This window comes from Monodon monoceros, unplaced genomic scaffold (genome assembly GCF_005190385.1).
Source record: "Monodon monoceros isolate NGI ecotype Baffin Bay Population unplaced genomic scaffold, NGI_Narwhal_1 Super_Scaffold_11, whole genome shotgun sequence".
NCBI lineage: Eukaryota > Metazoa > Chordata > Mammalia > Artiodactyla > Monodontidae > Monodon > Monodon monoceros.
Genome location: NW_021703767.1, coordinates 26,063,842 through 26,208,020, shown reverse-complemented (window position 1 = coordinate 26,208,020; position 144,179 = coordinate 26,063,842). Strand labels below are relative to the sequence as shown.

The following is a 144,179-nucleotide window of genomic DNA, read 5'->3' as shown; positions in this document are numbered from 1 at the left end:
ACTTGAGTCATATTGTCTCTTTGAGCTATTACAGTGATGCTACAATGTTAATACTGTTGCTATTCTCATTTTGCAGATAAGAAAACCTAGGCTGAGAGAATAACTTTCCTGAAGTCACACAATTAGTAAGTGGTGGAGGCAGGATTGGAAACAAAGCAAGACAACCCCAGGACCTAACTCCATTCCTCAAAAGTGAAAGTTTGCTTGGGTTTGTAACTCACGAGCACCCATTTACTAGCTGTGGGATCTATGCAAGTTACTTAATCTCTTTGGCTTTGGTTTTCTATAAAATGGAGTTCATAATAGTACCTTCCATTGTGAGAATTAAATGAGAAAATGTACATTAAACTCTTACTAGTGCTGATACATAAGAAGAACTCAACATGTTAGCTACCCAGTTGTTATCTTGTTATTTATAAAGTTCTGAATATACCCTGCACATTTTCTATCAAAGCCTCACACATTACATTCCCACCAGGAATGTTGTCGACAGATTTATGTTGCTGCAGACTATACTGGGTTCCAAGACTGCCAAGAAAAATAATACACCAAAGAGATGACCTATGCATAACAGAACTTACTTCCTTTTGCTTGCACATCATATATGCATCCTAAAGGTGTTATTTGAATTTCCAACACTAAGTTTCCTTTCTGTTCTTTGCCATAATATTCATTTTGGAAAGAGGAATGTAAATAAGTGGAGAATTGGCAGAGTAATTTTGGTAAATCAAACTCTTAAAATTAATTTGATATGAAACCTCTGGTTAATGAGGGCAAAACTGAGCTTGTTTGAAATTACTGATAATTTCATCATTATCCTATTTTTTTTCCTATGCATACAAGAAGATGGGGAAGAGAAGGAGAAATAATGGTACTCCTAAGACTTTGCTTAATTTCTGAACCAGATAGAGACATATTTAATTTATACATTACTACTTATTTCATCCAATTTTTTTATCCTTATTGCAGCCAAATGAAGCAGTTTGATATTATACTCAACATACTCTCATAATTTGTAGACAATTGACAATAATGATCTCAAGAATTTAAAAAATGTAATTATATTCAAAGTATTCAAAATTTGATGATGAAAGTACAAAGTGTAGAAATTGGATAAGTACTTTCATCAAAATATGGAAATTAAAGGTAAAAATTCAAATAATAAAAATTTCTATATTTTTCAAAAATATTCAAAGATGTATTGAAATGAAACTACAATTCTAACACAAATTAGAATTTAACAATATCACGATTTTAAATCAAAATGATTTTTAAGTGCTGAATTTTTATTTACCTTTTGGAAATTTAATTGCATTGTATTAATTTTTTAAACTAAGCATAATTCTAGCTTTCACTGTCCATTGAGTTGCCAACATAAAGAATCGTTATCCCACGTCAATATGTACATGTAAGAGTAACATGAACTCTTCAACCTCATTTGCCACCGTTCCAAATACCATGTGAGCACCAAATTGAGAGGTACTCACAGCTGGGAACATGAACAGAAGCAAGAAACTGGAAGCTCCCCACTAACTGGAAAAAGACACATCCATTAAACAAGGATCTACTGCATTTGTGCTATCTGAAGGGAAGGACTTGACAATTTGTCCTTTCTCTTACCTGGCATTCCTGCTCTGCTAATCCTCCTTGCACTGTAAGGCAGTGTGCTTTTCTGACGCTGGCAGCAGCAGACCTCAAGCCTTCACATTTGGTCACGGGTAGTCTTTAGTTTCAAGGAAAGGAGGCAGGAGAAGCATTTCCCTGGGGCCTGAATGATAGCCACCGGAGGGAATCTGAGGGTCACAGGCCTCTTGGACCCACGTGCCCAGGATAAAGGTGCTGTCTCAGGCAGTTCAGGCTGCTACAACAGCATAACTTACACTGGGCGATTTAAACAACAAACATTTATTTCTCCCAGTTCTAGAGGCTACAAATCCAAGCTAAGGGTGTCAGCACAGTCAGCTTCTCAGTGAGGGGCCTCCTCGTTACATTCTCACCATGTCTTCCTTGGTGCACGCACAGATAGAACTCCCCTTTCTCCTCTTCTTTTTATTTATTTTTGGCTGCATTGGGTCTTCCTTGCTGCGCGCGGGTTGCGGCGAGTGGGGGCTACTCGTCGCCGTGGTGCGCGGGCCTCTCATTGTGGTGGCTTCTCTTGTTGGAGCACGGGATCTAGGTGCGCGGCCATCAGTAGCGGTGGCACACGGGCTCAGTAGCCGTGGCTCATGGGCTCTAGAGCGCAAGCTCAGTAGCTGCGGCACACAGGCTCAGTTGCTCCGCGGCATGTGGTATCTTCCTAGACCAGGGCCCAAACCCATGTCCCCTGTATTGGCAGGCGGATTCTTAACCACTGCACCACCAGGGAAGCCCTCTCCTCTTCTTTTTATAAGGGCATTAATCCGCTTGCCATTTCACCTGTCTTCACTAATCAAGGTCCTTTTGAGACTTGCACGTCCTCCAAGAGGCAGAGAGCCTAAATGATATAATGCTAGCCAGAGTTATTCTCCAGGAACTTGAAGTCAGCTGTGTCTACATAGAACTGAGCTGGTTAAGACTGGATAGGACCGCCGACCTTCCAACTGGGCAAGCGCGAGTGTCTGTTCGGTGACCTTTTGACGTCAGAGGACCAGAACTCCACCCTCAGATGGTGCTAAGCGCCTCCATTTCACAACGTGCACAGGCCTGTAGCTTAGTACGCCTGCGCAGAATAATGATTATTCCAACCACCTTTTCCAATCACCTTTCCCCATGGCCCCCGTGCCCCCCACGCCTCAGACAGCCCTGCTTCATTACTCTTTACCCCATAAATACCCCGAGCACCTTGCCTTGGGAGAGGTGGATATGAGACTTGTTCTCCTGTCTCCTCATTTGGCTACCTTGAGAATAAATCCTCTCTTGGCTGCAAACCGTGGCATCCTGCTGTTTTGGCTTGCTGCACGTCAAAAATGAACCCAGTTCAGTAACACCATCGTAAGGGCAGAACCCTCAGGAAGAACTCCCAAAGACCTGATGCCAAATACCATCACATTGGGGGTTAGGGTTTGAGCATATGAATTTGGGAGGGACACAGATGTTCAGTCTACAGCAGATACCCACGTGTTCTTTAAACATTTTTTTGGTGGATGTTTTTGTGATATGTGTGGCCCTCTGCAGTGTGGGACCCAGGGCATCAGTATCTCTTGCCCAGTTCTAAAAGCCTAACTACTGCAAGGGAGTGATTATTGCTTCCATCTTCAGAGTTTCTGTCCAGAACACCCAAGTTGAGGTTCCTACAGTTAGAGCTGCTGGAACAGAGCCCTTTAAAATTCTCAGTAGGTCCTCGAGGGCAGGCATTCCTTCAAAGGCCAGAATCCCAAGTGAGAGTTCAAAGCTTTCAGTTCTTCATTTCACAAGAATAGCAACTCAAGGAGCAGAAGAGCTGGTTCAGGACAGGTGGCAGGGCTAGCTCTTCCAAGGCCCTACTTCTCTTTTTAGTTTAGGGTCAGAGCCAGCTCCTTGTTTCCACTTCTTATTTGAGGCCCTGCTGCATTACTTGCACCTGGGCCTTGGTCGGGACCAACCTAGTCCAAAGCCATGAATCTACCTGAAATCAAGCCTCAGGTAGAAAACTTGGGGAGCAAGGATTGAAGTATTTCTCTCTCCCTTCCCAGAAGACCCCTGGGCTCCTGATGCCAATGGTTTCCCTCAACTTCTCAGCTCAGCAGCTGGCTTTAAACTAAGTCCTTCTTGGGCTTCCCTGGTGGCGCAGTGGTTGAGAGTCCGCCTGCTGATGCGAGGGACGTGGGTTCGTGCCCCGGTCCGGGAGGATCCTACATGCCGGGTGAGCGGCTGGGCCCGTGAGCCATGGCCACTGGGCCTGCGTGTCCGTAGCCTGTGCTCCACAACAGGAGAGGAAGCAACAGTGAGAGGCCCGTGTACTGCAAAAATAAATAAATAAGTAACACAAAAAAATAAACTAAGTCCGTCTTTTACCTTTCTTCTGGGCATCACCCATGTCCTCCTAGTATACAAAAGGCATAATGATCTACTCAGAGGTGATCTTCCATCTCTACTGGTACAAGGAGGGAGTGGTAACATTTTTGCATAAGAAAAGAGAGAAAATATTTATATAATCCCTTCTAGGGCATAAATTTGACAGATAATTCCATTTGGCAAGTCAATAAAAGTTTAATATTTATATGCTTGTTAATTTGGTGAAACCCTTCGGATAATGCTGAGATATTATCATAGTAATTTGATACATTTGGTAATTCGATATATTTTATCTAGTTAGTGTTCTAGGAGAATATATACCTCTATTGTTTGTCAAGACTAGTACCTTGGCTGTTTATTAGTGGTTATTGTTGATTCATCCTGATGTTGTATGAATGCTTGTCAAGATCCTGGATTTCACCACAGAGAGGCAGTCATAACATGTTAGTCTTTAAAGATGAGTATGAAATTTCTTAACACTTTTAGACAAAGATAAAATGAATCAGTTTTTTTATTTTTTTTACGTACAACTAGCACATAAAAGGAAATGCTTACTGCCTAGGATGTGGACTTTAACTACAGAACACTTTAAAATTATTTTTATTACCTATATTTTTTCTGATTACAAAATTAATTAATGCTCTCTACTGAAAACATGGAGGATATAGAAAAGCACAAAGAAAAAAATAAAAATCATCCACATTTCTAAATTCAGATTTAAACCTCTTCACATTTTGATATAAGATCTACCAGTATTTTTTTCAGCACATATATATATCATTTATTTTAAAAACTGGGCTCTGAGCATACATTCAGTTTTACAGTTTGATGTCTTCACGTAACATATTGCAAATTTTTTTTCATGTTATTCAATATTCCTTTGTGATTTTTTAAATATTTATTTTATTTATTTATTTTTTGGCTGTATTGGTTCTTCATTGCTGCATGTGGGCTTTCTCTAATTGAGGTGAGCGGGGGCTACTGTTTGTTGCGGTGCGGAGGCTTCTCATTGCGGTGGTTTCTCTTGTTGCAGAGCACCGGCTCTAGGTGCGCGGGCTTCAGTAGTTGTGGCACATAGGCTCAGTAGTTGCGGCTTGCGGGCTCTAGAGCGCAGACTCAGTAGTTGTGGCGCACGGGCTTAGTTGCTCTGCGGCATGTGAGATCTTCCCGGACCAGGGCTCGAACCCGTGTCCCCTGCATTGGCAGGCGGATTCTTAACCACTGAGCCACCAGGGAAGCCCTTTGTGATTTTTTAATGGCTGAAGATCATGTCATATAGCTCTACTATTTAACCAACTCCTATTTTTAGACATTTAAAATTGTTTCTTGTGTTTTACTATTATTAACTCCAAACAGTTAATAGTGGAAGTAGTATTATAGTAGAAGTAGTAGAATAGTAGAAGTTAGTAATTCACCTTCAATTCTAGAAGTAGAATTTTTTGTTTTGTTTTGTTTTTTTTTTTTTTTTAGAAGTAGAATTCTTGAGTAGAAGTATCTATACACATTCTGGTTCACAATACCTATTGCAAATTGTGCCCAGCCATCATCCTCACCTTACACCTCACATTTACAGGAAAGCCCATTTATGCCCTTATGAGAAATGCATACAAAATCCTGTTCCCAGCACCTTCCCTCGTGGGGTGTTATATGTTTTTCAGTATTGCCAATTTCTTTAGTTACTAAAGAGGATTCTTTTTTTTTTTTCATATATTTAATTGCTTCTTGTGTATACTTTACCATTTTTATCTGGGGTATTCACATTTCTTAATAATTTTTTTTTTTACTTTGAAAAAATAAATATTAAAGTAAGTATCCTCGTCATATATTTGCAAGCATTTTCCCAGTTTGTCATTTTCACCTGTAATTTTGTCTGACATTTTTTTTTGACATACACATGTCTTAAATGATTTGTGTTGTCAACTTTATCATTCGTTTCCCTTATGTTTTCCTCCTTTGGTTTTATGTAATTACACAGAAGTTTTCACTCCGTGGAAATTTATCCAGCACACTTATGATTTGTGCCCTTTTCCATATTTATGTTATATTTCAATAAAATTTACCAAAACTAGTAAAGATCTTTTCTAGTCTATATATGTATGTGTATATACACACACACAGAGATATATATATTCTTCTGGTTATTTTATTAGTTTATTTTTTTAATTCTTTAATCCATTTGGGTATATTGTTGTAAAGTGAACTAACTAAATATATTTTTTGGGCTTCCCTGGTGGCGCAGTGGTTGAGAGTCCGCCTGCCAATGCAGGGGACACGGGTTCGTGCCCCGGTCCGGGAATGATCCCACATGCGCAGAGCGGCTGGGCCCGTGAGCCATGGCCGCTGAGCCTGCGCGTCCGGAGCCTGTGCTCCGCAACGGGAGAGGCCACAACAGTGAGAGGCCCGTGTACCAAAAAAATAAAAAAAAAATGTATTTTTCCAAATTGTCAACTAATTTTAGCAAAATAATTCTTCTTTGAATAGGAATAAATTAATACCTCTTTTCCCCCTGAACCTCAGCATCCACATTTGCAAAATGAGCAAGATGAATTGATCTCTTGGCTTTTCTCTGTGTCTAAAGTTTTCTGATGTAGTAACATAGATGTTAGAGAATAACCTATGGTGATTTAAAACCGTAAGTGGAGGAAACACTGAAACTAAACATACTTCATCTAAAAAGTTCAAACAGACTTGAACAATCAACCTAACAACAATTGTGTTCGTATTAGCAAAGTCCATGATATTAAAAAAAAGATGAAGATGAAGGTAGAAAAACTGATTTTTCCAGACTTGCAAGGGAAGTGGTCCAGGGAAGAAATTACCAGAAGAAGCCAATCTAGCCACACAGCAGCTGAGCAGTTCATTTGGTGGATGAGTTGGCAGCATGACAGCACCTTCTCCTACCTTTGGTAATGGGATTTTCATTCAGTACTGTGGTTCCTGCACATCTATATAGCCCTCCATCAGCTCCTGACGTTGATTTTGAAAGCACTGCAGATTCTGACCTAGTTAGGTATAGACTCTGGAAATTGTATTACCATTACTATGTTCATAGAAGTCAATTATCATTTGCCCTTGAGCTCCTCCAGAAATTGATGCATTCATTGAATAAATTCTGGAGTCGAAGTTATAAATCCCAGAAACTGGACCTAATGGGATTTAGCATAGAAGTAAACGGGAGGTAATTCTACTCATTATCACTAAATCACTGTTTTTTCCAATGCTTCTCAAGGTCTGCTAGTTGAGGGAGCATACATTGCCATCACCTAGCCTAGCTTCTGCTATCACTGTCATGATCACCTACTGCCTCCTAGAGTAGTAAGGAGTGACCCTACAAATTCATGAAGACACCTATGCTCCGATATAACTAGAGAATCATTTCCCACCATGATAACCTGAAGTACTCTTAACTCTTTGGCCCCTAGAACATGGAGCTTCATGAAATCAGTATACTTCCTCTTTGACCCAATACCCAGGTGCTCCAGGAGTTCTAGATACCAATGTTTATTAAAGGCTCATGTGGGACTTCCCTGGTGGCCCAGTGGGTAAGACTGAGCTCCCAATGCAGGGGGCCTGGGTTTGATCCCTGGTTGGGGAACTAGATTCTGCATGCATGCCACAACTAAGAAGTCCACATGCTGCAACAAAGATCCTGCGTGCCGCAACTAAGACCTGGTGCAGCCAAAATAAATAAAAATAATTTAAAAAGTAAATAAAGGCTCATGCAGCCCTTAATATTACTGACAAAACAACCCATATTTATTGCTAGGGGTAGGGGTCAGTAATGAATTCCAGTTTGCCTTTACTACTCAGGACAGACTGCCGTTATAAACTAACACTGGTTTTCTGTTAGTTCCTTTAATCTCAGACATCCTTTGTCAAAACTCTAGCATCCCTGGGTCTGCACCTCTGCCCAGGTCTCATTCCGAATAAAAGAAGTCAAGAGTGAAAAAATGAAAAATGCCTTCCACATCAATACTGAACATTCAGACATAATCACACCATTTTGACCATATTACACTCAAGGGATCTTATAATGAATTGCATTTTCTACCAAATCAAGGCCTGGTAATCTACTCCAGGAGCACAGAAAACTTGTCTGTCCTGCTCCCTAATTTATCCCTAACGTATAAAATAGTATCCATCACATATGTATTGAGGAAAAAAAAAAAAGAGTATTTTAAAGTGATTTATTTATTTTTTGAATAGGTAATGTATGCACATAGTTTGAAATTCAAAAGATACTATATGATATACGGTGAAAAGTTTTTCTCCCATGGTCTCCCAGACAGCCAACTACCCTCCTCAGAAGCAATAACTATCATCAGTGTTTTTCTATATCTTTCCAGAAATAATAATCATATACATACATACCTTCACGCAAGTAGTGGTACATGATAGACACAGTTTTGTATCTTGCTTTCTTCAATTAACAAAATATTCTTGATATATTATTATCGCACAAAGAGAGATATACTATTTCATAAAAAACTGCCTCAATGAAAGATATTTCGGTTTTCTCATCTAGTCAATATGCGAAGTTAGTTAAAACTGGTTTTGCATTCCAGTGAGAAAAAATTTTGTAGACTAAAAATATGATTTAAAAAGGATTGCATTTCCAAGAAGAAGACAGTAAGAATCCAGAAATTAAATGTCTTCCTGGATTGGAGTATACCTTATATCAAAATTCTTCCAGAATGCGTTAGTTTTCAGGTGGATTCGAGCAGAGTCTTTTCAAAGATCCAGGAGTATGGAGGGAGAGGTCTCTCTTCCTCTAGATTTATGAGTGTTAAAAGCCACATGTAGAAAGGGCCCACCTAAAATAAAGCCAAACTGAGAAAAAACAGAGCCAAAAGAACTAGCTAAGTCATGATGTGTTCATTTGAACTTCTGGATTCAGCCATGCCTGAAGCAGGTCAGGACTAGGGTAAGGCAAGTGAGGCACTCATCTCAGGAGCAAAACTTGAGAGGATGCAAACAAAACTCAGTAATCAAAAAAAACAGTATTTAAAATAATATTTTTAAAAATCAAATTTAAAAACCAAAATTAATATAAAAAAATCCATGATGGAAAAAAATATTGACTTTTTCAATAAATAAAAAACAGGATCCTACTCTGCACTCGCATCACCTACCTCACTTCCTCCCTCTAATCCCAGATCTGAGACAACCTGGTTATGTGAGCAGGTAAATTTCTATAAGTTCTTTTTTCTCACCCAAGTTAATTTTAGTTTTGTCATCTCCAACTGCAAGAATCCTGTCTAATACAGCACTTCACGATGTTATTGCACGCATCACATGATTTGATGCACATGTAGAGCTTAGCAAATATTTGGTGCACATATATATATAAATGTCAGTTTTTAGGGTTGTTGTTATTCCCTGAAGTGTCACCTCTCCTCCCCCACCATCCTGAAATACTCCAAACTCCTACACAAATTTACTACAGATATTTTTAAAATTGTAGAATCAGCCCTGACTACACGGGACCTGGGGGACACTCCCAGGTGCTGTGCTTTGAATCCACCACAGTGTGGGTTCCAAAGTCAAGCTGCCCATGAGCTGCTCCCAGCCAGTGGCCCCATGTGGTAGGGAAATAAAGGTAGGCTCATTCCTCACCTGGTGACTTTGGCTTGAGGACTCTCCACTGGCTTTGCCAAAACTTTTTGAACTGCAGTTCAAGACTCTTCCTACCCACCCTTCCTTCCCTCTCTCCTTCACCAGGGTCAGAGCAGTGTAGTGGTCTGAGGCCTCTCTCAGCCTCCTCTATTCCATTTCTCTCCATTTTCCCTCACAGGTATTTTCCCCAAGAAGTTCAGTGAGCTTCTAACCCTGTCTTGACATCTGCTTCTTGGAGGACCCAAACTAACACAGGTCATAATCTCATAATCTGTCTTTTCTTTCCTTCTTTCTTTCCTTCTTTCCTTCCTTCTTTCTTTCTTTCTTTCTTTCTTTCTTTTCTTTCTTTTCTCCTTCCTTCCTTTCTTCCTTCCTTCCTTTCCTGTGCCCCTCAGCTTGCAGGATCTTAGTAACCTGACCAGGAATTGAACCCAGGTCCTTGGCAGTGAGAGCACAGAGTCCTAACCACTGGACTGCCAGGGAATTCCCCTGTCTTTTCATTCCTGTGTGTGCATTTCTTCCTAAATGACTCAGGCCAAACAAAATTATCAGACTTGTTAAACACACACACAAACATATATACACACACTCAGAATCAAAGGCTGAAACTCCTTGGCCATCAGGTCAGCCTTAAAGAACTTGGTGGTGTTACTTAGAGGAAGTCAGGCTCTGATTAAAACAGACTCTCAGGAACCACAAGCACTGGCAGATTATCAAGAAGCTGAATCATGGGCAATTGTTCCTCCACCTCCTTCTTCTTTTGGCCATAATTCATTTACTTAAATTAGTTAAGAAATAGAAATAATTGCAGTGTATTCTAGCTTAATTTTCTTAAACACCTATATTCCTGGCAGCCCAAAATTGGAGCTCCTGGCCCATAAACCAGAGTTCCCATTCCATACCACTCATTCCCACTTACTAAGGCACCACATGGAAATCATGTAGTTCAAACACGTTGCCACCATTTACTCTCCTTTGGATCAGCAGATCCTCTTGGAAAACAAAAACACAGAATTCTTATGACTTCAAGAGCTGTTTTACGATGTCTACACTGACCAGCTTCTACTTAAGAGAAAGTCTCTGTCTCGGCAATGAACAAGACTGCTGCCAGTCTAGCCCCCCCAAAGTGTATCAGAACCCAGGAACCACGTGCTATGTCTCCACCAATGGGTGACCAGGCAATCCTTAAGACATAAGCCAGTGACAAGCTATACTCAGTGACCCCTGATCCACCACTATGAGAGAAAGTATGCACATCACAACGTGCCAGGTCTATGCCATGTCCAAAATCTCACCAGTATGGATGGACCTGGAGTCTGTCATACAGAGTGAAGTAAGTCAGACAGAGAAAAACAAATACCGTATGCTAACACATATATATGGAATCTAAAAAACAAAATGGTTCTGATGAAGGTAGGGGCAGGGCAGGAATAAAGACACAGACGTCGAGAATGGACTTGAGGACACAGGGAGGGGGAAGGGTAAGTTGGGACAAAGTGAGAGAGTGGCATTGACCTATATACATTACCAAATGTAAAATAGATACCTAGTGGGAAGCAGCCACATAGCACAGGGAGATCAGCTCGGTGCTTTGTGACCACCTAGAGGGGTGGGATAGGGAGGGTGAGAGGGAGGGGATATGGGAATGTATGTATTAGTATAGCTGATTCACTTTGTTATACAGCAGAAACTAACACACCATTGTAGAGCAATTATACTCCAATAAAGATGTTAAAAAAAAAATTAAAAGGAAAAAAAAATCTTACCAGTAAACCTGAAAGCCATCTTCTTAACCTGGAGCCAGCAGAGAGGGCTATATTTAGTGATGGTTTTGTGATGTTGCCTTTGTTCCAAAGTCATGATGACATCATGGCAACAGTGGACACTGTTTCAATAATGGTTCATTTTCCTAGGAACTGGGAATCTCCCTCCTATGGCTCTCAGCACTATTAACACTACCATGTTTGAAACTTATAACAGTTACTGTTTCTGGAAAAATTAGAGATGACTGGCAGTCAGGGCATAAGTCATGATTTTTGTTTTTATATCCTTGTATAGTTACTGAAGTTGGCGCTATATTATTGCATTATCCACTCAACAAACTGTAAAATAAAATAGCTTATTGTGTTGTTCTTATAGGAATTTTAGGTGGTCTTACTAAAATCAAACCAAGACTCAAAATTCACGCACTGTGGAAGATACTCGTCCTGTGAGTCTGCACTCACAGACTGAGTGGCTTAAACAACAAATATTTATCTCACAGTTCTGGAGACTGGGAAGTCCAAGATTAAGGTCCCAGCAAATTCAGTGTCTGGCAAGGACCAATTTCCTAGTTGAATGACGACCTTCCTCCCACTGTGTCCTCACATAGTGGACGGGGTGAAGTAGATCTCTGTGGCCTCTTTTACGAGGGCACTAATTCCATTCATGAGAGCTTAACCCTCATGACCCAATCATCTCCCAAAGGCTTCCCCTTCGAATACCATCACATTAGGGGTAGGGGTTTCAACAGATGACTTTGAGGGACTTCCCTGGTGGTCCAGTGGTTAAGACTGTGTGCTTCCACTGCAGGGGCAAGGGTTCAGTCCCTGTTTGGGAACTAAGATCCTGCATGCCACACAGCACAGCCAAAGGAAAACAAACAAACAAATGATTTTGGAGGCAACACAAACATCCAGTCTATAGCAATACTTCTCTTCAATCACTAGGTATCTCTCTGACACAACACTTTTACAACATCTTAGTTATGCCCCCTGTTACAGGAACACCTGGGCCTCCCCCCTTCATGTCTCTGAATCCCCTTAATAATGCCCTCCATTCCTCCATCTAGAACATGGTGTCTCAATATGACTATGGAGTCTATTATTCAGATCTCACAATGCTTTCTCCCACAAAGCTTTCCAAGATAGATAATTCCCTAGCTGGCCTCAGCCACTCTGCCTTCACCTTTCAGAAAGCTGAGACAAGGTAAAAATTTTCTATAGGTCAGCATAGATCCCCAAAGACCGAGATTCTTTGGCACTTCAAGTGGAACTTTACAATCCCAATAAATTGAACGCAAAAGCATGTATATATATGCACTTATTTTTTCTAGTGAAAGTATCTATGACTTCTAATCAAATTCTCCAAGTGATTGATAACCGCCAAAACAACTTAAGAGCCATGTAACACATGCTGTAGGTGCCTGGCCTATATCCATCCTACATTTACTGTTCCCATATTTCCTATGGGTAAGAACCAATGACTAGGGCTTCCCTGGTGGTGCGGTGGTTAAGAATCTGCCTCCTAGTGCAGGGGACACGGGTTGGAGCCCTGGTCCGGGAAGATCACACATGCCACGGAGCAACTAAGCCCATGCACCACAACTACTGAAGCCGGCGTGCCTAGAGCTGGTGCTCTGCAACAAGAGAAGCCACCGCAGTGAGAAGCCCGCACACCGCAACAAAGAGTAGCCTCCCCTCCCCACCACTAGAGAAAGCCTGCACAGCAATGAACACCCAACACAGCCAAAAATACAATAAATAAAAATTTAAAAAAAAGAATATTAAAAAACAAAACAAAAGAACGAATGACTGACTGCCTAAGAGCTTCTCCAGTTATGGAGTGTGCTAGGTCCTGAAAGGACAGATGGGAAATGCTGAGGAGTTAATGTCTCCAGGAATAGCCTTGAACCATTGACAGATGAGAGCTGGTAAATAAACACCCCATCTCTTCATCCATCATATGGAACAATGCCAAGAAAGACCTACTCTACATAATTTTCCAGGATCTCCCATTGGGATTAACCCATTAATCATGGAGCCAATCTGCTCATCAACATACCTTCTACTGGCTTTCTTCCATGGTTGTCTCACTTCCCCATTTCCCTACTTGTGTGTCCTGGGATCACCTTCTAAATAAAAACCTGCACTCAAATCTGTACTTCAGGGTCATCCCAAGTCAAACCACTACCCTTTTGGTTCCCATATACATAATCCATTCTGGCTGTCATTTGGGTCATCTGTAGTCCAACCAACCAATACTAAAATCAGAATGTCTGTGAATGGGCCTAGTTCTATATCCATCTTTGGAAACGTACCTGCGTTTTGCTAATCCCTCCTGTAGTGGTTACATTAGACCCTACTTTGTATTCAACCTCTCCACACTCCATACCACACAAGGTAATGTATGGGAAAATGCATTACTCTTCCTAAAATTTTAGGCTCCTACGCCCTGCACCACTACTTAAAATTTCTCAGCAGCCCTTTGGGGCCTGAGGAAAAAAATACAAGGAGTGAAAAGGGAGCTGACCTAGAATATCAGGATGCTAAGTGTTTATTTTCTCATTCTGTTGAAGATTAACCAACCTACTTTGGTTTATTTGTTTTTTGACTTGAATTTAGACTCTTCCTTCTTGCTGCCATTACTTGGCTCTCATGCTTCTTAAGAAATTAATTGGAGTCTTAGTAGCATTCTTAGAAGTCGGCCCCTGGAATCCACAGGCATGTCTTCTGGCAGATGGTTTTTTGCAGTTCTGCAGACTGAACCTAATTATCCACTTTGAGTTATCATCCGAGTTTCTATTTGAGTTGCCAATGTTTGTCCATTTGATTCTTCTCCTGTCCATTAAGCAACTTTAGTGCATGAAAGAGCATCTGAAGAAAAAGAATGTCAGGAAACCAACAGCCATTTGTTGAGAGCCATATGGGATATGCTGGGACATTCACCAGAAGTCCATTTATTTTCTTAATCAAGCAAGTAGGAAACATATAATAATGGAGAAAAGAATTCAAAAAAGATATTACCTAGCACATCTACAGGACAGTTTGGAAAATTCCTCTCATGTTAACAGGGTCCAAAATATGCACCGAATGCATTTCTACTTGGTCAAGCAGAGTGTACTTAATCTCTATCAAAATGGCACAAAAACAAATGCTATAAATTGGAGCTACCTAAATACTTTTTAAATAAGTACATATTAAATATGTTTAAATGTCCTTTCCTCAGTTTTAAGTTTCTACAAAGGGTCAACTTCCACCCCCATCCCTACCCAGCATCTCCTGCCAAATCGGAAGTTTGTCTGACCCTCTGACACAAGAAAAATTAATCTTCTTTCACTGATTCTCCCTATATTCCTTCCTTGCTTAGTAACAGCAGCACGAGGGAAATAGAAAACAAATAAACAGAAAACTAAAGTCAGCCAGTTTATTTTTACATAAAAGTTTTACATAAAAGTGGTTTACATAAAAGTGAAATCACAATGCTCAGCACTGACAAGAAAGCTTTCTTTAATGATAAGAGGGACTTCTTAAATCTTTCAAGTGCTTTTGAATCAAGGATACTTAGCTTACTTTTTTTTTTTTCTTTCTGCGGTACGCTGTGACCTCTCCCGTTGCGGAGCACAGGTTCCAGACGCGCAGGCTTAGCGGCCATGGCTCACGGGCCCAGCTGCTCCGCGGCATGCGGGATCTTCCCAGACCGGGGCACGAACACGTGTACCCTGGATCGGCAGGCGGACTCCCAACCACTGCGCCACCAGGGAAGCCCTTAACTTACTTTTAAACCTATAAAAGTAGGGACAGGTGAGATCACCTTGACAGCATGCCCGTCTTCACAATAGTAAAGTTCCTCCCAGGACAAGTTTCCTAGTCTTTTAGAGCTTGAGTTGTAAATTGGAATAATTTGTTCTCACTACTAGAAATCCGAACTTAGAAATAACCAATATACCTATGAATGGCTGTCTTAGCCAGGGAGTCACCGGGTTGTCCAAAGAACAGCCTTTCCCTGCCCATTCTCACTGCCCCTGGGCCCCCTCCACATCACCTTTCTTCTCTTCTTCACTGTTGATTAGCAGAACCCCTGGCTGTTGAAAGTTCTGTTCCCCAACTCCAATGAGTGTGTACGCTACCAAGAAATTCTCTGATACCATTTGGGTGTCCTACAATTCAACTCAATTCTGACACTATCTACCTGGATAGTGCATCAGATTCCACAGGTTGAGAGCTTAGTCCTTCAAGGACTGCCCCCCCCACACACACACAAAAACACACACATACCTTCAGAGGCCAGTTGGAAGCTCTTATTATCACCTGTGCTTCTGACGAACTGGTTATAGATTGGAGGTTCCAACCACCTCCACCATGGTTTCAAATTAATTTCCTAGAGCAGACTTCAGTTGCCAGTCATAAATCCACTTTGTTACCTGTACTTCTGACCAACTGACTATGAAGCAGATGCTCCCATTGCTCTTATTGCTTAGGAAAATTCCAAGAGTTTTGAGAGCTGTGAGCCAGGTACTGTGGACGAAGACCAAATCGATATGAGAAATATATTTTGGTCATCCGAATGACCAAATATATATCACAATATCACAGCTATTATCTTCCCAAACTCATCAACAAGGTCACCAAAGCTGCCTGGGATCTGTGGTCCCATGCCTTCTATTCTTTTTTTTTCTTTTAAGATTAAAAAATATATATATTTATTTGGTTGCACTGGGTCTTAGTTGCAGCAGGCGGGCTCAGTTGTGGCATGTGGGCTCCTTAGTTGTGGCATGAGAACCCTTAGTTGTGTCATGCATATGGGATCTAGTTCCCTGAGCAGGGATCGAAGCCGGGCCCCCTGCTTTGGGAGTGTAGAGCCTTAGCCACTGCACCACCAGGAATGTCCCTAGGCTTTCTATTCTTGCTAATCCACCACTCCTGCTAGTCCTCCAACTTTAACCAGGGTCTTTCACTCCAACTTCCTCAGCATCCGTACGGGCATCTATCCATGCTAGATCACTTATTCCTACCTGAATGATCTGCCAATTCTCCCTCTCACTTCTTTAAATGCAAATATAGTCCCTTCTCCCTAAAACTACAAACAATACTGGTTCCACACCGTAATATATGTGATTTGCCCTTAAACATTTTATGCTCCATTGTTCCTGGCGAACAGAATAAGTTTTGGCAAAGAAGCCTCACTCCCAGTTCTATGTCTGAGTGAGAGAAGCGGATTTACTGGGGTCCTGCGTGGGCCTTGTAAATGCAAGTCCCCATAGAAACATTCTTATGAATGACATTTCATCTGCTCTATCAGGAACATAATAGTCTAAATGGATGTTTGCAGGCTTTCAGAAATTAGCATGGCTGCTATGAGATTTACAACCACTATAAAAAAAAAAACTAATTCCTCAAAGGAGCGTAATCTAGGTTTCAAAATCTGGATTACCAGCCAGGTCGTCTTTCTTTCTGGCACCTCTACTTGGATGTCTCCCAGGTGCCAAAAACCTAACATTTACACTCCACTGAACCTGCTTGTCCTCTATTCCCTGTTTAGTTAATAGCACCTTACCCACTGATTGCTCAGACCTGGAAACCTGAGATGGCTGTGCTTGTTTCCTGTTCCTCACAGCCTCACATCCTGCTAGTCCTTTCTCTGAAATGTCTCCCAAACCTTGCTCACCACCACAACCTGAGCTCAGACCCCACCAGCTTTTACTGTGACGACAATAGTTTCAATGATCTCCTTCCTTTGTTTCTTTCTACTCTCTTCAGATCCATCCTTGGTACTGCCTCTTCCCAAAACACAGGATTATGACAAGCCCTGTTTAAAACAAAAAGCGATAACAACAACAAAAGCAACAACAATAACAACACACACACACACACACTGACTTCACAAGATTCATTTTTTTTTTTTTAGGTATATAATTTTTAAAATTGAAGTATAATTGACCTACAACACTATGTTAGTTCCAGGTGCACAGTGTAGTGATTTGGTATTTCCATACATTACAAAATGATCACCACGAAGAGAGATTATTGCCCACTCTGTGTTACACTCAAGCGGTCAGTACATCTATGGCTTTTGCTGGCAGCAACTCTGCACGCTCAGATATGAGCCCTTCAGTAAGGCCGGGGAACAGACAGCTCAAATGCATCTAGTCTCTCAGGCTTGCTCTATCGTGAGCCCCTCCTGACTGACGAAATAAATGTGAGATGATGACTGGAGGCCACAGAGACAAAAGGAAATACAGAGGGACGTCCTCTTCTGGGGTTCAAGTGGGGACTCCAGCTACAGAAATAATCTCCTAACTTTCTTGTCTAATCTCAGATTTCCAAAGACCAGAGATAAATTTTGTGTTAAGTTGTGGTAGCTCCTCTTAATCACAGTTTTTATGTGTTCTCCCCCTTTCACCATTTTCCTGATTTGTCTCTTGTCATCTTACTGGAATTTTAATGGTTTTAGTATGAATTAAGTTGTTATAACAGTCTATATATTTTCCTATTCGGATATGTTAGAATAATGACTTAGAATGCCAACCATTTTCTTCCTGTTCAAACTCTGAGAGAACACTTTCCCTAAAATCTCAATTAGTTCAGTCGACAAGTATGTTTTGAGCTCATATTACCAAGCACTAAACTTAATGCTGGGGCAACAAAAATAAGGAAAACCAGGTATGTTCCCTGCCCTCCTGGAGCCTACAGAAGGGAGAGTGGAATAGGCACTGACCAAACAATCACATAACATATTCAAGTATAAAACTGCAAGTGCTCTGAAGGGAAGGTGCCTGGTACTTTGAGAAACTATAAAGCTGAAATTTGATTTAATCCAGAGGTCTCCTAGGGAGGGACACTTCATCTGAAACAGGAAGGGTGACTAGGAGATACCTACTTGAGAAGGTCAAGTATTCCAGGCAGAGAGAACAGTTTCTGCAAAGTGGCTGTAGCCACAGGGGGATAGGGAGTATGAGATGAGCTTGGAAAGGTAGGTAAGAGCTAATCCCATTCATAGTTAAGACGTATCATCTCTGTCATAAACACAGTGGAAGCCCTTGAAGAGTTAACTTTGTTGGGAGGGAATGTGTGCTACTATGTGTCATTATGGTCTAATCAAAGAGAGGGGAACTTATTCTGAATTCCATCTCTGACTCCTAGAATGCCTTGTTATTACTTTAATGGCTCCATGACTCAAGTTTCTTTGCCTATAACCAGTTTACTTCAGTGTGTGTTGTCTCAAGTGTTGTAGAGATATTTTAAGGAACAATGAGTCATAACTGCTGAGTTCTTTGAACTCCTTGGATGAAAGATGTTATACAGCTTATTAATATAAAGCATTGTTATTACCTATCAGACAGAAAGCTGTCTCCACCCAAAAAGAAACCAGCAAAATATAAAGTATATGAGGCGCCATCTACTTCTGTAATACTTAAATTTATAATCTAGGTATACATTAAATGGGCTTAATGCTGGGTAGTCTCAGCATCTTTGATCTAAAATTCCCAGAGCACTCTGCAAATATGAAGTCATCTATTCTCAGAACACCAGCCACTATAATTCTTTCTTCCTGAGAGTTATGATAGAGTTCACAAAGTTTACATTCCTTTCTAAAGGTCACCACCAAAGTTAGGGTAAAATTTTCCAAAGAGGAATAAGCTCCTGGTTTATTCTGCCAGTCCTGTTGATTGTTTGTTTGCTTGGTTTTCACTCAAACAAGCAAACAAAAACACCTCAAAGCCAAAATATAAACTATAGAACATGGAGATGAAGGAAGAGCTTTAAAAAATAACCAAACGAACAATAAACTTTCTCCCCTAGGTAAATATCTTTTCTCTTTCTTGTCTTTAGTATAGGGCAATTTAATACTTTATGTATCGTTTTGGCCTAAGAGGAAAAGTAGAGAAAAGGAACTGCAGATGAAGAAAACATAAGGTTAGAGACTTTTGGCAAAAGAAGTGAAATAGAGACAGAGATGAGAAGGAAGTTTGTAAGCTGACTTCTTTTATTTCCTTTCAAAGAAAACCTTTAATATTATTGGTATCTTCATAACAACTTATATTAGAGGTGGAGAGAGGGAGGGAGAGAGAAGCAATGCCCAGTGCCAACTTATCCAGGGCCTGTGAAAATGTTTTTAGTTCTTTTATTTATTTATTTTAAATTTATTTATTTTACTGATTTATTTTTGGCTGTGTTGGGTCTTCGTTGCTGTGCACGAGCTCTCTCTAGTTGTGGCGAGCGGGGGCTACTCTTCATTGTGGTGTGCGTGCTTCTTATTGCAGTGGCTTCTGTTGTTGCAGAGCATGGGTCCTAGGTGTGTGGGCTTCAGTAGTTGTAGCATACGGGCTCAGTAGTTGTGGCACAGAGGCTTAGTTGCTCCGCGGCATGTGGGATCTTCCCAGACCAGGGATCAAACCCGTGTCCCCTTCATTGCCAGGTGGATTCTTAAGCACTGCACCACCAGGGAAGTCCTCCTTTATCTCTTCTAAATTAGAAGAAATAATGATATGATCTAGCCTGAATTAAATTTGTCTTTATATCAACACAGCCATAAAAGACAATTTTAAATATTTTTTTTATTGGTAGAAGAGGTTCACAAAAGCAAAAATACCCAGGGCCTGTGAAAGTTAGAACGTTGCCTTAGAAATGCCCTAACTTAGATATTTTGAAGAAAAGTTGCTGAGGAAATCCTTAACAAGGATTTACTTTTCTACCCAGACACAAGAGCATCTCACAAAAGCCACTAAATATAATGTTTATCAAATGATTCAACAAACTGAATGGAGCCAGCTAAGTGAAAAAATCTGGAGGGCGATCAACAAAGGAAGATGTGGTTTGATTTCTCTATACAGCTAATCTACAGAGCATGGGATTGTTGTTATTATTATTATGTTTTGCGGTATACGGGTCTCTCACCGTTGCGGCCTTTCCCCTTGTGGAGCACAGGCTCCAGACGTGCAGGCTCCGGACGCGCAGGCTCAGCGGCCATGGCTCACGAGCCCAGCCGCTCCTCGGCATGTGGGATTTTCCCGGACGGGGGCACGAACTCGTGTCCCGTGCATCGGCAGGTGGATTCTCAACCACTGCGCCACCAGGGAAGCCCGGGATTGTTACTTTTTCTAAAAGGGCTATTGAAGTGATCAGAGTGATGAGCCTCATTGAGAATTTATAACTACAAGCCCTTCCTCATGCTAGTTTCTGATCCAAACTTATATTAACTGTGCTATCTGATAAACGTAATGCCCAAAATCATTTTTTTAAGTTTCCCTGGATTGGTAGTGCCCCTAAGATCCTGGAAGAAGCTAATACAAATCCTCTCTCAAGGAAAGCACTTAAATCTCTCAAATGATTCACACAGATGAAGTTCCACAAATAACAAGCCTATGATAAAAAATCATCATAAAACATGAAAAGAGAAGCCTAACATGAGCAAGAATCTGCATAAACAACAAAGAAATAAAATGGGACACACAGATTTCAAATAATGTAATTATTGTGCACCTAATATATATTAAATGTGTTTAATATGCTTAAAGAAATATAAGAGATATTTGGAAGTATGAGTAGGGAACAAATATGAAAAAAGATTAGGTATCTATAAATGAAAAATGTAGCTGAAATTAAAATCCGTTCGGAGAACTGAACAGAAGATTCAACACAACTGAAGAGCAGAGTTATTAACTTGAAGATAAAACTGAAAAAATTACCTGGGATTCAGTTCAGAATATCAAACACATGAAAAATATGAGAATGAGATATGAAGGTTAGAATGAAGAGGTGTAAAATACATCTAATGGGTATCTCAGAGTATGATAAAAGAAAGTGGGAAAAGCAATATTCAGCAAGATTTTGAATACTGAGATTTTTCCAGAATTGGGGGATGACAGTAATTCTCTCAGGTGCAGGAAATCGTTGGCTGGATAAATAAACAGCAACTCCAAACTAGACACAATTGTAATGAAATTGAATAACCAATCAAAGAGCTCTTAAAAACCAGATTAACTACAAGGATCATTAGATTGACTTCATTAGAGCAGCAAAGGAAGACAGAATACAGTGGAATAGTATTTTGAGAGCATTGACAGAACAGACCAGTAAGCCCCAAATTCTAGATCAAGAACTCTACCTTTTAAGAATGAAGGCAAAATAAAGACAGATGTTTTTAGACAAACAGAAACAAAGTTTACCTTAAAGAGACCCTCAGTAAAGGAATTTGTAAAGGACATACTTCTGGAGGAAGGAAAAGAAGTGTTTTGAGATACAAGAAGAAATGGTGAAGAACGTGTAGACTGTTGATGAAAGAAAAACACACAGGGCTTCCCTGGTGGCACAGTGGTTGAGAATCTGCCTGCCAATGCAGGGGACACAGGTTCGAGCCCTGGTCTGGGAAGATCCCACATGCCGCCGAGCCACAACTAGGCCCGTGAGCCACAACTACTGAGCCTGCGCGTCTGAAGCCTGTGCTCCGCAACGAGAGGCCGCGATAGTGAGAGGCCGGCACACTGCGATGAAGAGTGGCCCCCGCTTGCCGCAACTAGAGAAAGCCCTCGCACAGAAACGAAGACCCAACAGAGCAAAAATAAATAAATACATAAATAAATAAATAAATAATAAAAACACACAATCTAAAAGTTGTGAATGAAGTTTTATTTGTGGACCTTATAGGATATAGCCTGGGGAGCAGTCTCTCAGATAGTTACGGGGAACTGCTTTAAAGAGGTAAGGGAGGAGCCAGGATATACATAGGAGTTTTTTGCTAAAAAAACAAAACAAAACAAAAAAACACACACACACATGTCATCAAACATCAAAATATTACTGCTAATCACAAAAAAACAGATATCTCATCAGTGATTTTAGTGCTTTTCTCTATGTGGGAAGATGCAAGAGTCTGGGCTCACTGAAATCATTCCTTAGACATGCATCTTAACTATCTAGGGCGGGTATCCAAAGTACAGAATGCTTCCTGTTTTTCTCCATCCTGATTTCTCCTCAGGGTGCACTGTTGGGTGGGGGAGGGCAGTTGCAGTGGTTGATGGCTTGATCCTTGTAGAACTGGAATGGCAGGCAACATTCTTTGTTTATTGGAGTGGAGGGCAACATTCCCTTTCCACAAGACAAATCTAATTAGACACTGGCTATATTTAAAAAAAAAAAGACAATGTATAATTATAAGGTCGACAGAACAAAAACAATGGATTACAATAAATTAGGAGAGGGATTTGATAGGGGTTAAACCAGTCTAAGATCCTTGTATTATTCAGGGGAAGAGTAAAGATGTCAATTCTCTTCAGACTTTAAAAATTTCAATATTCATGGGAACATTTCACCCCAACGGAGGGCAGATTTTTGAGTAAAGACGGAGAATTAAACACATGCATCTGCCTCTACTCTCCCAAAGAAAACCTCACTAAAATCACAGTAAATAGACTTTAAAAGGCCTCCAGGTATAAGGACAAAGAAGACAGAAGATGAAGTACCAAATGTTTGGAAACTAAAAAGCAGATGGATGAAAGTTTACTGACTGAATGCACTCAAGAAAGTTGAATTCTAGGCCAGCAATGGTCCAAATGAAGCTTCAAATAGTTTCAAAACCGAGCAGGACCCCATGGGGCCCTCCAGGGTACAAATCCTTTCTGTGTCACCCATTTCTTGTTTGTAGTAAATAGGTTTCAATCAGCCTCTTTGACCTTCCCTGAAGTCCAAAGGGCAGGTTCAAACAGTTGCTAATCAGAAAAGTGAGGGAATGCAGAAACAAAGGAAGAGCAATCAAGAAACAACAGCACAGCAATAAAGCAGGGTCCTGGTTCCTCCTCAAGGAATATACATAACAATATCTTTGAGTTCTTCTGCAGGAACTAAGGCCCCCCACCCAGGCGGAGGAAGGTAACTCCAGGCTGAGCACAAGACTCCTGGAGTACCAAACTGTCACCTCATCACTAACCAATCAGAAGAAAGTCTGCACACAGTGGAAGATAACAAAGACTCTGACACCTTCCCCAAATGATTAACTGCAATTAACTCCCCCTTTTTCCCTTTAAAACTTTCATGGTCGAGCAGAGTCTTTGGAGTTGGTTCTTGAATAACTCCACCTGGGGGTCCACCTTCTCCCCAGGTTGCTGGCCTCCTGAATAAAGCAACCTTTCCTTTCCAACCAACACTTGTCTTGGAGTGCTTGGTCCCTAAGAAAGGGCAATTTATTTAATGGTTGCGTGCTATTTGTTACCTTGGTTTGAGGATACTAAACAATCCATAATTTGTACATTCCAGAATTAATGAGATTATCTCATTACAGATTCCAGGAGACATAATTTCCAAGCTGACAACAAAAACAAAGACTATTTAAGGTGTCATTAAGAAGTTTCAGCTACTGTTTATATGAAATAAGGTACTCATAACCCAAAGTCTGAAGATGACTTCAATTCAAATAACTTTTTTCCCCAGTTTTAATGTAATTTGTAAAAGAAAAATAGTTCACTAAATAAGATAAACTGCTCCTTTCAAAGTTACTTAAATCTTAGAGATGATACATTTGAAAAATCTGTGTTCAGTAATCTAAAGAAGTAGAAAACATTAATTTTGTGAAATTTACCTTTACTTGCTAAAAAGCTATATTAAGATGTAATGATTTGTGAGTTATTATACAGATATTTACATACATTTTATTAATATATGAATTAAATATATTCAGTTCAACAAATACTAGAGAACCTACTATGGGCTGTGCTCCCAAGAGTAAAAAAGATGAATAATGTGCCTTTTGGCCTTCTAGGAATATTCAGGGTAAGAGAAGTGATTGATAGGTATGAAAATGCCTACCACAGAAGGAGGCAAAATGTAAGGAGTGTAAAACAAAGTACCAGAAGGAAAAGGATTAAGATGAAAATCCTTTTGGGTAATTGCTAAAGATTTCCTCTAGATGACCCCTGAGATGACCCCTGAGGGTGGTGGCCTTCTACTGAAGGAGACACTCAAGGTAGCAACCTGATAACAAAATGTGTGCTGCTTGGAAGTGATTAATACTAGAAGAGTACTCATAAACAGTCTGAAATAGATATGAACTTTAATACTTAATCTCTTCTAATCTCATAAAATATAATGTGGTATGTAAAATCTCAAGTTCCAAATATTTTATACCTTCAATTATATCCAGTAGAATTCCTGTTTCCTCAACTAATAGGAAGTCCGTAACAGTTACTCTGGACTCTCCTTATATCAGCCAGGATCCCGCTGGAGACAAGTTAAATCAGGATCGCTGGAGTAGGGTTTCAGGTATTTGTATTTTACAAAAGTTCTCCAAATAATTTTAATGTGCAATCCGGGTTGCAAATCACCTGCCTAAATTGCAGTTGGGCAATTTTGGTCTTCCCGATAACTGGTTTACTTTCTTTGCTAGTTTAATAAATAACAAGAATTTTCCAATATTATTTTTTATTAGCTTCCACTTTACTGACCACTTACTATGTGTCAGGCACGGTGCCAAGCATACTTTTGTGCATTGTCTCTAATTTTCATAGCTACCCTTGGAGTAGGTGCTGTTTCTAAGTTACTTGCCCAGTTGCTACCCCATTCTGGAGCCCAAGAATTTACCCACTGCACAATACTGCTTGTCTCCTCACTAAGACACCAAAGTCTCTCAGCAGATATAAATAAACGTTATCTGGAAAGACCAACGAAGAACAAGTAATGGAGGGCACCAGGAGGCAGAAGCGACATTGCAGGGCTGACCGGGAGATTCTGCGAGATTCAAGATCTCTAATCCCCTGGTCTCCCAGCTACCGCCCGCGCCCCAAGCCTTTAACCGTCCCTACTGAGACCCGCTTTTCAACCTCACTGGTCCTTGTTGGCCAATTTCAGAGCTGGAATAACGTTTAAACACAACGGAGGAAGCCCAATCCGGGTATTTCCCAAATTAGCTTAGTCACTACTGGAGATGGGGAAAAGCCTTCTCTAGCCTTCTTCTACATCAGCCTGAAAGGACTCTACGAGAGGGGAGCAAATGCCAGGGCTGCCCACTTGTCTTCCTCTAGGGCCTTAGGTGGAAGAGCCCGCCGCAGCAGCAAACATCCAGAGATAGGAGGCGTGGCTGGAGGCTCCCACCCCTACTACCCTGAGGGGAGGGTGGGGTAAGTGCAGGCGGGGCTGACTGCTTTAGTTGCATTTCAGGGTCCGGGCGCAGGTGGGCGAGTTTTGTCCCGTGCCTTGCCTTTAAGCCAGGGTGCGATAGCCGTTTCAGTCGTCTGGGGAGAGGGGCTGGCCCGACCCACGTGCACAAACCCAATTTAACTGAAGGCATTGAGGGGGGGGATCCGAGTTAAGGCTTGGGGCGAGTGGCTGCCGGCGCACGTCAACGCCCGAGCTCCGCTGGCAGGAGTTCCTTACTCGCGTGGGTCCCAGGGCAGCCCGCCGGGGGCTCCCGGTTGCCATAGCAACCCACGCGCCTGGCAGGGACGGCGCGCGCCGCGGGGCTTCGCTACTACCGGAAGTGACGTGTTTCACCTGCCGAGCGAGGGCGGGGTGGGACCGGGCTGCGAGGTGCCGCCGCAGCCAGCGGGTCGGGAACGCGCGGGGAGCCGGGTGACTGAGACCCCGGGTGAGAGCCGCCTACCTGCAGTCGTCGCCCGCAGCTGGGCCGCCACCATGGCGCTTCTGCTGCGCTTCGTGCTTCTGTGCGGAGTCGCGGGTGAGTGGGGGACAGATCGGTCCCTCGGGTCTTTATTGCCTGGCCAACCTTGGGGCGCTCGCTGCCTGCTGCCACCCGGGAACAATGAGGCTTGGGGGAGGGGGCGGGCGCAATTTGGGGGCGCTGCGGCAGTGGTGGCGGTGCGCGCGGAATTGCACCGGGGTGATTTTGCCGGACCGGGCGCGCGAGCCCCGAAGGTGGGTGGGGCCCCTGGGAGGGGAGCCCTGTGGGGCCGTGGGGTACCGGGGGGGCGTTGGAGTGGGGGACCGAACCCCGGGATGTGGGGCGGCGGTGGAGAGGGCTCCCCGGGCGCGGGTGGGTGGGCGCGGCGTGCCGGCTGCGCCTGGCGTCTCTCCCAGACTATTCTTTGCCGCGGGTGCGGGCTTTGCTTTATTTGCTCTTGCCCTTTCCCTTGTTAGCCGCGGTGTCGTTTCCATCGGGGTTACCCGGTTTCAAAAGCTTTGGGCGGCGAGTTTTCAGGTGTCGAGCAGTCCAAGCCAGGAGACTGAATTACAAACGCCATGATTAAATGGACACTGAGCTTTTCAGTGCCTCAGATCGTCCAAGCTACCTCTAGGAAAGAGGCGCTGAACGAACTGTAGGCTGGACATTCTTGGTCTCATGGAAGAGGCGAGCCCAGGCACGAGCTGTTAACTAGATGGTAACTCGACGAAGTGGACCGTGGAAAATCAGAAGTAGATTCCTGCAAAAATGCAGTATTGATTTCTGCAGTCGTGGGGCAAAGTGCAAAGGAGAAATTAGTAACCTTGGTTTTGAGTTTATAATGTTTTGATTCATTTTGATGATGACTTGTACAGGGAATTTCGAAAGGATTCACCAAGTAATACATGTTCGACTGCGCCTTTCTCGGGAGGGGTAAAAGGGCATTTAAAACTGCGTGGACATAAGGCATAATCGTTGGATATCTTTAAAACACTGATTTGTTGCCATGTCCGTGCTTTAACCAACTGATATTGTCTTGTCAAAGTAAGCATTTTAGAACCAAAGGATTCATTAAACCAACCACAACAACAAAAAAAATCCATCGGTGGGACCCTAGGAGGCACACTTTGTGTAGCCTCCGGAAGGATAATTTTTTTAAGCGCTCTAGAGCTGGATCGAGTGGCCTTTTCTGTTGGGATGGCTCTCTGCTTCCTGTTGAAATGTTAATTCCATTGTTGGATGCCCCAGCTGTGAGCATTACTCATGGGATCAACATTCTGTTAACGAATCTAATCTTCGATATGAGTCTATAGCATTACCTCCACCTTTTTAATACATATCATTTAGACATGGCTGAAATTTCCAAAGTAAAGCTTCCAGAAAAGCTAAGAGTCAGTAACCATTTTACATGATAACGTTACACCTTGTTTTGGTCAAGGACTAAACTGAAGTAGAAGTTGAGAACATTGTGATCTCTGTGGAAAAAAATGTTTTAGCCTATATCTAGAGCAGAGAAGTGGAAGAGCATAAACCATATAGAGGATTCCCCCCCACCCCCACCCACAGGGATATCAGGATAATTGTCTGGATTTCATTTTTTTCTGGATGCCTCACTTTGGTAGGCACAATCTCATCCTAGGATATTTTGATACATATAGAGTCATTCTGCTCATAAACTGTACACTATGGTACAGTGAACATCTCTTTAAAGGACTGTTGGCTTCAACTAAACTATTTTACTTCAATTTTCCAGCTTAGGAAACAACTCAAAAACTGTAATTGATGTATGGCTTTGGGTATTTCTTCAGATACTTCTTGACATCTTAGAAATTTATTGCCATGAATTCAGTTTGGGTGGTAACATTATTGGATTCTACAATTGGCAAAACAAGGTGGAGGCTTACATATTAAAAATTGCAGTGCTATTAGTAGATCTTCCTCTAGAGCTGTCTCTATGTGGGTTGTAGAGTTTTCTGTTGTACTCTGGTTGCTGATGGAACACTTTTTGATGCGTTTTTATCGCCTACGTAGTAGCAAGTCGTACCGCTAGTAATAGTAGTGTCAGTAGTGGTAGAGCAGTAGCAGTAGTAGTAAAAATAAAGCCTTGATTATGCAGTTATTTTCTTAAAAATAAATTTATTTATTTTTGGCTGCGTTGGGTCCTCGTTGCTGCGCGCGCGCTTTCTCTAGTTGTGGCGAGCAGGGGCTACTCTTCGTTGCGGTGGCTTCTCTTGTTGCGGGGCACGGGCTCTAGGCACGCGGGCTCAGTTGTTGTGGCACACGGGCCCTAGAATGCAGGCTCAGTAGTTGTGGCGCACGGGCTTAGTTGCTCCACGGCATATGGGATCTTCCTGGACCAAGGCTCGAACCTGTGTCCCCTGCATTGGCAGGCGGATTCTTAACCACTGTGCCAACAGGGATGTCCCTGATTACTCAGTTATTAAATGCCAGGCACTGTTCTAAGGGCTTTACATACACTCATTTAATGTACCTTGCAGCCCTGGAGGATATATATGTATTATAATGATCCCTGCTGTACAAGTGGAGAAACTGAGGCATGAAGTGGTTGTATAACTTTACTCGCCAAGGTCACAAATTTCCTTCTGAGCCCCTGCTCTTATCACTATGCTGCCACTTTCCTCTTTGATTACCTCTAATCGACATCTTAAATTTGTATCACTGGTTACTGTCATTTATTAAGAACCTGCTGTTGGTTTGACCCTGTGCCAAGTACTGAAGGCTTTTATTATTAGCCTTTTAATTTCTTGATCTTAGTTGAATATTTTCAGTCTCTCTGCGAGCACGGGGATCCAGGGCTTAGACTGGTGTTGTAGGCTTAAATGGCCCATGACCCAGCAGCATCATTGTCACCTAGGGATGACAGTGTTAAAGTTTGGGGTGCTGCTCTGCTTTTCACAGTGTCAATATGAGTGAAAGCAAAGCACTGGCCAGTGATTCTGGTCTCCAAACCACTTGTTAGCCATGCAGTGGCAGCAGGACCCTGTTCTCTGTGCTTCAGTTGCTGCTTGTGTCAAGAACGGGAATCCCACTATATCAGTTGATATAGTGGGAAATGTTTATTGTTTTGCTTTACCTGGTGTTTTTTCCTTTACTTGAAAAAATGAAGATTATTAGATGTGAACTTTATCCCCTCATATGCCTCTCTCTTAATACATTCCTGTCATTATACCACCACCAGGGCAAAAGTTGCCCTTCTCCAAGGCAAGCCACCCAACATTGACTCATTACCCTATCTGTTGTGGGGGTTTCCATAAAAGTACCCAATATATCTCATTGCACTAGGTCAGAGGGCAGGGGCATTACCTGTGCTGCTGTTCATTGTTACAGTCCTGGTGTTAGCTTGTGGCACCTGGCAGACAGCAAGTGTTCAGCAAATGTTGCACAGTTGAACGTTTTCAGCCTCTTTGCCAATAGGCCTATGTATATGATATGGCTCTCATCAGTTATATCTCTTTCCCTTCTCATCCAATAAAGATGGTCCTCCACCAGTGATCATTCCACTAGCCTTACTTCATTCCATTGTTAGAAGTTAAGCCTCTGCTTTATCTCTGACCTCATTATTCTGTCTCACTCACCTGCTTCAGTTGCCAAAGGTATCAATAACCACGTGCCAAATCCACTTATTTCTTTAGAGCTCCTTGACACCTATTAACCTGCCCTTCACTACCTTCTTCAATAGGTCCCTTAAATGCCAGCCTCCCCCATGATTTAACCCATAGCCCTCTTCTCAGTCTCCATCTTAAACCTGGGTGACTTCATCTGTCCATCACTGTACACTCAGAATTGTTGCTAGTGACTTAAAAATGTTGCCAACTCACCTCTCCTTTGAATTCTGGGCCACTATTTCCAGCTGCCTAACATTCAGCATCCCATCTGAATGCACTTGAGTACCTCAGACTTTGTAGGTCCTCAACTGAACTTACCATTAATTAACTGATTAAATGATCCAGTCATTCAGATATCTATGGCCTACTGTATACTATGGCTGTGCTAGATGCCCCTACAATAGTGCAGGTGTTTGCAAGGTGCAAAAGGTTTGGTGGAACGTTCCCAGCAGATGGAGATCTGAAAGGGTATAATGTGCCTTGGGTTCAGTGCGCACAAGGCATCTAACTAACACTTCTCTTTTTGATGTGCACCTGAGTCATTCTGAGGGCATGTGGGGTGGAGCTTGAGAGTTTACATTTTAACAGGTTCCACATGATGTCACTGCTGGGTACACTCTGAGTGGACAGAGACCCAGAGACTGTGCCGAGAGCCTAGGAGACGATCCCCCAAGACTGGCACTGAGAAGCTTGTGGAGGTGTTAAAGAAGTGAGGTTATACACTGAGATTTATTCTCTTGAATGGTGTAGAACTCTGCAGCAGTTCTGGAGGCAGGTAGGACCAATAGATCTAACGCATTAATCCATCTGGGATGACCTGGACACAAGCAGTCCCTGTTGAAATACAGCAGAGTGGTGCTGGGCTTCTTGTTTCATCTGAAAATTGTTCTGAGGGAGATGCAGAGGAACCTGGTATCTGGTTGATTGAATGAGTGGCAAGAAAAAGTTGGAGGGAGCCAGTAAGATTTCTGGCTTGAGTGAATGATCATGTCACTAATCTATAGGGAGTAAAGAAAGGAGAAGCAAGTTTTAGGGAGATGACAGTGAGCTTTGGACAAGTTGTATTTGTGGTGCCTGAGGGGAATGGAAGTGAAAGATACCCAGTAGGAAGACTTAAGCAAAGGACTGGATCTCAGGAGAGAGGCAAAGATGGGTGATACAGAATTGAGCATCACTACTGATAGGTGGCATCTGTGTCTGGCTAACCAGGAAAAGCAGGTAGGACTAGAAAAGTAGGTGAAATGTGATGCTGGGGAACATCAACATCTAACAAGTAGTCAGGAGGTGAGGAACCGGGGACAGTAAGGAGTGATGGAGAGTGCAGGGGAACTAGAGGATGAGGGTGTCCCAGAAACTGATGAAGAAATGAGGCCAGTGGGTCTTACATTAGGAGATTATTGAGAACATTTTGGAAGTGATAGAATCCAGAGGGAGGACAGTACCTGTACTGAGAGTAAAGCTAGATTTTAAGAGATTGAGGAGAGGGCATCAGGTAAGTAGAGAATAAGAGATTACTTTGCACTTGCAGTTGGTTTAGTGCATGTTGCACGTATGGCCTTCATTCCAGGGGACAGGAGCAGACTCCATGGGAGAAGGTAGAAGCCAGAAGATAAGAACTCTAACTTCTGTGGGTGTGTGTGTTTATTGAAGTTTAGTTGATTAACAATGTTTCAGGTGTACAGCAAAGTGATTCAGTGTGTGTGTGTGTATACACACACACACACACACACTTTCTCAGATTCTTTTACATTATAGGTTATTACAAGGTACTAAATATAGTTCCCCGTGCTATACAGTAGGTCTTCATTGTTTATCTAGAACTCAACTTCCCAACCTCCCAGACATAGAACCTTGCTCACATGATCATTCTTCTTTAAAACAGTGTATTCCTCTTTACACTCATTCCGGGACTCTGAACCCTTTGGCTTCCCAGGGGATGTCACTGTCTCATCCCATCTCTTATGTAGGGATCCCATCAACTTTAAAAAAGCTTAAATATCCCTCCGGACATGGCTTCAACCCTTATATCCCTCTTTCAGCACTGCCTGTCTCTCCTTTTCTCCACCGGATTTCTTGAAGGAGTGGATTTGTTGACTCCATTATTTTCCTTCATAGCCATCAATTCTTCCACCCTTTGCAATCTGATTTTCACCCCACTCTACTCCTGTGAAACTGCAGTGGCCGCTGTGGCTGCATCCAGTGGACATGTCACACCTTCAACCTCTTAAACCTCTTAGCGAGAATGGCTCTATTGACTAATCTCTTTCCTCCTTGAGCTGTTCCTCATTCTCCTTTGTGGGCCCACTTTCCTCCCTCTACTTAAATGTCAGTTTCTGGCTTCAGTTACCATTTATGTCCTTACAGCCTCCAGTCTGTTTCCTGTCTCACTCTCCCAAAGCTTTGCCCATAATGTCAAACCACTCACTTGACAGCTCTGCTTAGACCTCCCACAGGTACCACCAGTTGAACCTGTCTCCAAACCACTGTTCTCTCTCACATTAAATGGCATTTTCAGCCACCAAAATGCCCAGGCAAAAATCTGGATACCTTACTTGACTTTTCGTATTCTCTCCCCAGCTTACACCCAGTTTCTAAGTCACTTGTATCCCTCCAGCCACTCCTGGAGGGATACAGCATACCTCAGTGTATACCACCATCTCTTAAGATGGTTGAAGTAGCCTCATAATTGGTTTTTCATTGAGTGAGGAAATAAATGGGGAAAGATGTAATAGGCAGGAATTTCTGTTTGTTGGCTTGAGAAAAGACCTGGAAGGGAAAGAGTATTTGAAGATCAAGAATAGGTATATCATTGAAGAGGTGAGCAGGGCTGGGCTCGGTGTCCTGCACAGGCCAGCTTTGTGTGTGTCAGCCCTGCCATGCGTTCAATATTGGAGTGAATTTATGTTACCACTCCAGTCTCATTTTAATCCCCTGCTTGCAGCCTGTTCTCCCCTCTCCCTTCGTTTCCGCCTTTCCTCTGTCGTACTCAAATCATTATCACGTGTAACTAAGTAAAGGCAAGAATTGAGACTGGGAGCTTTTGATTTGCTTCATTTGGTGGGCAGCAAGTAATGGATGCGAACGTTAAAATAATTTTAAAATTATTTAATTATTAAGGTAACCTGGAAAATAAAAATTATCTAACTGAAATGAGCTTATGGCTTTATCTTACTGTTATCTATGTAGCATTTTTATTTTTATTTATGTATGTATTTTGGCTGCGCCCGTCTAGGTTGTGGCACGTGGGATCTTTAGTTGCGGCGCACATGTGGGATCTAGTTCCCCGGCCAGGGATGGAACCCAGGCCTGCTGCATTGGGAGCTCAGAGCCTTAGCCACTGGACCATCAGGGAAGTGCCTTCCTTGCATTTTTTAAAGAAAACAAATCTAATGTTCTAGAATAATTGTTAGATTAGTTTTGGAATTAGGTTGGTTTCTATTAAGAATATGATGCTAAGTGGAAGTAAAGAGCAGTAACCTTTTTTGGCCCTGGCTCCTTTATTTTCTACTTAATTTCTTCAGTGGGGCTGAAATTACAAATGGTGGAGTGTGAGGGGGATGGGAGAACTTCACCTTGGCACAGTGAAGTGGTCTGTACAGGAAGCTGGTAGTTTATGGTTTGGTGATCTCTTGGGGCTCGTTTATTGATATTCTTTGTAATTTGTTCACTTTGTTGAATCCATTACTGTCTCCAGGTAAAAGAAAATGGGAAGGAAGTTGAAAATGTTTCTGTATTCATTGGCAAAATGGTGACTTAAAGGAACATTTACCTCTTTTGTGCTTTCCCACTGGTCTTTTCTGTAGGCTTTCCCTCCCCTCATTGACTCACCCTTTCTGGTTTCTAATAATGAGCTAGCCAATTAAAGTTTAAGCCTTAAAGGCCTTAGCTTGACTCAGCAGTATTTGCGGTTTATTTTAATTGGCAGGGTGCTGGTAGAAGAAAAGGTTATTGCCTGCTCTGTTGACAAAGGGAAGGTAGGATAAGGGAAGGAGATAGTAACAGTCTATTTTTAGGGTAGGTGTGAGATCAAAGGCAGGGTTCAGTTTGTCCTTTGATAGTTGGTGAGAAAAGGATTAATAGTTACATTAACCAATGTTTATACATACTGAGACAATGCAAATTTCTTTACAGACTATTAAATCACTTTCATTCTTTCAGAGATATTTTACAGGTTGGAATGGGAATGCTGTTTCATTTACTTCTAAGAAATGAAACTTTAGATTTCAGGAAGAAGCAACATAACTAATCATGATTACTTTTTCACTTCCCTATCGTGTAACTGTATGTTCTGTGTGAGCTTTTATTTATTTATTTATTTATCTATTTATTTATTTATTTATTTATGGCTGCCTTGGGTCTTTGTTGCTGCACGCGGGCTTTCTCTAGTTGCTGCGAGCGGGGGCTACTCTTTTTTTTTTTTTTTTTTCCGGTACGCGGGCCTCTCACTGTTGTGGCCTCTCCCGTTGCGGAGCACAGGCTCCGGACGCGCAGGCTCAGCGGTCATGGCTCACGGGCGCAGCCGCTCCGCAGCATGTGTGATCTTCCCGGACCGGGGCACGAACCCGTGTCCCCTGCATCGGCAGGCGGACTCTCAACCACTGCGCCACCAGGGAAGCCCCAGGGCTACTCTTTGTTGCGGTGCGCAGGCTTCTCATTGCGGTGGCTTCTCTTGTTGCGGAGCACGGGCTCTAGGCACATGGGCTTCAGTAGTTGTGGCACACGGGCTTAGTTGCTCCGAGGCATGTGGGATCTTCCCAGACCAGGGCTCGAACCCATGTCCCCTGCATTCGCAGGTGGATTCTTAACCACTGCGCCACCAGGGGAGTCCCTGTGTGAGTTTTACAGGTTTCTCCAAAGGAAGTATGGTTTGGCTGCACAGATAAAAATGCTCTCAAGGAATCTCAAGGAATATGCAGATACGGTGAAATCAAACGTGTTGAGCCACATCTTTGTTGAATTGTTAGAGTGACTCTAGTTGACCCTCCTCAGTCTCTCAGATTCCCCAGTGAAGAGTGCTTTGAACTCTTGAATACCAGACTATTCCCATGGGGGTTTTCTTTAATGGACCAGACAGAAACTTCAAGTGTTTTGTGCCCTGGATAGTTCTACAGTAAGAATTGAGAAGACTCTTTAACCTACTTGGTTGTACACTGTGAAATCTGATACTTTTAGAATGAGCTGGTAACTCTGGGCTAGAAAAGTGATCTTACTGTGTTTTTAAAGACAGTTTCACATGCATCTCATTTGAATCCACTCTCCTGACAGCCTATGGGTAGGAAGGACACTTTTTTTTTTTTTAATAAGGAATCAAGTTGTAAAGCCAAGGCCTTAAGTTCAATAAATTATGGCATTGGTCCAAGACAATGCTGTCCTAGTAGAAACATATGTCATTTAAAATGTTTTGGTAGTCACATTTAAAAGTGAAAAGGAAAAGGTGAAATCAATTTGTATATATTTTGTTTAACCCAATATATACAAAATATTAATTCCATATGTAGTCAAGTTGAACATCAGTAAGATTTTTTTTTTTATACTAAGCCTTCAAAATCTGGTATTTTACCTACAGCACATCTCAGTTTGCACTGGCCACATTTCACGTGCTCAGTAGCTGTGTGTGGCTAGCAGATACCCTTTTGGTCAGCACAGATCTAGAACTTGGAGCTTTAGTTCCATCATACTTAGTTTCAGAACATTCCACTAACTAAAATAGCATGGGTGTGGTGTGCCATCAAAACAGCTTTGTCAAATGGAAAGTGTCTTTGGAACTGCTCTCATGAGATTTTATCTAAAATAATTATTTGTATCACAGTATTCCCGTTGACAGCAAATTAAATAATGTCTCTTGTTAGTTTCTTGTAATCATCAGAGCATTTGTTGCACACAAAATTATATCAGCTGTCCTTTTTTGGTAGTTATATGCATTTATATTTTAGGTATAAGGTAGAAAAAACAAATATATGGACAAAATAATATTTTTAGCTTGCCTATGGGGGGAATAAATGCATTTATGGAAAGATTGAAAGTAAGGATAGAGTGGTCCCTGGTGATGGTTGCTAGGAAATTTGAATTTATTTTGGGATATTAGAAAGGAAATCATGCCAAGATTGAGGCAATCTTACAACAGTTAGACATGCTTACAACAGGGTTTTTTTTTTTTTATTGTAACTAACCTTTTCTTTATTAATTTCAGTATTTTCCGTAAGTAGGTAACATTTGCTTGTTTTGCTGTTATGTCTCTGCTTTTTTTTTTCCTGTGATCTCATCTTTATAAGACACATCACCTGAGTTTCTTTGCTTTTTTTGTTGTTGTTTTTTTGGCCAGGTACTCACTTTTCCTGTTTCATGTTAATTAAAGGAAGAAAAGAGAGCCTGAGGTCGTTTTTGAACAAGGAGGCAAAGGCAGATTTCTTAAAATGAAGCAATACATGTTATTTTACGAAGGTGATGAAAATATTCACTATGGCAACGGATCTGCTTTACCCATAATGCAAAATACCCTATTTGCATTTGTTTTGCCAGAGACTTCTGAAATTAGCATCTCTGTATTAGAGAACATGGGGAAAATAATACACTACATAGATTGAAAACAGGCTGAGACTTAATTTTTTTTTTTAAGGTTTAAAAAAACAAAACTTTTATTTAGAAAGGCTGAAATGATTGCTTGCTAATTTGAACAGATAGGTTGTATAAGAAAATTCCATTTTTGATACCCTCGAACAGTTGGATTCCATTATGTGTGCTTTGCTCTTTCTTTAGACCTCTTAACTTCAGACTGGAGTTGAACAGAAATGTGGCTTACTCCTTTCCCCTCAATTCACTGAGAATTAATTTTATTTATTTATGGAAGGGTTTTCATTTTTTAAAATTAGTTATCTCTTTTATACATATTAGTGTATGTATGTCAATCCCAACCTCCCAATTAATTTCCCCCCAACCCCCCGCCCCACTTTCCCCCCTTGGTGTCCATACGTTTGTTCTTTACATCTGTGTCTATTTCTGCCTTGCAAACTGTATCATTTTTCTAGATTCCATGTTAATGGAATATAGAAATTCCATTCTGACTTACTTCACTCTGTATGACAGACTCTAGGACCATCCACATCTCTACAGATGACCCAATTTCGTTCCTTTTTATGGCTGAGTAATATTCCATTGTATATATTTACCACATCTTTATCCATTCCATCTGTCGATGGGCATTTAGGTTGCTTCCATGACCTGGCTATTGTAAATAGTGCTGCAGTGAACGTTGGGGTGCATGTGTCTTTTTGAATTATGGTTTTCTCTGGGTATATGCCCAGTAGTGGGATTGCTGGGTCATATGGTAATTCTATTTTTAGTTTTTTAAAGCACCTCCATACTTTCTCCATAGTGGCTGTATCAATTTACATTCACACCTACAGTGTGAGAGGGTTCCCTTTTCTCCTCACCCTCTCCAGCATTTGTTGTTTGTAGATTTTTTGATGATGGCCATTCTAACGAGTGTGAGGTGCTACCTCATTGTAGTTTTGATTTGCATTTCTCTAATAATGAGTGATGTTGAACAGCTTTTCATGTGCCCCTTGGCCATCTGTATGTATTCTTTGGCCCATTTTTTGACTGGGTTGTTTGTTTTTTAATATTTTTTAAAAAATAAATTTATTTATTTTATTTATTTATTTTTGGCTGTGGTGGGTCTTCATTCTGCATGCAGGCTTTCTCTAGTTGTGGTGAGTGGGGGCTACTCTTCGTTGTGGTGTGTGGGCTTTTCATTGTGGTGGCTTCTCATTGCAGAGCACGGGCTCTAAGTGCATGGGCTTCAGTAGTTGTGGCACACGGGCTCAGTAGATGGGGCTCATGGTCTCTAGAGCACAGGCTCAGTAGTTGTGGCACACGGGCTAAGTTGCTCCGTGGCATGTGGGATCTTCCCGGACCAGGGCTCGAACCCATGCCCCCTGCATTGGCAGGCGGATTCTTAACCACTGCACCATCAGGGAAGCCCTGTGCAAAGGTCCAATTTGTTTGTTTTTATTTCCATTACTCTAGGAGGTGAGTCAAAAAAGATCTTGCTGTGATTTATGTCAAAGAGTGTTCTTCCTATGTTTTCCTATAAGAGTTTTATAGTGTCTGGCCTTACATTTAGGTCTTTAATCCATTTTGAGTTTATTTTTGTGTCTGGTGTTAGGGGAATGTTCTAATTTCATTCTTTTACATGTAGCTGTCCAGTTTTCCCAGCACCACTTTTTGAACAGACTGTCTTTTCTCCATTGTATATCCTTGCCTCCTTTGTCATAGATTACTTGACCGTAGGTGCGTGGGTTTATCTCTGGGCTTTCTATCTTGTTCCATTGATCTATGTTTCTGTTTATGTGCCAGTACCATATTGTCGATTACTGTAGCTTTGTAGTGTAGTCTGAAGTCAGGGAGTCTGATTCCTCCAGCTCCGTTTTTTTCCCTCAAGACTGCTTAGGCTATTTGGGGTCTTTTGTGTCTCCATATAAATTTTAAGATTTTTTGTTCTAGTTCTGTAAAAAATGCCATTGGAAATTTGATAGGGATTGCATTGAATCTGTTGATTGCTTTGGGTAGTATAGTCATCTTCCAATCCAAGAACATGGTATATCTCCATCTGTTTCTGTCATCTTTGATTTCTTTCACCAGTGTCTTACAGTTTTCTGAGTCCAGGTCTTTTACCTCCTTAGGTAGGTTTATTCCTAGGTATTTTATTCTTTTTGTTGCAATGGTGAATGGGATTGTTTCCTTAATTTCTCTTTCTGATCTTTCATTGTTAGTGTATAGGAATGCAAGAGATTTCTGTGCATTAATTTTGTATCCTGAAACTTTATGAAATGCATTGATTAGATCTAGTAGTTTTCTGGTGGCATCTTTAGGATTCTCTACGTATAGTATCATGTCATCTGCAAACAGTGACAGTTTTACTTCTTCTTTTCCAAATTCTATTCCTTTTATTTCTTTTTCTTCTCTGATTGCCATGGCTAGGACTTCCAAAACTATGTTGACTAATAGTGGTGAGAGTGGACATCCTTGTCTTGTTCCTAATGTTAGAGGAAATGCTTTCAGTTTTTCACCATTGAGAATGATGTTTGCTGTGGGTTTGTCATATATATGGCCTTTATTAGGTTCCCTCTATGCCCACTTTCTGGAGAGTTTTTATCATGAATGGGTGTTGAATTTTGTCAGAAGCCTTTTCTGCATCTATTGAGATATCATATGGTTTTTCTTCTTCAATTTGTTAATATGGTGTATCACATTGATTGATTTGTGTATTTTGAAGAGTCTTTGCATCCCTGGGATAAATCCCACTTGATCATGGTGTATGAACCTTTTAATGTGCTGTTGGATCCTGTTTGCTAGTATTTTGTTGAGGATTTTTGCATCTATATTCATCAATAATATTGGTCTGTAAGTTTCTTTTTTTTGTAGCATCTCTGTCTGGTTTTGGTATCAGGGTGATGGTGGCCTCGTAGAATGAGTTCGGGAGTGTTCCTTCCAATGAAATTTTTGGAAGAGTTTGAGAAGGATGGGTGTTAGCTCCTCTCTAAATGTTTGCTAGAATTTGTCTGTGAAGCCATGTGGTCCTGGACTTTTGTTTGTTGGAAGATTTTAAATCGCAGTTTCAATTTCATTACTTGTGATCGGTCTGTTCATATTTTCTATTTCTTCAGTTTCAGTCTTGGAAGGTTATACCTTTCTAAGAATCTGTCTGTTTCTTACAGGTGTCCATTTTATTGGCATAGAGTTGCTTGTAGTAGTAGTAAGATGCTTGTAGTAGTAAGATGCTTTGTATTTCTGCAGTGCCCATTGTAACTTCTCCTTTTTCATTTCTAATTTTATTGATTTGAGTCCTTTCTCTCTTTTTCTTGATTAGTCTGGCTAAAGGTTTATCAATTTTGTTTATATTCTCAAAGAACCAACTTTTAGTTTTATTGATCTTTGCTATTGTTTTCTTTGTTTCTCTTTCATTTATTTATGCACTGATCTTTATGATTTCTTTCCTTCTGCTAACTTTGAGTTTTGTTTATTCTTCTTTCTCTAGTTCCTTTAGGTGTAAGTTTAGATTGTTTATTTGAGATTTTTCTTGTTTCTTGAGGTAGGCTTGTATTGCTATAAACTTCCCTCTTAGAACTGCTTTTCCTGCATCCCATAGGTTTTGGATCATCGTGTTTTCATTTTCATTTGTCTCTCTGTATTTTTTGATTTCCTCTTTGATTTCTTCAGTGATCTCTTGGTTATTTAGTAATGTATTGTTTAGCCTTCATGTGTTTGTGGTTTTTACGGTTCTTTCCCGGTAAATTATTTTTTTTTTTTGCGGTACGCGGGCCTCTCACTGTTGTGGCCTCTCCCGTTGCGGAGCACAGGCTCCAGAAGCGCAGGCTCAGCAGCCATGACTCACAGACCCAGCTGCTCCACAGCATGTGGGATCTTCCCGGACCGGGTCACGAACCCGTGTCCCATGCATCGGCAGGCGGATTCTCAACAACTGCGCCACCAGGGAAGCCCTTTTTTTTTTTTTTTTTAGGTACGTGAGCCTCTCACTGCTGTGGCCTCTCCCGTCGCGGAGCACAGTCCCCGGACGTGCAGGCTCAGCGGCCATGGCTCACGGGCCCAGCCGCTCTGCGACATGTGCGACCCTCCCGGACTGGGGCATGAACCCGTGTCCCCTGCATTGGCAGGCGGACTCCCAACCACTTCACCACCAGGGAAGCCCCCTGTAAATGATTTATAATCTCATAGTGTTGTAGTCGGAAAAGATGCTTGATATTTGTTTTCTTAAATTTACCAAGGCTTGATTTGTGACCCAAGATGTGATCTATCCTCGAGAATGTTCTGTGTGCACTTGAGAAGAAAGTGTAGTCTGCTCTTTTCGGATGGAATGTCCTATAAATGTCAATTAAATCTATCTGGTCTATTGTGTCATTTAAAGCATGTGTTTCCTTATTAATTTTCTGTCGATGATCTGTCCATTGGTGTAAGTGAGGTGTTCAAGTCCCCCACTGTTATTGTGTTACTGTCAGTTTCCTCTTTTATAGCTGTTAGCAGTTGCCTTATGTATTGAGGTCCTCCTATGCTGGGTGCATATGTATGTATAATTGTTATATCTTCTTGGATTGATCCCTTGATCATTATGTAGTGTCCTTCTTTGTCTCTTGTAATAGTCTTTGTTTTAAAGTCTATATTGTCTGATATGAGAATTGCTACTCCAGCTTTCTTTTGATTTCCATTTGCATGGAATATCTTTTTCCATACCCCCACTTTCAGTCTGTGTGTGTCCCTAGGTCTGAAGTGGGTCTCTTGTAGACGGTATATATATGGGTCTTGTTTTTGTATCCATTCAGCGAGCCTGTGTCTTTTGGTTGGAGCATTTAATCTATTCACATTTAAGGTAATTATCGATATGTATGTTCCTATTACCATTTTCTTAATTGTTTTGGGTTTGTTATTGTAGGTCTTTTCCTTCTCTTGTGTTTCCTGCCTAGAAAAGTTCCTTTAGCATTTGTTGTAGAGCTTGTTTTGTGGTCCTCAATTCTCCTCGTTTTTGCTTGTCTGTAAAGCTTTTGATTTTCTCCTTGAATCTGAATGAGATCCTTGCCTGGGAGAGTAGCCTTGGTTGTACGTTCTTCCCTTTCATCACTTTAAATATATCATGCCACTCCCTTCTGCTGTAGAGTTTCTTCTGAGAAATCAGCTGTTAACCTTATGGGAGTCCCTTTTTATGTTATTTGTCATTTTTCCCTTGTTGCTTTTAATAATTTTTCTTTGTCTGTAATTTTTGTCAGTTTGATTATTGTGTGTCCTGGCGTGTTTCTCCTTGTGTTTACGGTGCTTGGCACTCTGTGCTTCCTGGACTTGGGTGGCTATTTCCTTTCACATGTTAGGGAAGTTTTCCACTATAATTTCTTCAACTGTTTTCTCGGGTCCTTTCTCTCTCTCTTCTCCTTCTGGGACCCCTATAATGCGAATGTTGTTGCGTTTAATTTTGTCCCAGAGGTCTCTTATGCTGTCTTCATTTCATTCTTTTTTTTCTTTATTCTGTTCCACGGCAGTGATTTCCACCGTTCTGTCTTCCAAGTCTCTTATCCGTTCTTCTGTCTCAGTTATTCTGCTATTGATTCCTTCTAGTGTATTTTTCATTTCAGTTATTGTATTGTTCATCTCTGTTTGTTCTTTAATTCTTCTAGGTCTTTGTTAAACATTTCTTGCATCTTCTCGATCTTTGCCTCCATTCTTTTTCCGAGGTCCTGGATCATCTTCACTATCATTATTCTGAAGTCTTTTTCTGGAAGGTTGCCTATCTCCATTTCCTTTAGTTGTTTTTCTGGGGTTTTATCTTGTTCCTTCATCTGGTACATAGCCCTCTGCCTTTGCATCTTGTCTATCTTTCTGTGATTGTGGTTTCGTTCCACAGCCTGCAGGATTGTAGTTCTTTTTGCTTCTGCTGTCTGCCCTGTGGTTGAGACTTAATTTTAATCAGAAATGAAAGCTGAATGCTTTCCTGAGCCGAGTATGTTTGTGTGTTTGTGAGGGGCAAGGGGGAATGGGTGGGTCACAATCCAATTCAATAGATACTTACAGAAAATCTATCTGTATGTTCACATTCTTAACTCCCCCGTTCGGTTTTACATTATAATTTACACTTTCCCTGGTCCTGATTAAGTTATATGTTAAATTTCTCATACAGAATCTCAATCCCTGTGGAAGAAGTTTGGGGGGTAAATAAATAATCCGTACACGTGGGTGAGACATTGTAATAGGTGCTTCAGGAGGTATGAGGAAGATGCCATTCCAGTACTATTGGCACACTTCAATCTGGAGGAGGGAGACTGACACTTATTCTCGAGTAAAATAAAACAAATAAATAAGGCAGAGCAGATGTGTTATGTGATGTAAAACCATATGTTTTTCTCATTATTCTCTTGGGGACCCACTGACTTCTGCAGATCATTTTCCCCCTTCACCTTGTGTACCAACCCTTCAGCCCACTGTTTATGCCAAACTTCTGGTTTCTTCCTCACACTGACCATGAAATGCCCTGCCTTATACTCACCCCCCCACCCCCATCATAGCCTTATCTTGGTATTTTAGGATTTTGGTCCTACAGTTCGCTTTTCAAACATCTCTACATCACAGTTCCTTGATCCCTCAAACACAGTGATTTTCTGTGCATTTCACTTAGGCAGTCAGTCCTCTCCTTACACTTAGTTCTTCCTTTGAAATCTTGAACTCTATTGTCACTATTTCCCAGCTTTGTCAAATTTTCATCACACCTTGCTGTCATTGAGATCTCCAGGCCCTTACCCCCTCCCACCCTGCTTCTAGTCTTCCAGTTACTTTAAAACCAGAATTTCTTCACTAATCCTGCATCCCATAGTCAGATTTCAGCTCGCATTCCTGGTGTGGATCAATGCTACAGGCCAGTTTCTTTGCTCCTCCTCATGGACTGGGGTGCACATCTGGAGAAAAAGTGCACATGCATAGCTGCATACATTAGGGAGACTGTTGGCTAGACTTTTTGGCTAGCCATTTGGCTAGACTTTTTCAATTACATTTATAAAACATCAGAACGTTTTATATATATATATATATTATACTCACACACATATATTTATACACACACACACACACACACACATATATATATATATATTTATTTATTTACTTTTTGGCTGCATAGGGCAGCTTCCAGGGTCTTAGTTCCCTGACCAGGGATTGAACCCAGATCCCGGAGTGGGAGTGCCGAGTCCTAACCACTGGACCACCAGGGAATTCTCAGCACATCATATTTTTAACAAAGACAAAATAAAAATAACTTTTCTGCCTTTGACTCCTTCAGTTCTTTTTAAATTCATTTTAAAATAGATCTTCTGGGCTTCCCTGGTGTTGCAGTGGTTGAGAGTCCACCTGCCGATGCAGGGGACGCGGGTTCGTGCCCCGGTCCGGGAGGATCCCTCGTGCCGCGGAGCGGCTGGGCCCGTGAGCCATGGCCACTGGGCCTGCGCTTCCGGAGCCTGTGCTCCACAGCGAGAGAGGCCACAACAGTGAGAGGCCCGCGTACCGCCAAAAAAATAATAATAATAAAATAAAATAGACCTTTTATTTGAAGTATGACATTCATACATAGAATAGTATGCAGTTTAAAACATTATTTACCAGTTTACAGGTTAGAACATTATTACAAAGCAGACCCATCTATACAGTTATCACCCAGATCAAGGTATATTACATAACCTGCAACTCAGAAGTCCCCTCATGCCCCCTGCAGTCACTTCCTTCACTGTCTTCTGATTTCTAACAGCATAGATTAGTGTTGGCACTTTATATAAATGTTATATAAGTTTTTCTTATAAGTTTTTCTCCTAAGCTTCCTATCATGCTTGTACAATTATTCCCATTGTGTAGCTCTAGTTTTTTCATTTGCTTTGCTGTATGTTATCGCATTGTGTGACTGTACCACAGTTGACTTACCCATTCTACTGTTGAATGACATTTTTTCCCTCCAGTTTTCTGCTGTTGTGAAAAATGCGGCTGTGACATCCTCAGGCATTTGTTTTAGTGCACACGTACATACAGTTCTCTAACTATGACTGGCTTTCTGGGGTCTTATAGATTATACATCTGTGTAGCTTTAGTTGATGCTGCCAAACATTTTCAAAAGTTAATTGTAGGACTTCGCTGGTGGCGCAGTGGTTAAGAATACGCCCGCCAGTGCAGGGGACACGGGTTCGAGCCCTGGTCTGGGAAGATCCCACATGCCACAGAGCAACTAAGCCTGTGCGCCGCAACTACTACGCCCACGCGCCTAGAGTGCGCATGCCGCAACGAAGAGTAGCCCCCACTTGCCACAACTAGAGAACGCCTGGGCGCAGCAACGACGACCCAACACAGCCAAAAAAATAAAAAATAAACAAAAAAGCAAAACAGAAAAAACAAAACAAACAAAAAAGGAAATACACACACACACACACACACACACGAGAGTTAATTGTACCAGTTGACACTCCCATCAATAGAGATGAGAGTTGCTCCACATGCTCAACATAGCCTTTTCTCATTTTGTCTGCTCTGGTGGGTGTGTAGTGCCACATCATTGTAGTTTTCTTTTTCAAACATTTTTATTATGGAAAATCTCAAATAAATACAAAACTAGAAAAAAAAAGGGATGATAAACCATATATCTTTGCTCAGCTTTATCAGCTATTAGCTCATCTCTGTTGGACTTGTCGTGCCATTCGTGGTCCTTCGATTTTTCTCCCATTCCTCTTCACATAGTTCAGACTCGAACCAGTCTCCAAAAACCCCCCTATCCACATTTTTTTCTGCCTCTTTTATTCTAAGTAAATACTCTGTGCCTCCTTTGTTACAGAGGAAATGTCCTTCCCTCGAATCTTATTTAAAGTTGTCTTATCCCGTTTTCTAGGTCTCGTTGTCTCCTGGGGTCTTGATCCTTCACTCTCTGAGTGTTCTGTTCTATGTATTTTAACCTCCCATTCTATTTGCTCTTTCCTTTTGAGTTATAAACATGCTCTACATTTCTCATTTCGAAACAGCCTTTCCTTGACCACACAGCACACTGCTATCTCCTACTCTTGGGAGCCGTGTTCCTCAAAAGAGCAGGCATTTTCTGTCTCTGCTCACATATTTCCACCTCTGTAGTTAGAAATATCCCATTGCATCCTCCCCAGACCCCGAGCCGTCAATAAATCAGATTTGGCCTAGGTCACCAATGAGACTCTGATTGCCAAACCTAGTAGATACATGTCAGTGTCCTTTATTTACATAACAGATTTTGAGCTCTTCCTATATGAAAGGCTCTGCTTAGTGTGAGGGATATAAGATTAAATGACACCTTCCCAACGCTACACGAATTTATTTCCTAGTAGGAATGATAGGCTTGGAAGATGACAGTTAGTTGTCATACTGGATACTGTCTATTTTATTTATTTATTTTTGGTTGAAGTAGAAAAGAATAGCATTATTGCTTTGCCAGGCAAAAAGGGCCACAGCGGACTAATGCCCTCAAAACTATGTGTCACCACCTGGAGGAGGTAATGAGTTTTATAGTAACGGTTCAAAGAGGAGGGCATGGTCAGCTCATGGACATTCTTCTGATTGGTTGGTAGTGAGGTAATTGGGAGTCAGCATCATCGACCCTGTTCCAACTGGTCTGCTTGTATGCAGCACACACTTCTACCTGGTAGGGGTTTCAGTATCTGGTCTCAGGACTTAATGAACCTCAGGTTCTTGATGTCTCATCGCAGGAAGAATTCAGTGAGAGACAAAGTGACAGGTAAGAAGTGGATTTATTTAGAGAGAAGCACACTCCACAGACAGAGTGTGGGCCATCTCAGAAGGCCAGAGGGTCCTGGATGCTGCGTATTGAAAGGATGATACCAAGTTGTGCTGGAACTGTTCTAAGAGCTTTACATGCATTATTTTATTTAAACCCTATAAAGAAGTAAGCATTGTTACTACTAATTCCCATTTTACAGAAAAAAAGTTAAGACTTTATTTATTTTTGGCTGCGTTGGGTCTTCGTTGCTTCGTGTAGGCTTTCTCTAGTTGTGAGCAGTGGCTACTCTTCGTTGCAGTGCGCGGGCTTCTCATTGCCGTGGCTTCTCATTGTGGAGCATGGGCTCTAGGAGCACGGGCTTCAGTAGCTGTGGCTCGCAGGCTCTAAGAGCGCAGGCTCAGTAGTTGTGGCACACGGGCTTAGTTGCTCCGTGGCATGTGGGATCTTCCCAGACCAGGGCTCAAACCCGTGTCTCCCGCATTGGCAGGCGGATTCTCAACCACTGCGCCACCAGGGAAGCCCCAATGTTAATACTTTAAAAGGCTAGAAACTTGCCCTGGCTAAGCATTTGGTAAGCTCAGTTTGAATTTGAATGCAGATCCGACTTCAGAGCCGATGCTATTTGTGGGCAGAACTGCTTGCATAATTCAGTCTGCTCATATGTCAGAAATGTCTGCACTTGCTGTGAGGTGAACTCAGAGAACTGTCGCTACTGCCTTTGAGTTGTGCAAGGAGGGGAGGGGATGGATGTTGAGGGAAGGCTTCTTGTTGGTTGCTTGATAGATGGACATATTTAGATCTGAAACATAATTTACTAACACCGTTTATTTATGTTTGAGCCCTAGAGAGACAACATGTCCAAAGTGATAGAGCTTTTTTGTGACAAACTTGCCAGCAGATCCTGGTCTGGTATTTATTTCTCTGTTTAAAAAAAAGGGTCCACCCAAACTCCTGAACCATGTGCTACCTAAACTGCCATCTTCTTGGAAGTCTAGTATAGGAGAGGAATAGTGTAAATCCTGAACCCTCCTTCCACCAAGGTGATTGCAATGGGGTCTAATAATTTACTCACTGTGTTACTTTGTAGTGACTTTTAAAAGGAATTGTCTTATGTCCGGGGGTGTTGACTGGTGGACTTCTTGCAGGACGAGTGTGGCTTGGGAGCCAATCTGCCTAGCTTTGTATCTTGCTCCCATAGTAGTTTAGATACCTCTCAGTGTCTCTGTTTCTTCACTGTAAAATCGGGATGATATAAGTACCTCTCTCAGAGTCGTTATGAGGCTTGAAAGAGTTAATATGTGTAAAATATTTTGAAACGTGCCTGGCACATAATAGGTACTCAGTCACTGTTAGTTACTATTTATGGTTAAGATGATGGTTTCCTCATTTCTGTCTCAGTTTATTTCCTGGGCACTTGCTTTTTGATTTCTCATTCGGGGTGGCGAGCTGAGAATTGATATTTAAAAAAACAGCATAGAAATAAACAGCATTAAATAAGTATACTTAATGTCATTTCTCATTGTTATTATCTGACTGTAAGTATTATTTTCTTAGCTCTAAGTACATATTAACATCCTGTATTGAGTAACACATGGGAATTAAACAAAAACTCCTAGACAGCAAAGAGCGTAATTTCTGTCTACCTTCTGGTATTTTCTTTTCTTCCCCAGCAATATTTAAAGGCCTAGTTGGGGTAGTTAACTAGTGTTAACATACTTAAAGTGTTTTTCTTTTTCCTTTCTAGAAAGAAACACTATTTAGGTGAATTTTTTTTTTTTTGGCGGTACGCGGGCCTCTCACTGTTGTGGCCTCTCCCGTTGCAGAGCACAGGCTCCGGATGCGCAGGCTCAGCAGCCATGGCTCATGGGCCCAGCTGCTCCGTAGCATGTGGGATATTCCCGGACCTGGACACAAACCCGAGGCGGACTCTCAACCACTGCGCCACCAGGGAAGCCCTATTTAGGTGAATTTTAAACATTGCTAATCCCAAAACAACTCCCTGGTGAGAAGGAAATTGGCAGATTGGCATTAGGATCAAGGAAATGGTCTAAATAGCTTGGCAGTTGCATTTTTGCAACATTTAAAACAGGGTTTAAAGTATCCCAGTGACTTACTTGCTAACCCAGACATCTGATGTGTAGTATTTGTTACCAAACACACACAACAAAATTATACTTGTCATGATCAATCCCTTAAACATACCACTTACTGATTTTCCCAGTTTATTTTTTAACATTGTTCTCATGAATTATTATTGAATGTTACTGTATTTTTATGTAAGTTTCCTGAATTCTATATTCTGAATTAAGCAGCACAATTGAACATCTTCTCTATTTAAAATAGTAACCTCTATGACATACTTTGACATTTCTCACAAAAGTCAATATCAAATACGTTCTTTGTAATAATTGACATGAAGGTCATCATAACATACCCCTTTTCAAGAAACCAAAGAAATATGCAAGACTTCTGGAATGTGAAGTTAAATTATTCTTATTTTTATTCCTAGTTTTTCTTTTTTGTTAATCTTTGGGATGACTCCAGATTTTCTTTCTTTCTTTTTTTTTTTAATTTTTGGCTGTGTTGGGGCTACTTTTCATTGCGGTTCATGAGCTTCTCATTGTGGTGGCTTCTCTTGTTGCGGAGCACGGGCTCTAGACACGCGGGCTTCAGTAGTTGTGGTGTGTGGGCTCAGTACATGTGGTGCACAGGCTTAGCTGCTCTGCGGCATGTGGAATCTTCCCGGATCAGGGATCGAACCCATGTCCCCTGAATTGGCAGACGGATTCTTAACCACTGCGCCACCAGGGAAGTCCAACTCCACATATTCTGAGAAACCACACATTGTTGTGTAACATTTTTCTCATTTTGCTTCATGCTGTTCTAGAGACAGACAAGCAACTTTTCTTCATTCCTAGTTGTGATTTTAGAATATTCATGAATAAAAGTTTTTCTTATGTCATATTTCTTTCATGTTAATATAACTATACTTAGGGATTTCCCTGGTGGTCCAGTGGCTAAGACTCCACGCTCCCAATGCATGGGACCTGGGTTCGGATCCGTGGTCAGGGAACTAGATCCCATGTGCTGCAACTAAGAGTTTGCATGCTGCAACTAAGACCTGGTGCAGCCAAATAAATAGGTAAATATTTTAAAAAATGAGTGACTGATTAGGTAGGCTGCTTTAAAAAAATATATATATAACTAAACATAAAGTTGCGTACACATTAATTTCTTACCACATTTGCTAACACTTCTTGTAATGTGAATATTAAAGTAAAAAGCATCTGTCTTTGCTCCTGTTAGCATACGACCAGGCTTGTTCAGCTCCCTCTGAGCTCCGTGTATCTCCAGTGACTTCACTGTTCCTTTCCTTTACTCCCCTGGATGCACAGTCTTCCCGTGGCTCTCCTTCCCATACTTTTCCCCGAAAGGTTTCATGGTCCTCTCTCCCATCACCACTCCTCTTTCAAATAGCTCCTTCACCTTCCCTCTGCTCTGAGCTCCCGCCCTCCACTGGAACTGAGCAGTTTCGTCCAAGGCAGGTCTGGGGTCTTGTTGAATTAAGGCTTGGAACATGCCCTCCAGAGATGAAACCCTGGCCCCCTGTTAAGCAAGTGAAAGTATGTGCTTAAGGGTAGGGACATGTGAACAACTACCTTCAGTAGAGGTGCGGGTTGTGTAATTGAGACTAGGAAGCAATTAACACTGCCTGTGGGGATCTGGGAAAACTTCAGAGGAGGTCACAGGTGAGAGGTACTTTGAATGGCTACAGGTGCTTTCAGTGGGAGAAACTGGGCCTTTCAGACGAGGGAAACGTGCACAAACACAGGTGCTCCGCAAGTGTGTGCTTAACTCATCTTTTCCCCCTTGGTGCTTCCTCTGATTTCTTTGCTTTCCTTCTGTGATTGACTCCAGACCAGGATACTTTCATTGTTGTGGTTCCATCTTTAATAGAGAAAAGTCTTAACGCACTTTCACCTACTTTTAGCCACATTACATCTTGTTAATTTTTCCCCACTGTTTTGAAATGAAACATCTTTCATTTCTGGTAGATCCTCAGTTTCCCTTCTCTTACACAAAGGTACTACTTGTGCCTGTGAGTTTTCCTTTTCCTTTTTTTTTTTTTAAGCTGAGCACCAGAAATTTTGCTGGGCAATCAATGATAATCAAGAAGATTTGGCTTCTAAATCAAATGTGAAATATTCACTGTGGGTACAGGGTAGGAAGGACACACAGTGAAGAAGCAACCTCAGTAAAACAGGGTAAGTACTTGTGATGGAGGCCTTATCAGCTGGCCGAGGAGTCCATTGGATTCAGTCCGTATTTGGGCACAAAGAAAGAATGCTTTCTGGGGAAGTGCCTGAGCCGAGACCAAAGTAATAGAAGTGAGTCCAAAAGGTGAGATGGAGCAAGGGAGGCAGTGTTATAAAGCGTGTGGGTGCTCAGTGCTGAGGCCCGCGGGGAGAGTGTGGGTGCTGAGCAGCCAGAGGTGGGGAGGCGCCTGCTCACCAAGGGCCTTGAGGAGGATAAAGGTGTCTGAACCAGGGAGGGGCTGCCAGGGGTGTTCAGACATGGCAGTGGTATAGTTTCAGAAACAGCTGTTCAGAGCACATAGGTGAAGCATGGAGGTGATCAGAATGAGGTAGAGTGGGTGCAGGGAAGACAGCAGGCTCAGCCTGTGGGAGAGATGGTAGTGGCCTGGATATAGAGAAAAATGGTTGCATTTGGGATATTTTAATTTGACACCAATTCTGCTGTCTGTGGGGGGGGCCCTCTCCCCACATCCACCAAGGAATGCTTTGACACCAGCTGGGTGTTCTGACATCATCCACCCGGAGGTAGCGTCAGACCCACAGGTTCATAAGGGCTCGGTCCTGCGAGCTTGCCACCCTCCCTCATGCGCACACACACTTCAGACGCCAGTTGGGCGTTCAGGTTGTCAGCTATGCTTCTGACCAGCCCGTTATAGATCTGGGGTTCCCACCACCCACTCCTTAGCTCAATTTACTAGAGCGGCTCACAGAACTCAGATAAATTTTTACTTACTAGATCATCAGTTTATTATAAAAAGGATATACAGCCAAATGGAAGATGCCTAGGGCAGGGTATGGGGAGAGTCTTGGTGCTTCCCTGCTCTCTGAGCATCTCCATGTGTTTAACAACCCAGTTCTATCCTAATACTGTCCTCTTGGGTTTTTATAGAGTCTTCATTACAGAGGCATGATGGATCAAATCATTGGCTGCTGGTGAATGAACTTAATCTCCAGCCCCTCCCCCCTCCCCCCCCCCAGGGTTGGGGGTGGGATTGGTAGTTCTAATCCTCTCATCACATGATCACCTCCCCTGGCAACGAGCCCATCCTTACGTTCCTTAGGCATTCTCTAAAAGTCCCGTTATCATAACAAAAGACACCTTGATCGCTCCTAGGAGCTCTGTGCCAGGCACTGGGACACAGACCAAATATATATGTATTATAAATCAGAACATCAAAGTTACATTAAGGAGGTACCAGTTCTTATCGAATTAGGGCTCCGCCCTTCGACCGAATGTAACATAATCACCTCCTTAAAGGCCCTGTCCCCAACACAGTCACATGGGGGATTCGTTAAGGCTTCCCAAAGAACTATGATGGGACACGATTCAGTCGCTAGCACACTCCCCCCAGAGTATTATTATACTTGTATATTTATTATTAAACGTGTATGTTAAAGGTCATATTCTTTTTGAAAGATCTAATTTGATTAGATAACTACCTTTGCTGTCAGGTAAGTGGAATTAAACCTGGTGGTGGCAGTGTTTAGTCGAACTTCCATTAATATAAGTGGGAGTCGATTTTACTACCTGGAAGCCATATTTTAGTCAGGTCCTTTGGCTGGAGCGGGCTCGTTCTGGCCTAGTGTGTTTGCTCTAGTTCTTTGTCTTAGGTAGGAGAGCTTGGATTTCTTACCCTAATTCTGCTGCCTGTTATTAGGCATCTAGGTTGTTTTCGGATGCTGCCTTTTGTTGGACATTGGGGTTGTTTTCAGATACATGCTTGCACGTATTAGGTCTTGTGAGTTCAGCCTCAATTCCTCAAAGTGGGTTTGCGCGTTTGTATTTCACAGGCCTCCTGTAGTGTTGGTCCAGTAAGTTGGACTCGCCCTCCATGGGTGCTGCAATATTTCCAACACTTTTGCCTAGCTTGGCTCTTTCTGTTTCCATTGTCTTATACAAAGGTACTTGGGCCTGTGAGTTTGCTTTCCTGTGCTGTGCCCAGTGTATTGTGACCTGCTTACCTTGGGCATCCAGAATGTCTTGAATGCCATTTGATTCTGTTGTAATGAAGCATTTCATTGATTGCTTAGATCTCTAGACAGCTTATGTAGGAGCCCCTCTCTCCACCCAGGTGAAAACACCTCACCCGGTCACTGCTTGAAAGATCCCTGTGCATATGCCATCTTTGGTCAGACTCCACATTTAGTGTCTTGCTTGTATAGATAAATATGTGGAAAACATGTTTCAGATCCTTCCTTTTGTCTCATTTCCTCAGTGATAGAATAGCAGAAAACCATCCTTCGTTCAGCAAGTTTTGTTGAAAGCTAAATGGTGATTTTTTTTAACCTAAGATTTTTAATATAGTTAAACTTATGTGTTTTTCTTCATAGCTTTTGTGTTCTCTGTTTTGTGTTCTCTAGTTTTCTTTAAGACTTTCTTCAGTCAAAACATTATCCAAAATTCTCACACATTTACTTCATTTTTTTGTTTTAATCAACTGTAAAGTTTCATGAGCACGTTCCAACTTCCTATGATTTTAAGATTGACAGAAGGAAAAGATAGCTGAAGACATCCAGGTTAACATGTACCTTAAACTTGAAAAGAAATGAAAGAAATAAGGCAGGTTTTCAGTTGCAAACGTTGCCTGCCTTCTAGAGGAGTACTGCCTGCCATGCTCTCCAGTTCTGCTCCTTTCTGATGGTGGAAACAGATCGAAGTCCTTGGCAGAAGATGACGACATCAAAGCTGAAAAATACTCTGATGAATTCATGTCATTTTGATGCTCAGATAGAAGTCAGACTGGCAGAAGAGAGGTTCCACAGACTCAAGTGATTTGGAATTTGGAGATTAGAAAAAGCAAGCAGAAAACTGGGAGATGTTATTTCAGTCACTGCCAAAAAGGGACATGATTCAGTCTGTTTATTTACATAATCCAGTGCTGAGCACTTATTAACAGGACCCTCCAAGTACTTGTAGTTGATCATGTGCTGCGTATTTCATCACATTCCGAATAGGTTTGAATAAAATTATAAGAAGATTTGTTATTTGACTTAGTTTTGAGACCATGTTTGAACTTACAAGTAGTTTGCAAGTTAAATTATCACTCAACTTGCTGCATAAATAGAATTGGGCAGTGTTAAGAATATCCAGAGACACTGCCTGAGACCAAGTGTCTGCCTTTTGTCTTCTACAATTTGTGACTGATGCATACCTCAGTGCTTGAAAAACTATGCCCTCGTGCAGAGAGGCCCCTTCAGTGTTGCTAGGAAACCCAATAACTGTTTTCTACCATCTTGAGATTTTAATTCATTTCTAGTGCAACACAATGAAGAGCAGTTGAATGTTTTAAACATTTTTTTGGAAAAAGAAATGCTGAAAGCCATTTAAGAGTCTGTTTAAAATTTCTTTTAGCAGTATACATATTAAGGAAATCTCATTATAAAGCTCACCTTTCTTAAAATCTGAGTTGCGAAAAATAACTAACAGTTTGATATCTATCCAGATCATTTTTATACACATGTAACTGTTTTCTAAGATACTCTTTAAAAGAAAAGTAATTTTTATGTATCAAAGAAGAAAGAATGGATGATACTATCATGAAAACGAAGTTACATTTCACTCTAATGAACTGTAGTATAAGTACGGAGAACATGAATTAGGAGAATTTAAACTTTTACTCATTTAGATATCTAATTGATGCCTCTAAACTTTTCATTTGATTTTTTATAAAATAAAAGCTCTAGAAGCACAGAGTAACCAGGAAGTTTTAATTGTTTTTTTTTATAGCAAATTTTCATTCTTACTTATATATTTTTGCCTCCATATTTTTGGGCTGTGTCTTGATTTGTTTGAAATGGAATTCTCATCCTGGACTGTACTTAGATTGTTCTTATCTTACATCATACATATGGTATTCATACCCAGACAAATGCAGACAATTGTAGGAGCTGTAGACAGGAGATCTTCAAGTAGTAGGACCTTCTGGCAGATTAATGCTATTTTTCAACATTTCTAAAATTCATCAAACTTATAATCCAGTCACCAGTTATTTTCTACTAATGTGCAAGGAACGCAACAGAGGATAAAGGTATCCACAATTTCTGCTGACCCTGATGGAGCTAATGGTGAATCAGGGCATGCATTTAAAAAATTCACTTAAAATTACAAGGTAGTATGGGAAGATAAGCTCATCGATATCTAGAAGATGGGACAAAAACCATGGAGCCTGAGTTTATAAATGAAAAAAAAAAAAAGAAAGAAGATAGTATTCGCTGAGTGCCAAATGGGTGATAATGGATAGCAGAAAGTAAAGTACTGTGAGCATTACTAGGAAGACAGAGGAAAAATCATTGTAGGCTGGAGAGGTAGCGGAGTGCCTGAGTGAATGAGGTGGGAATGGAATTGAGCTTATTAGAAATGATAGAAAGTATTTATTCAGAGGATTGAATATTAATCAGGAGAAATAGTTGTGATTATACAGATACCTATCAAATCATACCATCTAAAATAGAAATGTGCACGTGAAATGGAGAATGGAGTAGTATGGACTTCTGGGGGGATGGTAAGTGGTCCATTTGGGCTGAATCAGTGGTTTTGGATGGCATATCAATCTTTGGTGTTTAACAAACCAACCCAAACTTTAGAGGCTTTAAAAGAACGATCGTGTATTAGTTCATGATCCTGTCTAGGGTCACTCCTGGAGCTGCAGGCAGCTGGTGTGGACTGGGCTGGTGTTTTAGGGTGGCTGCAGGTTGGGTACTTAACAGCTGTTGGTCTGACACCTCAGTTCTCTCTATGTGGAGCAGCAACGCCTCTTGAAGCCTAGCCTTGGGACTGGCTCACCAGTACTCAGGCTACTTTCTATTGGCCAAAACAAGGCCACCTCTGATTTAGGGGAGGGCCTGCAGAGAGTCTGTGTCCAATTTTAATTTGCTGTTTGATGAGTGCACTTAAATGTGATAAAAGCCTAGGATGGTGCCTGAATATAAATGGTCTTGAATGTAACCTGACTTTTCTTTCCTTCTCAATCTATTGGCTACAACCTTACTAACATTTCATTACAACTGATAGTCCGTGTGTATTAAGCCTCTTCTACGAGCTAATGGAAAGCTTCATGTGATGGATAATAATATAATTCTTCATTTTGGTTTGTTCTGTTGGAATGCGTCATTTGAAAACCAGCAACAAAATCATCATTATGGAGAATTAGGACTTGGATTTACTTTTAATTTTGCTCCGTGTTTATTTTTATGGTGTGAGCAGGGGTATGGGAAGTGGGGGAGAGAGGAAAGCCCCATGTATCATAATCTTTGTGCTTGGGGCCTCTTCCAGGTCATCATCCAGCCCGGAAAGTCAGGCCCACGTTGTAGAGCTGCTGAACGGAAACCAGTGTATTCATTTGAAACTTCAGATCTGCATACGTTACACATTTGACTTTACCTATAAGAAAATGTTAGGTTATCACAAGAAAAACATACAGTGACAGACTAGTGTGGTTCAAACTTTTATAGTGTAAATAGTAAAAAAAAAAAAAAAAAAGTTTTGTGTGATAGTTCATTTACAGACTAAATTTGCATTTTATATTAAGTTGTTGGTTGCTCAAACTGTAATCTTTATTGTAAGACATAAGTAGTGAACAGATCTATGTGTGAATTAAACTTGGTATTTTTTCCCTTATTGGTAAGAAATAGCATCATTTTGCTTGTAGTTAATTTCCATCTATTTTGCATGTAAAAGATACTGATTTTGTTACAGTAAGTCATTAGCCACAAGGAGGAGACTTTTTTTTCAATTCTTATGGGGTTACAGTGGGTTTTAGCCATCTCTCACAAACTCAGTTGGAAGAAACTATGTTGGAATTTTTGTTTGGGGCTCAGGACATCTATTTTTGCTTTTATAGAGTTTTCAAATATTGCCATCCAACATTAGTGTGATCTAAGTGGAAGTTTCATAGAATACAAATTTGAGAATAGGTTATGGAATTTTATGACGTCTTTTAAAAAATGATATAATAAATATGTCTGACTTTTTCAGAAGGGAAATAAGAAGGGACAAACAGTAAGAAATGTCTTAAAGATAATATTGAGGTCAATTATTTGGTACCTTTAAAAATATATAAATTGACAGTTTCTTCTCTTTTTGAATTGTCATCAAAATTTATTACTTAGAAATATTTTTAAGCATTCGATAAAAGTTACAGAATCAAATTTAATAAAAATTTGGAATTACAGAAGCCTTGGCAGGAAACGTGTCAAAATTCATCAGCATGTGCCCCAGTGATGGGAGTTCCGAGTGTGTCCCTGGCACCATGGAAGCGTGAATTAATATGGCCTTGAATTAGTATGACATAATTGCCCTTTCAGAGACTCTAGCCAGGTTCAGTTTTAAACATCTGCTTGGATAATAGAAATCCTTTACTAGGTTCTTACGATTCATATGAGAATGCTGGTATTCCATATAATGTTGGGAACTTCCCAGTGTTCTGAAAGGAAATTGTATTGAATAAGATGGATATTAATATTTGTCATTCTATTTCTACAGCAGCACAGACTTAAAAACTGGGGACCGCTGAGTTGGAATTTCACCACTGTGGTCCCAAATAAAATCCTGTTTCACCCACATCCTGTGCTCCCTCTGAAGAGCTGAGGTGTGCTGAGTGTGCTGCCAGCCTGAGAGCAGATGCTCAGTTGATATACATGTTTCATATTCTAGATTTCGCCAGAAGTTTGAGTATCACTACTCCTGAACAGATGATTGAAAAGGCCAAAGGGGAAACTGCCTATTTGCCATGCAAATTTACCCTCGGTCCAGAAGACCAGGGACCTCTGGACATCGAGTGGCTGCTATCACCAGCTGATAATCAGAAGGTGGATCAAGTGGTATGTGTTGCTTACTCGGCAGATGCTGGGGAACTGGTCTTCGGTGTCTGTCACTGTGCTGATAACGTGTGGGGGGACCTGGGGAGCTATGAAGAAAGTCATAGCTTATGGTGTAGGTGAGGAAGGCACATGCTGTGGAAATTGAGGACACTTATGTAATGGAGTGAAGTGAACAAGTGACCTCCGATTTCAAGAGGAAGAGAAGGTCACCAGGCTTCTTAGAGAAGGCTGCAAGGAAGGAGAGGAACTTGGGAACGTTCTGAAAATCTGGACTTGGAAGTATATGTGAGCCAGGGAGCAGGGGAGGCGTATATGGAGCGGGTATGACAGTGCAGCAGGAATGTGCATAACGTGTTAGGGGATGCCTGGTAAACTAGGCTTTGTGAAAGGTTAGGTAGAATTGAATTTTTACATTTCACACAAGGATTCCACTACCAGTATAAGGGTCAAGTCTAACAGTGTAATGAAGGTACATATTATTACAGTCTGCTTTCCATATTTTTGTAAGTTAAATATCCTATACATTGAATTCCTTAAAAATCAAAACAGCAGTTGGCCCTTCATATCTGTGGGTTCCCCATCTGTGGATTCAACCATTCATGGATTGAAAATATTCGGGAAAAAAAAATCCAGAAAGTTCCAGAAAGCAAAACTTGAATTTCCCACATGTCAGCAACAATGTACATAGCATTTACATTGTATTAGGTATTGTAGGTAATCTAGAGATGAGTTAAAGTATATGGGAGGGTGCATATACTTTAAATCATCTCATAAGTACGCTATCTTGTATGAGGGGCCTGAGCATCTGCGGATTTTGGCATCTGAGGAGGGGAGGGGAAGGAGGTCCTGGACCACACCCATCCCCACCGGGGGTACGGAGGGATGTCTGTATTATTATTTTTTTATTTTAATTTTTTTTATAATTAAGATCTAGTTTCTTTTTCTTTAATTTATTCATTTTAATTTATTTTTGGCTGTATTGGGTCTTTGTTGCTGCACGCGGGCTTTCTCTAGTTGCAGTGAGCGGGGGCTACTCTTCGTTGTGGCGTGCAGGCTTCTCTTCGTTGTGGCGTGCGGGCTTCTCATTGCGGTGGCTTCTCTTGTTGTGGAGCACGGGCTCCAGGCACGCGGGCTTCAGTAGTGGTGGTTCGCGGGCTCTAGAGCTCAGGCTTAGCAGTTGTGGTGAGCGGGCTTAGTTGCTCCGCAGCATGTGGGATCTTCCCGGACCAGGGCTCGAACCCGTGTCCCCTGCATTGGCAGGCGGATTCTTAACCACTGTGCCACCAGGGAAGCCCCGGGATGACTGTATTATTATAGAATTTTTTCTAATTACAAATTAGTAAGAGCCTAATGTAGAAAACTTGAAAAGCCAAAAGTAGCACAAAGGAGAAAAATTGCCCTATAACCTTGTTATTAAACCAGGTTCCTTTGCCTGACTTGCAGCAAGACAAATGCTGAAAGACAAGAGCTGAGATGCCAAAGTTTGCAGCTGAGAAAGAGTTACTCACAAGGCAGCCAAGTGAGGAGACAGAACAAATCTCAGATCTGCCTCCCTGAAGGCAAGGGGCTTGACATATTTATGAGATAAAGAAGCAGGGTGGTCTTAGGCATGGGGAAAGGTGTTTGGAGTTAGGAAAAGGTGAGGTCATCAGTGTTCTGTGCAGATATATCTTAGTTACTTGCTTTTTCTTGAGATTCACGTTCAGAAATGGAGACACTTAGCATGATTGAGGGTGGAGTTTTCAGCCCTCTGACGTCAAAAGGCCATTCAGTGGACACCTGCCCAGACTCAGTTTTAGGGTCGGTGGTCCCAACCAACCTTAGCTGGCTTGAACTGGACAGAAGCCAACTCCCAGTTCCTGGAAAACAACTTAAGCCCCCCCATCACTGTGTGACCCATACATCAGCATTGTCTATAAAGGTGGTTAAGGAGTTAAAAAATAATTAAGGCGAGCTGGGTCAGAGAAGGTAGGGTACAAGTGGAGGGGTTTTGAACAAGCCATGCTTTTATGTGCTGTTCTCTAAGACAAGCTCAAGAATTCCTGTTAGTCACCAGTTTCTGTTAACCCTTTGGGGGCGTGATTTCAACCTCATCTCCAAATACACATATCACGCTTTGCCTTTTAATGGTACCAGAATATTCCACTAATTTAGAGTGCCTCATATTAGCTTTGCCTGATATATTTAATTTTAAAAAATCAGTGTTAATAAATTATATTAAACCAGGGAGAGAAAAAGAAGTTCAAGTATTTGGAGGAATATTATATATAATATATTTGGAAGGGAAATTTTTACTTATGGTCCATATTAAAGAAGGGGTTATCCAGCCGTTTAATGGCTGAATCAGTGTAGTTAGGTAATTAACTATTTTTGGCAAATACAAGCAGTCTGTCCATGATGTATTTGTGAAGAAGAAAATTAAGGTGCTTTCCCAAGTTGTAAATGTCTAGGGCCACCCCCTCCAAGGATATATCTCTGCCCTGATTCTGGTACTAGAACTTCCTTCTCTCCCCCTAAGCAAAATAAGTTGAGCCTGACTCATCCTGTATACTCAGCCCAGATACCCTGTCCCCTCTCATCTTGCTCTTCATCCCCTCTCTCTTTTTTTTTTGCGGTACGCGGGCCTCTCACTGTTGTGGCCTCTCCCGTTGCGGAGCACAGGCTCCAGACGCGCAGGCTCAGCGGCCATGGCTCATGGGCCCAGCCGCTCCGCGGCATGTGGGATCTTCCCAGACCTGGGCACAAACCCGTGTCCCCTGCATTGGCAAGCGGACTCTCAACCACTGCGCCACCAGGGGAGCCCCATCCCCTCTCCGCTTTCCATGGCAGTGCCAGCACCCTGAGTGCAGGCTTCTACCTGAGGTCCTACACACCCCGGACTCCCTCACCAGTGCAGTGCCCATCCCCCTTTAGAGCCCAGGACTCTGGTTCCGTAGTTAAGATGCATGAATGGAGAGCACAGGTCATAAATGCTTCTGGCTTAAGACTCACGGGTGAAGCCCTGTGACCAGGTACGTCTCGAGACCAAGAAGTCCAGCGTGCCCTATAGCCTTGCGTTTCTATTCATGTAAGGAGACAAGGACTTCTGTGCTGAGTGGGAGGCCCAACCTTGCTGCCTGCAGGACTTGTGAGACACGTGTGAAACTAGGAACTGGGTTGAAGTGTCCATTTCTGGGCAATTCTGGCAAATTTGGCAAAGCCTAGCCTCTAACCTAAAACACAGTAAAGGAAGACCAAAAGGAAGAAGGGCCTAGGGAGAGATTGATGCAGAAGAGGATGCCTACATAGAATCTCAGCTACATTATAATGCTCGCCAAATCCTTATTTTAATATTTTTAAGCTAGCAGGCAGTGCGGTGGGGGACTGGGCTGGAGGAATTTCCATCATTCCCTGTGTGATCTCTTTAGTCAGCAAACAGTTACCATGTACTGTGCACTTACTGTGTGCTGGGCAGTGTTTTATATACTTTAATTATATATACTTATTTTTAAGCCTTAAAACAGCATCCCGGAATGAGGATCATTTCCTGTGAGGAGGAGGAAAGTGAGGCCCAGGGATTTGAAGGAACATGCCCAGGGTCACGGCGCTGGCAACAGACACAGCTGGGGGTCTGAATCCCAGTCTCTCTGACCCTGCCCTGCCCGCCACCCCCAGCCCGCACTTGATTATCCTCTGCACTAACGTGTACTACCTCCTCTGTTTCCTCCTGTGTAAAATAGGACCAAGTACACCTGCCTCGGGGTTGTGGTAAGAATTCTCTGAAATACAATATGCATTAGCATTTTGTAAGCCTGTAAGTCATAAAGAAATGTTTATAAAGTCAGTCAGTATACAGTGGCAGGCCAAATGGATCTGGTTTGCATGTCAGCTGTGCGACTTTGGGAGAGTAGGTCTGTGACAGCCCCTGCTTTCCTCAGGTTAAAGGTTAAATGTGGATAGTGTCTCCATCGCTGCTGGGTTGTAAAGAGGAATCAAAATTGCCTGGTAAATGTTACTTCCCGGTTTCTTAACTACTGTTTATAAGACTGTTTTCATGGGAAAACATTGAGTTAGTTTACAAAAATGACTGACAGTTGGAGACACATTTTATTTGTCAGGCCCTCCTTGAAAGACTACTGAGGCGTGTGTGTAGCAAAATGAGGGACTGAACTTTGTGGCTCAGGAGAGTCCACAGTTTAATATAGAGGAAGAGACACTATCTCATTTGAGGAGTACTCAGTGTTGCTGTTGTCAATTGGGTGTGGGGAGAAGATGGAACAAACAAAGTGATGGCTTGTTTTATAGAGTAAGTCAGCTGTGGACCCTTCGACTGCGTCTTTTATTTACTTAGCAAACCGGTATTGAGTGCGTCTGCAGTGCAGACACTTTATACAAGCAAAAGATCTTTAGTGAATTGGGGGTGGGGTCATCATGGTAGGGGAGGTGATAATAGAAGAACCCAAGTCTGTGTCCTGGAGAAATTCCTACAGGTGGCACTGATTCTGATCTTATTGTTCATAATAAACATCTCAGATAAAAAATTATTTGCAGGATGTAGACTGTAGTTGTCTTTTCTGATTATTATTTGACTTTGGTACCACTGCTCTTTGGCTCTTGGGTCTCAGATAGCCAGAATGAAGGATTTTATTAGCGAATGAAAAATTATAAAGTGTGTTCAATTAATTTTAGTGATAGTTAGAGATGACTATTATAAGTTATTTTCCAAGTCAAGTTTAGCAGAATTTATTTTCCCTCTAAATCTAGCCTTTAGTTATTTCCATCAAAGCCTATAACAGTGGGTCAGAAAACTTAGTGGAATTAGGAAAGGTCTTTGCTCTTAGTCACAGATTAATTGGAAGGTCCTGTTAACCTGGCTGGGCACACACATCTTAACAGGTTTATTTTATTATTTTATCTATTAGAGTCTGGAACCTTCGAGTGCCTCCAACTTAGTATATTAAGACAAAAAATGTTTTCTTTTTTAGTTTTTAAGTTCCACTGGTAAATTATCATAAGCCCCTTTTGGGCAGTAGTGGTGGTTTGTACCTGATTTTATACAGTTGATCGGCATACTGCATCCTCTGAGGCAGCTGAAAATAGAGTGTATCAGAATTCACAAATCCATGCTCTTGTGGAGTCTCACCGAATGGCTTTCTGATAGAGGGCTACATTACTTAATCATGTGGCGGTCTTGGTTTCCCCATTTACAATGACAGTGTGTGACCATACTTAGGGATCGTATTGTGGTTTCTTTCCGTTTTCTTAACCTGTGATTTGAATACTTATAGATTCCTCATGATACTGTGTTCTTATTCTTTTTTTGGATCCTACAGTACCATGGTGTATCCAGAGCTCCTTTAATGAGACAGAGAGTTTGCTTGCTTGTTTGTTTTTTCCTTGTCTTATCTTGGCTTTCTTTTAGATTATTTTATATTCTGGAGACAAAATTTATGACGACTACTATCAAGATCTCAAGGGACGAGTACATTTTACAAGTACTGATCTCAAATCTGGTGACGCATCAATAAATGTAACAAATTTACAGTTGTCAGATATTGGCACATACCAGTGCAAAGTGAAAAAAGCTCCCGGTGTTGGAAATAAGAAGATTCAGCTGACAGTTCTTGGTAAGTTATTTGTAATAATGTTACTTCTTAACAGGGTGAGTGGTCACAGTACTATAGTAGCAGCATTAATGTGAGACAAAGCTTAGGTTTTTAGAGTAATAATTTTAAATACTTGACATAATTCTAATGTCCTCTAATAGCATAAAACATAAAGCTACCTTTTTGTTTTTCCTTTGGGTAGGAAAAATAAGCGACCAACTTCTTTGTGAAGTTCTTGAAAGCATTTGAAAGTAAACGAAGGAGTTCTGTGATATGGGAGAAGAACCCTAAAGCAGGAGTTAGGGGATCCAGGCTTTTCCCATTGTTCTCAGGTTTGCCCTGAGAATTAAATAGAACCTCTTCATTTCCTGGGCCTCAGCCTATATTTTCGAAACATAAAAATAATTATCATTAAATCTCCTTGCAGTCTTATTCAGCTCACAATTGTGACGTGTGCCTTAAGCTTTTTCGAACTGCATTTCCCAAAGAATAAATGAGGTTTCTATGATGAATAATTGGAGTATTTAGAACAGAGGAGATGGAACATGGTAGCTGGAATATTGAATTGGTGTAAGGCCTTTAGACCTTAGATAGTCCTTTAACCTCCATGAACATCACTGTTTTTCATCCTTAAAGTGAGGAGATTAGACAGGTGGCCACTAAGATGCAGCTCTCCAGGATAGTTTAGAAGGAGATATGTATAAACTGCTTTATAAACAGTCAAGGCCCACAGAGTTTGTTATCCTCCTCTAGATTCTGTGGTCATGCGCAAGCACTCTTTACCGCTGCAAATTGAGAAACTCTGAAAGGTACCATTCATAAATATACTTCTAAAATCTTATCATGGTAGGCTTTACCCAAAAGTACAATGGATGCCATGTAGAAAATCTCAACTGTCTATCACTATTCAGTGACAGTAAATTCCCCTGCGACCTAAGGTGCCAGGTTTGGGGGACACTTGGGCACCCACTTTATGTAGGAAATGCTGGTTGCTGGAATCACCTGCCATACCCCTGGAAATAACTAATCTGGATAACTCCCCCACCGCCCCACCCCCCCACCTCAACTTCTACCTTTCGTTCCTTTTGTTTTAGAAACTGAGCAGAGAGCTTAAGTCCGTTGGGTTCCAGACTCATCCTGAGTAGCATACTTTTCTAAAGAATGAATATCAGAGCAGGTAGAGATTAGGAATAAGAATGCAGATTTCTTTGCACCCCAATGGCAGCTCCAGGGGTTGTCTTGGTTGGTAAGGCAGTCTTCTGGCAACATCACTGAAGGGGGCACACAAGGGGTTCCTGGTAAAGGGCACTCCATGCTAAATGGAGCTCATTCAGAATATGTCTGTGGTATGAAAGCAAGTGAACCTGAACAAGGAATCAGATAAAGGAATATGGTAACATTGGAAATTCTAGCCTTTTGTGTCTACATTCAGCGAACATGGAGTTGCCTTTCTTTTTTATAAATATGAAAGCAGGTAAAGTTTAAGAATTTGTCTGAACTCTTAGCCCAGGCATACCTGGAATTATAACCCTGAGTATATCTTCTTTAAGTACTGCTCTCCAGGAAGCACTGAGTTAGGACATATATGAAAATTTAACTAGTTCATGCTGTACCAAGCAGACTATACATATTTATCAGAATTATTTATTGTGAAATCCCTGTCTGAGGGGGACAGGTACACTGGGAGGAATGCGATTGGCACATGTTCCCAGAAGAGGTGTGGACAGGCACTGTGTGTGTGAGTGTGTGTGTGTGAGTGTGTGTGTGTGTGTGTGAGAGGGAAAGAGAGAGAGGTCCCTTAGGAACAGGCTCTGGCCGGGCACACTGAGGCAGCAGCCATGGCTGTCGGGCAGGAGGGATGGCCTTTTACATTAAACCTCATACCCCTCACATCTTATTCCTTAGCCTAGATCTGTGGGAAGCATTGAGACAGTAGCTCCGTTTGTTAGCTCCGTGGGGCATCACCGTGGCCAAGCAAACCCTGAAGTCAAATCAGGGAGGGAGAGAGGGATTAAAATGAGGGGTAGGGGAGAATGGGGGCAGTGGTTGCTGAAGGGAAGTGGGGATGACTAATCCTCTGGCCTGGCGAGGCTGTCTCAGAGCCAGAGGAGAATTTCTTTATCTCTTCCATGTTTCCAGGTGAGTCATGACCACTGTGGGAGAAAACATTAGAAGTTTCTCTTGAAAGTGAGAGCTGGACAGAAGCCTAATTTGCTCACTTTTTTCTGAAAATCCTGCTTAGACAATCTGGAGGAAAGATTAAATAAAGTGCCCTCTAGGGACCAGACTGAATGGCAGTCCAGTGGAGCTCTTGCTTGGTTCACTGTCAGAGGCTCTGCCTGATACTTTGATTCGTTTGTGGGAAACCTGAAGATGCCACCATGGTGTTCACGGAGTAATGAAAGCTCGTTCGGTGAGCCGTGGGCGCTGTGTGGACCGTTAGCTCCCTCGGTGTGAGGGGTGGTATGTTGCTATCCCTCGCTCCATTGCTGAGGCCCACCCTGCTATTTCAGACACACCAGACGTATATGTGGATGCAACTCAGGAAAGAAACTGGACAGGGGTGATGATAGCAAAGGGAATTGACAGAGGGTTAATATGGTGGCCACACATTACCAGCACCTTCCCTGAGAACTCTGAAAAAGCCTATTATTGAGACCTTTCGGTATAAATAGACTGGGTTGTTTTGCAGAGGGGAGCACGCACAGGTTAACTTTCCTTCGTGTGTGTATATGGTGCGCTCAGACTGCACCCACATCACAAGAACACGTGGCAACAGCATGTGTGGGGACTCAGTCAACACTGGGATTTTTTTTTCAACTTTTTATTCTGAAATAATTTTAGTTTTACAGAAAAGTTGCAAAAATACCAGAAAGTTCCTGAGAGTATACCCATAACCTAATTTTTCCTAATGTTAACATTTTATAAAATCATAGTACAACTACCAAAAGCAAGAGATTAATGTTGGGACAATAATATTAACTAAACTACAGGCCTAATTTGAATTCCTCAGCTTCCTGTTAATGCCTTTTTGTGCTGGGGTCAAATCTAAGATCCCTGCTGCATCGACATCTGTAGTCTCCAGTTAATGTCAGGGGGCACATGATGTCCTGTCTTATTGTTAACCATGATCACTTGGTTTCAGTTTTATCTGATAGGCTTCTCTGCTATAAAATTACTACTTTAAAAAAAAATTACTACTTTTCCCTCTGGGATTAAAAAATAATCGCATGTTGGTGGGAATGTAAATTGATACAACCACTATGGAGAACAGTATGGAGGTTCCTTAAAAACTAAAAATAGAACCACCATACGACCCAGCAATCCCACTACTGGGCATATATATACCCTGAGAAAACCATAATTCAAAAAGAGTCATGTACCACAGGGTTCATTGCAGCACTATTTACAATAGCCAGGACATGGAAGCAACCTAAGTGTCCATCAACAGATGAATGGATAAAGAAGATGTGGCACATATATACAGTGGAATATTACTTGGCCATAAAAAGAAACGAAATTGAGTTATTTGTATGAGGTGGATGGACCTAGAGTCTGTCATACAGAGTGAAGTAAGTCAGAAAGAGAAAAACAAATACCGTATGCTAACACATATATATGGAATCTAAAAAAAAAAAAAGAAATGGTTCTGATGAACCTAGGGATAGGACAGGAATAAAGACGCATAGAGAATGGACTTGAGGACACGGGGAGGGGGAAGGGTGAGCTGGGACGAAGTGAGAGAGTAACATGGACATATATATGCTACCAAATGTAAAATAGATAGCTAGTGGGAAGCAGCCTCATAGCACAGGGAGATCAGCTCGGTGCTTTGTGACCACCTAGAGCGGTGAGATAGGGAGGGTGGGAGGGAGGCGCAAGAGGGAAGAGATATGGGGATATATGTATACATATAGCTGATTCACTTTGTTCTACCACAGAAACTAACACAACATTGTAAAGCAATTATACTCCAGTAAAGATGTTTTAAAAAAAAAAAAAATCCCAGTGGGGGAACCACTTTGAGACTATGCAAATATCTTGTTTCTCCTCAAACTTTTGCCCATTGATTTTTACCATCTATGCACGGATTTTGCCAGGAGTCAAGGTATTTTGAACTAAGCAAAAATATTCCTATATGGATGACATGATGATCAAAGCATATTCTGTCCCAAATAGAGATTTAGAGTGTTTCCTATAGACTGAGGCAGTGAGCCAGTAGCATGGAGGGATGATGATACAATACACAGATGGAGCACAGCATTGCTAAATCGGTGGGACGCTGACCGAATACAAGTTGACGGCCATGTACCCTTAACTGAGAAGGACTTTTTATTAGCTCTGCTAATGATCATGGTGGCACATGTTCTGAGGACAATAGCTAGATATCCTGGAGCCCCAGACCAAAGAAACCTTAGCGGGTAAGACTTTATTTTTGTTCCTTTTGTGGTTTCATCTTTCTTTCAATTCAGCTAAGTGCCGTGGATTAGGAGTTTGTCTTCCTGGCTTTGTAATGCTGGGGCTGGCATATAAAAGACTTGCACTTTCTCCACCCAGCGTAAAGCAGGCAGCCGGTCCTAAGCACCGCTCAGAACCAGTGCTGGTAAAAATCTCGTTCTGCTGTGCATAGAGTATGTTGAAATCTCAAACTCAGTGGGACGCTGATTTCCTGAGCAGCCACTTTAAACAACTGTCTGTTATTGGATATGTTTGGGGAGGGGACATTTTTCAGTAGAAGAGAAGAAGGGTTAGGGTTAGAATGCTGTATTACCAATAGAAGTTTGATGTCCAAAGCATTGCTTCAGTATCTCACCTACTGCTAGTTTGTGTAATAAAGGATTTATTGGTAGGTTGAAGAAATGGAGAACAAAGCTCATTTCGTTGAAGACTCAGAGGATGAGATAATGCGCAAAACTGATTCAAAAGTCCAGTTGGTGTAATGTCCAGGGCAACTGATCAGTCTGAAAAAGAAAGAGATTTGCTTAGGAAAGTCAACAACGCGTTAAATGCATCTGTTGATCCTTACTAAAAAGTATAAGTAGTAACAAAGGGGAGAAATCCAATTAAATTTAAGAATTACCAGGAAATGTGTGAAGTGAGATCATGATTGACAACCTTAGGTAAAGATGCCCCACTGCGTATGACAGACCGTGTCAGCCAGATTTGGAAAACAGTTTGACAGTTTCTTATAGAGATCAACATTTACGTACCTGGTATGAAAAAGGAAAACATATACCACTATTTACAAGTAGTGTTGTTCAAACTGTTCACGTAGTGCCAAACTGTAAAACCCATTCACATTTATTCTTAGTAGTGAAAGAATAAAAGCCCACCCAGGACTTGAAAGAATGAAAATCAGAAAAACAGAAGAAAAGCAGTCCTGCCATTTATCAGGTTGGGAAGAGAGATGCAAATAGAGCCAGGTACAGGGTTTATGGGGAACGTTGCTCTCCAAGGTCGTGGGATGCTGGGAAACTATAGCCTACTGCTGTCTCCTCATTGCTGCCCCCAGACCCACTTTGCACTACTCATCCTTTACTGGGGGTACTCAGGTTGCTAAATGACCCTCGTCTCCAGTTTAATCCCCGCTTCTCCTAATCCTGCCTCACAAATGGCATCAGATTCAGAACTGATCTCTGCTTCTAGAAGACTCTTCTCAGAACCTTCAGAATCCCTCTCTCCCTTGTCCCAGCTCCTCATAGCACCTCCTCGCCAGTCAGTCTGATTTCCACAGACTTCACACCTGCTCCTGGCCAGTTTAGCTAATTAGGCTTTAACAGTAGCCCCAAGACAGGAAACAATGTGCATCAATACCTGAATGAACAAGCAATGGGATACAACTCGGTAGTAAGAAAGAACGGACCACTGGTATATATATATACAACAACATAGATCAATTGGATCAGTCTTAAAAAAGCCTTACGATGAATAAAAGAAGTAAAAGCGCATACTGTATTTTTCCATTTATAGGACTCACGAAGCAGCAGAACTAATCTATAGCAATAGAAATCTGATCAGCGGCTGTCTGGGACCCGTTTGTGCAGTGAGATCAACTGCAGTCAACTTGAGGGAAATTGCTTGGGAGAGGATTGGAGTGGTGCTTAGTGTTGAAAGTGATCAGCTCGCATGATTAAAATGTGTTAATTTTATTGTATGTGTATTATGCCTTAATGCAGTTCAGCAAGAGAGTCTGAACTGCCAGGGTGTTAACCTAGTGTTTCAGGTGGGTTTCACATAATGGAGTTAGACCTGGAATATAACCTCAGATCTGCCTTTTTATAACCCTGCTCTCTGGGTGTTTTTGGATTGCTGTAAATGTGGAAAATAATTGGTCCTTCCTGTACTAAGTGAATTGTCCCTCCTATCAGCATAATTTATCGTCAACCCCCTGATTGTTGGGTTAACAGCACACAGAGAGGGTTGTGACAATGCATATACTCCCGGAGGACTACATGTCACGCTCCAAGTAGAAGAATAGGTTGGGAATGGGGGGTGGGAGGGAAGAAGCTTCCTTGGGTCTGAAGTAGCCCAGCCCTCATCATCCTTGCTTTTTTCACATGTGCCCCATGGGATGGAGGGGCACAGAGCCACACCTGAGATGCTGCCTGGCCTTGTGCAGTGGCTGCTTGCCTGAGCTCATTCTTGCCTGTTTTGTGCTGGATCAAGCTGAGTAAGCTGGCGTTGGCAACCTATTGTAGTCTTTCAGTCTTGTCCACTCTGAACCCAGGACCCCCTGCTATTGAGTTAGTGGTTGTGCGACATGCTGTGTGTTTAAGTAATCATTAGAAACACACATTCCGTTCTCTTGTATAAAGTTATAACTTATTTTCTTTTCTCAGTTAAGCCTTCGGGTATAAGATGTTACATTGATGGATCAGAAGAAATTGGAAGTGACTTTAAACTAAAATGTGAACCGAAAGAAGGTTCACTCCCATTACGATATGAATGGCAAAAATTGTCCAACTCACAGAAACTGCCAACCTCATGGTTACCAGGTACTGCTGATGACGCACTTTGAATCTGTGCCATTGATTTAGACTTAAGTCTAGTAGGGTTTGTGCATGTAAGTGTATATTTTTTAATCCCCAGATACCTTCCCTTTTCTAGACAGAGCAATCAGGATTCTGTGGGAATTAGTCAGTGTTTTATAATGACAACTTGGTGTCATGTAGTATAAGTGAAGAGATATTTTTATAATGATCACCATTTAGGATATTATAATTGGTTTCTTTGTTGTATATTTTTTAATTGATGGTAATATTGATGGAAACTGTTCATTATCATAAATTAGTGGTTAAGTTACAGCAAGAGTTGGATCTTGAGTGTTTTGCCTGGGTTCATGTTGAAGATACGGTTATTTAACCATGGCATGTCTGTTAAAACAACAAAACAACAGCTGTGACTAACCAACAAGATTCAAATTGGTTAAATCTGATTACTCATCTGTATGTTATAATTAACCTGTTATTCAAACTGGTTACCATGCTCCACCCTCCTCCCTCCCACCCCGCCCCGCTTTTAAGCAGGATCTCTCTCCACCTCTGTTTTTCAAACTAAGAGGCTGAACAATACGACCCCCTGTCACTTTCTTTCATGTTTCTTCTGTCTGGGGGGATGACATACATTTTGTAAATCTTACTGCTGCACCTAAGAGCCTTTGTGGCACAGAATGTTTTTTATAGTCAATGTGGCTCTGCTTCAGCAGAGACTCTCTGTGCCTGGCTGAAGGGGTCATGATTGCCTTGGCTTTGACATAAATGAACTAGAGGCACAGTCGTTTGCATCCCAGAGACATGCACGTGTCTTGCCAAGTTTGTTCTGTATGTAGCTTCAGTTTGTCTCACTTTTACCTGGAATTGTCAACCAAGTAGAGTTTGCTTTTACTAAAAACTCAGCAATATGTTACTATAAGAATGGGTTTTGCTCCCTTACCCCCTTTCTTCTCATAGAAATGACTTCACCTGTTATATCTGTAAAAAATGCCACTACCGAATACTCCGGGACATACAGTTGTACAGTCAAAAACAGAGTGGGCTCTGATCAATGCCTGCTACGCCTGGATGTTGTTCCTCGTAAGTTATCTTCTTTCTGCTGTGATAGTGTTATCTTTATACAGCCTCATTTGGTGCCATCAGTGAGTGTGGGTATTAAGGGCAAGGGGATGCTAACTTTGAGCAAAGCACCCTGTGGCTTGGTTGCTAGCTTTTCTAAGTCATGGAAAGAAAAAAAGTACTACATTTTATTAATAAAACCTTCTTTATTATTGTAGTGACATTAAAGAGGCAAGAGTTGTCAAATTGACTCTTGTACCATATTTAGCCAATGTCAGTGACGACAAGCTTTTTAGAACATTCTTATATGCCAACCAAGATAGCTGTGAATATTAAAATCTTTTAGAGTGGTTTCATTCTTTTATCCTTGAAATAGCTTACACAGTTCAGAAGAAAGTTCTTTTAGTGGATTTTCCCCTAGACCAGAAAAAAAGCTAACTAATTTGTCTCTTAACGTTAGTATATGCGATGAAATCAATGTCATTGTGTATCCTTACCTTCAAAATGACTAGATGGAAGTTTTTTTTGTTTTTTTGTTTTGCTTTTTTTAATATTAATTATTTTCTTATTAACATTTTATTCTAGCTTCAAATAGAGCTGGGACAATTGCAGGAGCTGTTATAGGAACTTTGCTTGCGCTAGTGCTCATTGGTCTTATCATCTTTTGCTGTCATAAAAAGCGCAGAGAAGAAAAATACGAAAAGGAAGTTCATCATGATATCAGGTAATTAAGTGACACAGGAGTTGACTGATGTATACTCTATTATGTCACTAAAGCATTAATTCTCTTAACCATCTGAAGCATTTGCCCCTATGAGAATTGGATGAAAGCTATAGCTCTTCCCCTCAACATATTTGAAAGCTTTTACTTATTTCAAGTGTGTGGAGCCAACCAACCTACACTGTGCCCTCCTCCCCGTTTTGGGCTCTACGTTAAGAACCATTGCAAAATGCTTTTCTCAAGACTGTCTACCTTCTCCCAATAAAGTACAGGCATGAAACAGCAAAGGAAACCATAAACAAGATGAAAAGACAACCCTCAGTATGGTAGAAAATATTTGCAAATGAAGCAACTGACAAAAGATTAATCTCCAAAATATACAAACAGCTCATGCAGCTCAATATCAAAAAAACAAACAGCCCAATCCAGAAATAGGCGGAAGACCTAAATAGACATTTCTCCAAAGACATACAGATGGCCAAGAAACACATGAAAAGATGCTGAACATCACAAATCATTAGAGAAATGCAAATCAAAACCACAATGAGGTATCACCTCACACTGGTCAGAATGGCCATCATCAAAAAAATCTATAAACAATAAATGCTGGAGAGAGTGTGGAGAAAAGGGAACCCTCTTGCACTGCTGGTGGGAATGTAAATTGATATAGCCAGTATGGAGAACAGTATGGAGGTTCCTTAAAAAACTAAAAATAGAACTACCATATGACCCAGCAATCCCACTACTGGGCATATACCCTGAGAAAACCGTAATTCAAAAGGAGTCATGTACCAAAATAATAATTGCAGCTCTCTTTACAATAGCCAGGACATGGAAGCAACCTAAGTGTCCATCAACAGATGGATGGATAAAGAAGATGTGGCACATGTATACAATGGAATGTTAGCCATAAAAAGAAATGAAATTGAGTTATTTGTAGTGAGGTGGATGGCCCTAGAGTCTGTCATACAGAGTGAAGTAAGTCAGAAAGAGAAAAACAAATACTGTATGCTAACACATATATGTGGAACAACAACAACAACAACAAAAGGTTCTCATGAACCTAGGGACAGGACAGGAATAAAGACGCAGATGTAGAGAATGGACTTGAGGACACGGAGGGGGAAGGGTAAGCTGAGAGGAAGTGAGAGAGTAGCATGGGCATATATACACTACCAAATACAAGATAGCTAGTAGGAAGCAGCTGCATGGCACAGGGAGATCAGCTGAAAGCTTTGTGACGACCTAGAGGGGTGTGACAGGGAGGGTGGGAGGGAGGCTCAAGAGGGAGAGGATATGGGAATATATGTATACATATAGCTGATTCCCTTTGTTGTACAGCAGAAACTAACATAACGTTGTAAAACAATTATACTCCAATAAAGATGTGAAAGAAAAAAAATGTACAGGCATAAAGTTTTCAAAAAATGGAGATGTTGGGCTTCCCTGGTGGTGCAGTGGTTGAGAGTCCGCCTGCCGATGCAGGGGACGCGGGTTCGTGCCCCGGTCCGGGAAGATCCCACATGCCGTGGAGCGGCTGGGCCCGTGAGCCGTGGCTGCTGAGCCTGCGCGTCCGGAGCCTATGCTCTGCAACGGGAGAGGCCGCAACGGTGAGAGGCCCACGTACCGCAAAAAAATAAAATAAATAACAATCCCATGCTCTGTAGATTAGCTGTATAGAGAAATCAAAACTTAACATCTCCATTTTCTTATTTTTTTCTTTTTTTTTAAAGATCTGATTGTATCAAGTGACATAGGTAGTTAATAGAACTATGGGTAATGTGATTTTATTTTATTTTTTAAATATTCTAAACCAGTAGATCTTAACTAGAAGTACACATTGGATTATAGAACTTGTAAAAATAACATATGACCAAAGTAACACCCAGAAAATTGACATTTGGTGGGCCTGGGCACTTTTATTTTTTAAATGCACAGAAGTAACTCAGATATATATTCTGTGTCAGTGCTTAGTGTGAAAATTCTTATGCCTAATTCTCAGTTTTTGCAAACTTCAGTCTGCTAAGTTTTCAGCTAAAGTCTTAGATGAGTATCTTTCATAATAAAAAGGATATTGTCTTGTTCTTTTTTTGGTAGAAATATCTGCAGGTGTTAGTGCTTTACTGACTATAGAGTGTTACATGACTGTAACCAGGTTATCTTGATCAGTGATACTAGAATATGAAAATATTTGAAGTTTGTTCTTTGCAAGACAGCATTATTGAATAGCACATTTTTGTAAAAAACACATTTCATTGTGAAGATAGAAACTGTAAATGATAAATTTGGCACAGATACACAGTTATGACATTAGGCCTTATTGTGCTTGTTTTTTGTGTGTCACACACGATTTTATGTACTTAATGCTTAAATAGAGGCTCTTCCCTACCCATGATTCATAGCTTACATATTGTAGGTTTTTAGAAATTTGTTCTTTGAACGTGTATTGGGATCTTTATTTCTAGGGAAGACGTGCCTCCTCCAAAGAGCCGTACGTCCACTGCCAGAAGCTACCTCGGCAGCAATCATTCATCCCTGGGATCCATGTCCCCTTCCAACATGGAAGGGTATTCCAAGACTCAGTATAACCAAGTGCCAAGCGAAGACTTCGAGCGCGATCCTCAGAGTGTGACGCTCCCAACTGCTAAGGTAGCTGCCCCTAATCTCAGTAGGATGGGGGCGGTGCCCGTGATGATTCCAGCACAGAGCAAGGACGGGTCCATAGTATAGAGCCTCTGTACCCTTCATCTGTGCTCTCCTCTTGAGATGTGAACACCTGTTTTAATTTTTGCTACCAGCCTCAAAAAAAACATATATATATATATATATATATATATATATATATATATATATAAAGTTAACCAAAAACTAAGAATAATACTTCAAAAAGTTTTGTTTGGTTATATTGAAATAGTAAAGGCATTAAAGTTCTAAGGACAAATTCACCATCTAAATAATATTTCCTTTAAGAGCTTAACTTTATAGGTTTCTGACTATCAGTACTTAAGTCAGCTGTGGCACTTTGAATATGAAACCGTAGGTGAAGAAATAAATTGGTGAACTTACATGCATACCAAGTTGATACTTGAATCATCTGAAAGTGGTACTTTATAATTTCTGTTATTTTTATATTGCTTTTTTCAATTAATTTATGACCCCCACCCCCTGCCAAAATTGGTAAAGAAAGATTCATGGCAAAAATACTTACGTAGATTTATGTTTGTTTTTGCTTCTTTGAAAACTCTAAATGTGTTTGACGAGTCTCTAATAACTAGAAAACACTGCTAGAAGTCACTAGTTCTGAGTAATTCATAAACCTTGTATATGAAATGACTTAAGTATTTAATTGCTAGATTGCTGTGGGCAGCAGGGACGTAGTAAGCTCTTTTGTATGCTAAAATAAAGGAGCATTTATCTGATTCATTGAGAAAATTTGCTGTCAGCTACATATAGCGATGACACTAGTGGTGCAGTTGTGAGGATGAATTTTGTTGATTAATGTTCCAATGCCCTGAGGCCTGTGGTGGTCTTCAGAACAGTGACGTGCTATCAAGGAAGTGTAGTATTTTGCAATTCCCAAGTAAATGCTGGTCCTCAACTTTAGGTGATATTTTTCTAAAAAGAAAAAATTATAACTCATTTATTATTTGACAATTACAGATTGTAATTCCGTAATTATTGGTTCTAAATTTTAATTTTTATTTTCCTGGTTCAGTGTTTTGTTTTTGTGATGGTGTGGTACATTATATGTTCTAGAAATGTAATCTTAAATTACCCTCTTGAATGCAGTTCCTGGAGGATACTTTCTTCACAGACTTAGAATGATGAAATACACTTTAAACTAGTAAGTGTCCTCTATCAATTCTGTGTTTCAGATTTGGGAGGATGTACAGTTGCTATTGTATGGCCAGCATGTCTTGTGTAGTTGCAGAAAATCAAGCTGAGCTTTGAAAAGTTTGTCTTAGTTTTGTGGAAGTGACTTAATCTTAAAAAAAAAAAAGAAAAAAAAAGAAGAGAGAAATGAAAAGGAATAAAAGGAATACTCCTACCTGCCAAATGTGTTAAGTACTGTTTTAGTAGATGAAAGTGAATTTATTGTACTTTCCTTAAGATTGTGAGGGAGTGTGGATTGAGTAGAATGAGCCACTAGTTTCTTTATAGTAATACGGTCTGCAGTAAATTATTTCACTAGCTCTGATACCTTTTCCCTAGATTTTAGTAGGGAGTTGGTTTCTTTTCATCTCTTTGGGTGCTGTGGTGGTAAATGCTACATTATAAATTAATGTTGGCATGACTTTATGATTAGGCAGAGTATTGTATACACTTTTTAATGGTAAATTGAAGCTGAATGTGTAATGGATTCGTGTATAGTTTTACATATTTGGAAGCATTTTAAAAATAGGTTTTTAACATTACATAATATTGCTTTTACTCTTGTGTTAACGTTTTCATCTGTGCCTTTTGGGTAATTTAGTTTTTATTATGAATTTCTGGTGCCTATGAGCTAGCTATCGCCTGAAAGGTGCTTAGAGGTGAAGGTACTGTTCCTAAAAATGCATCACTGTGATACCTTTCTATCCTCATACTTTCAGTCTTGCCTCTTTTCTGATCTTTCTGGATGCAAGTTAACTGATTGTGTTACTCATAAAGTTTTTAAAATTTCAACATCCCCTACACTCTTTTGACTGTGTTTCTGATTTTATAATAACTGTTTTTGAATACCAGGCCTCTGGTCTGTTTCATATGAATAAAATTTACGATATTATAAAAATAAGTAGCAGAGCACAGACATTACTAATAAAAATTTTGGTCCTTTCTAGTCCCAGTTTTCATATAATGAAAATTATGCTATCAATCTAAGTAGAAATTACTACAAAAGGTGGACATATGTGAGGCTTTCCTTTCCTTAGACTTCATAGTTAGTCTAGGATTTGGTTATAAGTAAATCGGAATCTCTTCCAGAAATGCTTCCTTCCAGGTCAGGGTCATTACCAGCTACAGCCTGAGAAACAAGCTTGGAAAAAAAAACTACTGTTGTGACCTGAAGAGACCTACTGGATGTGGTTGAGTTTAGAGGACAGAACTCAGTTTTAGGTTTATGTCTCCAGCTACTCATTGTAAATTTCAGTGAATCCAAAAGTCAAATAGTACTGATAACTTCCTAAATAATTCTCAGTGGTAGTTTCTGGTGAACTAGAGATCAAGTATTCTAGAATTACTATTGGTAATCATCAAGCAAGTCAACAAAAAATTGTTATTCAAGCATTTCCACTAGTAGCCAAACATCAGTCAAGGACGGCACTGAACCTTCAAAGCAAAACTCTTCCATTCTACTTTATACCTAAGAGACTTGACACCATCTTTCTGAGTTATGCAGGATAACTTCAAAAGAAATATCATAGAGGACGTAATTCTGTGCTTTGCATATGTAGATTACAGGTTTCTTTTTCTTATGGCAACCTTACTAATATTTCCCTGTTAGAAGGCCAAAAACAAAAACCTTATTGATAAACGGGCCAAATTACTTTTTTAAATTTGGGCTATCTGCCGGGAAGTTGTTACAATGGAAACACAGACTGTGTCTTAGGGGCAGGTTAATTCAAGAAACATAATTAGATTATCGGTATGAATTAATACCTGGTTTTTATTGAAAAGATAATTTTTAGGATGGAGTTCTGGAAATTTGGAGCAAGTGAAGGGGCAAATAAACATTTTGATTAAATATGAAAAGAACTCATTGCATGAAGTTGGATGTCAAATTCTGTAATGTTTGGCTTCTTAACTATTCTCTCTCTTTCTGTGTGCGTGCAGCATGTAAATCTGAAGTTATATGAACGTTTAAAGTTTTTTTTTCTAATCTTGTTTCATCTCCACAGTGTTTAGGGCTTTCAGATGCCTTATTCCAGTGTGAACAGAAAAGTCCTTATTTTTTGTGGTTACTGCTTTGATGTGTCATGTAAGGAGTAGTTTGTAGAAAATGTTGGCATACTTTTAACTTTTTAGTGGCTTGTGACATATATTATATATATGTATATATACCTTTATAATATTCCTGTGTTTAGTAGTATAAATGTTCTGGGCAAGTTTTCATATTTCAAATGCCTTTGGATATTCTTGCAATACAGGCAACGTGTTCTGTAGTTAGATTTTTTTTACTCATTTGACACTAAAATGGTCTATAACCGAGCACAAATTCTACCTAATAGAAGCAGGAAAGAATAATAAATAAACTGATGAATTGTGGTTCTGTTTATCTTATGGATGGTAACACCAGCGAATATTGGCTGCATCTGGCTTCTCACTGTTCATTAAAATCCAGTTTTATAAAATACCCTATTTTGTAATTTCAGAGTGTGGTGTGAATATCAGTTGGATTTGGTTTTGACCCTGAACACTAAAAGCTCCAAAGAACTCTGTTTTCTACTAACTTAATGACACAAGTGTTAAGAGAACCACAATTCACTGATTTTCATCCCTAACTGTGGATTTCTGTGACAAATACACTTATACTACTGAGAAGTAATATTTTGACACTTCATATATGCAAGTAGAGAATTGATAGTGTCAGTTTCAAAAATGATTTTTTGTATTTCAAGTTTCTGGCTTAAATATCCAATGGTGCAGATTTTGACATTTGTAAGAACAAAATTTGGTTTAAAAAAAAGCCAAAAACTTGCTCTGGTTTTGTGACCTTGTGTACCTTTAAAAAAAATAAAATCAAGAAAGTAGTTTTCTGCCTCATGGTGTGGCTTCATAAGCTTCATTATACTCTTCCTCCCTGCTTTTCTGAGCCAGGGTTTCCTTCTCCCCTCTCCTTTGCATCTTTTATTAAACAAAGTAAAGATCAGAACAATAACATCAATGAAAACATATCAAACATATTTATAGAAATTTCTCCAGTCCTGTGCATCTATATGACAGTAAATAACATAATGTATTTGGGGTTGAAACCTCCAAAGTTCTGTTATCGTGTCACAATTTACAGCGTAAATTCAAGAGTTTTTCAGATGAATTAAAAATGCGCGTACATATATGTATTAAATACACACATCTAGTTATACTTTAAAGCTATTTTCATTGACTCTAAATGTTGATTTCAGAAAAAAAAACAGGATGGGGTTAGCAGTGCTTTTGTAAGAAGGTATTTTGAGAAATATTTTGTTTATACTACAGTTTCTCAACCTTGGCACTTTTAACATTTTGGGATGGATGATTCTTAGTTGTGGGAGACATCCTGTGCATTGCAGGATGTTTAGTAGCATCGCTGGCCTTTACCTACTAGGTGCCAGTAGCTCTTGCCCTCCTTCCTCCAGATGTGACAACCAAAAATGTCTCCAGTGTTGCCAAATAGCCACTGGGGTGGGGGGCAAAACTGCCCCTAGCTGAGAACCAGTGGTTTATACTAATGTGAAGTTTTCTACTCGGAGGTTAAAAGAAAAGCATAGGCTTTGGAGTCAGACATATCTGAATACCACTTATTACTAGATGCTTTACTTAGCTTCCGTTTCCTGGTGCTTAAAATGGGGATAAAAATACCTACATCACAGGGGATGTTGGAGGATTTTAAAGAGATAGAATTGATATAATGAAAATTCTTTGCATTTGTCTCTGTTTGCTGGGATGCTGATAGTGGTACACAGATTTTCAAAGAAGCAAGATTACAATAAAATATGCTAACCAACTACTAAGTATAATTTAATGCCTTTAATTTAGATCATATTTTAATCATGAAGTTCTAAAGGCCAGATCATATTTCTGGTTAATTAAGTACCAAATGGCAAAACTGTTGAAATTGAGTCAAAATTGAATATAAAACAATCTGTTGTTAAATATTGATAAAAAATGGTTTTAAGTCTATGTCATAAACAAATGTAGTTTCTAAATGCAGTAAAGGCAGCTGAAAAGATCAGGAAGCCAGTGCTAGGAATTCAGCTCAGTGTTTCTTGCTGATATTTCTGCAGTATAAATCAAATGGGATTTGTTGTTTTGTTACTTAAATGATGTTTCTAAATTTTATAACTATTTATAGGAGAAAAAATTGTCCTAAGGTAACTGCAGAAAAAGTAGAATTTCTGAAGTTAATGAAGAACTGAGAAATAAATTTCAGTCTAGTTAATCAGGGGCTTGATCAGTATGCTTCTCGTTTCACTGCTGAGCTAGGAAATTCTAACTCTAATGGAGAATGAGAGAGGTGGGAGGAGATACAGGAAATTACAGAGGGAAAAACCTGATGTCAGCCCTCAACAAAGTGCTAGAAGCAGTCGTGATCTTGTCTTTCCCCAAGTCATTCATTGTCCACAGTCCTAGTAGGTTAGTTGTTTTAAAATGTAAATCTGATCATATTAAAAACCAGATCATCTTAACCTGACACAGAAGGTCTCTGATGACCATTCTATTTCTCTGTGGTTTATTTTTTACACACCTCTAGGTGCACCTTTGTGATAGCCATACTCCATAGCTAAGGGGCAGTGGTCTCATACCTTTGTGAACATGCAATTTCCTCAGCCAGAGAGGAACCCATCCTTGTTTACCTGACCAGTGCCCTGCAAGTGTCAGTCCAAACTCTGTCTCCTTGGAATCATTTTTCCTATTCTCACCCCTGCCCCTCACTCAAGTTAAATTAGGGGTGCATTTGGGCCCTCTACATTGTATGGGTCTTTATGGCACAAAACCTTTTTGCATTCTAATTATTTAACATTCTTAATTGACCTCCTTGATGAGTTTGAAGCTGGTTCATTCACCTTTATCCCCAGTTCCTAACTCTGACTTGCATATTGCTCAGTAAATGCTGAATGAATTTTTAGAAGGGAAGTTATGGGCATCAGGAGCAAGTGTGCATTTATCAAGTGTGTGTCATGTGTTCTGCAAGACAACGGGCCTGCTTTCTTCCAAGAAGGCAGTATCAAGAGGAAAAGGGTGAGTGTGTACGGGTGTTAAGGGAAAATTCTGCACAGGGCTTAAAAAGTTAACTTGCACAAATAAAGACTGGGTGACCTGACTCAATAGGACCCAACACAGAAACAAACCTAATTATTATGCAAACCTAGAGAAGTGGAGAAGCATTGGAGAAATAAGCTTCTAAAATCCTCCTCAGAGATTCTGAGTAGGTTTGGGGTAAGATCAGTGGCTGTTTCTCTCCCAGGTTATTTCAATGATCATCTAAACTTGGGAACCTCTGAATTGTTTAGGAAACCCTGTGTAGATGACGGGTGTCCATGCTAAGTCACTAGTAGGTAGAATGTTTTTTCTTGGACCTCACAAACTTTCAGAAATATTTGAGTACACCTTTAGTGAGGCCAAAAAACTTACATGCTTAGATATCATTGCCTAATTTGAATATAGTAATATTTCAGAATTTTTAGGGAGACCTACTTTGATAGATAAAACACCATATCTTGGAAGATTTTAATTTTTAAAAAATGACATAATGTCAGTTGTTTTCAAGTCTTTTAAAATGATTAGTCTCCTGAAGAGACTAGTCATTTATAATTAATTCTGTGTATAATTGTATTAGTTTGCTAGGGCTACCATAACAAAGTACCACAAATTGGGTGGTTTAAAAAACAAATTTAGGGCTTCTTTGGTGGTGCAGTGGTTGAGAGTCCACCTGCCGATGCAGGGGAGACGGGTTCGTACCCCGGTCCGGGAAGATCCCGCATGCTGCGGAGCGGCTGGGCCCGTGAGCCATCGCCGCTGAGCCTGCACGTCTGGAGCCTGTGCTCCACAACGGGAGAGGCCACAACAGTGAGAGGCCCGCATACCGCCAAAAAAAAAAAAAAAAAAAAAATTTACTGTCTCACAGTTCTGGAGGCTGAAGGTCTGAGATCAAGGTGATGGTAGGGTTGGTTCCTTTTTTTTTTTTTTTATTGAAGTGTAGTCAGTTGGTTTACAATATTAGTTTCAGGTGTACAACATAGTGATTCATATTTTTATAGATTATACTCCATTTAAAGTTGTTATAAAATAATGGCTATATTTCCCTGTGCTGTGCAATATATACTCGTAGCTTATTTTGTACATAGTATAGTTGGTACCTCTCAATCCTATACCCCTATCTTCCCACTGTCCCTCTCTCCACTGGTAACCACAAGTTTGCTTTCTATATTTGTGAGTCTGTTTTTGTTTTGCATATACATTCATTTGTATTATTTTTTGATTCCACATATAAGTGATATCATACAGTGTTTGTCTTTCTCTGACTTATCTCACCAAGCATAATATTCTCTAGGTCCATCCACTTTGCTGCAAATGGCAGAATTTCACTCTTTTTTGTGGATGAGCAGTATTCCATTATATGTGTGTGTGTGTGTTATATAGATGCTATATATATATGTATGTATATCACATCTTAATCCAATCATCTGTTGATGGGCACTTGGGTTGCTTCCATGTCTTGGCTATTGTAATAGTGCTACTATGAACTTTGGGGTACATTTATCTTTTCAAATTAGTGTTTTCATTTTTTCTGGCTGTATACCCAGGAGTGGAATTGCTGGATCATATGGTAATTCTATTTTTAGTTTTTTGAGGAGCCTCCATACTGTTCTCCATAGTAGCTGCATCAATTTACACTCCCACCAACAGTGCAAGAGGGTTCCCTCTTCTCCACATCCTCCCCAACATTAATTTGTAGACTTTTCAATGATAGCCGTTCTGACAGGTGTGAAGAGATGTTGTGGTTTTGATTTGCATTTCTGATGATTGGGGATGTCCATTTTTTCATGCGCACTTTTGGCCATTCGTATGTCTTTGGAAAAGTGCCTGTTCAGGTTTTCTGCCTATTTTTTAATCAGGTTGTTTGTCTTTTTGATATCGAGTTGTATGAACTATTTATATATTTTGGATATTAACCCCTTATTCTTCTTACTGTTTGCAAGTGTTTCTCCCATTTAGTAGGACGTCTTTTTGTTTTGTCAATGGTTTTCTTTGCTGTGCAAAAGCTTTTAAGTTTAATTAGGTCCCATTTGTTTATTTTTATTTTTGTTTCCTTTGCCTTAGGTGATAGATCCAACAAAATACTGCTACAATTTGTGTCAAAGAGTGTTCTGCCTATGTTTAGGAATTTAATGGTTTCTGGTCTTATATTTAGGTCTCTAATCCATTTTTAGTTTAGTTTTGTATATGGTGTGAGAAAATGTTCTAGTTTCCTTCTTTTACATGTAGCTGTCCAGTTTTCCCAGCACCACTTCTGGAAGAGACTGTCTTTTCTCCATTGTGTATTCTTGCCTCCTTTGTCACAGAATAATTGACCATAGGTGTGTGTGTTTATTTCTGGGTTTTCTATCCTGTTCATTGATCTATGTATCTGTTTTTATTCCAGTGCCATACTGTTTTGATTACTGTAGCTGTGTAGTATAGTCTAAAATCAGTGAGCATGATTCCTGCAGCTTTGTTCCTTTCCCTCAAGGTTGCTTTGGCTATTGGGGATCTTTTGTGGTTCCATATAGATTTTCAGATTATTTGTTCTAGTTCTGTAAAAAAATATCATGGGTATTTTGATAGGTATTGCACTGAACTGGTAGATTGCCTTGGATAGTATGGACATTTTAACAATATTAATTTTTCCAATCCATGAACATGGAATTTCTTTTCATTTAATTGTATTATTTTCAGTTTCCTTCATCATTGTCTTACAGTTTTCAGAGTATAGGTCTTTCATCTCCTTGGTTAAGTTTATTTCCAGGTATCTTATTCTTTTTGATGCAGTTGTAAATGGAATTGTTTTCTTGAATTCTCTTTGTGATAGTTCATTGTTAGTGTATAGAAAAACAGATTTCTGATATTAATCTTGTATCCTGCAACTTTAGTGAATTTATTTATTAATTCTAGTAGTTTTTTTGGTGGAGGGGGTTGGTTCCTTCTGAGCGCTGTGAGGGAAGTTCTCTCTTCTTGGCTTGTAGATGGCTGTCTTCTCTCTGTGTCACTTCATGTCACCTTCCCTCAGTGTGTGTCTATCTCTGTGTCCTAATTTTCCCTTTTTATAAGGACACCAGTCATATTGGACAAGGACCCACCCTAGTGACCTCATTTTAACTAATTGTATCTTCAACAACCCTATTTCCAAATAAGGTTACGTTCTCAGGTACTGGAGATTAGAACTGCAGCATAGGAATTTGGGTACACACAATTCAATCCATAACAGAAATGATGATTGGAAACTGTGAAGCAGGACTAATAAATAAAATAGAGAAAGTTGGTATGGAATACATTCCCAAAGAGGTTTCTTTGCTTAGTTGGTACAATAAAAATAGCAACACCTGAGTAACTATGCCAATATAGTTATTTCATGGTTCTCAGTCTCCCCCATCCTCACCCTCAGGAGTATACTATTGTTATTTCAAATATGCAGTGACCATAATACACTATTAACCTCACATCTGCTTGTCAAGTGAAAAAGTAGTTGATGAAATGATTATGGATTGTCTTCTTAAGAATCTTGCTGACAAGATGAAACTACTTTTCCAGGGAAACAGTTTTTAAAGTTCTGTGTTTCAAATTGTTTATATAATATTTGTGAAATGAATGTTTTTTTTTTAACGTTTCAAATATTAACAATCTCTGTACTCCTTCTCCGTAACAGTAAAATGAGGATAATAGCATCTATCTCATGGAATGGTTCTGGGAATGATAAAGTAATACATGTCAAGCACTTAGGCTGGCACATGTCAGTGCTCTGTAAGCACTGGTTGCTGCCATCATCATCATTGTTATTGTGTTATAATAGCAATATTTGCCTCATATCTTACAGGATTAGGGGACTATATCCCAGTTTTCCCAAGACAGTTCTGTCTTATGCCTGTTATCTCACTGTAATTACAACAGCAATAGACCTTTTGCTCTAGAGTGGCTCAGATTGGACAGTATAATCTGTGGTTACCCTACCTTTGGGGTTTATAGAGTCATAGTGATCTAGTACTTGGCATGAAGAAAGTAAAATATTTCACCCAAATGACATCACTACGAAAAACCTTTCTGTTTTGTTTCTCTTCTAGTATATTTAAGTATACATATTATTTTTAAAGTGAATGTCCTCTGTTAGTTTCTTTTATCAACTTGGTGTTGAATCATACTTGTATGTGTATCTTAGCTATTGTTAGAAGTATTTGTATATATCCATTTTAATAGCTGCAAGATGTTTTATTAAGTTGATGTTCCATAATTCATTTTTTTCTTGTGGACCTAGAGGCTTCCAATTTTCTGTTATATGGTAATATTGCTTCCTAGAGTTTTTTTCGCATTCTTTTGAGGTATTTCAGAGCACAGGTATTAAAGCAGTGGGTTGTTAGGGCAGATTAAGTTGTGGGATTTAAGTGAAAGCACTATGAAGTTGTTTCTTACAGATCATTTCACAAGCTACTTTTTGTGGATGCAGTGATCTCTAAACTACAATTTGAGGAGACTGGTAAAGAGAAAAAGTGAAGTTCTGGCCTTTTTAAGCCAAAGGCATGTGTATTAATATGTTAAATCTACAAAAGAGGGTGCCATCACTCAGGAAAGAGTGTTTAGAATGAGAAGAGGACCCGAGTCAGCCCTCTGGGGCACAAAAGACTGAGAAAGAAACCATTCTGGGAATGAAGTCACTCATGATGCAGACCAGTTCTGGTGGAACAGTTGTGCCAGTCCTTAGTTCCATAGATTGAAGCGCGGATGAGAGCTAAGGAAGATCTAGAAACATAGTATGCAAAACATGCCTCGCTGAGATTAAATCCTACAGAGTCCAAATTATATAAAAGATGAAATGGCTATTGTTTGTCTCCCCATAAGATCCCCACCAGCTCTTGAGACGTCTGATTCACAAGACACAATTTGAAAACTATACTAGACTATTCTTTCAATATTCTTGGCCATGAAGGGAAGGAGGAAGCCAGAGGAAACAGCAACTAGAGTAGGGCAAAGGTTAGCTTGTTTGTGAGGATGGGGGAGACTTGAGGCTGTGGAGAAGGGGCCTGGAAAGAGGAAGGAGCCAAAACGGAATGTGGGCGGGATTAACTTGAAGAGGGCAAGGAGAACATCTTCCCCAGAGGTTGAGGGGGAAAGTCAGTGAGGTTGGGGGCAGATTTAATAGGTTTGTGGTTGTGTGGACGGGGTATAATTAAATGATCTCACTTTCCTCCAGGAAGTAGAGGTGAGGTCATACTCTAGGAACATGGGGGGCAGGTAGCTAGGTAGTAAGAGGACTGAGGGAAGAGGTGAAACTAGGAAATTTTGGGTGCAGCATGGGAGAGAGAAGAGGCTAACACACAGAAAAGGAACCCTGAATGGTCCTGAGAGGGCAGATGAGGTTTGGATCATGACTGTATGCCTGGCCTGTTTAGCATCTGGTACTGTAGCTGACTAAAATTAAGTATTCAGTGAAAGCGTGCTTGTATGAATTTATGATTCGTTTCAGTTCTGCTGCTTTTATAAAAAGAAACATTACTTCCCATTCATTTTCTACTGCTTGGAGAGGACTTGGAAGCATCTAGATATCTCAGGAAGACATGAAGAGGTGATGGACCACTTTAGAAAGAAATGACCTACCTGACAATAGAAGCAAGTAGATGACCATTTCTCTACAGTTATCTTTTTCCTAGACAAGAGTTGATTAAAACTCTCCAATTCGAAGTTAATTTTCTTAAAACTTTAGGTTCACTCCCTTGCTTGAAAGCTTTCCCGGACCTCTGACTTAAAAGTCTAAACTCTAGCCTAGCTTTTGACTTTCATGGCCAGCCCTCCATTACAACACTGACTCTGTGCTTACACTTGCATATATATACGTGTATATATATATATATATTTTTTTTAAATAAGGTTTTATACACACTTGTTTTTTTAATTTAGCAAATCCTCAGATCATTCTGTATATATGTATTATCTATCATTTATATATCTACCTATCTAAAACAACCTTATTTGTTTTCAAAACTGTATGATACATCAACTTGCTACACTGTAACTTATTTAGCCAGTCTCCAATTGGCCATTTAAGTTGATCCCATCTTTTTGATATAATGAATTATAAGTAGTATATTTGTATATACATCATTTTTCATATGTGCAAACATATCCTTAAATTTCTAGAAGGGGAGGTACTGAGTAAAGAGTATTTTGACAGCTATTATTACAATATCTTCTTAATAAGTGTAGCAGCTTATGCTTGCAGTGGATAAGAGTGCTTATCTCCACCCACATCCTCACCAATACTCTTATCTGACTTTTTTATCTTTCCTGATCTTGAGAAGAAAATTTTGTCATGGTTTAAAAGTCTCTTTCTGTTTGGTCAGTTGAGCATCTTTTCCTATGTTTAAAAACCATTTGTGTTTTTGAGAACTATGTTCATATGCTTTGTCCATTTTTCTTTATATTACAATTCTGCTAATTTGGAGGAGATCTTAAATGTTAATAAAATTAGCCCTTTGTGATATGAAATACACCCCCCCCCCTTTTTTTTTTCTTTTGCCAGGTTATCCTTTTTCTTTGACTCTGTTTACGGGCTTACCCTTTTCTGACCACGTAATCCTAATCCTTTCTAAGATGTTCTCCTAACTTCTCCCTTCTTGAGATTGTAACCTCAGAGGAAGCTGAGAGTCACCTGTCTTCATGTATCTGTCTCCTCTCCCTAAGCAGATGCCAGACTTCTCAAAGGTGGAACATGTTTACATCTAAATGATCAACATATAATAGATTCTCAGTGTACTTTGTTGATGATAATAATTGCAGCAGTTCTGGCTATGTTCGTATCAAGTCATTGCCACAAGTGTTCCCATCACGGTGTATTTCTTCATCATTTATCTTTGGTTTCTTTCTTCAAGTTTCTGGAGTTTTTGCCCAGAGCAGTTTTATTGAATCAGCACAAACTATTAATGGAGAAAATGAGTTATCTTGCACTTGAAAAAGAAGATGTGTTGGTCACATGTTTAGGTGAGCTGTCACACACTGTTCCAATTTGAATGTTGGCTACTGGCACTGTGCTCTTTTCATGTTGCTAAGTAGGAAATTTTTCCTCATGGAGTCCCTGTCAACAGTGAGAACATTTCTAGAGAACAGTAGAATGACCTTGCAATTCTGAGAGGAGACAGTGTGATAGCAAAGATACAGTAGTTCCCCCCCTTGTTCCTGGGGGGGTACAATCCAAGATCCCCCAGTGGATGCCTGAATCTGCAGGTTGTACCAAACCCTAGGTATACTGTGTTTTTCCTACACATACATACCTATGATAAAGTTTCATTTATAAATTAGGCACAGTAAGAGATTAATAACAATAATAATAAAGTAGAACAGTTATAACAATATGCTATAATAAAATTTATGTGAATGTGGTCTCTCTCAAAATATCTTATTGTACAAACTTAATACATTTTCCATTTAACTAGTACTTAACCACACACTGTGGCTATAACTTTTTCAATTTGAAGTGTGACAGCAAAACCAACACGTTTTTTTCCTTCACAATTTCCCGGATAGAAGATTTATTCTTACTGTAGATCTTAGCAACCTCGGCATTTTTTTTCTTTCCCTATTAAGTAAAGAACTCTTACCTTTTCATTGAAAGGAAGCACTTTACGGCTTCTTTTGGGCATACTAGGATTACCAACATCACTGTCCTTGCACTGTAAGGCCGTTATTAAGTAAAATAAGGGTTACCTGGACACGAATGTCCATCTGATGACTGAGAGGGCCACTAAGTAACTAACAGGTTGGGTACACTGGACAAAAGGATGCTTCACATCCCAGGCGGGACGGAACAGGATGGTGCAATATTTCATCACACTGAACAGTGTGTAGTTTAAAACTTATGAATTGTTTATTCATAGCAATAATATTAAATGGAAAATTGTTTGGACCTTGGTTGGCTGCAAGTAAATGAAACCGTAGAAAGTGAAACCATGCATAAGGGAGGAACTACTGTGCCAATGATTTGCAACCTTTTGGAAAATCACAGTCCTCCAATGTTCAGCCTCCAGCAGGCTTTTGATCTCCTGACAAGGGGAAGACATTTTATATGTTCACAAAAACAAGAGAACACAAAGTAAAATAATTACGTGAAACGAAATGTAATCTCTGCCTTGCCAACTAAAAGATACAATCTTAGGTCCAGGACAAGGTAAAGATGCACTGTATAGTAGCCAACAGGACTTTATAAACACATGTTTATGTAGGTTTTATTTTTGTGTGTGTGTAATTTTGTAGCGTTATTGTTTTTGTAATATGGGCAAAAGATTTGTAATATAGTTAAGTGAAGAAAATTTACATAGCAGTTCAAATTTGGTAAAAACCAAGCAAAACCCCCCAAATATCTATGGGCTATGTTATCTAGTTCAATATCATTTTATGAAAATATCAAGATTCAGAAAGGTTTTGATTTCCCAAGGCCAGTAGTTAGGAATGAAATCCAGGTGTCCTGATTCCTGGTCTAGTGTTTCTCTAGGAACCTTGAGTCCTTGGCAGTCCTGCCCTGAGAGAACTATATGAAAGGAAAGAAGAAGGGGGGAGGAGGTGGGAGGTGTGGCTCTCCCTCACCTCTGATCCCCCTTCCCGGCAATACCAGCCCAGGAGAAGGCCCATGAAAGGAGAGGAGACTGGCCTAAGCACACCCTCTGCTCCCTCTAAACGGGGTCCCCACGCAGGGCACACTGACTCTTGTTGACGATACCCATGGAGGCCCCAGTGGGCTGTATGATTGACGAGAGTCCGCTTTGTTTGGTACCAAGCCTGTTTATGCTTGTTGTATTGCTGATGACATAATTAAAGTAAATCGTATATATCAACTGTACTAGATATAGTGAAGACATGATAATCAGAGGGAATGATTCTGCTGGCACATTGCTTCAAAAATATGTTGCTTTCACTTGACTGCAAAGAAACCAAACTTTAAATTAGTATCGGTATATTATGGATGTAGGTTATGGAGAAAAGAAAACAGCTCCTAGAAATAGACCCATATTCTAAGAAAAATTCTTAACTCTACATCAAAAATTTGGTGCCTGAATGATACATTTTAAACATTTAAAATATTTAAGGGATGTATCATTTTTAATGGTTTCCCACTTAAGCGTTTTTGATTGGCACTCCTAATTGTGCTAGGGAGAGGGATTTTACAGTAAATCTGCATGCCAAATCCCTATATCAGATCTTGCATCTTAGCTTTTTGTGTATTCCTTTCCAGATTTTACAGTGACTGTCAAGCATCACAAATGATCTTTTCAAAATTATTTACTCAAGGATCTCATTAGCTATCAATATCAGATTTTAAATATAGTCTGTTTTAACATTGGCAATATTAGGAAACATGAAATAGTCAGATTTCACTTTAACTCAGATAAAAACTAAAAATTTTAAATACAAAGTTTTTTTCCGTTGAATTTAGTGAAACAGTCAATCTATTCTGTTGAAATTTCACAGCTTTACTTATTAATTTGACTCTAAGAAATTTATCATCTATAGAGTTTTTTGTATGTAAATTAAATTGGCAGTTCTAAAATCAATTGGCCCATTTATTTCTGGACTTCAAAGGAATACCCCCACCCTCAACCCACTCCCAACAAAGGAGTTATATATTTAGATATATGACTGAAAAAACATTTCCAAAAGAGATCGGTAGCTTAATAGCTAATGATAAAGATTGGTTAAATCAATTAAGGCAATATATATGAATACTATGAAACTATTTTTTTTTTTTTTTTTGCGGTACGCGGGCCTCTCACTGTTGTGGCCTCTCCCGTTGCGGAGCACAGGCTCCGGACGCGCAGGCTCAGCGGCCATGGCTCACGGGCCCAGCCGCTCCGCGGCATGTGGGATCTTCCCAGACCGGGGCACGAACCCGTGTCCCCTGCATCGGCAGGCAGATTCTCAACCACTGCGCCACCAGGGAAGCCCCTACTATGAAACTATTAAAAATCATGTTTTAGGAAAAAATCAATGGCATAAGATGTTCCACATTTCCAAATTGTGAGACCATAAAATGATTATATTTCATAACGCAACAAAACAGGAGTCTAAAAAAGAGGGAGCTAAAGTAAAAGCTCCCTCTTTTAAACATTCCCCCATCCACTAAAATATTAACAGTGGTTCTCTTTGCTGGAAGGATTATAGGTAATTTTAATGATCTTTTTGTGCTTTTAGGTAATTTTATTCTCCCAAATGAACTATACATTTTTTTTAACAAAAATAATTCTAATAAATAAAAGTTGTATATAATAACTATGGCATACTTAATTAACATTCTCCATTAGCAATGGCAATTTCTGTATGCAGATGCATAGGAAAAGCAGTGATTTAAACTGTAACCACTAATACTTTTCATGGAGAAGGGAGATTATTTACAACCTTTAGCTTGGAAGTTGGAAAAAGAACATCTGATGCCCTCTTGTGGCCAATAATTTTTATAAAGTGATTTATTCTTTTTCATTGAAATCCAGTCTAAGCTAAGAGAATAATACCAAAATATCTATTCTATTGCTTTCTAAAAAATATTGCTTACACACTATTATTAACAGTTTAAGGCTAACTATTAGAAACAGTTTAGTGTATCTTTCCAACCCCCTATCTTGCTCTTAAAAAGCAGGTGTCATTTAGTCATACTGCTTGGGTTTGAAGCCCTGCTCGTTTAGGTTACTGGGACAACTTAACTTGAATACTCTGAGACTCAGTTTCCTTGTGTGTAAGGTGAGGATAATACTAGAACACATAAAAGTTTATCATCAAATGGAAAGCACTTAAGTACCTGTCAAATGGAATTTCATTTTGCTTGATGAAATGCTTTATAAACATGCATGCAGGGCTTCCCTGGTGGCACAGTGGTTAAGAATCCACCTGCCAGTGCAGGGGACATGGGTTCAGGCCCTGGTCCAGAAAGATCCCACATGCCGTGGAGCAAACTAAGCCCGTGCACCACGACTACTGACCCTGCGCTTTAGAGCCCATGAGCCACAACTATTGGAGCCCGTGAACCTAGAGCCCATGCTCCGCAACAAAAGAAGCCACCACAATGAGAAGCCCACGCACCTCAATGAAGAGCAGCCCCCGCTCACTGCAACTAGAGAAAGCCCACACGTGCACACAGCAACAAAGACCCAACACAGCCATACATAAATAAATAAATAAAATCTATTAAAAAAACAAGTATGCATATGTATGAACTATTAATGGTTAACATTATCCTGTGATAACCTACCTAGATTCTATTGTCCTCACTTTTTGTACCTATTTTCATCCTTCATACATCTTATGTAAACATAATAAAATTTATTGAGCATTTGATATTTGCCATGTATTGGAGTGTTTTATATTAATCATCTTATTTCATTCCATGATAAACCTATCAAGTTCTATTACTATCCTCACTTTTTGTACCATTTTTACCCCTCACACAATATGGTGGACATCTTTCCACAACAGATACAGATCATTCTTTTATTGGCCTCATGCTCTTACATAGTATAAATGAATTATAATCCTTTATTATATAAAAAAAGGCTGCACCCATTGTACATTAATTTTTATACATTTGTGAAAGTATTTCCATAGGCTATCTTCTATATATATAGCATTTGAATTACTGGGTAAGAGAATACACACATTAAAAAAATTTTTTTGACATTGTTAAATTGGCTTCCACAAAGAATGCAAGCCACTGTCTTTTCAATGTCAATTTGTTAGGTGAAAAATGGTATTTCGTGGTTTCAACTTACACTTCCTTTGTCATTAGTGTGCCATTAGCACCTCTTTTAATTTTTTAGCCATTTGTATTTCTTTATATTTGGCTCTGCTAAATAATTTAATTATATGTAGAAGCTCTTTGTATATTAAGAATACTAATTCATTTTCTTTTAAACATTCTGTAGAAAATTTCTCCCTCTTTGGAGTTTGTCTTTTTTTTTTTTTTAACTTTTCTGAAGATTTAAATTTATTTATTTATGGCTGCGTTGGGTCTTCATTGCTGCGTGCAGGCTTTCTCTAGTTGCGGTGAGCAGGGGCTACTCTTCGTTGCGGTACACAGGCTTCTCGTTGCAGTGGCTTTTCTTGTTGCAGAGCATGGGCTCTAGGCACACAGGCTCAGTAGTTGTGGCTCACGGGCTCTAGAGCGCAGGCTCAGTAGTTGTGGTGCACAGGCTTAGTTGCTCTGCGGCATGTGTGATCTTCCCGGACCAGGGCTCGAACCCGTGTCCCCTGCATTGGCAGGTGGATTCTTAACCACTGTGCCACCAGGGAAGTCCCAGAGTTCGTCTTTTTAAGTGTATTTATGTCTTTTAGTATGCAATTAAAAATTTTTTTCAATTCCAAAATGCCAATTTTTCTATCTTCATGGGGAAATTTTTCCTAAGCTAAAAGTTTATGAATATCTCCTTCCATATTTCCTCTCAGTACTTTTATAGTTTCATATTTCACATTTTGTCTTTAATCTATCTGGAATTTATTTTTATGGTTTGAAGTAGGAATTTAACTTTAAAAATGGCATAGCCAGGGCTTCCCTGGTGGCGCAGTGGTTGAGAGTCCTCCTGCCGATGCAGGGGACGTGGGTTCATGCCCTGGTTCAGGAAGATCTCACATGCCGCGGAGCGGCTGGGCCAGTGAGGCATGGCCGCGGAGCCTGTGCTCCGCAACGGGAGAGGCCACAACAATGAGAGGCCCGCGTACCGCAGGAAAAAAAAAATAATAATAAAAATTGCATAGCCAAATATAGTTCACAATTAATTTTATTAGTGAATTATTTTCAATTTGAAAAGCCACATTCACCATACAATAAACTTCTGTATCTAAATGTTTCTGGTTCTGCACTTGTATTGTTTCATTGGTATATTCACTCCTATGTTATATTGGGTTGGCCAAAAAGTGCCTTCGGTTTTTAAGTAAAAATAAAAGACACATTTTTCATTTTCACTAAGAACTTTATTGAACAACGTAGTCACCCTTTTGTTCCACTACCTTCTGCCATTTTTCAGGCGACTGCATAATTCCATCTTCCCAAAACTTTTTATCTTTTCGAGCAAAGAACTGTTCCAGGTGCCTTTTACACTCTTCCAGGGAATTGAATTTTTTTTTGTATTAAGAGAATTTTGTAAAGACCTAAATAAATGGAAATCTGAAGGTTCAGTGTCTGGTGAATACGGTGGATGAATCAGAACTTCCCAGCCAAGCTGTAACAGTTTTTGCCTGGTCATCAAAGAAACATGCAGTCTTGCGTTATCCTGATGGAAGATTATGCGTTTTCTGTTGACTAATTCTGTACGCTTTTCGTCAAGTGCCGCTTTCAGTTGGTGTAACTGGGAGCAGTACTTGTTGGAGTTAATTGTTCGGTTTTCCGAAAGGAGCTCGTAATAGAGAACTTCCTTCCAATCCTACCATATACACAATATCACCTTATTTGCATGAAGACCGACCAGCCTTTAGTGTGGTTGGTGGTGGTTCATTTCACTTGCCCCATGGTGTCTTCTGTTCCACATTTATTGCACAGTATCCACTTTCCATCACCCGTCACAATTTGTTTTAAAAATCGAACGTTTTCATTACGTTTAACTAGAGAATCGCATGCGGACACATGGTCAAGATTTTTTTCATTTAACTTATGTGGAACCCAAACATCAAAGTGATTAACATAACCAAGCTGGTGCAAATGATTTTCAACGCTTGATTTAGATACTTTGAGTATGTTGGCTATCTCCTGCCTGGTATAACGTTGATCGTTCTCAATTAATGTCTCGATTGCTATCAACTTCAACTGGTCAGCCTGACTGTGGAGCATTGTCCAATGAGGAATCTCCAGCACGAAACTTCACAAACCACTTTTGACAGGTTCAGTCAGTCACAACACCTTCTCCATACGCTGCACAAATCTTCTTTTGCGTTTCAGTCGTGTTTTTACCTTTCTTGAAATAATAAAGCATAATAGGCCGAAAATGTTGTTTTTCTTCCACCTTCAATATTAAAATGGTTACACAAAAATTAACCAATTTTGATGTCTTTTTTTAAATGCATGCTGATATGACAGCTGTCACATATAATCTAACAATTGTTTCGAATGAAATTAAAAACAACTAAGTGCTACTAGAGCCATCTTATGGGAAAAAACGAACGAACCTTTTGGCCAACCCAATACTTTAGAGTATATATTGATAAACTACTTAAAAGGAAGAACGCTCCCTGTCCATTGTTCTTTTTTTAAAAAAAAAAATCCTGGTTATTGAGAATTATTCTTCTATGTAAACTTAAAATCAGGCTTTCAAGTTCCACTAAAATTTCAGTGGGATTTTAATTGATTTATATTGGCTTTACATATTAATTTGAAAAGTTTTTTTATAGCATTGTATCCATTTAAATATGGCATATTCTTCTAGTCAGTTATTTTTGACTTTAGGCAAATTCTTATAAATTTTTCTCCTCTGTGGGACGCACTCCTTTCTGTTGTTAAAGTTTATTTCCAGGTATTTAATACCCTTGCTTAGTAACAGGGATTTTTCTCCCACAAAGTACTATTTAAAATTTTTCTCATGAAATTAATATATATCATTGGGAACACTGGAGAAGTATGTAATACAACCAGTTTATTACAAGCATTTATTTTGGAATATTTCCTTCTAGAAATATTTGTATGATCAGCAAATAAAATCAGAAACATACCAGATGGTCCATATGTGCAATTTGGTTATCAGTGATGTATATAGTATTTGTATTTGCTAAAAATAAATCCACTGAACTTGTCTTAAATTGAGTGCTCTTTAAGAAATATTTGTCCTTCTCCAGTTACAAAGTCATAATTGTATAAATATCTGAAATGTGCAATGTAGGAAAATGGAGGTTCTCTGTATCTGCCCCCCTCCCCCGCCTCTGAGAACCCTAACTACTTTTAACAATTTGGTGTTTATTTTTCCAGACAATATTGGCGCCATCCTAGATGTAACATTTCTTTCCCCACTTGCAGTATTTTCCCAACTTGCAACATTTTATCCCACGTCATTAGAAATTGATGTACTTTTGTGTGTGTGGCTACATGGTATTTTCCACAGTATTTTCTTGAACAGATGTTCAAATTTAACTGTTCATCTATTGGGTTATTTTTGCTGTTTACAAACATTTTGAAATGAACACTTTTACATAGGTAACAGCCCCTTGTTTTTGAGTATTTCTGTAGATATATTCCTAGAAGTATATTTGCTTGGTCAAAGGATATGCATATTTACATTTTTAACTGCCCTTCAAAAAGGTTATACTCTTTCAAGCCTGTACTAACACTATGTGTGTGACTGCTTCCCCACACACTCTCACCAACATTGGGCATTTTTAATCTTATGACTATCAAGATAAACCTGCTTTAATTGCTAGTGAAGTTCACTTAACATAAAATTATGTATAGAAGTTAGCCATTAAACCTCTAGCCTGGCTAGAAATACTTACAATCTTTAATGCAGGGATATTGTGTTTCCCGTAGAGCCTTACAGTTGTTACTGCTTCACAACTGGGATACAAACTCCAGAGAATACATGAGAACATCATATACCACGTCAAACCAACAAATGTTTGGTACTAAGAAAAAAAGTTAAGTCCTGTGATAAACTTGGGACATACTAACACCACTAACTCTCTTTCCCTTGACCAGTCATTGGTAGTTTGCTTTGTCATCTCAATCCTCAATCGATTGGGCTGTAGAAATATTGCAATTTGATTTAGAGTTCAAGCGAATAAAATGGCTGTCAAGTTATTAGTCAGCCCCTTTTCAAAATATCTTAATAGTTTGTGAAAAGGAACTTTGTCAAGGCTTTATTAGTTATTAATCAAGATACTCTGATGTCTCATATTCGCACTCAATATAATTTTTGCATCTGTTCCTTTTTTTCCAAATCTTGGCTTGATACTGAACCTTTCCTCAAGTTTTAAGAGTTGGTAGACTTTATAGACTTTAGTTGGTAGACTTTATATATGGTAGACTTTACAAAGCCCAGCTTGGATTTAAGTCAGGGCTTCATTACTTAGCTGTGATCTTGAGCATTTTTAGCTTCTCTGAGAGCCCTTAATCTTACCTGGGATAATAATGGTACCCACCTCAGGGGGTTATTATGAGGATTAAATAAGTTGTTGGTATATAGTAATACAAATTTTTTAAACTTACTGTTTACTATTATCTGTAAAAAGGATAGAATGGTTACTCTAGCAAGGTAAATGCACATAAGTGATTTAAAGTTTTTTTCCTCTTCCAAATCACCAAATAAGAAATCACTTTAACAGTGTAGCTGAGTAGAAGCCAATATAAATGCTTTATCATCTTAGTTTGAAGTCATTGAAGTTTGCCAGAAAGTTAAATACTCTGAGATAAATATTACACTAAAAACCCAGAAATAAGCACTTTGGTATTGATGTAATATAACTTACCAATTTATATTTTTCTCTTATTTTTGATATTTCCATGTCCAAGTTTAACCTCTAAATTTAGAGCTTTGCAGCTATGGCTACAAATATAAAATAAAATGGAGAATTAAAACAAATTATCATTCAGTCACAAACCACTCCTTCAAACAGCCTCGTAACACTGTCAAGCTGAAATTATGCAGCAACATTTTGTCTTCATTAGAGCAGTCCTGCAGTCTGAGGGAGACAGACTTAGAGATGTTACAACTCCTAGAGTCCTAATTACTAGTTAAAAAGTTTGACACACTTTGAACTGCATACTTACTAGACTTGAGTTTAAGATGTAGCTTCTGAAAGAAAGATGGTTTTATTTCATTAGGAATGGATTGGAAAAGCTATATTGATGAGAGCTTTCTTTTGCTTTAAATAAATTTTGGAACAAGGTGACGTGGATAGTCAATAAAGGGCAGAATCTTCTACAGGTAACATATCTAATATGCAGTCAACTTCAAAATTAGCATTTTTCCTGAGACACTCTGCCATTTAGTTGTCAACACTAATGAATAAGAGATTTAGGAGATTTTTATAGTAATCTGATGTGGAAAGAAAGGTGTAGCTGGCTAGGCACTACTGAAAATATTTCCCTCAACAATATAGCTATTATGCTTCTGATTTTCCCAACAGCCTTATAACTATGACATGTGCAAACTAACAGAACAAATGCTATCTGCTAACTCCATGATAAAAATACTTGAAACTTGCCACTTTTACAATTGCCTAGAAATCTGCTATTATCACCCAAACTCTCTAGGATCTATAAGGGAACAGTAACAATTAAAATTTTTTTTTCCAACTTAAATAAAACTAATCTCCCTTGTGATGCCAGGTACCCCTAGGAAAATATGCTCAAGTTTGAATAAGCATTCACGATAAATCTCAGGAAAAAAAAATAGTAGATATGGTTTAGAAATATATTATAAGTTGCCTATGGCTTATCAAAGAGTACAATAACATTAAAACCACAGGCCTCTAAAGTTTAAAAGTAAGTTTTCTGTTGAAGTTGCAGACATTTTGAATTCCACATACTTCAGACCTTTGAGAGCTATGTATCCTTACGATTTGTGCACTTTTTTCTGGTAGTCTGTACATCAACAGAATTTATCAGCAAACACAACAGAAATATCTGGAACAGCCCAGGACATCCAATGATTTATTAGCAAGTTGTGATTTTTCTGGTAAGTAAGTTAAGACTAGAAATCTAAAGATGTAGGTAATGAGAAAACATAATGATCTTTTAGTTTTTAAAAATTTACCTTCGGGAAAAAACCTAAATTCTTATATCTTTTTTTCTCTTTTCGTAGTTCAAGTACACTTATGAGACTGATGGCATTACAGTGGTATAAATATGGACTACTGAAGAATCTGAAGTACTGTACTATTTGGCTTTATTTTAGACCTCTAATAAAGACTTTAACATGTTGAAAAAAAGCACAAGGCACAGAGATTAGCGTAGCTATAAGAACATTTCTGCTTTATGCCGTGGCACTAGGCATATAAGTCAGATGTCATATCAAAATTTGTACAGGCCAAATTCTTGGTTAGGAAAATCCTACATATAGTGACTCTAATGGTTGAAAGATGTTTCATTATATTTATATTTTCAATTATCTACTACTAACAAACTTTAGACGTTTTATATGAATCTTTTGATACTATAGCCTTTGGGAAAGGTATGGCTAATAAAAAGTCAGTTTTTTAAAGAAAAGTTAAAATTGTTAGTTTTTTCTTTGCTAAATATTTAATTAAACATATGGAAGTGAGATACCCTTTGCCCTTTCTCCCTTTTTATGCACAGAACAGAAGCACACATTGTCATGCCTCAAACTACTTTTTATTTGCAACTACATGATTTCACGCAATTCTTCTAAACAATGACATAAAATAGATTTCCTTGTGTATAAATAACTTACATACTCTCCATAAAGTAAATGCTCAAAGGTGCTAGAACAGATCGTCCACTCCTACAGTGTTCTCATATCCAACAGAGTTGATGCACAATATATAAATACTCAAGTCCAATATTAAAAACTCAGGCACTTGACTAACTTTAATAAAGTTTCTCAAACTATATCAATATATCTAAAGTGCATATATATTTTTTAAGAAAGATTATTCTCAATAACTTCTCTATAAAAATAAGTTTGATGGTTTAGCCCATCTAACTTTACTACTTTGAGTATGAACTTTTAATATGCAGTCAGGCTTATTCTACCTTCTCTCAACATGACACCAACAGAATCAAAGCAGCTAGTGAGGTGCTAGCATGTGAGGATTAATCCAGTGATTCCGGTCACAATGCATTCCAGGAGGAGGTACCCATGTTACTGGAATTGGGCGATATGGTTTATTCTTCCTTCCCTGATTTGGATAACCAAATGGAACAGGAGGAGGGTAGTGACTTTGATGACCATTCCCTCGGTACATTCCTGGTTTTTTTCTGGGTAAAGGGTGCCACATTGGAAGAGGTGGGAATATCACCTCTGAAATCTGTAAAGAAGCGAAAACAGTAAGTTAATAAAAAGAAAAAATTAGTCATGTGTTATATAAAAACTAGGTGACCTTCCAGATTACTCATTAAAGAAAAACAAAATCACCCACCCACAACCCTAAGAGTAGGTCTAAGGCACATTACTACAATCAAGTCTAAATATGTTAAAAACCTCAAATATAATAGGTGATCAATCAACGTTTTTTCACTAAATGAGTGAAAATGAATAAACTCAAACACAGCACTCTAAAGCAACCGGATATTTTCTGGCTATTTCAACCAAAGAAGATGAAAACACAGAATGAACAGAAGCTTGTAAGGACACATCATGTTTTAGACCACTGGTTTCCACAGCTGGCTAAAGAGTCACCTAAGAAGCTTTTAAACACAAAATGTTCATGCCCCCGCCCTGGTCTACTGAACAATATTAACAAAACTTTAGGAAGAAAGGCCAAGTATTTTGATGACACTGCAGGTGATTCTAATGTAGCCAGTTCAGCATTTTGGAAAACGGTCTTAGGTTATCCCATAAGTCAAGTGGGACATCAAGTTCACATCATTCAAAATGTTATCAGCAGTTTCAGACCGCTCTGCTCAGAATGCCACACCCTGTGACTATGAGTCTCAGAGTTCTCTGATTTCTAATTTGCTCTTCCTAGCATAGGCATTTAAAAATTGATATTCTGTGTAACAGCACTGCATTCATGATAGAAAATTCAAAAGGTACAAAATTGTATACAGTGGAAAAACGTCTCTTTTCTTTTTGTGATTACCAGCTACCCTCTCAGAGGCAGCTGACACTAATCAACTGTTTGATCCTCTTTAGAGATATTCTGTGAATATACTTGGTATACATCTATATACACATTTATAAAAACTCACAAAATTCTGTATACTGCTTTTTGCACTTGATAAATACATCTCAGAGACATTCATCTCAGTACATAATGACTTTTTTGGTCATTTTACAGCTAGTAATGCAATGACTATGCCATAACTAAATTAACTGGTGTCTTGTTGATAGTACATTTAGGCTTCTTTCAGTCTTTTAATATCAAAAAAACAATGCACAAAAGCAAACGAAACAATGCAGCAGTGAATAACTTTAGCACAGTTAATTCTTGATTATCTACAATAATGGGGAAATAAAGAATTTAGAGTTCAAACTAATTGACCAATACTACAAACCAGTAGCAAAGTGGAATGTTTTCATTTCTTTGTACATTGGGGTGTTGATAAGCTTTTAAAACTGTCAGAAAGACACAATCCCACAGACAACCACTGATTTTTATCACCAGACTGAGTTTTCCCTGTTTGTGAACTTAATATAAATGGAATCATGTGGCATGTATTCTTTTGTATCTGGCAAAAATTTTTTTTTTGCCACACCGCCTGGCTTGTGGGATCTTAGTTCCCCAATCAGGGATCAAACCCGTGCCCTCCGCAGTGAAAGAGGGGAGTCCTAATCACTGGACCACCAAGAAATCCCCGGCAAAATTCTTTTGCTCAATCAGATGTTTTTTAGGTCCTTCCGTATTGTGTCTATTATTAGTTCTTTCTGTTTTAATGCTATTATCCTACTGTGTGAATGAATACACAATTTCCTCCCATTCACTTGTTAATGGGTATTTGGGTTGTTTTCCTTTTTTTTAATTAAACGATTATGAAAAAAGCTGTTATAAACATTCTAATATGAGGCTTTGTAGATATTTGTTTTTTTTTCATTTCTCTTGTTAAATGCTTAGGAGTGGAACTGTTGGGTTACAGGGCAGATGCATATTTAACTTTGTAAATGCCAGTTTTCCAAAGTGGTTATACCATTTTACACTCCCATCAACAGTTTATGAATCCAGCTGCTTCACATCCTTGCCAACATTTGGTATTGTCAGTCAGACGTTTTAATTTTAGCCATTCTGGAAGTAGTGTTTCACTGCAGTTTCAATTTGAATTTTCCTGATGACAAGTAAGGTTGAGCACCTTTTTCATTTGCTTACTGGCCATTTATATAACTTCTTCTGTACAGTGTTTATTCTCATCTTTTGCCCACTGTTTTTAATTGGATCATGTCTTTTATTATTGATTTATAGGAGTGATTTTTAAAGTATATTCTGGAAACAAGTCCTTTGACAAATATATGTATTAAGAATATTTTGTCCCAGTCTATGCTTTTGCCCATTCGTTTTCTTAATGGTTTCTTTTTATTTATTTATTTATTTATATTTATTATTTGGCTGCACTGGGTCTTCGTTGCTGCGCGTGGGCTTTCTCTAGTTGTAGCGAGCAGGGGCTGCTCTTTGTTGCGGTGCGCGGGCTTCTCATTGAGGTGGGTTCTCTTGTTGCAGAGCACGGGCTCTAGGCACAAGGGCTTCAGTAGCTGTGGCTTGCGGGCTCTAGAGCGCAGTCTCAGTAGTTGTGGCGCATGGACTTAGTGGCTCCGCGGCACGTGAGATCTTCCCAGACCAGGGATCGAACCTGTGTCCCCTGCAATGGCAGGTGGATTCTTAACCACTGTGCCATCAGGGAAGTCCCTCAAATTAGTTTTCTAATGTATGGTATCAGGTAGCAGTTAGGTTCACTTTTTTTTTTTTTTTAACATATAGATTATCCAATTGTTCCAGTACTACTTCTTGTATACTTACCCTACTGAATTGCTTTGGCACTTTTATTTAAAAAAAACAAAAACGAAATTGTACATACATGGGTCTACTTCTGGACTCTCTATCTGTTCTAATAATATATTTATATATCTTTAAATCATTATCACACTATCTTGATAAACATAATGACTTAATATTAGTGTGAGATCTCTGAGTTGATTCTCCTTTCTTTAAATTTTATCTAGAAAAAGTCTTTTGGGATTTTGATTGATAGCAAGTTGAAACTATAGATCAATTCGGGGAGAAATAAGATAATTTTCATTCTTAATTAGTAGAATTATCTCTGGAGGTTCCTTTCAGAAAACACAGACCCCCCTCAGAGAACAAAGCTCGGAATTACTTTGCCCATACTTTGATAACCTCTTTTTTAAGGATCTTGGTAATGCCAGGTTCAAGATGGAAAAATGTATAGGTAAAAAAGAGTAAAGTGGACCATCTGTACCAGCTTTCTACACAATGATTTTAAGAGCTATGCTTCTCAGTCATGAAATGTTTTGTAAGTGAATATAATGTCAAGGAGAAAAGCACATAAAGGACAGTTCAATTTCTATGCCTTTCTGTTATAATTTTATCCTAATAGTCTTTCAACATAGGGGAAAACAAATACAATTTAATTTTAAAAGAAAATCTAAAAATTAAAGGTCAATTTACTTGAAAAAATGAGCAGCAATCACTTCAATTTGGAATTTACATTCTTGCTTTGCTGTGTAACAAATAAAATTCTTGAGGTAAAATTAGCACACACCTGAATGAATTCCAGGCAATTTAACAACTGTAATCTGTAGTACATAATACATCATACAGAGGAAAAATATGTCCAAAATATTTATGGCCATGGTCTTAAAAATGATCCCTGAATTACAAATATTATGTTTACTTATCTATATAGGGAATCTCTTGGGAAGAATATAAAAATAACTGGTAATGAAAACCTCCATGCAAGGGCACAAGACTGGTCATTGTGGGAAGAGGAGGACGTGTCACTATTATACTCTTTTTTTTTTTTTTAAATAAATTTATTTATTTATGGCTCTGTTGGGTCTTTGTTGCTGTGTGTGGGGGCTACTCTTCATTGTGGTGTGCGGGCTTGTCATTGCAGTGGCTTCTCTTGTTGCGGAGCACAGACTCTAGGTGTGCAGGCTTCAGTAGTTGTGGCACATGGGCTCAGTAGTTGTGGCTTGTGGGCTCTAGAGTGCAGGCTCAGTAGTTGTGGCACACGGGCTTAGTTGCTCGGCGGCATGTGGGATCTTCCCAGACCAGGGCTCGACCCAGTGTCCCCAGCATTGGCAGGTGGATTCTTAACCACTGCACTACCAGGGAAGCCCCTATACTCTTTCATACTGTTTCAACTTTTTGTTTTGGTTTGTATTTTTTTTTAAAGCAGGTGCATATGTTGTAATATACACATATACATATACCCCTAAGAATGTGACAATCTTCAGAACTAAGCTTCCTCTCAAGCCCAGGAAGGATAATTCAACAATTAAAAAAAAAAAATAGGGCTTCCCTGGTGGCGCAGTGGTTGAGAGTCTGCCTGCCGATGCAGGGGACGCGGGTTCGTGCCCCGGTCCGGGAAGATCCCACATGCCGCAGAGCAGCTGGGACCGTGAGCCATGGCCGCTGAGCCTGCGCGTCCGGAGCCTGTGCTCTGCAACGGGAGAGGCCACAACAGTGAGAGGCCTGCGTACCGCAAAATAAATAAATAAATAATTAAGAACTCAAAAATTAAGTTATACTGAAAGGATGTTCATTATATATAAATGTATCCTGGATTTAAAGGTTCAGTTTCTCATACTCATGATACTCTGATTTCTTACTCATTAAGGTCTAAATTCTCATTTTAGCCCAAATCAAACCCTACCAGAAACCTGGTATGTTTAATTATGTCTAATTAAGGCCAAATTAATAAAAATAGGTATATTTAAAAATATACTCAAAATCAGAAAAACTACACGTACAGAATAAGGCTCAACTCAAAGGACTTCTTTAAATTTTAGTATTAGTAGCTATATGACTCTTTAAATGTTAAAGCAAAGAAAGATATTGTTTTGGCTTGAGTGAAAAATTAAAGAATAATTTAGTGAGGTTTCTCTTTAATTACAGAAAGGGAAAGAACATGAAAGTTAGGTACAAATTGGAAGTGTTAAAGGCTACAAAAAAATGAGTAGCTATTTTTGAATGCAATAAGGATTTTTAAAACATCAGGAATGTTTTATCCCCATTATTTTTTCTATTGTTTTTACAATGTATTCATCCCACTTATTTAGTAAAGCAGACCTTTGATAAAATGACTCAGGATGCCTATTTCATCTCAGAGGTAGCAGCTTCCCCTTAGCGTGGGAAGGCAACAACTGTGATCCAGAATTTCAACTCAGAAACTTTGGGCAACATAAGCAGGACTACCTAGAATGCCCTTGCAAGCCTTGCTCATGACCTTCAATATGGAGCCACTTCATAGTTACCTGGTACACGGGGCTGGGGGTCGCAGCCACTGAATTGGGTTTCACTTCTACTTCCTTACTTGTTTCTTCATCTGAAGAAGAGGACCCTGAATGATAATCAGAGGTAACCTTATCAAGGGCCCTGGTCACTTTCTTGGAAATCTCATCCTTGTTCTCATCCTCATTTTCAAAGCTGGCAACAATGAATGCGTTGTTTTTCTCTCCATACCTAAGAATAAAAAAACCAAAAAACTTACACACCTTGAAGTCACATCAACAAAGCAAGGAATGTCCACAAAAACAACTGAACAGGTCTGGACATGCCATCAGTTCCAGGCAAAGAAGGAACCCTCCCAGAACTTGATTCTACATCTATAGTATCCTAACCCAGCTCCATGCCAACAGGCAGGCCACAATTTTCTACTCCTGGTCTATTAAAGTACAAATAAAAAGTGACCTCATTCTCTTTTCCAATTTTCTTTTCTACTGCCTCCTGACAAAAATAGTTGTCTACGATATCAGAGAAACTCATTGTTTTGATTACATTTTTGTACGTACCACTGAAACTGGCCATACAGAACTTTCTAACAAATTTTTAACTGACCCTTATAACAGATCCTAGTAATTCAAGTCAAAAATCAACCAGACATTTCCTATGGGATTTACTTTTACCACGATTAAATAAAAAAGAGGCCTCTGTTTCCTATATCCACACTGACAAAAACGAGAACTGAGGCAACTGTTGAAGTACTACTGTTGAGGAAAATAAAAGGATTTTGCTTGAATTATACTGCTGATTTCATAGAGATTCCTATGATAAATGCTTACCCCCATCTTATTTTTTTTAAATTAAGCAAACGTTTTTATCCTTCCAAAACATTTTTAAAGCTTTGATCTAAGAAAAATAATTGTCAGAACATGTAACTTCGGCTGTTGGGTACTAGAAAAAAGGAAAATAAATTCTGCAATGAGGGAAAATAGCACAACACACAGTAAAACTAGGAGTTTTCATTGAGAGGACAGAGGAGAAACCCACAAATCCATTCAAATAGATTGCACAACATAAACAATATGAAACAATTTCTAGGAAGTGTTAGGACAAAGGAAATGAATTGTTAAGCAGTCTTACATAGCATGTAATTAAAGTTAAACAAAGTGATTCTAAGCTTAAAAAATATAAAAACGTCAACAGAAAATAGGGTTAATTGACTATGATGTCAATTTCATTCATGATAATTCTTATCTCAAATTATTTCTGAATCAGGATTGTATCTACAATTAAGTAAAAGGCCTAACTGCAACAAAGCCTTTGAAAGTTTAAATGGCAATCAAGTAGTCTCACAGGTGAGTTCTGTTTCTTTCAACTGTGCTATCTTCCGTTCTCATAGGCTGGATGAGGCCATAAATGCAATCTAAATATGGTACATAATTTCCTTTTCTATTCTTTTTCAGTCTCTCTCATAAAAGGAGTTGCTGCAGGATGGTGGAAAGAGCACTAGACATGTTTCTGGTTCTGTTCTGTCATCAACTAGCTCTGTTACCAGGTGCAAGTTATTTAATCTCTCCCGGCCTTAGTTTCCTATCTGCAGAGTGAGGAAGCTGAAGATAGCTGGATAGTGGTTAGTCTTCAGCTGGTGATTCTTCTTAGAAGATGCCTGAACAGTGGGCTTCACAACACAGAATTCATGAAGTATAATTTCAAGATTACTTGGCCTTGGGTTGTAGCAGTGGAAATCTACCCCTTGGTCCTCTCCAGGTTTAAAGACGCAACAAATTTCAATAAAATCAAAGGTTAATTCATATATTAATACCAGCAGTATTAACAATGGGCTTAGGCCTACCTTCAGTATTGCCCATTAATGGAGTCAAAATTCAAGCAAAACAGAAAGGCAAGAAATTTGAGAAAAATCCCTGCCTCTGTAGAAACAGAAACCTAATCCAAGGGCAGACATCTAATGATTGAAGGATCAGCTTTATTAACTCAGGTTTCTTCGACACTCAAGCTCAGTTAGGTTCTGCATTTTTCCCGTGGTAGTGTTTTGGTATGAGGGCTCTCTTTAGGGTAAGTGAAGCTACTTACTATATTACTGTAACATTAGAATGTGCAGTTAATTCCTCAGAATTCGTAATGGACAACTTTTAAATTTTCCAAATTTCAATGACACACTGCTAATCAGGTCTACTGAGTTAATTTGAAACAAATCAATAGTATCTATTGCTCTTTATCAGGAAAAGAAAGGATTACAGAAATTACAAACAAACACACAAAAAAGTGTAGAATATTGAGTAGATAATAAAGCTGCCAGCTATTTGTAGGCCTTCTCCTTATAGGATCTGTTGTCTATTCAGTATCTTCTAAAATATTTCACTTAGTGAAATATTTCTAACTGTATAACACTTTGCACTCTTCCAATATTTATCCTGATGGAATAACTCTATGAAGAATGTTCTCTTTGAGTGCATTTCAATTTTTTTCATAACCTTAGTCTTTAGTATACCAATGAGTTATTATTTTTAATGACTCATATTTATTCAATTATATAACTGCTATATCAGCTTTAATTTTCAGAATAGTTCCAGTTTTGGTCCAAAAGCACTAATATCTCAGTCTCCTCTATTAATTTATAGCAATTACCTCTACCCAATCACTAACAGGTCTTTCTTTCTGGGATTTCTATCATTACTGAATGAGCACTCATATTCTGAAAATATCAATAATTTCTATTAATTGTGAAAAACCTCACATCATAGCCAATTTGGGGCAAAATTCTGATCATATATAAAATAATTAGAAGGCTACTGAATGCAAAGATTTTCTTATATTAACAAGATTAAAGCACAGTAATTTTTTATTATCTGGCATCATCAAGTAATGAAGTATCCACTTAAGTAGAATGTCCATGTAACTAAAGCTTTTATCTTCAGGTACCAAGATGTAGTTTAAGCATTTCAAATAAATATGTCCAAAATGTTTATATAATTAGCCAACTTCTTAAACATCCCTGGATATGGAAACTTTTCCCTAATGACTTAAGATTGTTGTATTAAGTATGCATTATTTGATGTTGTGATAATACATTTGGGTCAACTCTTTGCTTTTTTGTTCCTGCCTCTATGTCAGACTATTACTTTTTTTTGTAGCTTTATGACAACAGTATCCTGGGGGATTGGTTCCAGGACCATCCCTGCCTCCCTCCAATGCCAAAATCTGTGGATGCCCAAGTACCTTAAATAAAATGGCATGGTACTTGCATACAAACTATGCACACCCCCCCATACACTTTAAATCATGTCTAGGTTTACTTATCATATCTAATACAATGTAAATGTTATATAAATAGTTGCATGGCATGGCAAATTCAAGTTTTGCTTTTTGGAACTTCTTTCCCCCCCTCCCCCCAAATATTTTTGAACTAAAGTTGGTTGAATGCATGGATGTGGAACCCTCAGATACAGAAGGCCAACTGTACTAGGAACAATCCCCTTTCAAATGCCACGTAATTTTTTATGGGCTGAAAAACTACACAACTAACTTAAAAGAACTGTGTGTTAAGTAAGAGTAAATCATGATCAAAGTGTGGGCCTCATAAAAAGTAAACATTTCAATATAGTAACTTTGTGATAGCTATTTCTTGTATACTGAGGTCTTCTGCAGGGATTCATTCAGTGGTCCAAGTCTATAAAACAAAGTCTGATCCTGGCCTACGGTAAGTGCTTAATTAGTCCCAGACTCTAAAAATGTTTGACCTTCTTAGACCAAAAATTGAGGTATCTTGCTCTTCCTTTTTCTGAGAAATAAGTATTGGAGAATCTACTACCTACACCCGGTTTCCCAAAGCAATAAGCTTATATAAGCCACCAGCTTATATCAAGCAGCTCCAGGGTGGTCCAGAAAATTGTTGCAGGATTACCATGTATTTTTCCAACATGTCTTCACCACCACTTTCATTGCTGGAGATCAGGTCAAAGGCTATGACCACCTTTGGAACATTATTAGGGTTGCATCAAAAAGCACCTCTACTATAATCAATGGGTGAACTGTACCTCTAAACCAAAGAGAAAACCCTAAAGGAACAGCTGTAGGAAATTACTCACAGGGGTTCCATGCATCTATTTATCCTGTTCCTCCTGCCTGGAAATGTCCTTCCAACCTTCCAACCTTGTCATCTAGTCAACTGCAACTCATCCTTCCCCACTCAGCTCAAGTATCACCTACTCTACAGTCAGCCCTCCATATCCATGGGTTCTGCATCCATGCATTCAACCAACCACAGACCAAAAACATTTGGGGAGAAACAATCCAGAAAGTTCCTAAAAGCAAAACTTGAATTTTTTTCAATTCAAGCAACTATTTACATAGCATTTGCATTGTACTTACAACTATTTACACAGCATTTACATTGCATTAGGTACTATAAGAAATCTAGAGATGATTTAAAGTATATGGGAGGTTATGCATAGGTTATATGCAAATACTACACTATTTTATATAAGGGACTTGAGCACCCGAGGATATTGCCTCTGTGTGTGTGCATGTGGCCGGGGCGGGGGCATGTTCTGGAACTAATCCCTCACCAATACCAAGGGCTGACTATAGTCTTTCCTGAGGCAGTGACTTTCTCCTTTGTGCCACCAACTACTGCATTTTGTACATAATTCTATTATAGCACAAATCACACTCTGTTGTAATCTGCTTTTTCTTTCTTCTCCCTTATTACACTCTGAACTACCTGAATGTCATTTTCATTTTTTAAAAACCCTACAACTAAGAATGCCTGGTCCAAAATGAGTATTTTTATTTTATTTATTTATTTATCTATTTATCTATGGCTGTGTTGTGTCTTTGTTGCTGCGCGCGGGCTTTCTGTAGTTGCAGGGAGCGGGGGCTACTCTTCGTTGCGGTCCACGGGCTTCTCATTGCAGTGGCTTCTCTTGTTGCAGAGCATGGGCTCTAGGCACGTGGGCTTCAGTAGTTGCAGCACTTGGGCTCAGTAGTTGTGGCTCGCAGGCTCTAGAGCACAGGCTCAGTAGTTGTGGCGCATAGGCTTAGTTGCTCCACAGCGTGTGGGATCTTCCTGGACCAGGGCTCAAACCCGTGTCCCCTGCCTTGGCAGGCCGATTCTTAACCACTGCACCACCAGGGAAGCCCACCATGAGTATTTTTAGAATGAAGTTCAATTAGATTTCATACCTAACACTCACTTTTTACAATTCTGCTCATTAGGAGACAAGAAATAATTTCCATTATGAAAATAAAACCATGAAAATATCACTCAGCCACTTAAAAACCAGAAAGGGGGAGGGAGGCAAGAGTAGAAACAAACAGAAACAGAAATCAACCAAAAGTTAATATCAAGTATTATTTGGGATTAGCGTCTTTCCTAATTTGAAGAGGGGAAAGACAAGGGCACCACCAATGAAAGAAGATATAATTGACCTATAGGGAGTCTAGGTGTCTAAATTCTACAACAGAGTTCTTGGTAAAGCTCTAAAAAAAAAACCCTGCTCTATCAGTTTTTGAGTTTCTTTAGCTGTAAAACAGGAATGTAACCAGTCTTTCACTATCACCTCCAAGAAGAATAGTTTACAAAATTCACAGCTGAGAAAGCCAAACAACCAGCTCCTGGCTATAAAAATACATGTGTAGGCAGTACCTGAGAGAATTTCATAAAATCAGTTCCAGCATGGTAATCAGTTAAGCTGCCAAACTCAAGAACTCACCGACAGCACACCTCACATGGGTCCACCCATAGAGTGAGTTCCTTTGGCAAGCCCAGGTCACTGTACAAAATGCAGCTGTTCTCACAGGCTTTCAGGACATCAGGATCAACTCTCTGAAACTTATTGACACGAATGCATCTACAACAAAGTGGAGTAATGTTAATAGCTTTAAATAAATGTAAATCAGAAACTTTGTTATATCTATTAGTTTTTGCCAACATGAATTTAAAAAAATTAAATGAACCCTGGCAAAGAACCCAGGAATATCTATTCTAAATAGATAATAAATCTGAACTAAAGGCAAAGAGGCAGCAGCATCATCAAGACTACCCAGCCTGGTGGAAAGAAGAGTCTGTGTGAGCACAGGGAAATCACTAGAACTGGCTCTACTTCATTTCACACAGAAACTACTCAATCTCACACGTACATTAAATGAGCAAGGAGTATGAAAGTTGCGAGAAATTACTTAGAGCTTTGAAGTAAATGCTTTAATAGGTCAAATTCCTATATAACAAAATCTCCAACTCACAAAAGACCTCGACCAATGGTTCAAATAATATTTGGAAATTCTTGTGACAAGTTTTGATCTGTTGTTACCTTGCTTAAGAAGGGTATCCTATGCCTTACCTATAATTGTTCTCTAAATACCGAATCAGTCAAGGACACAGAACCATTCATACCATGTACTTAAGATTAAAATATAATCCAGGGACTTCCTTGGTAGTTCAGTGGTTAAGAATCTGTCTTCCAATGCAGGGGATGCGGGTTTGGTCCCTGGTCGGGGAACTAAGACCTCACACTGCAACTAATGAGCCGGTGCACTCTGGAGCCCGCATGCCGTGATGAGAGAGAAGCCTGCGCACCGCAACAGAAGATCCTGCATGCCACAATGAAGATCCTGCATGCCACAACTAAGACCCGATGCAGCCAAATAAATTAATTAGAAAAAAAATCCAAAAGTGTTATTGGCTTATTTCACTTAACCTCTGTTACTCGAGTTTTCTTTTTTTAAGTTATCGAAAGAGAGAAAAAAATTCTAAACCACTAAAGACTGTTCCTTTTTTTTTTTTTTGGTCGCACCACATGGCTTGCAGGGATCTTAGTTCCCCAACCAGGAATCTAACCCATGCCCACAGCAGTGAAAGCACAGAGTCCTAACCACTGGACTGCCAGGGAATTCCCATCTGTTCCAATTTTTCTAACCTAAGAAATACCATAAATACCATTCACAGCTACCTATCAGAATGCTCAAAGATGGTTCTCAGTATGAATGCAAAAATACCTGTTAAAATAAGTATTCTGCTTACATAGAGAAACGTTAGCTACAATGAAAGTATTTACTGCCTACAACTAAGAAATCAAGCAAGAGAACCCAGGTTTTAGTATGAGTCCTGAGTACTAGTATTATTAGGTGAATTTAGGTTAAGTCATTTTACTTCTCCAAAAATATAAGTTAATTGACAAATACTGATTACATCACTAAATACAATACTGTAACATCAACAGAATAAGGTACTATTTAAATTTTTTTTAAGTTTAATTATTAGTTAATTTCAACTTTCATTTAAAACAGTGAAAAAAGTTCTCATTAGGTAACAGCTAATATGTATTTCTAAATAATAATAATAATAACTCTTTTTGAAGGTTTACCATGCAATGGAGAGTCTTCTGAATGCTCTGCATGTACAGGCATACCTCAGACATTGCAGGTTTGGTTCCAGACCACAGCAATAAAGCGAGTATCTCAATAGAGCTAGTCACACAAATTTTTGGTTTCCCAGTATATATAAAAGTTGTATTACAGTACACTGTAGTCTATTAAGTGTGCAATAGCATTATGTCTAAAAAACAATGTACATAGCTTAATTAAAAACTACTTTATTGCTAAAAAATGGTAACCATCTGAGCCTTCAGCAAGTCTTTGTAACAGTAACACCAAAGATCACTGATCACAGATCACCAAAACAAATATAATAATGAAAATGTTTGAAATACTGTAAGAATTACCAAAATGTGACACAGAGACACAAAGTGAGCAACTGCTGTTGGAAAACTGGCACTGACAGCCTTGCTCAATGCAGCTGCACAAACCTTCAGTTTATAAAAAACGCAATGTCTGTGATGCGCAATAAAGCAAAGCACAATAAAATAAGGTATGCCTATGTTAACTTTTTAAATTTTCACAATGATCCTGTGAGTTAGATACTATTTTCCCCACTGTAAAAAAAGAAAGGAGGCAGAGAGAGTTTGAGTAACTTGCCCAAAATTACACAGCTAGAAAGTAATGAATCCAGAGCTCAGATCCAGACGAGATGCCAAAGTTCACTTTATTAAACAACCCTATTATGCCTGTACTTATCGTAACATCACCGTTAACAATTTAGCAAATTCAGAGTAAAAAAAAAAATATTTTAAGCCATGTAAGATACTCTTTATTCCTTTCTATAAGATGGTCCTATGTTATAGATTCTAATGTTGTGTAGGTTGATTCAAAAGTCCCACGTGCACCAGGATCAAAAGCAATTAAGCGTAAGGTAGATCTTAGATGTATGTGTTTGTTTTTTTTATCTACAATGCGGGAGATGTAGGCTCTAAGCTTAAAAAAATATATGTAAATATAGATGCTTAAATAGAGACTCGCTTCAACAAAATTTGCATACCTTACATATTTTTATGCTATTTTTTTCACTCTAGATACTGCGACGATTTACCCATTAACCACTCTTCAAAAACAAGATTTTAAAAGCTGCATAAAAATAGTCCATTGTTTACTTAATGTTGACAGTGTAGCGCTTTCCAATTTTTTTGCAATTATAAAGTGTAAGAAATATCCATATTCATACATATTTGTCTGCATTTCTGATTATGCTTCTAGAATAGATTTTAGGAGATTTACTTTTCAAAGACTGTGAATATTTTTATAGATCTTGATAATGTTACCAAATTGCTCTTATTTGTATAAGAGAAACATACCTCCCTGCAGAGAAACATACTAATTTATAAAAACTTTAGAAGAAAAAGAACTTTACGGATTGAAGAGTCTACTAACCCTGGTTAATCCTATAGTCTATTCATTTTTATAAAAGAAACGACCCACAATTAACTCTAATAGTTTTCTACTTCAAAGACGGCTTCAAAATGACTCAATAATGATACTTCTGATTATATGCCAATTTAATCCTGTGGATAATTTTTTCCTCAAGTTTTTAGAATTAATGGAAATAAAATTGTACACTGTCTGACCTTTAAGCATTTACTTGATAGTGTCTCCTTTTTCAGTAATAGTACGGTGGCTTGGCACTTCCAAAAGCCTTAGTCCAATGTCAATTACATCAGTGTAAAAAGCTTGAACAGCTCTAATTCACAAAAGCTGTTCACTCTATCAGAAATGAAGATGTGCAGAAAAAAATTAAGAGAATCAAGTGAGAGGATAAAAAACAGTAACTTGAGTGCTTTATATAGAACATCCACATTTCTACTTTCACTCACCACATTTTCCAATATACTAGGAAACCTCTTTGGATAGAAATGAAGAGGAAAATATATCAATTACTTTGATTCTTTTCTTTTCAACAGATCATATGCTCACCTGGCTTTTAGCAAATGAGAACTAAACAAATCATATTTTCACCTCCCTTGCACACTCCGTGAACAGTCTTACACTTTCAAGAGCTCAGCGACTGAAAGGAAGTTCTTTTTACTGTGAAGGGCTGATTTGTGGAGGAATCTTTGGGGACAGCAATATGCATAAATAAAAGAATTTCTGTATTCATGATAGTCACAACTGTTCCACTTTTATTTTTTTGGTCACATCCACAAATGGGGCATGGTTTGAACAGCTGAGTTTAGCAGAATATTCTCAACTCAGGTTCCCAAGTAGTCACATAAATACTAAAGAGTGAGCATGCCAGGACATGTTTTACAGGAGGCTGCTCTTCTTTAAACTGTAAATGTAACATAAACCACAGTACAAAAGATAGCTGGGAGTGAGAATTGCCTTCACTCTCAGAGACAAGGCTGTGGGAGGACTGTGGTATACAGAAAGCTCATAAGAATTTAGGGTCAGTGAGACCTGAATTCAAATCCCAGAGCTAATATTTACCAGTTGTGAATCATAGGTAAGTTACCTTCATCTATAAAATGGTTACAATGGCTTCTACCACAACGAATTATGCACAGTACAAATGAAATTATTCCTGCGTCAAGAACATGTTAGGTGTCTAATAATCTTAGTTCTCATTTGCCAAAAAACTTCTAACACGTAACATGTAATTTACTTTTAAATACAAGGAACTCATTTCCCTCAACCCTTACCATGCCCCCTTTTAAGTGATAGTTTTAGGGGTTCTCTACAATTGGGAAAGCCCTCAACTACCTGTGATACTTAAAGAAAAACACTCAGGAACCACACTATGACCACAAGACTAACTCCCATGAGCCTATACTATTGGCCCCCCAAGTCCAGGCAGTGGGACTCGAACAACGAATACTTGTATTTTAAAGTGAATAAGGAAAAAATACAACTGACACACTCCTGAGTTGGGTATTTTGCAGATAAACTGTGAAAGGCATGGACTGGACACACCCATCATTCCTCTGGCCTGGCACTCATCTGAGGAGCTGATCAGCCTCTTCATTTAGTCCAATCTAACTGTCCAAGCTATTCCTTTACCTGTAGGCCTGTCCTTTTGATGGTTTTTCCGGATACCAGTGATTTTTATATTTTTCTTGAAGTATTAGAGTCAATTTCTCAGCAAACCTCTCGACTGCTTCTTTTTTCAACTTATCATGTTTTCGAACTAGCCTTGTGAAAAAGAAGACTACGGCAGCAATTTCGTTCTTCATCTTTCCCTGCAAAGATAAAATAGTTTTTCTCAAAAAACCAAAACATCAAAACTTGAAGATAAAGCTCTGCAAAATATCCCTCCTTTACAGCAGCACCCCTTCCTCCTTCTAATTTTATCTTGTTTCACTGGTTCATATCTGGAGTAGGGAACAGTCACTAATTTATGCCATAAAGACCTTATTATAAAATACTGTTCAAGAGTCTTATCACCTAGCTTTGTAAAGGAGTTCAGTAAAGAGCACACCAAATTGCTCCTGTTAGCTAAAATAAAATCAGAGATATCACTCAAAGAGAAGCATTACAATGATACCATTATATAGTTTTTACTTAAATGTGTCAATATTTAGCTACAATAATTCAAGTTTAAAGTTCTATGAAATAACTTGTATTTTAAAACATAAAAAAGTCCACTTTAAAATCCAGTATTGTAGAGCCACTACTTTGGCAGTTCCTAAAAAGGTCAGATATATAGCTACCATATGACCCAGCAATTCTACTCCTAGCTCTATACCCAAGAGAAATGAAACCATATGTTCACATAAAAACTTGTACACAAATGTCCATAGAAACATTATTCATAATAACTAAAAAGTAGAAATAAACTAAATGTTGATCAACTGATAAATGGACAAATAAAGTGTAGTATATTATTCGGCAACAAAAAGAAATGACATGCTGATATGTGCTACAACATGTATGAAACTTGAATACATTATGCGAAGGGAAAGAAGCCAAAAGACCAAATACTGTATGACACCAATTATATGAAATGTCCAGAATAAGCAAATCTATATAAACAGAAAGTAGATTAGTGGCCTAGGGGTAGGAGGATGGGGGGGAAGGAGTGATGTCAGTGAGTATAAGATTTCCTTTTGAGGTGATGAAAATGTCCTAAAATTGACTGTGCTGATGGTTGTACAACTCTGTGAATGTACTAAAACCGAAGACCTGTACATTTTAAATGTGTGAATCGTATAGTATGTGAATTATATTTCAATAAAGCTGTTATACACAAAGAAAAAAAATCCATTATCGAGCTTCTGTAAGCACTCTTTCAAGAACAGAGATATATTTACCTAAAAAATATGACCAAAAAAACCCCAGCTCTATCAAAACATATTTGAGAGAGTGGAAATTCAGGGTCATTCACAGAAAATCTAAAAGAAATAATCAGAGATTCAGCTGCATATTGGAACTGCCTCAAGAAGGACTCTTTTTAAATGACAGATCTGATTTATCACTGATTAATGCATAAAGGCAAAAACCTTGTACTGGGATTGTTTCGATGTATATTCTGTCTTTGCTTGATGAGCTCATTTATTTGGCTGCTGTAAGTAACTTGGAGTTATTCAGATGCTGCGTTTATTAAGCAACATCACCTTTTCAGAGCCAATTATTAAAGACATACAGCCCCTGTTATGTTTAGTGCAAAAACTGACCAACCCAGCCTATAGTTTGTGTTCTTTCACATTTAAAAAATACAGCTGATTCTGTTAGCTTCCTTTTTCTTTTCTCAAAGTTGCTCTTAAAGTCCGTCTTCATAAGATTCCTTTCCTCCTTGTGCAAATTCAAACAAGGGACCTCAGTGTGAAATAAATTCTATATGTTATTTGAGAGGTGTGCTGGCAGCCATGGCCACCCTGATGCTAGATGGGAAGACACCCAGACCTTCCTCCTGGAAACCCTAGAATGCCAAGTCTACCTTCTATGGCCAGCTGCACACAACCCCAGCCCTCCACAACTGCTGTGCAGCCTCCTCCTGAAAAAAAGTCAGCCATTTCCACTTATAAAGCTATATTTATACTCCACCACGTTATGATGGAAAAGAAAACCCACTGCAATTTAATACATGGTTTGGGATGAAACTTGCTGATGGAACTCCATTAGCCTCCACCCCACCAAAGAAAACTAGAAAGGTACTCAATCCCTAACTAGCTCATTCTCCTTATTCATTAAATTGGCCAACTATGTTCCACATATCTGAGTTTTGTTTTCCTTTTATTTTTTCTTCCCTGTTTCATATCGAAAAATAAAAGGAAGAAAGGAAGGAAAAGAAACACTTAGTGGTGGCTTTGGGTTGTAACACAAGATGAGTCATATGGAATTACTTTTTTTTTTTTTTTTTCAGTTTGAGGGAATGATGCCTGGAAGAGCTGAGAATTTAACCCACCTCCACCGGTCAGTATTCTAGGAGTACCAAAAGGGCAGCCCTAGAGGGGAGAGTTATGAGGTCAGGGAGAGAGAAACCAGAAGCCAGCAGGGCCAAGAAGCCCTTAGGCGCCCCGAGTAAGTCGCCGCAATTCCTCCACCCACACTCGGAGCGAAAAGCTCCCATTTTAAACATCGCACGGTGACGTCATCCTCGGACGTAGTCACCGAGGCGGCTGCCCCTCAAGTTCTACTTTGTTCCACAGGGTCCTCTGCTCACGGCGGCGGGGAGAGAACCCAAAGGAAAACCCAGTCCTGCCTTCCAGGAGTTCATAACTTTGTACTTTTCCCTCTCTTGTAACGAAGAGCTTCATCGCGGCCGTTTCTAGAAACAAGTATTTCTCCCGACAGACGTTCCCAAGGTTGAGGAAGGGGGGGTAGCGGGGGGAGGTCCCGGCCGCGGGGGGTGACGAGCCCTCGACCAGGCTCCGCGTTGACACAAAGCGGGCTCTGGACCCCGAGCGACAGGATTCCCACGGGGCCGGGAGTTGAGCTTTGTAAGCCATCCAAGCCTGCTGCTCGGCACTCGCGCTTGGGTTTGAAGAGCGCCGGGTGAGTAGGCACCAAACGTCCCCACCCACTCTTGGAAGAACGGCCTGCACGCGCGTCCAACTTCTGCAATCGCGGGTTTTCCTGAGTTAAGGGGGCAGCGCCCCGAGCCCCCTTCCCTTCCTCCCGCGAACAGCCTCGCAGGGTCCGCAGCCCCCGGGAAGGCTCCAGCCTCCGGCAGCTCCGGGTTCAAGGACCGGGCTCCCCTCAGGCGCGACTCCCCCCCGCCCACCCAGACAGCGAGCCGGATCCCCGGCTCCAGAAAACCCACAGACGCGGAGGGGGAGGGGGCGTGGGCAGGCGCAGGGCTGTCGCCCACCGCGAGCAGAAGGTAACGCGCGGTGAAAACGTGGCAGGAGCCTCGAGGCGGCGTCTCCTCCGTCGCGATGCCGCTGAGGGTCCCGCGGAAACGCTCGCGGGCCGCCCCCCTCCGTCCCCAGCCCTTCCTTCGCGCCGGGCCAGAGCCGATGCAAGCAGGTTCGACCCCGCACTCCTCCTGGTTCCCCCGCGCGCTGCCCGCCCGCGAGCCTTCGACGTGGCCGCAAAGGCGCCCGGACCACCCTCCTCCCGAAGCCCTCAGCCCCGCCATGTCCGCCTCCTCCCGGCCCGGTCTCCTCACCGCCGCCGCCTCTGCTCTGGGGCCACAGATTCCCTCCTGGCCGGGAACCGAGGGCGCCGCCTCAGCGGGCCGGCGCTCGGCGGCAGTGAGCGCGGCGAGCCTAGTCTGGCGCGTGCGGCTCCCGCGTCGTCGGGCGGCCGAGCGCGCGCTGAGAGGGCGGGCTGGTGGGCGCGCGCGCGCGCGCGCGAGCAAGCGAACCCTGCTCTGAAGCGGCGCGCGGGGGGCTCGCGGCCCGGAAGAGAGGAGGGGCGATGACCCGGGAAAGGGATGGCGCCGCGCGGGACCGGCTCGCGCTCCTGGGGGGGAGGAGCCAGAGGCAGGGCTTCGTCGACGTCCCGCCCCCAAGGCTCCGGCCTCGCTGTGCGAGCCTCGAAGCGCTTTCAGTCTTGCGACGCGCCAGCGGAGCTTCGGCTCAGACGGCGAGGGCCGCAGCACCACGGGCTTCTCTACTCGGGAAGGAACGGCGCTGAGAGCCGAGCGGACCCTCGCCAGCCCGCCCTACCTGCTGCAGCGTCTTCGGGGGTCGCGTGGGCCACTTCCCCTCTGCTGCCTGGGCCTCTGCTTCCCCGTCTCGTTTCTCCTTGTCGCCCTGCGCCCTGACACCCTCCGGCCGGGAGGGCGAATACTAGACCCTGCTCTGTAGAGGTCCAGTTCTCTAGACCTGGGGCTTCGGGGGCGGGTTGGGGGGCGTGGGGGTCTACACAGATCAGACGGAAGGCGGACTTTGCCTTTGTGGACTGATGCTCTTCCTTGCTGTGTTAGTTACGGGCACGTCAGCTGTGCAGCCGCCTTGTGATCTTTCAGTTTGTTTCGAAGTCCTAGTTGGACCCCTCCGTGGCCGGGCTGGTGGCTCCCTCAGAGCAGGGACTGCCCCCTGTTGACCCTTGTGTCCCAGCTTGGCACTGAGTACAGTGTCTTGCACAAAGGAGGGGCTGCAGGGATGTTGGCTGAATGAAACCTTCAGAGTCCAAGCTTTCCATTTCCCAGCCACTTCTAGTCAAGGGCTTCCAGATACAAAGCTTAATCTTTGAACAAATACAAATGTGGAAAAGGTAACGTTAACTTTATGAAAAAAAAGAGGAACATCTTTCCAACCTTTTGTATTGAACTGGCGCCATGGTATTAGTTTTGTGAAAGCACTTTAATACATTAAACAGGCCAGAAAAAGACAAGATATTTCTACTTTTTTTTAATTAAAAGAGAGCCAGCTTTCACTGTTTCTAGCCAAAACATATTGTAAATTACTCAAGAAATGATTGTTCAAGTTATACGTTGACCAGATATTTCACTGCCTGCTATGCCTGGGAGCATGTTTTCAGCTCAGTTCTATGAATATTTAAAATTTGTGTCACTGATGGTGAGTATAGCCTATTCGCAATTCAAAACGTTAATGCTTTTAGCAGTAAAAAATATGCAATTCCCAAACCAGTACAATAAACTTTATTTGTATTAAAAAAAAGAAAAAGTATACTGTTCTACCCAGAGCTGCTCACTGGCCAATTTAAGGAGGATACTTATATTCACACCCTAGTCTATTCTAGGAGATATGAAGGTGTTTTCATTCTAATCTCATAACACTCTGATTGAGGTTATTTTACTGATGAAGGCTTTTCTCTCTACAATTTCATAAAGTAGCTAGGCAGGGCTTCCCTGGTGGCACAGTGGTTGATGCAGGGGATGCGGGTTCGTGCCCCGGTCCGAGAAGATCCCACATGCTGCGGAGCGGCTGGGCCCGTGAGCCATGGCCACTGAGCCTGCGCCTCCGGAGCCTGTGCTCCGCAACGGGAGAGGCCACAACAGTGAGAGGCCCGCGTACCGCAAAAAAACAAACAAAAATAGCTAGGCAGTGACAAACACTACTCAGAATTTGTCCAGAAATTTCTAAAGCTCAAGATTAGTATTTTGTGTGATGTTTATAAATCTGTGACCCGCATGGCCCAGTCTTACTTAGAGCACTACTCTACTCAAAACACACAGGCAAGTACCTGAAACCTAATTTCAAAATACAAAAAATTCTTATAGCCTAGACACTGCGAAGCAGATAAATAACAAACAATGGATCTTAAACACTTCTCTTTTCTCTCTCATCCACTGTTCTCACACAAGGTAGCAGCTTGTGTGCCTGTCTTTCAAAACGCCCTACTCTTCTCCAGTCCTGGCTGCGTGCTTTGGATCTTTCCCCCCAGCTCTCTTTCCTCCTAATTCAGAACCACACAAGCCCAAAAGAATTGGTCTCAAGTCAGGACCCTCCTCTTTAGGAGGCTGGAAAAGGGGAGCAGAGCTGATACAAACAGTTACCCATTAGTATGGATTTTTCCTTTCACAGTTTCTTTCTTTTCTCAGTTAACTCTAAATGTTCACTAAGATCGTGTGTTAATAGGTGTAGTTTGCTTTTAGCACAGGCTGTTTCTTTGGAAAATGAGCCACCTAAATAGGGCAGGGCCTCTATAATCCCATACATCCTGTGGTTGTATCACAAAGTCACAGAGACCACGACTCAACAATCACCAAAATCTATGAATAGCTTCCAAAATCAGGACTTATTTTTTCAGTAAATAAGTGTAACTCTCTCAAATCTGTTATTCCTTTTGAGCTCAGAGAAGTTCAGCATTGAAAACAGAACAGTGTCAGGCAACACCTTCTCAATCCACATGTGTCAAGTTTGAATCTGAATACAAAACCACCCACTTTTATAGTGGACAGAGAGAGTTCTGTTATATAACATCAGGGGAAAGTGTGCAGCCTTTGGGGGCCTTTGGAGGTCTACCAAGTGGGATTTAAGACTTTTTAATTCTAAAAACACTTCAATATATTTCTTCAAAAATTTCCAGGACCTAACCACCTGGATAAATTAAAACAAACTATAATACTTTCTTTGCTTTGACTTCTTCAATATCCACAAACTGGCAGTGGTTTAAAAAAACATGAGCATAAAGGAAATTTGTAATCTTCATTATTTTCTCCATTACATCATGCAATAAAACTGACTTCCAAGAGTCACAGCATAAACTCTCCTGATGAATGAAGCAATGGAAACTGAGCAAACCAACCTCTTATATTGAGTTGCATTAACTCTTAAAACCCTCCTCCCTGCCCCCCCCCAACTATAGCCCATCTTTTTTGGAAGAAAATGTTTTGATTAAAGCTCTCAGTTTCTTTATTGGAAATTGGTTAGGATTTGTCAATTCATATGAACTGGCTTAGGCAAATGTATAGGTTATAGTGCTTAGGTAGGCTGTACACTCTGGACTCAAATAGAACTTCGTACTGGAAACTTCTGGTGTAAGATTTCCATGCTTGCCAGAAGAGGTGCCATCGTTGTTGGGTTCCTTTGACAATACTCTCTTGTTCTTCATACCAACAGAGAAACAGACTTCCATTAATTAGTATATAAACTCCTACCCTTATTCAGTATAACAAAAGTAAGACTATAGATATATTCATTTAGCAAAACATTCAGAAATATTGTAAAAGAACTGCTTAGAAACACAACTGTGTTAGAGTTCTCTGGATACATATATGGATACAGAGATTTATTTTAAGGAATTGGCTCATTCAATTGTGGAAGCTGGCAAGTCTGAAATTTGTAGGGCAGGGGGCAGGCTGGAAACTTACACAAGAGTTAAAGTTGTAGTCTTGAGTCCAGAATCCATAGGGGTGATTTTTATGTTAAGGTGTTGAGGAAGGAATGGTATCCCTCCTACTCTGGAAAACCTCATTTTTTGCTCTGAAGGCCTTCAACTTGTTGAAGCCCACCTACATTATTGAGGGTAATCTCCTCCTTTAAAGTTCATTGATTGTAAATGTTAATCACGTCTACAAAATACCAATCACATCATCATCTAGACTAGTGTTTGACCAAACAACTGGGCACCATAGTCTAACCAAGTTGACACATAAGATTAACCATCACAATGACCTTCATTCAATAGTATTTCCTCAAAGGCATGTGATAAGTAGGTTTAAAAAGATAGATCCCTTAGTGAACACTGTAAAGCATGCTTTCAATAAGAAAACAACTCCCTTTGTTTTTATTTTTCTTTGCTCTTTTCAGTCAGTTGTGTGGTGGTGGGGATGGTTGGGGACGGGATGAGGGAGGGAAGATTGGATGTTGGTCTTCAGGTGGCTTCTTCTGCTTAATATTAAATATTTGTGCTAGAGTATTGGGGACAGTGTGTCCATTAGGGAGGATCAAAAGATGAACAAATAAGTTGCTCACAATCTAGTGGGAGTTAGAGACGTGAACAATCTACCTTACATATTACAAGTTGTATTATATTGATAAATTAAGTGCCACAGAAAGGTATAAAGGCAATAGTAATGTAGGCATAAAAAAGGTTTTGGATGTGATTGGGCTCCCAGCTAAAAGGAAGTTTCACAGACTTGGAGGGCAACATTGCAAACCTTCCTTAATACTTTTTCAGTACAGGAAGGTGGAGGGGGAGATGCCATACGCATAAGGAAATTGCTCCCAAGGCAGTCAGTCCCTTGATGCGGCAACATCAGTTGCACCACAGAGATGGCTAGAGTTAATCAAATTCACACAGCAAGTCCTAACACTTGATGGCTTAATTAGGGCGATTATGGGTAAGCTTTAAAAAATCTGCTTTGTCAGCAGATGATCCAATAGATGTTACCATAAAGAGCATACTCCCAACCCACACCCAGCCCAGGAGAGGCTCAAAACATGGAACTAAAGTTAGTACATTAATATTTTGTGATGTAGTTGGAGAAAATATTTTATAATTGTGTTTATAGGAGTATTTTAGGTACTTTAAATAATTGCAGCAGGTCAGGAATTTTTCTATCTTGTAGGAAGATTTCAGCAACTCTTTGTGATACAAAACGTTTTTTATATATATATATATATATATATATGACATATATGTATATATACAGATATATATTTAGATATATATTTGTAATACATATAGATAGATATTTATGTAACATACATAACATAAATAAATAAATAAAACCTTTATCTCTGAGAGAAAGAATAAGACAGAGAATGAGAGAGTCATGATACAGAGAGAAAGATTTATGACAGAGTTGGGTTTCTTTTTAAGTGTTTTAATGTTTTTATACTAGCCTAAAGTGCTCACGAATACTTTTTTTTTTTTCCCAGAAGGAAAGTTGGTGAGAGTAATAAGCTAGCTATGACCCATATCATGAGCAACCACTAACACACAATGGGGGCAGTATGTGTAGAAGAAAACAAAGAGTAGAACAAAGTTGCTGGGTTAGTAATTTTCTGTTTTGTTTTGTTTTTGTTTTTAATTGCAGACATGTAAATACTGAATTCTCATAGCGTTGAGGTATCAAAATGAATTGAAAAATAATACTCTTTGTCAGATGTTTAACATAAATGTTATATAGAACCATATATAATTCTAGGATGTTAAAATGTCTCAGAGCAACAGAGTAATATAATTTACAAGTCCTTTGATATGATTGTGCAGCTTATGCTGATTTCACTGGACTATTTCAGCTCTATGATCTGTGTTTAATTTGGAAGACCTAACTAAAATTAAGTGATGACTCTTTATTTTGGATTTTCTGTGATGGTACAGATTTTATTCAATTTTATTATTATTGTTATTATCATTATTTATTTATTTATCTTTTTATTTTTGGCTGCTTTGGGTCTTGGTTGCTGCACACAGGCTTTCTCTAGTTGCCGTGAGTGGGGGCTAGTGGCTTCTCTTGTTGCAGAGCACGGGCTTTAGGTGCACGGGCTTCAGTAGTTGTGGCACAGGCTCAGTAGTTGTGGCTTGCGGGCTTTAGAGCGCAGGCTCAGTAGTTGTGGATCACAGGCTTGGTTGCTCCGCAGCATGTGGGATCCTCCCAGACCAGGGCTCGAACCCATGTCCCCTGCATTGTCAGGCGGATCCTTAACCACTGAACCACCAGAGAAGACCCCAATTTTATTATTTTTAAGGCAAGTAATTCATTAAATACATAACTAAATATTTTTAAAATATTTTGGTTTGTGGGATTATTCATTTATTTGTGTTTACAAATCAGAGAAAAAGAATACGATCTAGGAGAGATTTTCAAAAAGGGGTAAGCCAGGAGGTACTATTCTTCTCTCTTTACACTCTTTTCCATGGTATTTGAACTCATCGTCTTAAGGCTTTGAACACCGTTGATGTGAGAGTCCCTAATTAATAGTTCCAGTTCCAGACAATCCTCTGAACTCTAGACTTGTGTATCTAACAGCTTAATGAACATCTCCACTTGGAGTCTGATTGGCATTTCGTACATAATAAGTCCCAAGATGAACCCTTCTCTGCCCCTGGTCCCCAATCTTCCTCTAGACTTGCTCCTCCTGCATTGTTTGTTATCTCAGTACCACTCTTCTACCCTTGGCTCAAGATGGTTTGGGGATCAACAATGACTCCTCTCTCCCAAGCATGCCATAGGCCATCTATGAGCAAATCCTCTTGACTCATCCTTTGATTTTCTACTCTTTTTTGACCCGCTTAAAGGGCAGTTTTATGTAGTTCAGCCTAATGTACCCAGAACCTGACGTCCTCTCTCTCTTACAATTTCCCCAAGTTTATACAGTTGTGTGAACTATTGCAACATCCATCTAACTGGATCCTTATACAGGGTAGTGCAAAGTGATCCTTTTACAACGTGAGTTTGATTATGTTATGCCTGCCCCAATCCCCCACTGACTCCCCATTTCACCCACAGTAAAAGATAAAGGCCTTACAATGGTCTGCAAGACCCCATAGGAGCTGCCCCCCCTTGTTCACCTTCTTCCAATCCACCCTTTCATCTCCTATTACACTCCCCCCCTCATTTCAATCCATTGTCATGGTCTATTAGTATTCTATTGCTGCCATAACAAAAGGCCACAAATTGCCACAAATTTAGCAGCTAAAGCAATACAGATTTATTATTTCATAATTCTGCTGGTCAGAAGTTCATTTGGTTTAGCTGTTTTTTCTGGTTGTTGGCAGAATCTAATGCTTCATGTTTATAGGACTGAGGTCCCTGTTTCCTCGCTGGCTGTCAGCTAAGGGTTGCTGTTAGCTCCCTAAGGCCTCTCTCTGGTCCTTGCTCAGGGGACTGCACATCTCAGAGCCAGCAACAGTGTGTGGCATTATTCTCACACTAGGAATTTCTCTGATTTCCTTTTCTGCCAAATCTCTCTTGCTGCCAGAGAAAGTTCTCTGCCTTAAGGACTCATGTGATTAGATGGGACCCACCTGGATAATCCAGGATAATATATTTTAAGGTCTGGAACTTTAATTCCATCTGCAAAGTCCCTTTGCCTTAATATAATATAGCAAATTCACAGGTTCTGGGAATTAATCACATGACATCTTTGGGGGACCGTCATTCTGCCTATCAGAGGGCCTCTCGGCCAAGCATGCTTCCATCTCAGGGCTCATATACTTGCTGTCCTGCTACCTGGAATATTCTTCCCCTGATAACTGAACAGCTCATTCCATCTGTTCAGGTCTCTGAACTAAAGATCTGTTATAACCATATCCTATCAGCCTCTCTAAACAGCCTTAAGAAGAAATCCCTCCTTACTCTTTTTTCCTTTTAGCCTTTTTTTTTTTTTCTTTTTCTCACCAGTACCTGACACAGAATATAATCGTTTACTTGTCTATTATCTGTCTCCCTCTACCAAGTCCCTTGAGGTGAGGGACTTTGATTTATTCACCATTGGCTTCCCACTACCAACAGCAGTTCCTGGCACATGGTGAAATGTTCAATAAATATTTGTTGAATTAATGAAAATCACCAAGAAAGCCCCAGAGGCTTCACTCCATTAATCACGTCTGAAAAAAATTAGCCAACTAACTCTGAATTGACCTAATAGAACAACTTAAAAAATATCTTATTCATAAGAATATCGTTAGTTTGTCAAATGCCTTGCTGAAATCATTAGTTGTAACTTCTATAGCATCTCCCCATCTATCATAAAAGAAAACAAGGAGCTTGATGTTCATGTCCTTGGCATACCTAAGCTAGCTCAAAGTTTTCATCTCTTCCATGGCTAAGAGCTGACAAGCTTTTTAATAATCTGTTTTAAAATCGTGAAAGAGCTCAAGTCTGTAATTTTCAGAACCCACTTTCTTCCTTCTCTCAAAATTAGGATATATCTCATTTTCAAATTCTTTAGACTTCTCTTATTTTAAGTATTTCCTCAAAGATGATTGACAATACACTCTCAATCTATATAAGTGACTCTATGATCCGAGATATGAATCCCCTCAAAGTTACCATTCCTTCTTTTTCTTTAACCCCCACCGTCCCACCCCACCCCTCTGTGAGGTTTGTTTTGTTTTTTCTTATTTAAGTTTGCTTGGGGCAAAGTAGGAACACAAAATGAAATTTTGAAGATTTTGCTGTCTGTCTCCATCTGCAGCTGAGCAGGGATCTGAACTCTTTCTCTGGACTTAGCTAAACAGCTGCTTGAGAAGTATCAGCTCACCCTGACAGCCTTTCCTTCACCATTGTTGAGGGTCTCAGCTGATTTCTTTTTTATTTGTAGCTGATCCATCAGGCAGCACCTTGTGCAGTCTCTTTTGTTTCCTATGCATTTTCTCCTTTTCTTTCCTCTTGGATAATATTATTGATAACATGGGCAGAAAATTGTAGAATTTCCCCTTCCTCCTGAGCCATTTTCTAGTTTAGATCTGTGTCAGTGCAAGTATACCTGTCCTTCTGAATTAAAAGACTTTCAAAAAAAAATTTTTTGAGGCCAAGTGCAAGCAAGAGGATGTGCTATATGCAACAGAAAACAACTTTGAGTTGTTTTCTAAGTGTGCTCCCAGGACCACCTGAATCAGAATCATTGGATGGGGTGGGGGGGTGTTTATTACAATGTAGATTATCAATTACTGAATCAGAATTGGAAAGGGGTGGATGGGAGGCTTGGGAATCAGCATTTTAACAAGTTTCTCAGGTTATACTCTTCAAAGTTTGAGAACTTAATCTGTCAAGGATATGCAGAAGTGTAAGTTCTTGCTATTAAGTAGCTAATAGTATATTTAAGATACGGTGTAAAAATAATATATGTCAAATGAATGACATAGACAGTAAGTACACGGGAGTCAGCAAGTCAAGCTGTTAGGGGTGGGGTAGGGCTGTTCAGGTTGGCTTCATGGAGCAGGCATTCATTGCTCATAAGTGATACTCAAGAACTGTTTGTTCTGTGTTCAAAAAATGACACAGCTGTCATGAAAGGTGAAGAAACCATAACTTTTTTTTTGATTGTGAAAGAACGAAGGATCCTCTTGTCTTATCTCATTTTCATGCAGATAAGGAAACTGAGTTCCAGAGAAGTTATTTGACAATTGCCCCATTTCACACAACATGATGGTATTGGAAAAGACTAGAACCAAAGTTTTCTAATTCCAGAATTTGGAGTGGATAAGAGTAAGGGGGAAGGCATTCTAAGAACTGGAGTAAATTTAGTTCAGTGTGTCAAAGGGGAAGGGCAGAGGATTTGATTGAAAGTTTAATGACAGACAAGCCTGAAAAGGTAGGTTGGAATCAGTTTGTGAGCAACTTTGAATATCAGAATAAAGGATGTAGATAGTGGAGACCTGCTGAAAATCTTAGGATAAGATAAAAGCAGTTTATTAGGAAACTGCTACTGAGAAAGATGAGAGGGATGAAAGGCCAGGGAGACACGTGAGAAGGAGCCAGATTCATGGTCCATGATGAGAAAATTCAGACCCAGTTTGATAAAAAATGGATGTGACAAAATTTAAAGAATTGATCAATGAAATATGGAAACTATTTGAATTTTGGTCTACTTCAGTAGTTTCCTTCTTTTTTTTAGTTGATTAACTTTTTAGTTGCGTTTTTTAAAAAGCAAGGAATTCACATTTTCTCATTCCAATGTAGGGCCCAACTTTTCCTTTTTTTAAAAATAAGTAAACAAATAAATAATCAAATCTAAGTCTTACACTCAGGAGGTAATAAAAACACTGTATTAAAATACCAGTTCAGGGACTCCCTGGTGGCACATTGGTTAAGAATCCTCCTGCCAATGCAGGGGACACGGGTTCGAGCCCTGGTCCGGGAAGATCCCACATGCTGCAGAGCAACTAAGCCCGTGTGCCACTACAGCCCACGAGCCACAACTACTGAAGCCCATGCGCCTACAGCCCGTGCTCCGCAACAAGAGAAGCCACTGAGATGGGAAGCCCGCACACCGCAACGAAGAGTAGCCCCTGCTCGCTGCAACTAGAGGAAGCCCACACGCAGCAACGAAGACCCAACACAGCCAAAATTAAATAAATAAACTAACTAATTTAAAAAAAAAGAGAGAGAGCAGATTGCTCCATCTCCTATTTAAAAAAAAAAAAGAAGTTTAAAAAAAATGAAATACCAATTCATTCAGCAAACCTTTAAAAGAAACATCTCTCTGTTAGGCACTGTACCAGTTCTGGGTTCTTTAGAAATACATAAAATATGGTCTCTATATTAGTCAGAATCCTCCAGAGGAACAGAACCAATAGGGTGTGTGTGTGTGTGCATAAAGATTTATTATAAGGAATTGGCTCATGTGATCACGGAGGCTGAGAAATCCCAAGATCTTCAGGGTGAGCCAGCAAGCTAGAGACCCAAGTGTATTTCGAGTCCAGTGGTTAGCAGTCTTGAGACCCAGTAAGAGCCAATGTTCCAGTTTGAGTCTAGAGGCAGGAAAAAGCAGATGTCCCAGTTTGAAGGCAGGAATTCTCTCTGACTTAAGGGAGGGTCAGCATTTTTGTTCTATTCTGGCCTTCAACTGATTGAATGAAGCGCACCCACATCGTAGAAGACAATCTGTTTTGCCCAGTCTACTGATTTAATGTTAATCTCATTCAAAAACACCCACACGGAAACACTCAGAATAATGTTTGACCAAATAATTGGTCACCAGGTGGCCCAGTCAAGTTGACACATAAAATTAACCACCACGGTAGCTGTCTTCAAGGAGGTTATACTTTATTGGGAGAAGACAGACAAGTAAAATAATAACACATCTTTTTTTTTTTTTTTTTTTTTTTTTTGCAATACGCGGGCCTCTCACTGTCGTGGCCTCTCCCGTTGTGGAGCACAGGCTCTGGACGCGCAGGCTTAGTGGCCATGGCTCACGGGCCTAGCCGCTCTGCGGCTTGATAACACATCATTTTAATGCTCCAATATAGGTGTTTTAAAAGTATTTTTAAAGGGCGAATGATGAATTTTGCCTATAGAGAAAAGGGAAATCAATGACGTTACAGGACAAATAGGAAAACACCTGGATGGACAATTTTGTTTATGGATATCAGGTTCTCTGAGTATAGCCATATTAACCCAGGATACTCCAAATTGCCCTGGGTGGGAAATAAATGTACATTTGAGGTTTGGATGTAGGCAAGAGATTAAGAGCTAGATTCTAGGGAGAAATCAAGGCAACCCAAAAATATTTTGGGCTAGTTCTTAAATGGAGAAGAAACGCCAGTGAAAATTTCTAAGATTCAGGATTAATGAGAAGTTCTAAGAACAGGAATATGTTATTTTTTATTTTTAAATTAGAAAGTTGTATGAAATTTAAACACATACAAAAGAGAATAGCACAACAAAGCCCCCATATCCATAAAGATTTGACGGTTATCAGGTTTGCCCCACACTCACTCAATCTGTTTTCTCTCTTTGCTGAATATTTGAACGCAAATCTCACAAATGCTGTCATTTCACTTCCATATACTTCAAGATGCATTTCTAAAAATATGTTTTTTTATAAAACTTAGTAACTTTTAAAAATAACAATGTGATTTTCACACCTAACAAAATTAATAATAATTCTTGGATATCATTTTGATACTGTCAAATATCCAGTTCATATTAAAATGTCCTTGGTTGTCTCAAACATTGCATTTGAATAATTTGACTCTTGAATTTTTTTAATCTAGAGAAGACCTTCTTCCTTCTCTTTTTCTTTGTTTCTCATGCTATTGTCTTATCGAAGAAACTGGGTTGTCATTTAAAATATCCCACATGCTGAGTTTGTTCTAACATTTATTTATAATTTATTTTCCATATTGCTCTGCAGTATAATCCTCTATCTTTTGCTCTGTACCATCAGTAAACTCTGCTCCCCACTCAGCTTTGAGTCAGCTTCTTATGGGAGCAGAAGAATTGGAGAGATGCTTTCCAAAAGAGGGTGGTGGGTTATGGAAAAGGGAATGCCTGTGTAGAAAGTGAAATGGCATAGATCAAGAAGACAAAGGAAGCAGAAATGGAAAGTGAGAGAGAGACGATGCAGAGAAACATAAAGCCTCACCCCAGCTCCCCTACACCTACCAAAGAAAGTGAATCAAATTTGAAAAAATGGAGACATCAAGTGTAGATGTTAAGATAATTGTAGAAAGATCAGTATTAAGAGGGTGATGGAAATCTGAATAGTAAAAATGTATTAAGCCCACTAAATAGATTCCTGTTAAATTGGCATTGTGGGTTCTTTGACTGAAATATAAAGCTGACAATTTTTTTTTCCTTAGGAAAAGGATAGATTATGACACACTGTAGAAGCATGTATTATAGAACTCAGTGGTAAATGGTTTAGTATAGTTTTACAGTTTGTTGCTTTTATAGTCTTAGACTATAAAATAAAACAGTTGGACTGAAAATGTCTTGCTCTTAGCCAATTTCATCACCCCGCTGCTTTCCACGCTCTTTTGCTTTTTGTTGGCCAGCACACTACTTCATTTTAAGCCAAGTATTTGAAAGTGTCAAATAAAAGTTCTGCTTCAGCCAGGCAGCAGCTGACTTTATTTTTACTCAAGTGTGAGATAGCGCTCACAGGTGTCAACTTGTATTCATTTTTAATGAAATAAGTTTTGTGGCTAAAACACTGCCACAATTACTTTAGAAACCTAGTGTACAGTAATCAATGTAGATTCCAGCAACACCTCAAATGTATCAAATATCTATTTTCATAGAGACCTGATGAGATCAACGTGACAGTATTAATGATTTTAGTTTTTTAAAAAAATTCACTCTTGATATCATTTTCATTTTATACATTTCTTTACAGATTGTCATTTTATACATTTCTCCATATTACTACCATCTAAGACAGAGTGAAGCTAAAGACATTTGTTTGTGCTGCCTAACACCCCCAAGTGCAGTAAACTAGACACCACTTGATTGAGGTGACAATAAAGGGAAGATGAGGTATATTTCACACTATTCTAAAAAGTCTGAATTTGGAAAACTTTCAACAGGAAGTAGCAAACACATTTGTGGATTTGGGTATAAATAACTTATGTATTTCCAGTTTCAGTACCACATAGTAAGAGATTCAGAGTGGACCATTTGAAGTTGACAAAATTCACATATCTCTTCAAGAGTGAAGGGTTGTACAATCTGCAGGTTAAAACTGGGTCCTGAGGGACTTCCCTGCCAGTCCAGGGGTTAAGACTTTGCCTTCCAATGTGGGGTGGTGCGGGTTCCATCCCTGGTCGGGGAAGCTCTGATCCCACATGCCTCGCAGCCAAAAAACCAAATCCTAAAACAGAGGCAATATTGTAACAAATTCAGTAAAGACTTTAAAAATGGCCCACATCAAAAAAATCTTTTAAAAAAATAAACAAAATTGGGACCTGAGTTTAAAGGTCTGTGACATACAAAGTTTAAGGGCTTAGAGGGAAATCTAAGACAATACACTGTGAGTTAACAGCTTTAGGAAAGATCAAGGATGGGAAGAATTATACAAAGAACAGGTAAGGAAAGCAAGCAGAATAACACAGTTGCATATTGGTGTGGAGGTTCAGCTAAAAGGAGATGAGGACAAACCCGTCAAGGTTTCCAAAGGGCGATATTTAGGAGACACAAGCCAACTTGGCAATTCAGTTGGCAATTCAGTTTTAAGTAGGTTTTACTTCTACTTAAAACTAAAAGGAAGAGGGGCTTCCCTGGTGGCGCAGCGGTTAAGAGTCCGCCTGACAATGCAGGGACACAGGTTCGAATCCTGGTCCAGGAAGATCCTACATGACGCGAAGCAGCTAAGCCCATGCGCCACAGCTACTGATCCTGTGCTCTAGAGCCCGCGAGCCACAACTACTGAGACCACGTGCCACAACTACTGAAGCCCGAGCACCTAGAGCCCGTGCTCCGCAACAAGAGAAGCCATTGCAATGAGAAGCACGCGCACCGCAACAAACAGTAAACCCTGCTCGCCACAACTAGAGAAAGCCCGTGCACAGCAACAAAGACCCAACGCAGCCAAAATTAAATAAATAAAATAAATAAATTAATTTAAAAAAAGGAAGAGACTTAGGTCAAAGCCCGTGTCTGTAGGTATGAAGGGTTTGAATCAGGAAGTTTAGATTCTGGCTAGAGCTACGATTAAGATGGTCCCAAGGTTTAAGTCTAATTCTTTAAACCTGTGCTAAGGTAATTGTATACCATGAGACCACGGCTGGAATTTTCTTTAATTATATGAAGCTAATATCTCAAAATAGCCTCACACGCACTAGTAAAGATTAGCAGGTCTTTTGGACCGAAGGTTTGTTCTGGAATAAAGTGAACAGAAGAGGAAGGAAAATTGCAAAAGGTCATGAACCCAGGGGTATGATCTTCAGAGGAGAGATTTCATTTCTCCTAAACTCTACATAATAGTGGAGCTCTATATGGGAGGATCTGCCATCTGGGACCTGCCTAGGGCAGAATAAGGTAGGGGTACCTCATTCTACCACAGTGAAAAGAAAAAGTACTTTAAGACTTTGCAAAATTTTGTTCATGTTGCGTATCTTTTTAAAATTCTGGCTTTATACACTAAAAAGAGATAGCCTAAATAAGCTATATTTTTGAATTAAGAGCCTGATAAACGCAATAGCTCTTCCAGTTAAGTCAAGAATCAGACTTACAAAAATATCAGAGGGAGCTTTTCAGATGTAGCTAGAGAAAGGTCGGCTGGTGAACTTGAACCAGTTATTTTTATTTAGAATCTTGAACCTTTTTTAGTTTACTCATGTATCCTCCAATACTCTAGCTTTCTCTAGAAATCAGTAGAGAGAAATAACGGTGCTATTTCAGGCATGTAATGTGTCAAAGACTACATATTGGAGGACTGCAGAAAGAAGAAAAAATAGAAGTACCCATAATCAACGACGGAAACATGCTAAATGCCTTCTTTACTCTTCCTGGATGGTGAAAGGGAAAACCATTTCATGGCCTCTCATTCCTTGAACACAACCACAATAATCCCAGAGTAATATTCTACAATAAAAGTATGTAAATTAGGGATTCACTGGTGGCGCAGTGGTTGGGGGTCCGCCTGCCGATGCAGGGGGCGCGGGTTCATGCCCCGGTCCGGGAGGATCCCACGTGCCGCGGAGCGGCTGGGCCCGTGAGCCATGGCCGCTGAGCCTGTGCATCTGGAGCCTGTGCTCCGCAACGGGAGAGGCCACAACAGTGAGAGGCCCGCGTACTGCAAAACAAAAAAAAAAAAAGTAAATTACAAGGAGTTGGAGTCTACAGAGAGAAATGAATGGAAATTATCTCAAAAACACAGAAAAGCCTAAATAGAGTTTTTAGCATAGATCTGGAAAGAGCTCTTAGAAATTATTTCCTTCAGTAGCCTCTTTTTTTAAAAAAATTTTATTTTATATTGGAGTACAGTTGATTAACAATGTTGTGTTAGTTTCAGGTGTACAGCAAAGTGATTCAGTTATACATATACGTGTATCTATTCTTTTTCAAATTCTTTCCCCATTTAGGTTATTACAGAGTATTGAGCAGAGTTCCCTGTGCTACACAGTAGGTCCTTGTTGGTTATCTATTTTATTTTATTATTTTATTTTTTGGCTGTGCCGGGTCTTAGTTGTGACACGCAGAATCTTCATTGCGGCATGCAGGATCTTTAGTTGTGGCATGCAGGCTCTAAGCTGTGTCATGCGGGATCTAGTTCCCTGACCAGGGATCAAACCCGGACCCCCTGTATTGGGAGCACAGAGTCTTAACCACTGGGCCCCCAGGGAAGTCTCTGGGGGAAGTCTATTTTAAATGTAGCAGTGTGTACATGTCAATCACAAACTCCCAGTCTATCCCTCCCCCATACCCCCAACTCTTCCCCCTGGTAACCATAAATTTGTTTTCTAACTATGTGAGTCTGTGTCTGTTTTGTAAATAAGTTTGTTTGCATCATTTTTTTTTTTTTAGATTCTGCATATAAGCAATAGCATATGATATCCTTCTTTCTCTGTCTGATTTACTTCACTTAGTATGATAATCTCCAGGCCCATCCATGTTGCTACAAATGGCATTATTTCATTTTTTTTTAATGGAGTAGGCTCCTTTTGAAAATATCAAGGCTCAGACCCAGATGGGTAAAGTGACCTGCCCAAGTGCTGATAAGTGATAGGCCCAGTACTAAAGTTTGAGGTCAGCAGATTCCCAGTTCAGTGCAGTTTCTGGAGCTTCTAAAAATTGATGTTATTACTTTTTGCTGAATTAAAGCATAATTAATAAGCATCAAATATTTGTAAAATATCTTCTGTGTAATAGGGTATGTTTCTTTTACTTATTAGTAAATTTACCACTATATTAACTTACTTAGTAACTTAGATTTTTCTCCCTGTCCATCATATACTTCACTTGCCACACTCTCACTCCTTCCCTCTTGCTTCTCACCTGGTCTGAAGGATGGAGTCTCTCAGGCATTTCTCAAGCTCGTTACAACTATTAATTTACTTTTAAAATATTGTAAATCTAAAACAGTTTTTATCTGCAAAATTTACTTTAATAAGATTGGTTTTTCTTAAAGATGTTTCTAGCCTTTTATCCAATAATTATACTCCTAGAAATGACTTCCTAGAAAAATACTTTTAAAAACCCAAAATGTCCTGTAACTTTGTTCTTTTCTCCTCAAGTTGTTTTGGCTATTCTGAACCTTTTACATTTTCATATATATATATTTTTTTTTATTTTTTTATTTTTTTATTTTTATTTTTTTTCAGTACGCGGGCCTCTCACTGCTGCGGCCTCTTCCGTTGCGGAGCACAGGCTCCGGACACGCAGGCCCAGCGGCCATGGCTCACGGGCCCAGCCACTCCGCATGTGGGATCTTCCTGGACCGGGACATGAACCCGTGTCCCCTGCATCGGCAGGCAGACTCTCAATCACTGCGCCACCAGGGAAGCCCCTCATATATATTTTAAAATCAACTTGCCACTTCTACAAAGTAGCCTCCTGGGATTTTGACTAGGATGCCTTGAATCTATTTGCAGATTTTGGAGAGAATTAGCATCTTAATAATATTGAGTCTTCTAGTCTATGAACACATTTTGTCTCTCAATTTACTTGTCTTTTAAAATTTTTCTTAGCAATGTTTGTAATTTTTAGTGTTTGAGTCACACAAAACTTTTGTCAAATTTATTCTTAAGCATTTCATGTTTTTGATGCCATTGTAAATGGTTAATTTTAACTTCAGTGTCTGTTTATTGCTAATGGACAGAAATACAATTTTTCTTATATTGACTTTAAACTTGCCATCTTACTAAACTCAGTTTTAGTTCTAGTAGTTTATTTGCAGATTCTTTATGATTTGTACATAGATAACCATGTTGTTTGTGAATATGTAGGGATTTGTTTCTTCCTTTACAATCTGTTTGCTTTTATTTTCTTCTCTTACCTTATTACAGTGTTAGAACCTCCAGTACAACACTGAGTGGAAATGATGAGAGTGGACATCTTTGCCTTGTTCCCCATCTTAGGAGGGATGTGTTCAATCTTTCATCATTTGTATGACACTAGCTGTAGTATTTTCATATATGCCTCTTATCAGGTTGAGAAAGTTCCCTTCTGTTTTTCTGAAGTAATATGCAGACTGCAAAAGTAATTGTCAGGTTGGTATAATTTTGAGTAATTAAAATATTATATCTCAATTACATTCTTCATCCTTGATGTACATCATCTTTTCAATAACATTTTCATTGGTAATAATAGCTGAATCATTTGCAACTCTTTTCTTGCCTTGGACAGAAAACTCAACCAACGTTGGCTGAAGTAAAAAGGGAGGTTATTTGATCACATAACTAAAAGGCGCAGGGACTTGTGATGCCATGAGGGTCCAGTTTCTCTCTCCCAGGCTCTCTGCTCTTCTCTCTGACACCGTTCTTAGACATCTTCTCTTCCTGTGATGTTAAAAGGGCTACAACACTTACATTATCTCTTTTAATCTTCACAACTACTGAAGAGAAAGGCACTATCCCCACTTTATAGATGAGGAAACTAAGACTTAGAGATGTTTAGTAACTTGCCCAAATACAGACAGTAAATGGCATAACCAGGAATCCAACTAGGCTGATTACAAAGCTGGTAGATTTTATTACTAAGTTAAACTTATTTATTATTTCTTAAATTCTTTCAAAGAATGAGTGATGACTCTCAACCTAAATGAAATTATAACAACTTAGTAAAATATGCACGAATAAGGGTTTTAGAACCAGAGACATAAATAAGGGTAATAAATCAGAGACATAAATGATATTTTTAGTTTCCACAATTTACTTTATGCTCTCTTTCTTCCAAAGGCTGGACTTGATAATAATTTCTTTGAAATAAAATGTACCCCAGGTTGTTCTCCGAACTAATCTTATCAAATGTCTCATAAACCATTGATTCCTTGCTATGGACTGAATGTTTACATCCTCCCCAAATCAGATGTTGAAGCCTAAATCCCCAATGTGATGGAATTTGGAGGTGGGGCCTTCAGGAGGTAATTAGGTCATGAGGGTGGAGGGCTCATGAATGAGATTAGTGCCCTTACAAGAATAGACTTGAGAAGGATGATTGCTTTCTCTCTCTCTCCACCATGTGAGGACACAGCAAGAAAATGACCATCGGCAAACCAGAAAGTGGGCTCTCACCAGACACTGGATCTACTGGCATTGATCTTGGACTTCTCAAGAAATAAATTTCTTTTGTTTACAATTCCCCTCCCTCCCCCCGCAAAAAAAGAAAAGGGCTACAGCAGCCCCAGACCTTACATTTTCTCAGCCTTAAGGCCACTAGAAAAGAGTGCCTGGACTTCCCTGGTGGCACAGTTGTTAAGAATCCACCTGCCAATGTAGGGGACACGTGTTCGGGTCCTGGTCCAAGAAGATCCCACATGCCGTGGAACAACTAAGCCTAAGAGCCACAACTACTGAAGCCCACGTGCCTAGAGCCCATGTTCCGCAACAAGAGAAGCCACGTCAGTGAGAAGCCCGCACACCACACAATGAAGAGTAGCCCCTGCTCACCGCAACTAGAGAAAGCCCACACAGCAACGAAGACCCAACACAACCAAAAATAAAATAAATAAATAAATAATTAAAAAAAAATTTAAAAGAAAAGAAAAGAGTGCCTGATGCTGTCCAGAAGTTTCAGTAAAAGTCTTACTATATTCTCAGCCTGAGTTGGGTTGCTTGTCCATCCCTAAATGAATTGGCCTGGCCTGGGGAATGTGATGAGTTGACTGGCTCTGGCTTGTGTCCAGCATACCAGCTGGAGTTGGGGTGGGGCCAGCGTCAAGAAAACCACGTGGTCTGAGATTGGCAGAGGTACTTCCCTGAAGGGAAATAGGGATGTGGTTACCAAACTTAGAGGGAATGGATTATGAATGGCCAGAATCAATAACAGTCCACTGTACTAATGTTTATTCAGCACACAATATGTGCAAGGTACCTTAAATCTCCTCATTTACTCCTCCTCAGAACAAGTCTATAACAATGACTGTTACTATTCCAGTTCTCCAAATAAGGAGACTGAGGTTCAGAGGTGTCATACAGACCCAAACTCATATGGTCAAATTGTCTCATTGTCTGACTTCAAAGGCCAAGCAATTAAGTTCTCTGCCTGACTGCCTCTCAGTTAACTCACTGCCAAGATGATATGTAATCTGCCCATGTTCAAGAAATAAGAGAATACAACACAAGTCAAATCTAGCAGGAGAAACCCCAAAAGGAAAGAAGTATTTGTGTAAAATATACGTAAAGGTGATACATTAAAATGTATAAAATTGTTTTTATAAAAAATGTTTTTGAATAGTTTCTTTTTAATACACTTTATTTTTTATTTATTTATTTATTTATTTTTATGTGGTACGCGGGCCTCTCACTGTTGTGGCCTCTCCCGTTGCGGAGCACAGGCTCCGGACGCGCAGGCTCAGCGGCCACGGCTCACGGGCCCAGCCGCTCCGCGGCATGTGGGATCTTCCCGGACCAGGGCACGAACCCATGTCCCCTGCATCGGCAGGCAGACTCTCAACCACTGCACCACCAGGGAAGCCCTTTTTTTAAATTTTTTAAACACTATTTTTTAGAGCAGTTTTAAGTTCACAGCAAAATTGAGTGGAAACTACAGAGATTCCCTGAATGCTCTCAGCTCTCCCCAGCCTCCGCCAGTATCAACATCCCCCCACAAAAGTGGTATGTCTGTGACAATCAATGAACCTACAGTGACACATTATCACCCAAAGTTCATGGCTTACATTAGGGTTCACTTGTGGTGGTGTACATTCAATGGCTTTTGGCAAGTGTATCCATCATTATAGTATTATACAGAATAGTTTCAGTGCCCTAAAATTCCTGGGCAGAGCACATTTTTGGGATTGGTTCCAGGACCAATACCAAAATCTGCGGATGCTCAAGTCCCTTATTTAAAATGGTGTAGTATTTGCATATAATACTTTTTTTTCTCCCTATTCTTTAAATCATCTCTAGATTACTTATAATACCTAATACAATAAAAATGCTGTGTAAACGGTTGCTGGCACACAGTAAATTTAAGTTTTGCTTTCTGGAAATTTCTGGAATTTTTTTCAAATATTTTTGATCCATGGTTGGTTGAATCCATGGATGTAGAACCCATGGATATGGAGAGCTGTACTGTCCCGAAACCTGGAAAAAAGATAAGCATGCATAGGTCTGGTTTCCTATTCAAGCTATACAGGTATAATAAAACTGTTCGACAAAACCACATACCAAGGTGTCATTCTTGGGCTGATGGCAAACCTGAGATGACAGTAATTGTTCACAGTTACATTTATCAAACGTTTATTGACTCTCCCCTAATGTGTGTTAGCTTTATAATTTTAATTAATGCATTGTATGGAACAATCTTTTTATGTGTCTGCGGCAGAGTCCTATCTTTAACATGGTGCCTAGAATTAGGAGATGCCCCTGAATGAAAGCTCTGTTCTAAAGTCCACAGAGAACACACAGATCAGTGAGAAATGCCTTGGCTCTTACGTATTGATAGGTTCCTATAGTGTAACAAGGGAAACTTTGATACCCAGTTATATTAATCTAAGATAGCAGGGTGAGTGCTAAAGAGGGTATCAGCAACATTGAGCTCTGCTGGAGTGACTTAAGCAAGAAAGTGGGTTATTTCCTTCATGTCAACAAGAAGCACCAAGGGCAGAAGTCTGCTCTTCTATTCCAATAAGACTTCAGGGGAACTAGCTCCTTCTAACTTCCAGCTCTTCTCAGTGCGAGACCAGTGCTGGCTATGTAACTTGTGGGGCCCAGTGAAAAGTGAAAATGGTGTGGGGGGGGGCTTGTTCAAATATTAAGAATTTCAAGAACATTAAACTACAACTCAGGGCCCTGTGCAACTACATGGGCTGCACGCCCATGAAGCTAGACCTTTACTATTGCAAGATGGTTCCAGGTTTTGTATTCAAGTTCTGGGCAATAAGCTGGGAAACATGGAAGCAAAAGATACCTGTTAACTGAGCCTGTCCCTTTTTTTTCGGAAATACAATAGCTTTTCTGGAAGCCCTAACAATAAATGTCCACTTACATTTCATTACCTAGAAATGAATCACATGTCAACCCTTAGCTGCAAGCTATCTAGGGAAATAAGTTCTTCTGGCTGGTTATTTTGCTACTCCAAAGGAAACTGTGGCTCTGATTCTAAAAAGGAAGGGGAGAGATACTATTGGATAGGCAATTAGCAGACATGATATTAATACTAACACTTACTTCTTCATTTTTCTAATGCTGTGCAACCAACCACCCCCAAATCTAGTGGCTTAAAACAATGACAACATTTAATTTGTTTACAAGTCTGCATTTTGGTAGGGTTTGGCAGGGACAGGTTCTCTCTGCTTTACTCTGCATCACTTAGAGTGGCTCAAAGCTGAAGGCTAGAATCACCTGAAGGCTCACCTACTCAAGGGTCTAGAGGTTGGTTCCAGCTGTTACCTGGTATCTCTACTGGGCAGTGGCTCTAACACCTTCCTGTGGCTCTTCCATGTAGCTGCTTGGCTTCCTCACGCCATGGTGGGTGGGTTTCAGTGACAAAGCTCTACTGTCTTTTATGCCTTAGCCTGGGCAGTCACATGGTATCACTACTGCTCTAGTCATAGGCCCACCTCAATCAGGGGAAGGGGACCTAGACTCCACCTCTTGACAGCAGAGTGCCAACATCACATTGTAAGAAGAGCATGTGGGATGGGCTATATTGGTGCTGGCACCTTTGGAAGATATAATTTTCCAGTAAGTGCTTACCTGCCCCGTGCTAATATGTGAACATGGTTGGTTCATTTCTACGAACATCAGCATCCATTTTTCTTTCTTTTCTTTTCTTTCTTTCTCTCTTCCTTTCTTCCTTCCTTCCTCCCTCCCTCTCTTTCTTTCTCTCTTTCCCTTTCTTTCTCTTTCTTTCTTTCTTTCTTTCTTTCTTTTTTCCTTTCTCCCTCCCTCCCTCCCTTTCTCTTTCCTTCCTTTTTTTCCCCAGAGCATTCTTTTAAAAACAAAATTTGGACAATGTTTTTCCACTTAAAATGTTTCAATTCTTCCCAGTAAAACTCAAATGTAATAAAATCTTTTTACTGTCGTTTATGAACCGGGTTTCTCTCTCCAATTTCATCTCAGTTTCTTCTCCCCTTCACTTGCTAGGCTTCTGCTACAGCACATGTCAGTTCTGCAAACATACCCATTTCTTTCATTCTTCTAGTCCTTTGCACATGCTGTTTGCTCCACCTGGGGCACTCTTCCTTCAGCACTTTGAATGGATCAGCCCTGCTCATTTTCCACCTTCTTAGAGGGCTTTTAAATAGTAATCAGCTGAGACGTTAAATAGTAATTAGCTAAGACAGGGGGTTCGAGCCATAGAATGAGACTAGACCGAGCTCAGTTCAGAAGCAAAGGAAAGCATTCTCAGATCAGAGAATGGAAAGTGTGCTCCAGCTGTAGAGCACATGCTCTACCTAACAGGCCGTGGGCGGGGCTGCTTTATAAGGATCTCCTCACTGGGGAGAGGAAGAAGGTAGAGTTCTCGCAGGGCCGCTGCGGCTGCGCGGCTCAGGCTCCAGATAGCAGCGCCAGGCTTGGCGTCTCTGCGCACCGCCTGCTGCCGCCGTCTTGCATCACCGTGTTGTGTGCGGCTTCTGCACACGGTCCCAAGCTGAGGTGTCAGCACAGCCGTTTCATACCAGGAACTCTGGTCTGAAGGGCCGGTTGTGAGGCCTCTGCACGGGCACCCTATGAGCAAGTGAGACTAGACTAAGCACAAAGGAAGAAAAAGGTTAGACTTTATTTTATTACCCAGATTCTAACTTTATTTCCTGGGAATTGTTAATGGGCTTTGCTGTTGACATTTATATATCCACATTTATTTTTACTCATTTATTTTTATTTCCCCCTCTGAGTGAAGCTTCATAGCTGCAGAAACCTTATCAGTTTTGTCACTGCTGTGTATCTGTGTTTAGTCCTGTGCCTGGTATTTCATCATAATCTAATGAGCTGGGTACTATTATCGTTCTCACTTCACTGATAGGAACTGGAGCCCAAAGCCCATGGGTGGTAAATGACACAGCCAGGCCTAGCACCCAGGGGCAGACTCCAGAAGCAATGCTCTGATTCATCGTGCTCTAAATTGTTTGGTAAAAGAGAGAAAGCATGCATTAATTTGGCCTGCCTTAGGTGATAGGGTAGGGGTTTCTTGGTGGTGAGGCCATTTGAGCAGGGCCTTGAGTGTTGGGGAAAAGGGCATTGCAGGTGGTGGTGGGAACAGTGTGAATAGGAGAAGAATTGGGAAAGCACTGGAACATTCTGGGAATAGTGAGTAATTGCAGAGTAGGGTGTAGGGGAGTTAAAACTGGAAAGGTGGGTTGCATCATTCTGTAGGGGCTTAGAAGACATCAACGTCGCTTCATTTTGTTTTGTTAAGAGGAGGCTGTATCTGTATTTTAGGAAGAGACAGCTGCACAGGATAAGTATAAGAAGTCAGCTGTTGGTTTTGAACAAATCATATAAATACTTAGAATCCCATTTTACTTATTTATAAAATGGATATAGCACCGTGCTCATAGTTTTTTTGGTTTTTTTTGTTTTGTTTTTCTTGTGAGGGTTAAATAAGATAATCCTGGTGGAATTACTCTGTAAACCTTATACTATACAGAAAGGTTAGTTAGGATTTTCATCATAAGTTCCTTGATTGAAGAGAGTGTAGAAGTAAGCAGGTGACCAGAGCAGTTGGGCAGTAGCAGAGATCCAAGTAAAAAGTGACCAGAGTCTATAAGGGGGCAAGATAATTAGATAATATTGTCCAACAAGGGCAAGTTTAAATGAGTTTATGTTTGTAAAGCTCCTAGAAGAATACTTGTCTCATAACTCATCATAAGTGATTATCATCTATTTATCATTCTCTGTTTTTTAAGTAATAAGAATGCAAAAGACGTTTTAAGGGATGGAACAAATTACGACTATTGTGTGAAGGTCAGTTGCAGAGAAAAAGGAATCAAAGTTAACAACAGCAACAAAGTGTAACCCCAGGTGCCTGGGAAAGTGTTCATTAATTGTTATAAGGAAGAAAGAACAGAGAGAAGAGATCAAGACTTCCTTTGAACATGATACATTGTCCATTGAAAACCCATAGCAGATGTTCAAAAGCTTATTGAAAAAGGATGGAAGGAACTCGTGGTCAGAGGAATAAATTTGGGAATTTTTGTTTAGAATGGTTACTCTGAGTTTGGGATCAGATCAAGAATAGAGTGAACAAAGGTTAGAGAAAATGGCCAAGGGCAGAAAATTAGAGCAATGCTTCTGAAGCTTTACCATGTATATGAATCACCTGGGCATGTTATTGAAAGACAGACTGACTCAGTAGGTCTGAGGCGGGCCCCTGAGATCCTGTATGTCTGACAAACTCCCAGATAACACAGCAGTATTGCTATTCCCAGTCTGAGGTACTGAGGTATGGTCAGAAAATTGAGAGCCAGAAGAGACAAAGGCAGAAAAGAGAGGCGGGGGCAGAAATAAAATTGAGAATGCAATGCTGCAACGTAATGAAAAACAGGCGAAAGAAAGGAGAGTGCTCCTTCGTGCAAGCACAATGAATAAAGCTTAATTTTGACAAGTAATCCAGTATATATAAATAAGAGCATGGTTTCAGCAGATGGATGTTGGAAGTCACATTACAGTGATGAGGTAGAAACCCTGAGGCAGTGATTATAAACCTTGCAATAGACAAATTAAGCAGAGAAAGAAAAGTGGGTGGTGATTAGTGAGTTAATAGGGCTGTAATTGTAAGGGAAGCATTGCATTCAGGATGGGAAAAACTCCTAAGTTTGTAGGCAGAGAGGGAAGAGGCAGTAGAGGAGAAATGCCTGACTGGAGAAAGAGGGGGAGACAGAGAAAACATATATCAGAGAAAAAAAAGGGGGGGCGGTGTTAAATCTAATCACAGGCAAAAGTTAGACATGAAAAAAGAATAGATGAAAATATAGAGGTGATTTCAGGCAGAGGAGAGGCTAGGGAAATAGATGGCATTAATTTCAGATGGTTTAATCGGCCTAGGGGCTACAGAGCTAAGGCAAGTTTGGAGCAACCTCTCTGGGTGACATGAAAAGGAACAAAAAGAGTGAAGTAAGGATGGCCAAGCAGAATGAGGACATGCTGAGATTAGATAGTGTGAATA

At 40.0% G+C, this 144,179-nt stretch overlaps 2 protein-coding genes across 3 annotated transcripts; one reads left to right on the top strand and one right to left on the bottom strand.

Annotated features, from left to right (window-relative positions):
- Window positions 1–25,761: 25,761 nt before the first annotated feature.
- CXADR (CXADR Ig-like cell adhesion molecule) lies at window positions 25,762–98,467 on the top strand. Of its 2 annotated transcripts, XM_029215030.1 has the most exons (8): window positions 25,762–26,010; window positions 56,836–57,002; window positions 62,404–62,608; window positions 69,427–69,582; window positions 70,537–70,659; window positions 71,224–71,362; window positions 73,825–74,008; window positions 98,038–98,467. In XM_029215030.1, the coding sequence occupies exons 1-8, from the start codon at window positions 25,968–25,970 to the stop codon at window positions 98,077–98,079; spliced, it is 1,059 nt and encodes a 352-aa protein (XP_029070863.1). In that variant the 5' UTR covers window positions 25,762–25,967; the 3' UTR covers window positions 98,080–98,467. The 2 variants fall into 2 exon arrangements, with proteins under 2 accessions (XP_029070863.1, XP_029070862.1); XM_029215029.1 differs by lacking the exon at window positions 98,038–98,467 and having other exon boundaries at window positions 25,873–26,010; window positions 73,825–74,169.
- An 84-nt stretch (window positions 98,468–98,551) lies between these two features.
- BTG3 (BTG anti-proliferation factor 3) lies at window positions 98,552–118,408 on the bottom strand. The gene is made up of 5 exons (XM_029215530.1): window positions 118,266–118,408; window positions 114,716–114,894; window positions 110,044–110,181; window positions 104,344–104,551; window positions 98,552–99,223 (listed from the first exon to the last, which is right to left on the bottom strand). Exons 2-5 carry the CDS (start codon window positions 114,886–114,888, stop codon window positions 98,984–98,986), a joined length of 759 nt encoding a protein of 252 aa, XP_029071363.1. The 5' UTR covers window positions 114,889–114,894; window positions 118,266–118,408; the 3' UTR covers window positions 98,552–98,983.
- Window positions 118,409–144,179: the final 25,771 nt, after the last annotated feature.

Bases quoted from the DNA above. Each gene is read 5' to 3' on its own strand.
- CXADR (XM_029215029.1), top strand. From the start codon at position 25,968: ATGGCGCTTCTGCTGCGCTTCGTGCTTCTGTGCGGAGTCGCGG. The intron at 69,583-70,536 runs GTACTGCTGATG...TTCTTCTCATAG, and splicing joins GCCAACCTCATGGTTACCAG to AAATGACTTCACCTGTTATA. The intron at 70,660-71,223 runs GTAAGTTATCTT...ATTTTATTCTAG, and splicing joins ACGCCTGGATGTTGTTCCTC to CTTCAAATAGAGCTGGGACA.
- BTG3 (XM_029215530.1), bottom strand. From the start codon at position 114,888: ATGAAGAACGAAATTGCTGCCGTAGTCTTCTTTTTCACAAGGCTAGTT. The intron at 110,182-114,715 runs GTAAAGGAATAG...ACTTTGTTGTAG, and splicing joins TCAAAAGGACAGGCCTACAG to ATGCATTCGTGTCAATAAGT. The intron at 104,552-110,043 runs GTGAGTTCTTGA...TTTTATTCTTAG, and splicing joins CCATGTGAGGTGTGCTGTCG to GTATGGAGAGAAAAACAACG.